Here is a 142,590-nt window from a genome sequence, read left to right as displayed (position 1 = left end):
TTCACTAGATTGTGGATTTCGATGTTATTCTAGAGCATATTATGTTATATACAGTGACGAGTTGCAGACCACGCGAGGTGGTACTGAATGTGTGCAAGATATACAGGATATGATGAGTTAAGTATGAGTTATATATGCAGCCGAGGGCTGAGTTGATTAGAATGAAAGAGTATGAGCTATGTTTATAGCTGAATGTTGACTTGATTATATGTTATTTTCCATCGGTCTGGATGACTAGAGATTACTTTTGTAAGTATGCAAAGTGGAGTGAGGCATGCCGTTATTTATGCTGTGAGAGCAAAGAGATTATTATCAAAAGGCTGCCAAGGATACTTATCTCATGTGGTGCTAAAAGATGTCATTTCTAGTAGTGTGGAAGAAATGGGAGTAGTCAAACATTTACTTGACATTTTCCCTGAGAATTTACCTGGATTGCAGCCAGTTAAAGATGTAGAGTTCACTATGGATTTGTCTCCAGGTACAAACCATATATTATAGAATGTTGACTTTTGAACTAAGAGAATTAGAAATTGGTTGATAAAGGTTTTTATTCAACCTAGTACATTACGTTGGGGGAACCCCAGTTTATTGGTGAGAAAGAAAATGGACGTTAAGGTTGTGCTTTGATTATAAGCAGTTGAATCGAGTAACAAGTGAAAACCGTTATCCGTTACCTCACATTGATGGTTGTTTGATCAGCTTCGAGATGGTTGTATATTTTCTAAGATTGACTTGAGGTTTGGATATTATTAGTTGAAGATTATCGGTGAGGATGCCCTTATGATAACTTTCAGGACTCGTTAAGGTCATTTCAAGTTTTGGTGATGCCATTCGGAGTGACGAATGCATCTACTACTTTATGAATTTGATGAATGAAGTATTCCAATGATATCTAAATCGATTTGTTGTTGTTGCTATTGAAAAGATTGATAAGACTAGAGCAAAGTATGCTAAACATCTTAAATCGGTATTGCAAAGATCGAGGGAACGTCGATTGTATGCTAAGTTTAGCAAATGCCAATGTTGGATGAATCAAGTAGCATTTTTGAGATATATTATAACTGCTTCAGGTATTCAAGTGAATTCATAAAAGGTAGCAGAAATTGAGAATTTAGAACAACCACGAATCGTGATTGGGATTCGGAGTTATCTTAGCTTAACAAGCTATCATGGACGGTTTGTGAAAGATTTTTCAGTCATTGCTTTGTCATTGACGAGATTGTTGAGAAAAGAGGTTATGTATGAGTGGGAAGGAAATTGTGAGCAAAGAATTCAACAACTGAAGTATTTCCTCACTCATGCACGTATTTAGTATTCCCAGAGAATAGTGGTAATCATAAATTTTTAATGATGTTTCTTGAATGGTATTGGATGCATGTTGATGCAAATGTTAGGGTGATTACATACGTTTCACGACAAAAGGAACCTCATGAAATGAATTACCCTACTGGTGATTTGGAAGTCATGATTACCATTCTTGCTGTGAAGTTATGAAGACATTATTTGTGGTAAGAATGCAAGATTTTTACAAATCCAAAAAGTCTCCAATATCCATTACTTGGAAGGATTTTGATATGAGGCAGCGAAGGTGGATTGAATTGTTTAATGAACATGATTGTACGACCAGGGTGATCGTAAAATTGTTCTAGCTGTTGCACTTGGTGAAAAGACTGTGGTAAGAGTTGATGTCTGGCACGCTTGCCAAGATTGTTTTCTTGTGGATTGGAAATCAACTGAAGTAAAGTTGAGAATGGAAGTTTGAGAAGAAGTTGTAATTGCTAATTTTCAAGTTAAGTCTTTTTAGTAAGGTCGTACTCAAGACTCAAATGGTTAACGAAGAAAATTAAGAATTAACCAAGGCAAAGAAAGAAGGGAAAAAGAAAGATTGCTGAGTTCGAGAATAGGATGGTTATGATTGAACTTGAAGTGTTAGTTGATCAATGTACTAAGTTAGTACATTTACTCCAGTGTTGAGTAACAACCACAGTGCAACAGTACTTATATGTTTTATGGAGAAGAGATTTGGGTTACGGAACTGCTGAGTTTCTTAAGTATGTTGGTTGCACAGTTTCCAAAGTAACGCCATAAGGACCATGAAATGTGGCGATTTTTGTTGATTTGTGGAAGAAATACTTCTGGATAGAGAAGATTCGATCACGAAAGAGTTTTGGTAGGCCCTGAAACTATGGATGAGTCTTCTCAAAGTATTCAGGTGATTAAGTTTAACCTGAGAGTAGCCAGGAATGGCAAAAGAGATTAATAGTTGAACATGTCACTAATCGAGTGTTTAACGTAGATGATCTTATAATTTTGAAGTTTTTACTTTAGAAAAGTATGATTCGGCTGGGAAAGGAAAGCAAATTAAGTCCTAAGTACATCGGACCTTATGTGATCATCGAAGAGTAAGTGAAGTTGCTTGAATTACTTCCAGAGTTATTGTAAGAGCATGATGTGTTTCACGATTCAACATTTTTAGAAATTTCATCACGAAAAGAAATAGTGAGATTTGGAAAGGAGACAAATTAAGTCTTAAACACATCAGACCGTTTTTGACCACTAAAGGAATCGATGAAGTTGCATACAAGTGGTGATGTCTTCAGAATTGGCTAAGGTGTATAATGTATTATTTTTCGATGCGTAGTCACTAGGTGGCAGATTCGTCACATGAAGTTCCGGTGCAACTGTTGAGAATTAATCCGGATTAAACTGGTTGAGGAACCAAGGACGACTTTGGATTGGAAAAAGAATGTATTGAGAGAGATTTATCCGAAGCTATTGTTTGAGTTTAGATGATTAAGTTGGTTGTTGGAATTTCGGGGACGAAATTCTATAAGGAGGGAAGGTTGTCACAACCCGTCCCGGAATTTTAATTCCGAGGACGTGAAGTTATGAAAATGCCCTTAAACGGGACTAAGGGGCGTAAAATATGTTGTAACTTGATGATTTGGGGATTGGGTAGGATCCCACCTCCCTCAAATCTCTCCCTCATTCCCGTGCCTTGTCTCTCTCTCTCCTCCCTCACAAATCTCTCATTCTCTGAGAGTTCTCTCTCTCTCTCCCAAGCTCCGTTCTTCCTTCTTCTTTCTTCAAAAACGTACGGACAACACACAAATCACCCAAACCTTGATGGATCGAAGAAACTAAGGACACCATCGAACTCGTGAAGCTCGTACGAGTGCAACCATACCATTTTCAGGTGAGAAATCCTTCGTTTTCGTGTCGATTCGAGGTATTCCGATTTCGAGTACTGTTCATGAAAGATTAATCTAGTTAGTTTTTGGACTTTTGAAGCTTGTAGATGTGTTAGTGAGGTCCCAAGGAGCCTCGGAGTACTTCGTTGGAGAAGTTTGGACGTCGGGATCGTCGTGTTCAAAGTTGGCCGGAGCTGTCGAGGCTTTTTCCGGCGAAACCACGGCGAGTTAGGGGTCGAGACAGGTATGGATGTGTTCGTCTCGTCAATACCTTCATTTTGATATATAGTACGTCGAAAATGGTTAAGAAATGAAGAAGTTATGACACTTTGAAATTTACCCAGAAATTCCGGCAAAACACCACCGCCGGCGAACCAGTCCGGCGACGCGAGGAAGAAGACGCGCGCGTGGGCAGCGCGTGAACAGTGCGCGTGGGGGCGCGTGAGAGCTCCAAATTGAGTTCTGAAAATTGTCACGCGTTCGTGACGTCGTGTAGATCACCGTGGTATATTCATACACCCAAATTGAGCAACGTATGAGAAAGTTATGGACGAATGTTTGGTGTATGTGCGTTAAATAACGTCAATTTGGTTACTTTTTGTTTAGGTGAAAATATTACAGAAGAAGAATGTAACCAACCTAGGGGAGGCTCAGAGACCTACGAGACGTCGATGTGATCAGTGAGTGGGCAGTTATTTTTCAGTATATATATATACGTATGCTTGACGTATTTCCCAGAAAACGTATTTTAAAAGAAATACGAATTATACATCTTGTCATATATGCATCATATTTTAATATGTGCATTACCATAATTATGCATACTGTTGCATGGTGCTGAGGAGGCCCAGGTAAGCTACATTTGAAATACTATCATCACATGCATTAGTAGTGGCATACAATTATATATGTGTATTGGTGCTGTGGACGCACAGGTAAGTGCCAGGTAAGTGGTATTTATGTTTATATTCAGTAGTAGCTTGAGATGTTTAGAGAGCTCATAATCTGCACCCCCGGTGTTAGTGCTCCCGCCCAGAGAGGGGCAGAGTCCTTCACGTGTATGTTCACCAGCACCACACGCTCGCCTTGGATCCAAGTTAGGTGCAAGCCTTGTCGGACAGACCACATTAGGTGGTTCCGACTCGTAGGTGACCCGCGATTATTCGCACAGTCTTCACGTGATCGTAGCACTAGAGCGTATATATTACACCCAGTCCTGTCGTGCAGACCACGTTAGGTGGCTCCGACTCGTGTGCAGATTCAGATATTGAGTTGAGATTGGAGCTCTATCATTATATGTTATTGATGTGAATTATGCTTGAGCATTTACATTTATTATGAGATTCTAATGTGGCATATTCTCAAGCATGAATGGCATATTCTTGAGCATGAATGATATACCCTTGAGCATGTTTGGCATATTTATACATACGTATATATGTTTATTTTCTGGGAAATTATACTTGTTTTACGGCGAGGGGTTACAAAGTTTTGAGAAGTGTTTGGATTTGGAAAAGAATTGTTTTGCTGACCCACTCAACTTTGTTTTGCGCCCCTCCAGGTTCAAGAATTGCAAAGGTGTGGTGACTACGAGGAATTTCACGGTGTTCTGACAGAATGGACCAAATGAGGACTCACCTTCGGGTGTTTCATCTTAGAAATTGTGTATCTTTAAAGCTTCCGTACTGTGCAAATGGTTACGTCACTCTCACGTGACGGCCAGCATGCCCTCCTTCGGGACGGGGTGTGTCAAGTAGGATAGGTTAAATCATTCTCCTAATAGGATTACACCTCTAATAGGATAATAACTACTAAAGGGAATATTCCAAGATATCCCTAGATACACTAGGATTTACACAATCACATTCCTATTCTAAATATGACTACAACAAGTTGGAATATTTCTCATTTTTTGACTACTTAATTAAAGAAGAATTCATCTTCGTTGTACTAAATAAGTAAATATTACATCAAGTCTATTTGCAAGGTGGATTAGAGAGAGAGAGAGAGAGAGCATCATTTAGAAGCAATTTATCAAATATTTAACTGTTTTATTTATCGGTTGATTATTTTCACAACACAACGAAATAAAATATATTTTTTCAAGGGTGAACTGCTGATTTAGTTTTTAAATTATCACCTAAGAAAAAATTAGGTCCCTAAATTATTATTTTTTTTGGTAATTAAGTCCCTAAATTCATTAAAAACTGCTAAGTTTTTCCCTAATATTATTTTCAAAGCTATTTTATCAAATTTTTCATCAACTTGAACTTCATGACACGTTTTAGAGGGTAATGTCGTCATTTTCTTACCTATATGCCCTTAATATTAACGAAAAATTAAATAGAATAGCTTCAAATTTAATAAGGATGTAATTGGCATTTTATTAGTTTAAGGACTAATTTTTTCAGAAAAAAAAAAAAAAAAGAAGTTTATGACCTAGTTTTCACTTAAGTAATAACTTAAGGACTAAGTAGCAGTTCAACCTTCTTTTTTTTTTATTTTTTTTTTTTATAAGAATAACAATATCAAATTAGCTATTAATTAATTCCTCAAATCAGAGGCGGACCCATGATTTGAAAATAGGGTGGGCTAACTTGAAGCCAATTTTTTTAGTGGGTTAATTACAGTGAGACGCCATGAGATTTATCGTGTTTTCACAAAAATCTCTCATGTTTGAAATATTATACTAACATCCCTTAAGGACTAAGTAGCAGTTCAACCTTTATTTTAGTTTATTTTTAAGTTTAACAATATCAAATTAGCTATTAATTAATTCCTCAAATCAGATGCGGACCCATGATTTTAAAATAGGGTGGGCTAACTTGAAGCCAATTTTTTTAGTGGGTTAATTACAATGAGACGCCATGAGAGTTATTGTGTTTTCACAAAAATCTCTCATATTTGAAATATTATACTAACACCCTTTGAGTTTCTAATTCACTTTCACATAACCACTTTAGGGCTGATATCACCTTAAAATATTTTCTTAAGACCAATTTATCCTCAATATTAATTACTTTAAAATGTCTTTTAAAAATAAATATAATAAAAACAAATTTTTGGATCAAGAAAAACATAAAAAAAAAACCTCTCTCGCGTCCACCTCAGTCTTCACCTCCCTTCACCTATCACCCCATTATGGACTCGGATCCTCTTCGGAGATGTGTTCGGATCCGACGGACCAATTCATATCGGCCATTGATATAAATAAATACAAATAGACAAAATTTGAAGGATTACTGACAATTATCTTTCCATAAGTGTCCTTGGTTATGTGTGTGTATATAAAGAGAGAGAGAGAGAGAGAGAGAGAGAGAGAGAGAGATGGTACTGACTGAGGTTGTGTTTTTATTTCGTAAATGGTGACAGAACCGGGATGAAGGGATTCCTGGAGTGGGAGATGAGCAGTAGTGGTAGGTTTTGCTTCTTGGTGGTGCGGTTCCTCTTCTCTGCTGCTCTCAAAATTGCAATGGCCACTATTCCTTTTTTCCGTATTCAGCCTTGAAGGGGTTATGTGAAAGTACCACAGTGATGAAGGTGAATGTCGTCCTTACACCACGACGTGGGTTCAAATCACGTCGGCTCTTTAATCTAACATCTAATTTACCAAATCTATCGTTTGACAAAAAAGACAAAAAGTGAATTAAAATTTCAAGCGGTGTTAGTGTAATATTTCAAACATGAGAAGTTTTTGTGAAAACAAGATAAACCTTAAGGGTGTTAGTGTAATGAACCCTTTTTTTATATGAAGCTTGAAGCATTCGTGTTAACACCAAAAACAAAGCATTCTCTCCTCAGACCTCCTTCCAACAGTTGTTTTTTATCATCATCCTCTACAGCGTTGCTCTTGGCAAATTCCAGGTTGCTTGGTGCCAATTATATATATTTGCACTTTCCATTAAGAAATAACTGCAAGCAATCAAATAATTCATTTATGGGAAAATGTATACTTGACATTTGATGGCATGAAGTAATCTGCAGTAGCATAAAACAAAATAATTAAGTTGGGAGAGAAGCAGCATTTCTAACATTCTGGTCTTGAATCATGAGTTCTGGAGAAATAAGTTGCAAAGATTGTTCTTCTTCCATTATGCTGTGAGAGGTTTTGAAATCATAAAAATTAAATGCAATTCGAACTAAAACTATGAAAGATTGAATGATATGTACCTCGGTGACTAAGTTAAACAAATTGTACCTGTTTGAAATTAAAAAAAAAAAACTCAAAAGTAACAAAAATACATGACAAACACTTCAAAGGAAGATAGAAAATCTAGTTAAGAGCAACTCTATTTGGTGAGAAAACTTCTTGTTCATTTGGATATTGTCATTTTTGGTGTAAGAGAAAGAAGCATGAACATAAACATAAAATCTATATTGCTGTCAATTTTTTAATAACATGATTTGTACTGTGTGGTGTCATTTTTTTTAGGGTTTGATTATTAGATGTGAGTTTATTTATAAATCTTATTTTATTGTTAATTGTATCTTGTACTTAATAGTAATTATGCAATAGAATATTGACACTTCATATTTAAAGTTTAAGTTGGGTGTAAAAAGAAATTATATGGATTCAAATAAAATTTCCCGAATCATAATCGCTTTGCGCTACTGCGGTAAAGCGCCATATATATGTAAGAGGTCTTATTATATGGGTTTTGTATTTATTTTATAATATTTCCTTTTATGAAAAGAAAAAGTTGATTTGAATGTGTATTGGATAAGGATGATGCTAAGGGAAACTAAATTTTTAATCAAATTTGCAAATCAAATATTGTGTCATCAATAGGAAAATAAGCACGTTAATCAATACTTAAGTAATAATTTAATCATCAACACGAGAGATTTTTCAGTGTGACTGGCACACAAGGTGGTACACCACGTGTCACTATACAAATAATGAGATCTGTGTGTTAAAAGTTAATAACTTAAAAAATAAAATTTATCACCAATTACATAAAAACACATGGTGTACCACTCTTGTTCCCGTCACAATTAAAAATTTCTCCAACAACACAACCACATTATTTGGTTTACAAAATTTAGTTTAAAATTTTTGTCTTCCTAGCATTACTTTTTAGATAATACGCAAGTTTCAGTTAAAAAGCTTCAGCGAAACAGAGTCGTTTTGGTTGGTGGGTGTTAAAAGAATTAGGGCATACCTGTCTCATCTTCTTTGCTCAGTTGTATGACATCTACATCACACCACCATGGGTTCATCAAGGCAATACCACCGTCGTCAAAGCGCTTGGGCTACGACTGGAAGTATGGCTTGTTTTCTAAAATTTCGCCTGGCTATAGCCTAGGTAGCCCTAGGCGTCAGTCCGTTCCTGCCTCAAATTACATCTTTATTGAGTCTTCGTTTGAATGATCGCTCACATTATAATATGTAGATTAATAACACTATAATGATTCGCATGCAATTTTCTCCACATCAACCATATCACTTGAGCTAAACACTACATATATATATATATATATATATATATCTCTGTGTGTGTGTCATCACTTGAGCTCGAACTACATAACATGTATAGGGATAAATGAGTGTTTTGTCATTTATGCTACATTTATTGATCAGCTCTCTAATATTAGTAAATCATACACATGAGCATGGATCATCTCTCTAACATTAGTAAATCATATATGAGCGGAGGCTATCCTTATTAAAAAGGTTGCCAACAAGATATTAAGTTCAAATATTTTAACCGAGATAATAGGAGCTAATTAATCCATGGTTGGAGACTCAAGTCTTCATATATATATATATATATATATATATTGACGCCTAGGATATTTAAGTACAACACAAGAGTTAGCCTTTATATTATCAAATTGTGCCCAATGATTTCTTCATTCAATCCGCAATTAGCAACAATGACAACTTTTGCAGAAAAAAGTGTCCTTTTGCTTGTCCCAATTATATTCCCATCTATTTTAGCCACCAAAACCCAAAATTCCAAGCGCATAAATAAACCATACAAGAGGCTCGTAGCCTAGTGCTTTATTACCATGCGCGAATCCTATTTGATGGCACGAATGCAGGCAACAGCTGCATGCCGTCGCAAATGCAACCAACCTTCTCTCCACAAACTTTGGTATGCTGGATTGCTGGTTGCCTTTAACGACCCCGTGACAAACGACAAGCTTCTGTTGCCACCAGTGGCAAAACCTCAAGGCTTCTATTTCTATGACTTTAAGGACGACTGCAGCGCTTGGTTTGCGTACACTTTGGTATCCAACTCGAGTGAGCACAAGTATAATATGTTAGAGTAGGTTAATTAATACATATTATACTTTGGCTAGAGGGATGCCCCATTTCAGACTAATACTCAGCAGGGTTTATATTATTTTCACCTGAAGATGGACATCAAGTTGCATGAATTTTATTAATTACGCTCAAATTTGAGAAATTCTTGTATACAATGCTCTTTATATAACTAGTCACGTGAGCAGCACATGTGAGACAATTTGGAGAGAGTTGTTGTATGCGAAGAAATAAAAAAGAGACAAGGTTCGATTATAACTATTCTTAATTAGTTTGCTTTCCTTATGAGTATGGTCTGCACTTCTGTTGTGATTTCACTAATAAAAGAGGATTAAGGATGGTTTGCCAGTGTGCTATGATCATTATTAGTGATTCTATAATTTTCAGTTATGTTGTAAAACTTCTCGTTTGCAGTTGCTTTTCAGCAGTTGCTTACCAGCTTTGCACGACGCAGTTGTACCTACGTCGCGCAAAGGGCTTTTTTTTTTTTTTTTTTTTTTGTCCTTTTGTTTATTTGTACAAAATAAATATATTAAAATCTACTAAGTAAATACATATACCAAGAACTTGATGGGAAACATATTGTACGAAATTAGTTTCAATGATCCAACCGTCAAACTTGTTTGTATATATTTTGAGATCCCGTACGCCAAAAATCGCAAAACAAAAATTCAGAGATCAAGTAACGGGACAAACCTTTTCGATGGTTATAAATGAAAAATCACGATTTAACGATTATTTTAACTCCGATTTTGATGATTTTTTACAGCTACACTCCTTGACCCTATATGAATACAACAAACAAATTCGATCGTCAATTTAAAATATTTACACAAGTGGATACCACAAAATCTTATGTTATACTTAATGAAAGTACTACAAATAAACTCAAAGTGTTAGTGAACCTATCGTTTTGATGGGAAACGCATTGCACGAAACTAGTTTCAAAGATCCAACCGTCAATCTTGTTTGTATATACTTCGAGATCGTATATGCCAAAAATTACAAAAAATAAACATTCAGATATCAAGTAATGAGACAAACCTTTTGAACGGCTATAAACGAAAAATCATGATTTAACGGTTATTTTAACTCCGATTTTGTACACTCTTTAAACCTATATGAATACAATGAACTAATTCTATCGTCAATTTAAAACATTTACACAAGTGGATACCACAAAAGAAAAAGGCAATGCAAGAACCCCAAAAGAAAAGCAAAAGTAAAAAAAAAAAATAAATAAAACTTTGCACGACGTAGGTGTTGTGCCGCGCAAAACAGCTTTGCGCGACGCAACACCTACGTCATGCAAAGTTTTTTATTTTTTTATTTTTTTTATTTTTGCCATTTTGCTTATGAGCACAAAATAAATACATTAAAATCTACTTAGTAAATATATATACCGTTGAACTAGATGGGAAACACATTGTACGAAATTAGTTTCAACGATCCAACCATCAAACTTGTTTGTATATACTTCGAGATCGCATACGCCAAAAATTGCAAAAAGCAAACATTCAGAGATCAAGTAACGGGACAAAAATTTTCAACGGTTATAAACAAAAAATTACGATTTAATGGCTATTTTAACTCCGATTTTGATCATTTTTTACAATTACACTCCTTGACCCTCTATGAATACAACGAATAGATTCGATCGTCAATTTAAAATATTTACACAAGTGGATACCACAAAATCTTATGTTATACTTGATGAAAGTATAAATAAACTCTAAGTGTTAAGGAATCTATCGTTTTGATGGGATACGCATTGTACGAAACTAATTTCAATGATCCAACCGTCAAACTTATTTGTATATACTTCGAGATTGCATACGCCAAAAATCGCAAAAAACAAACATACAGAGATCAAGTAATGGGACAAAAATTTTCGACGGTTATAAACGAAACTTCATGATTTAAGGATAGTTTTAACTCCGATTTTGATGATTTTTTACAGATACACTCTTTAACCTTATATGAATATCGATAGTTTTAACTCCGATTTTGATGATTTTTTACAAATACACTCTTTAACCTTATATGAATACAACGAACTGATTCGATCGTCAATTTAAAATATTTACACAAGTGGATACCAAAAAATCGTATGTTATACTTGATGAAAGTATTAATAAATTCTAAGTGTTAGTGAATCTATCGTTTTGATGGGAAACGCATTGTACGAAACTAGTTTGAACGATCCAACCGTCAAACTTGTTTGTATATGCTTTGAGATCGCATAAGCCAAAAATCGTAAAAAACAAATATTCAGAGATTATGTAACAGGACAAGCCTTTTCGACGGCTATAAACGAAAAATCACGATTTAACGGTTATTTTAACTCTGATTTTGATAATTTTTTACAGCTATACTCTTTAACCTTATATGAATACAATGAACTAATTTGATTATCAATTTAAAACATTTACACAAGTGGATACCACAAAATAAAAAGGCAATGCAAGAACCCCAAAAGAAAAGGAAAAGGACCAAAAAAAAAAAAAAAAAAAAAAAGAAAAAACTTCGCACGACGTAGGTGTTACATCGCGCAAAACAACTTTGCGCGACGCAGTTGCACATACGTCGCACAAAGCTATTTTGTGCGACGCGAGTCTTCGTCGCGTAAAGTGCGGTTGCGCAAAGGTAGTTTGCACGACGTTTTGTGTTTTGCGTCGTGCAAACATACTTTGCGCAACGAAATTTGATCCGTCGCGCAAGTTGCTGTCGCACAAACATGTTTTTCTACTAGTGGCGTGAGAGCCAAGTCTTAAGAGATTGATCCCAAGTTACCAAGGAATATATCATAAAATTAAGGAGAAATTAGGTTCACATCCTTCATTTTACTACTATATTAATTAAAATCCTATTCATTTTCAATTTTTGATCAAGGTCATTGGGTATTAATAACATCATTAATTATTTGAATAATAAAATATTTTTATTTTAAAATATGTTCCTTTAGTGTTAAAAATGTTACAATTAGTACATCTATATTTATGGCTAAATTTTTTTATCATATATTTTTATTTTTAGTTTGTACCTATTTTTAATTTGCAAACCTTTTTTAATTTGTACCAATTTTCTTTTCATTTTTAATTTGTACCTATATATTAGTTTCTTTTTGTGCCCATATTTTTTTAAAGTTTTATTTGTATTTGTATCCATATGTTTACTGTCACGAGATATTGTATATTTAGTCAATGATAGAAAAATTACATATGGTATATATTGATTTTTCTGATTTGAATTGTAATTAATTTCATATCCCAGAAAGCCTTATGGGAAGGCATACATATACACAATACAAAAAAAAGAAAGCTGAAAGCTTTACACCCTTGTAATCAGATGCAACAGCACACATGCATGTGCACATTCCTTTCCCTGCTGTCCATGAGTCAGCAATCACATGCACATTCCTTTCCAGAGTGCACACCCTTGATGTGCTGTCTGTACATACAGCTTGCCTTGCTTTCTGCTTGCCAAGCTATCCCATTGATTTTTCTTATTTGAATTGTAATTAATTTCATATCCCAGAAAGCCTTATGGGAAGGCATACATATACACAATACAAAAAAAAGAAAGCTGAAAGCTTTACACCCTTGTAATCAGATGCAACAGCACACATGCATGTGCACATTCCTTTCCCTGCTGTCCATGAGTCAGCAATCACATGCACATTCCTTTCCAGAGTGCACACCCTTGATGTGCTGTCTGTACATACAGCTTGCCTTGCTTTCTGCTTGCCGAGCTGTCCCAGTCCTTCCAATACTTTCTGCTTGCCGAGCTGTCCCAGTCCTTCCAATACTCCCCCTCAAGCTGGATCCAGTAGGTTGATGGATCCAAGCTTGGAGAGGAGTCTTTGAAACTGATGAGAAGCCAGAGGTTTGGTGAATATATCAGCCAGTTGATCGAAGCTTTTTACATAATGTGTCTGAATCACCTGCGACTGTACTTGTTCACAGACATAGTGACAGTCGACTTCAATATGCTTCGACCTCTCGTGAAAGACGGGGTTTGATGCTATGTGCATGGCAGCCTGGTTGTCACAAAATAAGGTCATTGGTTGAGCTGTGAACACACCTAAGTCACATAAAAGTCCTTTTAGCCATATCAGCTCACACGCAGTTGAGGCCATTGCACGATATTCAGCTTCGGCACTTGATCTTGCGATGACAGTTTGTTTCTTGCTCTTCCACGTGACCAAGTTTCCACCAACAAAGGTACAATAACCAGTGGTGGACTTGCGATCGATTGCGTTTCCTGCCCAATCAGCATCACAGTACCCCATGATTTGAGTGTTGTCATTCTTTGCCATGAGGATGCCACGACCAACAGACCTTTTTAAGTAACGTAAGATTCTTTTGACAAGGTTCAGATGCTCGATGATGGGAGAGTGCATGAACTGACTGGCAATACTTACTGAATGTGAGATGTCTGGTCTGGTGATCGTTAGGTAGATCAGCTTGCCGACAAGCCTCTGATATAAGCTGATATCCGAGAGTGGCGTGCCTCCCAAGTCAAGCTTGAGCTTGCTATCAAGAGGGGTAAGTGCAGGCTTGGCATCACTCATATTGGCATCTTTAAATAGGTCCATGACGTACTTTCGTTGATTAAGAAATAGTCCATTGTAAGAAGATGCCATTTCGATTCCAAGAAAATACTTCAACACCCCAAGATCTTTAACCGCAAATTGTTGTTGAAGTGACTGTTTGAGTGTGGTGATTTCAGCAGCATTATCACCTGTTATTATTAAGTCATCCACATATATCAACACAACTAATTTGCTTGCAGCTCTTGTGCGAACAAATAATGATGAATCTGTATTACTCCTTTTGAAACCAATGCTATGAAGAACGGTACTTAGTTTTGCATACCAAGCACGTGGTGATTGCTTCAGTCCATAAATTGACTTATGTAACTTACACACCAAATTAGGCTCTTGGCTTTGTGGGTGTCCTGGTGGCAATCTCATATAGACTTCTTCAAGATCACCATGTAGAAAAGCGTTCTTCACGTCCATTTGATACATAGACCAACCTTTATTGACGGCAACAGACAATAGAACCCTTACTGAGTTCATTTTTGCAACAGGAGAAAATGTTTCCTTGTAATCCACCTCAAATGTTTGAGTGAATCCTCGAGCCACCAGCCTGGCTTTATGCCTCTCAATCGAACCATCAGAATTAAACTTGATCTTATAGATCCACTTACAGCCCACTGCCTTTTTTCCTTGTGGAAGTTTGGTGATGCTCCAGGTTTTGTGTTGGTCTAGTGCTTTGAGTTCATCTCTCATTGCTTCTTTCCACACAACTTGATTATTATCCTCATAAAAGTTTTGAGGCTCACTGTGACTTGAAATGTTGTTAAGAAAGGCAGCATGAGATGGAGTTACCTTTTGATACGACACGTAATTTGAAATTGGATGCCTCGGTTTATATGTGACAAAATCTTGAAACCTTGTGGGAGGTTGTCTATCACGCCGAGGATTGCGTCGAGGTACTAGGAGGTTTGTCTCATCCTCGTTCAAATTGTCATCCACACCTTGAGGATTTTCTATGTTGCCGTTGTCATCATCATGCACCGAGTCATCATCATGCACAGAATTATCAGGATGAGTACCTTCATTATTGACTTCAATGGGAGGTGTAGAAGTACAGATTCTTGGTAGAGGAATTAGGTCTAAGATGCACTCCCCCTGACTTGTGGCTTCATGTGATTTGCTGAAAAAAGGGTTAGCTTCATGGAATCGTACATCTTTAGATACAATTATTTTTCTTAGTTGAGGATCATAGCACTTATATCCTTTTTGTGTTGATGAATAACCAAGAAAAATACATTTGAGAGCTCTAGGGTCCAACTTATCTCGATGGTGTGACTGTATATAAACAAAACAGACACAGCCAAAGACTCTAAGATGTGAAAGGTCGATTTTTCTTCCTTTCATGACTTCAAGTGGAGATTTAAACCCCAAGACTCGGCTAGGAAGTCTATTGATGATGTACACAGCCGCCATGACTCCTTGTGACCAAAATCTCTTTGGTACGTTCATTTGTAACATTAATGCTCTCGTTTTTTCTAGAATGTCACGATTTTTCCTTTCAGCTACACCATTTTGTTGAGGTGTGCCGACACAACTTGTTTGATGCATGATACCATGCTTGCTCAAATATAATGACATGATATGGGACATATATTCGGTGCCATTGTCAGATCTTAAGGTTTGAATTTGAGAGGAAAAATGGTTCTTAACAAGATTGTGAAAATCTTTAAAAACTTCAATCACTTCACTCTTAGACTTTAAAAGGTACAACCATGTGGCTCTAGAGAAATCATCGACAAAAGTTACATAATACTTATAACCATCAAAAGATTCAAACGTTGGTCCTCATACATCTGAGTGAACTAGTTCGAAAACTTTACTAGTCCTAGATAAGGATGAGGTAAAAGACAATCTGGTGGCTTTAGACAAATGACATGTTTCACACGAAATTAAATCATTACCTAAGTTTGGAAACAAGGAAGACAAAACGGGTTGGGAAGGATGAGCTAAACGTTGATGCCACAATTGACTATCTTGGGATGGACTGGACTTGGCTTGAAAAACTCTGGGACTGTTTTTTGATATGTAATAGAGGCCATCAAGGTAAAACCCTTTACCAATCGTCTTCTTGGTGAGGCAATCCTGAAAAATGACATTGTGAGGAGAGAAAATGGCCAAACAATTTAAGGTATTGGTGATTTTTCCCACAGATAGAAGTTGAAATGGAAAAGAAGGAACAAATAAGGCTACTGACTCAATTTTGTCCGATATTAAGTTGATATTTCCCTTCCCTAAAACTTTAGAACTCTCACCATTGGCAGTTGAGACTTGAGACGGTTTTGAAAATTTTTCAAACTTGTGAAACTTAGAAACATGGTTGGTCATATGATATGTGGCACCCGAATCAACAATCCACAAATCATGCATCATATTTACATTAAGAGCAGTTTTAAAAGCAGTCATGATACCTTGCATGTCATCTTGGGCCATGTGTTGTGTTTCTGTCAGAAATCCAGCAAACTTGCCTAGCAAAGCTATTGAATTTCCATCTTCAAAGCCGACCGTTTGGTCACTCTTAATCCTTTCTTTCTTGCTTTGAAGATACACTGCAAACTCATTTATGAGTGCAGCTGGATTTGCAGTGAAGCTCTTGAGTGCATCAGACCTATGAGAGGTTGAGGTAGTTGCATTGTTGGCTCTATGTGGTGCACGGTTCAGTCTTTGTGAGCCCTTGTTATCCTTCATGAACTCTGGCTTTAATTCTGGATGTAAAATCCAGCATGTCTCCTTAACGTGACCAGTATAGTTACAGTGTTGACACTTTAAGTGTGGATTCTTCACTTTGTATTTTCTTTCGTTGGCTAGATAAGCCCTTGCTTCAGTTACACTGGTCTTTGTGCCAGTGTTCATGACTTTCCTTCGTACTTCTTCACGTTGGATTGTTGCACATACGCTAGTGAAGGAAGGTAGTTCGGGGTTCATGAGTATGTGGCTTCGTAGGTCTTCGTATCCTGGATCGAGACTTGACAAGAGTTGGAATATCTTGTCTTCTTCTGCCCTTTTCAGTAGTAAAGACGCCTCAGTTGTGTGAGGCCGATACATTTCCAGCTCATTCCACATGCTCTTCATGCTGCCTAGAAGTTGAACAAAGGGCTTTCCTTCTTGTTGTATGTTGGAAATGTTCTTCTTCAATTGAAACACACGTGCAGCATTGTTCTGGCTGCCATACATTTCCTTGACTGTCTGCCATAGTTTGAATGATGATTCAGAATAACTGAATATTTCAGCTAGTTTACATTCCATGGAATTTAGGAGCCATGACATAACTAGCTGATCCTTCCAAAGCCAGATTTCATAAGTTGGTGAAGAAACATCAGGAACTTCGATGCTTCCATTTATGAACCCTAACTTGGACCTTCCACCTAGGGCAAGACTCACTGCTCTCGACCAAGGTAAGTAATTAAACTCATTTAACAAGACCGAGCTTAATCTTTGATTTGGATTGACATCCACCTCAGACACAGTTGAGGAGGAAGGTATCTGGGAATCTCCAAACGAATAAGAATTCTCTTCCGCCATATAAAGACCTTTAAGAATAAAGAAAGAATTTTTCTTCCTTTTTTTTTTTTTTTTTTTTTTTTTTTTTTTTTTAAACCAGAAGCATAAAGGACAGGCCTGCCTGCAACTGATTTCTATGAGGGAATTTGCAGAGCAGTCCGACCGGCGAGCAACGACCTTGCAATAGTAAACTCATTGGAGCCCGGTTCTACAATAGTGAAGGAAACTACGACACCACTGACTTCGAATAGCCAAGAGACTCCGAAGGGCATGGAAGCCACACTGCTTCCATTGCTGCAGGCAGGGAGGTGCCAGCAGGTTACTTTGGGCTAGCTTCCGGAACTGCCAGAGGCAGTGTCCCTGATTCTAGGATTGCTGTCTGCAAAGTTTGCTGGGTATCTGGATGTGCCAGTGGCAGATATCCTTGCAGCATTTGATGATGCAATAGCAGATGGAATCAACTTCACTTGGCTTTGACTTTCCACTCGAATACTTGCTGCTTGGTTTCTGACCTCTGCTGGAAACTCTGGGCCTCTTCCGAAAGCGGTTTCCAGTTATGCACCTCGGATTCTGACGGTCACTACCAGAACCATTGACAGAGTTTGTTGCGACAGCATACTTGGGAATGGAGAAATTTACAATGTGAGTTTGACACTGATCTGCACCTTTTCACTCAGAGTTTCCTCAGGTCTCAACCTTTGTCGTTGAGCCATCTACGACATGGATAAGATGATGCAGAAGCAGGTTATTTTTCCTGCTCTGATACCATATTGATTTTTCTGATTTGAATTGTAATTAATTTCATATCCCAGAAAGCCTTATGGGAAGGCATACATATACACAATACAAAAAAAAAGAAAGCTGAAAGCTTTACACCCTTGTAATCAGATGCAACAGCACACATGCATGTGCACATTCCTTTCCCTGCTGTCCATGAGTCAGCAATCACATGCACATTCCTTTCCAGAGTGCACACCCTTGATGTGCTGTCTGTACATACAGCTTGCCTTGCTTTCTGCTTGCCGAGCTGTCCCAGTCCTTCCAATACTTTCTGCTTGCCGAGCTGTCCCAGTCCTTCCAATAGTATATTTATGTTTTATGGCTAAACTTTGTATCAAATATTTATATATTTAGTTTGTACCCACTTTTAATTTGCAACATTTTTTTTTGAAATTTGTAGTATTTTCTTTTTAGTTTTAATTTGTACCCATATATTAATTTCTTTTAGCGCTCATATTTTTTAAAATTCATTTGTATTCATAATTTTTTTAATTTTTTATTTATACCCTCACTTATTTATAATGTACCCATTCTTCTTTATTAATGTACCACTTTGTTATATGTGAAATGTATAATTTTTTTTGCAAAATCTACCCATTTTTTTAACACTATGGATACATTCTTTTGCCATTTATTATTTCTTATTGTTACATAGTTTTTATCCATTTATTCAATCAAAATGTTTGAATTTTTTTATTGTAACCATTTCTATAATGAGGGACTTCATAAAATATCAAACAATTAATGTCAAAACTATAAAAATAAAAATATTAATAGTAATATAATGAGGTGTACAAAGTTAAGGGACTTTGATCAAACTTTGAAAACCATTAAGGTTTTAGTCAAAGAATGCTAAAGATTAGGGACCGCATCCAAAGTATCCCTAAAATTAAATAGAGAGGATTAAAAATGCCCGTCATGAGCATCATATATGTATGTGAGAGAAATTTGCGATTTCTTTCTTAAAAAGAATCATTTACAAATTCCTCTTCTATACGTTTGTATGCTCAAAAAGGGCATCTCTAGTCCTTCCTATCTAACATTTTGTGGTCCATCATTTATTCACTTGGCATCAATCCTTGGGGCTTAGAATGTACTCACTGACATACCCCAACCTGAAATGTCCATGTGGACTTCGAATCGAGTTGTGTTGGCCGACACCAGAGGGTGATGAAGCTATAAAGTGTAGTGATGTGGAAAATGTGAGTAAATTTAAACCTAAAAGTGCCTAAATGTAAGAGTGCGCTAGTGAGCGGGAATGAACTCATTCATGCGTAATGTCAGAGCATAAGTAAAGTATAGTAAGGTAGAATGAGAATTATACTATCGGAGGTAAACACCTATACCAAAGTTTGCCAAGAATCCTCATCGACACGAAAGCTCAGCTACTAAAACCTGAAGGGGTGAAAAACAAAGGTGAGTGGGCCTAAAAATAAAGCTTTGTAAAAACCTTTTTGAACACATAATAACCCCTCGTCATAAAATAATTATAGTTTCCAAAATCTACATACTACGTATAGTATGAAAATACTTACTGTAACCTGCAATATCTCAAGAATTCAATACATCACAAAATTGGTAAATAAGCATATAACTTCTAGTAATCACAATACCTCGCAGAAATAAACATATCACATTAAGTGCTCATTGACACATGCTGACACACGAGTTCATGTAGAGGTATTATGACATGAATAGGACAGGGTGTAATAATGATTTACGCTCTAATACTACAATCCGGTGAAGACTGGCATTATGCGCATCCACATACGAGTCCTAATTGCCTATAGCAATCTAGGACATGACCAGCACCTACAATTGATCCAAAGTGAGCATACGGTGTGATGTGAACATACACATGAAACCTGGCCCTGGCTCAGGTGAGTATTGACACCAGTGTAGCACATGATGAGCAGATAACATAAATATAGTTATGCCACAATAATTCGATAATTCTAGTCAACATAATACTATTCATAGCCATAAATCTAATTAAAGCATCATGTAGGATTTATAATGATTTCCTAATTCTCATCATTACGACATTTCGTATAAATGTTAATTTAATTACGGCATCACATAGAAAATTCGTTATTAGATGTATATATGGAAACTAAACAAATATTATATATATATATATATGTATATATAAAAGAAAAGACTCATTCACATATACTTGCGAGGTTGCAACCGTTCGAGCGAGTAATTACGGATCGCTAATGCTAATTTACCTAAGCATAATAGACCCATTAGTAAAACTCAATTAAAACGTTTGAATTTGGAGAAACAGATGGCGGATTCGAAATCAACGCGTCGAAATACCCTAAGAAGGGTCCCAGGTAAATTTCGTAAATAGTCAACGAAAAAGTGAAAGGTCAACCCTAAAAAATCGACCGAGCCGCCCCGACGGTCAACTACGTTAAAACTTTGAAATTTCACTAAATAAATGCCAAAAAAGGACTTGGGGCGTTGAAATTAGCCTAGAAGGGTTTCGAAGAAAATTTTGAAAAAGTCAACTTAAGGAACATTCTAAGAGTATTCTACAAATATTCCAGATCCATTTTTGGAAATGGGCCGTATCGGCCGAAGGTTTGGGCCAGGCAGGATCCTGGGTTTGGATTCAGATCTGGATCGCGAATCTAGGCTTTAGAATTTTATGTATTTATTTTTTTTCTCGGGTCGAGTTGACCCATTTGGGCTCGCTAGTTGGTCTAACTCAACGAAGAAGAAGGCCAGAACTAGATCGACTTTGGCTAGGAAACTTCCCGAGCTCCGTTCAAGCTTGATTCTTAACTATTTTCATTGAAATAAAGATCAAAATGAAGCTTAGGAGATCAGGAATTAGGGTATGCCAAAATGAGGTTAAGCCAAAGTCAGGATCGGCCCAAAAAAACCCTGCAAAGGCTGGGTTTCTCGTCAGAAATCTAGGGAACTTTCCCCCGTGTCATTTTTGTACCAAAACCCCCACCAAAAACCTTAGAATAACTAGAAATACATACCAAGACACGATCCACTAAGTTTTAGGTTATTTTCGAGATTCACCCTCACCAAAATCCACGAGGTCCTCGCCGAAAAAAATGGAGGTCACGATCTGGGTTCGCGTTCACCACCTGGTTCTCTATTTCTATACTTGGACATTGGTAACTTGATGAGTGGTTAGGTTAGATGGTGGTGGTGTGATTTGACGTGGAAGGTGGCAAGGTGATGGTCTCGGCCTCACGGCCATTTGATGTTTGCAAAGGTGAGAGGGAGTTAGAGTGAGAAAGATGAGAGGGACGAGAGAGAGACTGAGAGAAGAGGGAAGAGAGAGGTCTGGGAGAGTGAGGGAAGAGGGACACGCGGTAGGGAGAGGGTCGAGAGTTTGTGATGTGTGGGCCTACTGGCCAAAAATAAATTATTTAAATATTTAAAATATCCAATCAGGAAATATTAAAATAATAATATGATAATTATGAAAAATATATAAAATATAAATAGTAATTTTTACCAAAGTATTTTTAGGAATTGTAGTTTCATAAAATCTTCATCGTAACTCTAATTACGATTCTACTTGCATCTACGCTTTTGTACCACTGAGTACTTCGAGAATATGGTAAAATAATAACTCGTACGAGTCATGAAATGATGGTCAACGAAGGTCAACAATCTCACCTCAAATGGCATTTTCATAATTTCACACTTTTAAAATTTATAAAATCGTAAAATTAGGGACGGGTTGTTACACTCACCTAGTTTGAGGTCAAGTTAAAAGGTTAGATGGATTAGAAATGTACCATATCCTACACGCTTTATAAAGATATGTCGGGAGGATTTGCAAATTCCTACTTAGAAGGTATTCAAGGGTAGAGCCAGGATTTGTTTTATATGTGAGCTATCTTAAATAATTATCTAAAATAATATCTTTTGTTCCTACATAAAATATATAATAATCAAATAAAAATAAAACTGTAAAATCTAAAATAATAATCCAAACAAACAAAAAAGATATAGAATAATCTAACAAATAATACAATTTCATTTTTTTGTTCTTAAAGAATCTTGCACTAAATACATAATAAATAGTAGTTTTTATTGGTATCGGCGAGCTATATAAGTATAATATTTTAGAATAGGTTAATACATAGACTATTAGCAGGACTTCAAACTAGGATCATTATACTCACAATTAACCATGTCAATAACTAAGGTTGAAGTTAAAAATATAGCAGAAAAGAGGTTTTTTTTTTCAGTGTAATGTCTTTAAGAAAGACAGAAAATGTCATACACAGAGAGAGTCCACTAGAGAAAATACCAAGTTTAATGAAGCGTCGAGGCTTATAGTGTGAATAGTGAATAGGATTCATTTTTATGGTTTTGAATTCAAAATTAAAAGCTTGCTATAATGTTTGACATAAAAAAATTAAAATGATAGTATAAGGCATTTTTAATTGTTTTTTTAATCTTATGGAGAAGCATCTAGTTGGTGCAATTGTTTTAAATAAAATCTCCGGCATGTTTCTATTAAAAATATCTATAACAGAAACACATATGAGCAAAAATGCTTACAACAATAGTGTTAAAGCACTTTCCATCGTTTGCGATCTTGTTTAGTCCCCCAACGTAAATAATAACAATAATAATATGCTTGTCATTATGATTAGACAATGAATAACTTACATAACACAAATACATTCATATGAAGTCATGTGCCAATAAATAAGGATATTTGGACCAAAATTTGCACGTACTAATTTTATTAGCATTGGTACACTCACATGGAGTCATGTGCTAATAACAGTGTTCTGAAAATCGACTTAGGCGGTCAAGTAACGCCACGATTTAGGGCAAATCGTTTCAAAAATTTGGTTTGGAGCTAGGCGGTTTGGTTTTTATTTTATTTTTTATTTTTTTAGTTTCATGGTGGTATACTTATGGAAATGGTGTACCTAATTTGCAAAGGATGGATTGACTACAAGTTCATCCAATTGTGAAATGAATTGGAGCACTTTTAAGGTGATACATACAAAGAAAAGAAATAAACTAGATACAACAAGGTTAAATAATTTAGTCGACGTCCAATCCAATGTAAGGATCATGAACAAGAAGAATTTAATCTATCATCCAAGAATACTCCTCATTATGATTACATGCTTACTGTTTTTTAAATATTGAACTTGTTCGATGGATGTACTTTGTGTATTCTTCTACTTCTATTTTTGCATATTTTTGTATTTTATCATTCTTTTATTATCCATACAAGTATAGTTTTGTTTTGTTTTTTTATTTTTTTTAAGTGTAAATAGGTTTATTTACAAGATATATAATAAATTTACATAAATCCGTTTAGCCGCCTACGCACTAGGTCCTTACCCGCCGTCCGACTAGCATCTTAGCATTTTTTAGAACCTTGGCTAATAAATAAGGATATTTGGAATAAAATTTAAACATATTAATTTTATTAATACGGAATGTCACCGTAACAGTATACCCGTGTCATATAAGTTTTTTTTTCAGGAAGACATTTTTTTTTTTTTGGGTTAATAGGTCTATCTTATTATTTACAAAGGCGCTTTATAGGTCGGTGCTAGTGACTCAAGTCCTACGGCTGCCTTTTTGTCTCAGTTCCTTCTGTTGTGTACATCACTATGCAAAACAGCCAAAGTTGATACGGGCCACTTCAGTTTCAGGCCATTTGGGCACTGGCTGCAGCAGCATTTCGACCTAATTCACACAGGGATCAAAATATGGTTGAGGATAAGTACAACACCCTAAGTCTTTTCATTAATATTGAACCATAATGATTCCCGGACGGCCCAAAATATTGAATATTTTGGCAATTTTTAACTTTTCTATTGTTAAAAAAATAGAGCAAAGTACAAGACTTTGTGATTAAAATTTTGTGAAAAAGAAGTCCGGCATATTCTATTGGAATAAGTCAATATTTAAGAAAAAAAGAATGTAAATATTTTGTAATTATTAGAGTCATGTTTTAAGAAGGATATTGTGTCCTTTATTTTTGTTTCCTTTTGTAACAAGGATTCTATGTACCTTTTATTCAGAATTGTGGAATACAGAAAAGTTAAGCCGTAAAATTCTATTTGACATCAGAGCCAAATTTTCCGTAACCTTAGAAACTGTAAACCAATATTTTCTTCCGCTATTGTGTTCGGTCGACTTGTTCCTGCGCTGCTTGTTGCAGAAATCGATCAGGCCATGTATATTGGATTTGCAGCAGTGTGATCTTGCTGCTGCCATGTGTGGTGCTGTGCTTTGTCTTCCAATACAGCAGCACCGTGTTCAGTTGCTGTAACAATTTGGTCGTGCCATGTATTGGCTTTTGGTTGTGCTGTGTAGATTGTAGCATCTTGGATTTTGTGCCTTTTGTCTGGATTGCAGCGTGGATTCTTGGTGGCAATTGAAGCTTTCAATTGTTGCCTTGACTTCTTACTTTCAATTTTTTGTTTCTCTTTTTGACATGAATTATTGATGTACTTAAGCAATTGGAGGATAGTCTGCTGCTTTGCCGTGTGAATTGCAATTTTGGAACGAGATTTGTGTGTTTCTTGCAGCGTGTGGTTCTGTTTGTTTGGTACTATAATTGTCGTGTATTATTATCGCGTGTGTGATTACAATGACTAATACAGGTTGGATTTTAGATTCCAGTGCAATGGATCATATGACCTATGATAGAACTTTGTTTCAGTCCATGAAAGATTCTCATAGAAAGTGTGTGGCAACTGCCAATGGTACTACTGGTGTTGTTGTTGGAGCGGGAACAGTGTCTATTGCGCCCTCTCTTTCATTACATGATTGTTTATTGGTTCTGTCATTGTCCCATCACTTATTGTACGTACCTCAAGTCACTGAACAATTAGATTGTGTTGTGGTAATGTATCCTTCATTTTGCTTGCTTCAGGATATTCAAACAAAGGAGATCATTGGGCGTGGCACTAAGAAAGAGGGGCTATATTATGTGGATGACATGGTTCCTGGAAGAGCTAATTTGATTCATTCGTCACGTAATAGTAATCTATAGAAGGTATTGTTATTGCATTGTCGTTTGGGGCATGCATCGTTTGGTTATTTGAAACATATATTACCTGATTTGTTCAGTGGTATTGAAGACTCAAAATTGAAATGTGAAGTATGTATTTTAGCCAAAAGTCATTGTGCTTCATTCCCTCCAAGTATGAATAGAAGATCTTCTTCATTTGCACTAGTACACTTTGATGTGTGGGGGCCTTCCCCTGTTAGTACTACTTCGGGAATTAGGTGGTTTGTTACTTTCGTGGATGATTGCACTCGTATGACGTGGTTGTATATGTTGAAAAATAAAAGTGAGGTTGGTGATGTGTTTCGTATATTTCAACCGATGGTTAAGACTCAGTATTTCACTGATATTAAAGTTTTGCATTCTGACAATGGTGGAGAGTACATAAATTCTAAGTTATCTCAGTTTCTACAAGATCGTGGAATTATTCATCAAACTACCTATCTGCATACTCCACAACAGAATGAGATTGTTGAGAGAAATAATTGTCATATCTTGGAAACTGCTCGTGCCTTGCTTATTGGTGCGTCCGTGCCTAAGCGTTTTTTGGCCGAAAGCCGTTACCTATGCTATGTATGTGATTAACTGTATGCCATCTCAGGTTGTAGAATTTCGTACACCTCTTCAAGTATTGACGGAACATGTTCCTATAGTATCCACTAATACCCTTACTCCTCGTGTGTTTGGATGTGTAGCATATGTTCATATTCACAAGATTCATTGTAGCAAATTGGATCCATGTGCCCTTTGGTGCATTTTTGTTGGGTTTGCCTCCCAACAGAAAGGGTATAAGTGTTATCATCCTGAAACTTGACATATGTGACTATGGATGTTACTTTTTTTGAATCAGAGTATTTTTATTCTTCGATCCATCACATTTAGATCATCAGAAGAAGAACACTAATGGTGATCAAGTTGATCTTGGGTGGTTAGAGGTAGCAAAGGATGTGATATATAGTTCAGGGGGAGCATGTGTTAACGACAAGGATGAAAATAGGACACCAGTCTCTCGGCAAGAAACTGCCGAGAATGAGCCTTCAGCTGCTGCCTGTCGAGACGAGTGTAGGCTTTTGGCAGGGTCTTTTCGAGGAAGCTATGTCAGTCCAGCAGCCTACTGCTGAACCATGTACTTCAGGGGAAGAAGTGCCACCTGCAGAACCCACATCACCCTCTCTCTCTAGCTCGATAGTGCCACCCAATGTGTTTACTCTTAATATCCCTGAGGTAAGTACTACAGATGCTCATGTAACTAATCCAAATAATGATGTAAATACGTATAAGTTACCGCCAAGGCAAAATCGTGGTGTTCCTCCTGATAGGTTCTCTCTTAAAGGAAAAGTAAAGTATACAATAGCAAATTATGTGTCATGCAAGAACCTTACACCGGAACGTCAAGCCTGGGTAAATAATGTGGAAGGAATCCAAGCACCAACCCAAGTTGAGGAGGCCTTGAAGGATCCTAAATGGGCTGCTGCAATGGATAGAGAAATGATGGCACTACACAAGAATGATACATGGGAGGTAACGGAGCTACCTAAACGCAAAAAACCGGTTAGGTGTAGATGGGTCTTTACGATCAAGTACAAGGCAGACGGAGCAGTAGACATGTACAAAGTAAGGTTAGTAGCAAAGGGTTATACTCAAACTTATGATGTTGATTATCAGGAAACTTTTTCTCCAGTAACAAAGATGAATACAGTACGAGTTCTGATTTCTTTAGCTACAAATTTGAATTGGCCAATGAGACAGTTTGATGTGAAAAATGTTTTTCTTCATGGGCACTTGGAAGAAAAGGTATATATGGATTTCCCTCCGGGGTACAATGTCGGAGGAAAAACCAAAGTATGTAGGTTGCGAAAGTCACTTTACGGACTTAAGCAATCACCTCGTGCATGGTTTGGTAGATTTACTCAAGTTAAAAGGACGATTGGGTATTATCAAAGTCACTCGGATGATACATTATTTGTGAAGCGGAGAAGTGGTAAAAGGACAACCTTAATTATTTATGTGGATGACGTGATAATAACGGGTGATGATTCTGAAGAAATGATGAAGTTAGAACAAAACCTTGCAGCCGAGTTCGAGATGAAGAATTTGGGAGATTTGAAATATTTTCTTGGTGTGGAAGTCGCTAGCTCATCTAAAGGTATTTTCTTGTCTCAACGTAAATATGTTTTGGATTTATTAAAAGAAACAGGCATGCTGGGATGTAAACCTGTGGACACTCCCATCGTGGAGAAACATTATTTGGGGATTTATCCAAATCAGGAACCCGTTGACAGAGGTAGATATCAAAGACTAGTGGGGAGGCTGATTTATTTGTCTCACACCCATCCGAATATTGTCTATGTTGTAAGTGTGGTAAGTTAATTTATGCACTCACCTAGTGTGGATCATATGGCGGCGGTAATGAGAATCTTGGCATATTTGAAGTCTGCCTCAGGTAAAGGAATTTTGTATGAATGTCATGGACATATGAGGATTGAGGGATTTACTGATGGTGATTGGGCAGGTGATGTGACTAATAGAAGGTCTACATCTAGGTATTTTACATTTGTTGGAGGTAATTTGGTTACGTGGCGGAGCAAGAAGCAGAATGTGGTATCACGGTCTTTTGCGAAGCTGAGTATAGGGGTATAGCACATGGTGTGTGTGAGATTCTTTGGCTACGAAAATTACTTTGGAGTCTCGGTTTTAAGCAGAAGGAGGCAATGAAGTTGTATTGTGATAATAAGTCCGCTAGAGAAATTGCTGAGAATCCAATACAACATAACAGGACTAAGTACGTTGAGGTTGACAGACATTTTATCAAAGAAAAGCTGGAGAAGAAGATTGTGTCAATACCGTTTGTGAACTTAGAGGAACAACTTGCAGATATTCTTACCCATGTCGTGTGTAGTAGGAGGTTCGATGACTCGCTTGTCAAGTTGGGTATGAGTAATATATATGCTCCAACTTGAGGGGGAGTATTGGAATAAGTCAATATTTAGGAAAAAAGGAATGTAAATATTTTGTAATTATTAGAGTCATGTTTTAGGAAGGATATTGTGTCCTTTATTTTTGTTTCCTTTTGTAACAAGGATTGTATGTACCTTTTATTCAGAATTGTGGAATACAGAAAAGTTAAGCCGTAAAATTCTATTTATTCTTCAACAAAAATCCTTCCACTAAAAACTAAAATGACAGACCAATCAACCTCCAAACTCCACTATAAATGGAAACAAGTAGGTAGTTCTATCTAAGCAAGACAACAATCCGATCAAAAGTAGGAAAGTAATACCATGACAACTCTTGCAGCAAAATTTTGTTTCCTTATTTTGTTCTCATTATTTTCCCCTCCGTGTTATCAACCAGAACCCCAAAAGAGAAACCATGCATGAGAATGCAGCTGTATTATCACGACAAACTATTTGACGGCACGCAGAAGGATAAGACTAATGCAACATCTGCTGCAACCGTAAATCCAACCAAGCTTGCGCCAGGCTCTCAATTCGGTATGCTTGTTGTCTTTAATGACCCTATTACAAGGGACGACAAGTATCACTCTCCACCCATCGCAAACGCTCAAGGCTTCTATTTTTACGACAGGAAAGACACCTACTCAGCTTGGTTTGCATTCACATTGGTGTTCAACTCAAGTGAGCACAGGGGTACATTGAATATTATGGGTGCGGATTTGATGCCGGGGAAAACTAGGGATCTTTCGGTGGTCGGAGGGACTGGAGACTTCTTCATGGCTAGAGGGATTGCCACTCTTCAAACTGATACTTTCCAGGGGCAATATTATTTTCGCCTCATGATGGATATCAAGTTGTATAAATGTTATTAATTACGTTAAGATTGGAAAAATATTGCTTAGGATTAATGTGCCAGTACAATGCCCTTCCTATAATAATTGATCAGGTGATCTTTACTGGAGGGATGATTGGTTGTGATAAAGCTGTTGTATGCACCAGCCCTTTTCTATAAGATAATGCTAGGGAAATTAAATTTAGAAACTAAATTATGTGTCATTAATAGGAATGAACACATTTATTAACGCTTAAATAATAAACCAATAATTAACTTTCATGTCTTTTAGTTTTCAAAATTTAATCTACAAATTTAGTCTTCCTAACATTACCACGTTATACTGCTAGTCACATATCCCCTAGTGTGAAAGTGATTCCATGATAATTTTCTAAATATTTGCTTGCACTATGTAGCGATCGAGGTACTTCTATTGCAATCTTAATTACTAGTAAATATATAGAGATGATTAAGTTCTAGTGTGCTGTGACTAGTCATCACAATTAGTTTCGGAACTTCTTGTTTGAAGAGGCGTATATGCCAAGGTTAATGTACAAGTCACCTTTCGAGAGTTGATAGTTCCCATATTAATTTCTGGTGATATATTCCAACAAACAATCATCATTGGCATTTTCACAAAGAATAATAACAGATATCCAATTTCTGTTGTTCATTTTTTGTCAATTTCATCAAATGATACGACAGTTCATTAGTTAATTTAACTAATTGCATTTTATGACTAAAATTAGATTGTTTTATAGATACCCTACAATTTTGGTGATAGACCCACTTCATTATTTTATTTTTACACTCACATTATAATCTTATCGACGATAAAAAAATTAAAAAATTAAATGTTATTCCTCTACCTACCATTTTTCATAAAATAACCTTTAATATATTTTATTTTTAACACCTCCACCCAACCCTATCAAAAATCAAAACCTTTGACACCTGCTTGGTGGCATCTCCTTTGGAAAGAGAGAGAAACAAGAGCGGGAGGAAGAGAGAATCACGGGGGACAAAGAGAGAGAAACAGGAGGGGAGGAATAGAGTGAAGACAGGGGAGGAAGATTGCTCCAAATCGTTTATTCCAATTGGGATTTGGGTATTATTTGATTTGAAAATCTGGATTGTCATCGTCCTCTAGCTTCCCTGGCTGCCTCCTTTGTTGCATCTCTATTCTACACGTGATCGGTGACCATTGTTGTTTATCTATGAGGAAGAGGAAGAGAGGTTGGAGGTGGTATTACCAGAATTAAAAGAGAGAGTAGGGTGATGTTTGCTGCTGGAGAGGTGTGATGGATGATTGGGGACTTGATAGTCGTCGGCCCATGATGGCTGATTTAGGAGGGTGATGGATTTATTTTCATTAGTTTTAGTTTTTCTTTATTTTGTTTTAATTATTAAATTAAAATTATAAAGAATGTATAAATATGGATATAAAAGTCTTTTACTAAAAGGATAAATAAGTGATTAACATTTTCATTAAAAAGTCAGTGGAAAAATAAGACAATGAGGATTTTTTTTTTTTTTTTTTTTTGAGTACATTGATATTTTTTACACTAAAAAGATGGGGAGTTCGGCAAAGTCACACGATGAGAAGCCTCATTTGGTATCGAATTCGCCATCCATGAGGTTCGAACCTAAGATCTCTTACTTCCAAATGAAAAGAAATATCACGATAAAGGTTTTAGTAGCACTCTTATGAAAACACCTCACATTCATTAAAATTCCAATTTTGTCCCTCATTCTTCTGAAGCCGCCCCACGCACCCACGCACCCCACCAGAAAAAGGTAAAAAGACCAAACAACCCAATTCGACGAGCACCCAACCCAACACCTCAACTCACTCGGATACTCCTCCACCTCCATCACCTCCGACGCCAAGCCGTCATCCCATGCGGCCACCGCGTCTCCGAATTCCCTATTGCAAAACTTCACCAACCAAATGCCTCCAAATAGATTTGAAGAAGCATGAGCAAGTGGTTGGAACTTGTATTAATTTCTTCCAAAACCAACTTGTTATCTAAATGAGGAGTTTTGTTCTTTAGAGAGTTATTCTGAGGTTATGAGCCACCTAAGGTGAGTGCTCCGATATTCTCTGAATTATTGTTTGTCAGCTACCACACAATAATTTAGAAAGCATCATTAATCATACTAAAATAATAATGACAATAATATATAACATATAGCTAGTCCAGATCAGAAGATTGTGTTTGAGTATTAGTAGGGTGCATATTCCCAGTTAATAAAGATTCGATGATCAAAAAGGCCAGTATTGACCAACCAAAGCACATGACTAGGTTAAATGGTCTACCGGCCCAACCAACCTAACGTTAACCTTTCGCTTTCTATAAAATAATGAAATGAAAACTAAAAAAAATGGTTTGAAAATTTTGAATTTTAACGAAAATGATAAAAAAAAAACGTTGTACGTGAATAGTACCAGGATTGACTTTTAAAATTAAAAATGTGGTTTTTCGTTAAGGTAAACGGTACATGAAATTTTTCGTTAAAATTCCCAATAATTAAAAGAATATTCAATTTCATCCATAAGCAAAGACTCCACTAGTTGTAACACTACCTGATAAATTAACCAAATAAATCATTGCATCCTACTTTTACTTAAAAGAAACTCGAAAATATTTCTTAAAAGAAACTCGAAAAATACTTCTTAAAAAACCCAAAAATATTATTATCGCAAATTAAGAGCATCTCTAATGGAAATGTCAAAAATATAAATTTCAAATGTTAATTTGATAGTTGACGTGGCAATGTTATATTTTCTCTTCCTCCAACCGATATGTTTTTTTTTGTTATAAATGATATTTGCAGAACTATTTTTTAAAAAGAAATCAATTAAATAAATTTTCAAAATCTATAATTTGTGCATTAATGGAACTTACATAATAAAATGATTAAAAAATTATTTGACATCACCTTTTTTCATATGTCAATCCACATAGGATTGACATATCCGTTCGACCTTATTCCAACCTTCAAATTTGATTACATGACACTCCACTTAGAATTTGACATCTCATTTGAAGATGGTCTAATGGAGTCAGTTTCTCACACGGAGTCAAGACTTAGAGCAAGTCCACCCTATGCCAATTAGTTGGACAATAGAGCAATTTAATCCCCAAAATCCAAAAAAAAGTCTATCCACCCCAACCTAATCAGTTGGGCTATAAGGGACCCCAGCAAAACCGCACTACTCTATCGGCAGGAATGCCTCATCTCAGTGACCGAGTTGATCTAACGTGAGGATGATGTCAACCACGTTCCTTTTTTCTTTTTCTTTTTTTTTTTGTCAGGCACATAGTTTTCACGTGTGGATAAAGGTGATTGAGCCGACCAAAAATTGGTGTTGGGGCCCGCACTACAGGCGCACTCAACCCAACCGAATGAGGGGCGATGTGGCACATTATGGGCCATTGGATTTCTAACAACTATATTTCTAGACCGTTGGATTTCCAATGATTTATATAATTTTGAATTTAAATCCTAAAAGCCAGGACACGTGGTGCAACTTCGGCCGTTAGCATTTATTATTACTAGTCTATATTTTTCCTACTTAAAAAAATTAAAAAGAAAATCAACAAAAAATGTCTTATTGTATTTAGGCCTGAGTGGCACAATCTAGGCTGTTGGATTGCAAAACAAATATAATCCAACGATCTATACTAATTAGGTTATCAAAAATTAAAAAAAAAATACAAAATAAAAAATTTCCTATAAATACTCAATCATGTATTTAGGCCTGAGTGGCACAATCTAGGCTGTTGGATTGCAAAACAAATATAATCCAACGATATATACTAATTAGGTTATCAAAAAAATTTTAAAAAAATACAAAATAAAAAATTTCCTATAAATTCTCAATCATCCTCTTCCACTTTACACCATATTTCAATTTCAAAAATACTTTCAACTATCCTCATGACATGTAGTGCTACAAGATTGTTTAAAAATCTAATCAAAATTTTATCCATATAAGTTATAATTTCAGATAATGATACGTGGCGTAACGGAATAGTTAAAATTTCTATCCAAAATTAAACATAAAATTATCTTTGATTATTTAAAAATAATAATTTTAATACAATTGCATGTGCAATTCATTTATGAGGTAGAGATGCACTCGGACACTTACTATTCACTAGGCAATGATTGTCTTTAACTAATTGCATGTGCAATTATTGCCTTAATGGGATGAAGTTGCTCTTAAGTCTGTTGTATGGCAATGCAAGTCACTAAATTTGTTATGAGTAATGCTAAGAAAACTAAATTTGTAGACAATATTTTGAAAACTAAAAGATATGGAAGTTGATGATTGGTTTATTACTTACATGTTGATAAACGTGCTTATTTCTATTAGTGACACATCATTTAGTTTGTAAATTTAGTCTCCCTAACATTACACATTTATTACAGACCACTCATTCTCTACTGACCACTTATATTATTGCTACGACTTATTATTTGAGGAGGTTAACAAATTATAATTACCATGTCCTTGTTAGGTTTTGGTCAAATTTTCAGATCTATTTTATTCAGCCACAGTCATAAAATTAAAATAAGTTTGAAATCCAATAGGGTTAAAATTAAATACCTTATGTGCAAAAATGTTTAAAAGGCTTATGAGCTAATTAAGAGGTAAAATGTTAAGAGTCATTTGGTGATAATTTTCGTTTTTGTATTCCTCTTTTTATAGATATGAGCTAACAAAGGGGAATAAATGCAACGATCATATTCACAATATAAGGTAGGTTTGAAAAACTAAAACCACTTATAAACTGATCATGGCAATCCCTGAAAACTCCTTCACATGTAGTAAGACCAAGATTTCCTTTAGACAAACTATCTGTGTTAAGTTTAATCTAAGGAAACCAAGGTGGAGACTAAAGCACAGGAAGAATAGTGGGCTCATTTCGAGTGATAGTTTGGATCCCAAGAACACGAGTGTCATAACCTTGAGAAGAAGAAATGACATGAGTGTCATAACCTTGAGAGTAACCAAGTATAAACTTCCTACCATAAACCAACCTAGAATTGATAGACATGTAAAGTCGACGAAAGTAAATTGGTTGACCCTCAAAATAAATTTATTTCGAGCTTTCCAAATATTTAGAGATTATGCAACTGTTGGAAAAATGGCTTATGCACATAGACATCCCAAAACTCAGCCAAAGAATCTGAAAGAGGCAAAGAAGTACCAAATTGACATGCTAACACCTCCAAAGCAGCCTAGATATCGGACAACCGAATAAAAGATGAGCAGTAGATTCCTCAGAATTATGACATAAACAACAAAAAAAAATCAAAAGATATACCACGTCATTTTAGTGCACCCTCAGTTGGAATCTTATCATAAAAAAGTAGCCAAGCCAAAATAGATAGTCGCGGCGGAATAAAATGACGACAAATAACCTCAGCCAAAGCACAATCACTGTGTTTCTTTCAAATAAGATGATAACCAGAGAAAAGAAAAGATAGGCCCCTGCTCAGAGCATCCTCCACCACATAGAAAATGAGTGGAGAAAGAGGGTCTCCCTGATGTACACCTTGAGAGCAAGAGAAAACCCATGTAGTGTGCCATTTACGAAAATTAAAAAGCGAGCTAACTGTGATAAAACATGCACACAGTCCACAAATATACGAGAAAAACCAAAGCTAGAAAGCACATGGAGAAGAAAATTTCAGTTCAAAGTATCAAAAGTTTTAGCAATATCGACTTTTATGCCCACGTTACCATCAAAAGCCTTTTTGTCCATAAAATTGAACCCTTCTAAAACTAGAATCAGAAATACGTCTACCTTTCAAAAATGTCGTTTGTTCAAGAGACATGATATAATTGTATATAATAACAAAAATAAAAATGGTAGTCGAGGTAGTTGCAACGACAACGATTTGGGGGGGGGGGGGAGGGGGAGGAAGTGGTAGTGGTGATAACAGCAACAATGGTAAGGGTATGGTGGTGGTGATAATAGCGGGTGTTGTGATTAGGGTGTAGAGGTAACGATAGTAGTAGGGGTGGAGGTAGCATCAGTGCTGGCAGTTGTAATTGTGGTGGCAGTGATGACAGTTGTGCTATTGTTGGTGGCAATTACAACAATGATGGTGATGGCAATGGCGGTGATGTCAATGGCGACAATTGTGGTTGTGGTAGTAGTCATGGTGGTTATGGTTGTGGTGGCAATGGTGGCTGTGGTGGCAATTATGATGGTCGTGATTATGGTTATGGTGGTGGTGGCAACAATAACTGTAGTAATGGTGGTGGTTTAATGTTAGTATTTGAAGTGGTAGTGGTGGCAGTCACTTTGTTTGACAATGGATGATATGTGTGTAAAAGGATAAATAATGTCATTTAAAAAAAAACAAACTAATGAGGGTATTACAAAAATTGAAAATATTCATTAAAGGCTCAACTCTTTTTTTTTTTTTTTTTTCTTTTTTTTTTATGAAAATTGTTGTCAAGAAGTCATTGTTTTTTTTTTTTTTTTTTTGTTGGTTAAAGAGAAGTCATTGCTTTTAAAATAAGTAGGATATTTTTTTACTAAACTTTTTTTTATTACTTAACTTTAATGTAAATTAGCTTTTGATGAAAAAAAATGCAATACCAGACAAAACCTTATGATGTGTGGTATATTTAACATAAAAGTTGTGTGAATAAAATGACATTTAATATTCGGAAATTATGCAAAAGCTAATGTTAGGCCGAAAACCATTTGCAGTAATTAGTTAGTTTTTTTTTTTCTAGCGTTTTGGCTCTTAGTTTTTTTTTTCTAGCGTTTTGGCCCCAATATAATTAGCTAGGAGATAAAATTTCACAAGGTCGACATATGAGTCCTGATCGAGATATCATCTCCCAATCTCAATCCACATATCACTTTCGACACATTTAAAAAGCAAACAACCATACAATAATAAAATGTGGTATTTTCTTTCAAATAAAAACATAATGATTAGATTTTTCTTGATTAATGATAGAAATCCAGACTTCCAATGAAAAGATGCTTAGTATCTTCTTTGAATTTTATGAGGCAGACATGGACTACTCGAGATTGGACTTACCAGGACTTACCTACCATATTATGTCACTTTTCATTTGGACCAACAGTAAAAGCTAAATCGACACCTACCTCCACTAATCTCCCACCAGAATGGAACGCAAAAAGGTGCACAAAATTGAGAATATATATATGGACCCCAATCAGTCTTAATACTTTTCTCCTGCTGCAACTAGTCTTGTGCACATATAATTGTTTTCACCCCAAAGGCTAAGAATATGAAAAAGATCATTTCCGGATCCACTTTGGGATGATCTTATGAATTCCCATATAGTAATCGTTCATCGTACATCATTCGGTCAGTTTTCATCAGATACTATTTGCGTTTAATTTTAAATTAAAAAGGTTAAATGATTTTTGATATACACAATGAATGATTAAGATGTGAAAATTCTTAAAATCCCCATAAAATGGATCGGGATGGAATCCAATTCCTAAGAATATCAGTCTAAACTTTGGCAATTTTACATTTTATGAATCTGTCTTTGGAAATAAAACATTACTCTTCTACTTAATTTGCTTGTTTATGACTTGTGACATCTCATCCTCGTATTTCTTTTTGCTCGTTTTTCCTGGTCCATTTTTCCCCATTTTTTAACCTTACTTTTATTTTTCAATTTGTCATCATTCTTGAAGATCGAGTAACTTTACACTTTACAAGTCCACTGGAATTTGAGGCCAACACTTATTAAAGCTTTTTCTTTTTGTTATTATATTTAGCAGCCTGGCCTGAAATTTTGATTGATCTCGTTCTTGTCGTGCTCTTCACTGTACAACTTGAGCAAAAATCATAAGTGGCTAACTTTTGCTTAGAAAATATTTAAATGATGAAAGGCAATCGATAAAACTAGTTAGTATGATATATTATTTGATTAGCATCAATAGGAATTGTTCATGTATTTGGCTGTTAAGCCTACAACTTTTGGAAATTTTTTTGAACTGCTTAATGCTTGGTTTATCTCAAAAATGTCAATCGCAAAAGACGAACCGTCTTTCAGAAAACTCCTCTCAAAAAATAAAATAAATGAAATAAAATATAAAATAAAATAAAAGTAATGTTATGAAGGTTAAATTTGTAGATAAAATTTTGTAAGGATAATGCTAAAAAGACCAAAATTTTAAACTAAATTTACAAACCAAATAATGTGTCATCAATAGGAAATAAGCACATCAACAACCACATCATTTTAGTTTGCAAATTTGGTTTAAAATTTGGTCTTCCTAGCATTATTCATTTTGTAAACCAAATGATATGAAAGCTGATGATTGAATTATTATTTAATTGTTGATTAACGTGCTTATTTCTTATTGGTAACACATCATTTGATTTGCAAATTTGATCTACCTAACATTACCTGAAGAAAAAAAAAAAAGATAACCATTCGTGTATTCTCTACCTAGTACTAGAAGTGACATTACTAGGGACTTTAATCACTGCATATAAAAACACTTGGGTCATTTTCTTGGTGATGTACATTATATTATATTATAAGGTCATAGTACTGGTAGTGGGTGGCAAGCAAACCGACAATAAGAGGAAAAGTCTATTAACAGAAGCTTGGAATACTCATCTCCATTCATACAGTAAACAACAGTGTATATATATATATATATAATTAATTAATTTAATTTGGAACATGATATTAGCATTTCAAAAATCTCATTCTACACTCCTTACAAGTGTATTTTTCTTTCTAGATATAGAAAATTTGGAGTGTAGAATAAGAAATTTGAAGTGCCAATAACAATTCTCTTTAATTTTAGCTTTTTAGGTTTTGAAGCTTCCAAGTGCTTATAAAAAGACAGAGACAGATTGCAAACTCACAAGTAGAGCAATAACAAAAGCTCATTTTACTGAGCTTGAAGTATTCCTCTCCTTTTTGTTTCTCTCTTTGCATCTGGTCTTCATTGCATATCCCACAATGGAAGCAAGAAGTTCCTCAGTTCTAATATTCTTCTTCATGTTCCTCGCTATATCTTCAGCCTTCCCAAAACACAAAGACAAGTACAAACCATGCAAGCACTTGGTGCTATTCTTCCATGACATTATCTACAATGGAAAAAATGCTGCCAATGCTACATCTGCAATTGTGGCAGCCCCTCAAGGATCCAACCTAACCATCTTGGCACCGAATTTTCATTTCGGGAACATAGCGGTTTTCGATGACCCCATTACCCTCGACAACAATCTGCACTCCAAGCCTGTGGGCAGAGCACAAGGGATGTACATGTATGATACAAAGAACACATTCACTGCTTGGCTTGGCTTCTCATTTTATCTAAACAGCACAGACTACCAGGGCACAATAAATTTCATCGGAGCCGACCCCATTTTGATTAAATATAGGGACATATCCGTCGTGGGTGGCACCGGGGACTTTTTCATGCACCGGGGAGTTGCAACCATACACACGGATTCATTTGAAGGTGAAGTCTACTTCAGGCTCAAGGTGGATATCAAGTTCTATGAGTGTTGGTAAATTTGTGGTTGTTAATAAATATATATTTAGTATTATGAGTTTTGGTATGTGGGGAATTACTGAGAATGGTGTTCAAATATGTTCCGCTTCATGGAGTGCTTAATTAGAGTTTGCTAAGAATGCGCTTGTAGTCCATCAATAAGTGATATGCTTAAACAGTCACTTTTGTAATTTCAATCATTTTGCTTACATATACTTCTTTTTGACAAATAAGCTGCATTTTGATCCAGTGCATGAATTTTAAGACTATCCAACTCCAAGCCTCATATGGAAATGCACCATTGTTTTATGAACATATACAACTACACAAAAGAAGTTCAAGAACAGAGGGGATTTAATTAGTACTTCATCGTGATTAGGGGATGATTACAAATAATTACGATCACAACGTGGAAATAGCAGATCATGTACTAAACAAACACACAAATTTTGCCATTTTGAGAGAAGGGATGAACTTAAAAGTTAAAACAGTGATACTTTTTATAAGAGATTCTAGCATATAACCGGAAGATATACTTATTAATATGTCTCATTACGTCTTTCACATCACTTTGTTGAAAAGCAGGTTATGAACATCACTTTGGTGAAAGCAGGTTATGAATCCTAAAAAAATATGAAAAGCTTTAGAGGCAACTTGATGACTTCTTGAGCGGACTTGAGAATGCGTCACCCGACTACTTGTGATTGATACAATACTAAATTACTTATCATTACTTGATTACATCATGGAAAACTCAAATGTTTTGGCTCAATATGACTGATCGCCAACGTCATTGATATCATTATTAGTAGGTGTAGAATTTTATCGCTAAGTCTCAGTAATATTAACGAACCTCCCATGTATGAAATATATATTATTTTGTTTTATATTCGATGTGAGACTCCATTCTTCTGCATATAAAGTGGGTAGAAAAATAAGCGTGTAAGTGTGTACAACAAATACACAAGATGGTAACTGCTTGTCGGCTACGACCACTATATCAAATGCTTTTCCTGCTTAATGACATTCAACAAAGATCACCCTCAAATTAACTATGTGTATCTCTTAAAACTGCAGCCCAACACCATACTTGTTGGCCCCTTACTCCGGCTTGAGGGTACAGTGGCATCATCTATCGCCCTCCTCTTAACCACCCCCTCCTAGTCCATAGAACCCCTACTCCCATCCCCCTTCATTTCCCCTTGACCGATGCTTCGGCGCCCCTTCCCCTTTTCCCCTTTTTCTTCATTTTATTGGTGTTGCCCAACACCTCTTCTCCCCCACCGTTTTGTGGGCAACCATTTTCCATGTCTTTGATGGAGCCTCTGCCCAAAAATAGAGATCTACCCCTCCCAAGCCCTTTTCCCTTGATTTTGAGCTCTAGATATATGACTTTGAGTTGGTTTTCTTATTCTTGGTGGGTAGGATCCACCTCCTATAACTGATCTTCATAGTGGATTTACTCTTCCTAGTCCTGTTTGTGGGGGCACAACCTTATTTGGCTAGATATGTGGTAGCCCCACCTTACTTAACTCTCGGTAAGCGAGTGATGTGGCCTCACTTGTCAACAATGATTTTGACGTGATCTCACTTGCTAGTAATTACATTGCGTGTGTCCTAATATGGTAGTTTATTGCATCTACCGTCTTTGTGACAAATCTTTACCGGTGAAAAAGTAACTTTTAGGGTTGCATTTCAAGCATCTTTTCATATCGAAACTATATATTAACAAAACTTTCTTTGTCAACCAAAACAGGATGAAAAAACAATTTGTTATTATATTACAAAGCAAAATCATCGATAGTAATGTAATTTCGCACGAATCATATTTTGCTATTTTATTTTTTGAGTGTTGATCAACCCACACACATGTCCTATTTCTCCACCCACCTGTTAATAAAAACTTTAATGACATATTTAACCATTTATCAAAAGACTTTTAAAACCCTATTTAAACTAATTTAATATGCAAGTGACACTTTACTACAATGGTGGAAAGGTGTTAGTCTTTGCATGACGGCATAAGTTCAAATCCTGTCAGTGACATCTAATCTAATAAAATATATCGTTTGACTATAAAATAAAATAAAATAAAAAACTAATTTAATATATTTCTAGCAAAAAAAGAAATATAAAATATGAAAAAGTAGCTAGAAATGGGATGAAGAGCCCAATTCATTTCTCCCTCTTCCTCCCCCTCCTTCATTTGTCTTCCTACCCCCAACCCTAATTCTCTCTTTCCCCTTCTCCCTTGTTCTCTCCCACTTATCAAGTAATGAAATCATATCTTTCATAATCCAATCTCTCCCTACATTTCTCTCTCTCTCTCTAAAAACTCAATTTTCTTACTCACTAAGATAACAATTTCTATATGGTATCACATCGCTCTGCCTCACGACGATCGATCCTCTTCCGCTGTTCAAATCGATGAATGTTCATTGATTTTCTCTCATTTTCTTTGAATTCATACCTACAATTTCTATTTTGAGCATTGATTTAATTTCTGTTAGTCATGGCATTGCCCTCGGAGTCATCTTCTCCAATCAAACCGACATTGCCAAACCCTAATTTTTCTTGAATTTCTGGAATTTTTCCAGCATCAAATTCTTATACCTCTTTGACGATTCAGAATAGGTAGTATGGTTCTGATCAAGTTGAAACGATCGAACTACCTTCCATGTTGCGCCTTGTTTGCACCTATTCTACGTCAGTTTAAGCTCCTCGGCCTCATTGACAACATTGAACCATGTCCATCGCTGCTCTTGCCTGATTGCTCTCTCAACCCTGCCTTTGAATCATGGTATGAAAAATATAAAAACCTACTTTTTTTTGTTGAACTCTACACTGTCTGAGGAGATTATTCCCTTCACTGTTGGTGTTTCATCATCGCATAATCTCTGGATCAAACTTGAGCAACGATTTGGTGGTGTATTGGATGCTCATATTCATCAACTACGATCTCGTCTTCAATTAGTTCAAACAGGCTCTGAATCGATCTCTGAGTACCTATAACAAATCAAAGAAATCTATGACTCTCTCACAACCGCTATATCTGTTGTCTCTGATCGCACCTTAATTGCAGCAACTCTTCATGGTTTGCTTGATGAATTTGAGTCCTTCACTGACTCAATTATGCTTCGTCTCTCATTTACCTCTCTTGATAAACTTCATGGCTTGCTTCTTACAAAAGAGATCTTTATGGCTCGCATAAAACAATCCATGTCATCCACCATCATTGAGCCATTTCAGGCTTCCTCTATGCAGTTTTAGGCACTTCTTCTCCATACTCCTCCACAAGTCTTTGTTATTCAAAATCAGCCATTGCAAAACTCATTCAGGCACAATTCTAATCGAGATCGTAATAATCGAGGCTACAACACCAACAGAGGGAACAATCAAGGAAATTTCAATCATAACAACTATCAAGGCATAATCGAGGTAACTATTCTCGTGGCAATTATTAAGGCTCTCCTGGAAATTATTAGAACTCTTCAATTCACATAGATTATAAGGTTCCTTGTCAAATTTGTGGCTCCACTAGTCATGAAGCAATTTATTGCTTTGATCGCATGAACCATGAGATCTTTGGAAGAGTACCACCTGCAAAATTGGGTGCTTTATGTGCTCCCTACTCTTCAAGTCTAATCCATTTTGGCTGATTGACTCTGGTGCCACCTCTCATATCACAAATGATATCGCAAATATCTCAGCACCATCTCTATATACTAGTGAAGACAAGGTTTACATTTCTCATGTTGGTCATTCCTCTTTGAATACTTCTCATGGTTCCTTTAAACTGAGCAATGTCTTACATGTTCCTCACGTGAAACACAATTTATTGCCTGCTTATCAATTTCTAAAAGACAATAATTGTGCATTAACTCTTGACCCTAATGGAATCACTGTCAAAGATCGTATTTCAGGAAAGATGTTTTTGCAGGGACCAATTAAAGATGGCTTATATCCATTTCAAGCATCCAGTACACCCTCTTCATTTCCTTCAGCCTTAACAAGTGTCAAAGCTCATGTCAAAGTTTGGCACAAAAGATTGAGACATCCTTCATCATCCATCTTTAGAAGGATATTGTCTAGAAATAAAGTAGCATTACAAGAAAAGTATGTTGTTGATTTCTTTTGTGCTGATTGTTCTCTTACTAAGAATCACAAACTTCCCTTCAATACTACTAGATCTGTATCTACACAATGTTTAGAGTTGCTTCATTGTGATTTGTGGGGTTCTGCCTTAAGGATTTCACTTAGTGGTTTCAACTATTACATGTTACTTGATGACTATAGCAAGTATACCTGTTAGTCGCCCACCAAGGCTCTCTTAGATGGCCTAGGTGGTCTAGGCGGAGGAGTGAAGGGTTTATGGGAAGAAAGTTCAAATAAAACCCAGAATTGAAAACACTCTAGCCGCTTCGACTCCCTCTCTCTGCACCACGACTTCCTCTCTCTTGCCATCACGACTACCTTTATCTCTGCACTCCATCGAAGAAGGAGAATTATAGAGCAAAACAGAAGAAGAGGAAACGGAACACAAAAAGAAGATGAGAATTTACAGAGTAATCAGGGAAGAAGAAGAATAGGAAAAGGAAAAAAACCCAAAGTTATAATGCTTTCCTCTTTCCAAAGAAGAAGAGGAAACCAAAAAATCTACTTTCCAATGCGTAAAAATGACACACTTTAATCAAATTTCAAAAAGACACAAATGTTTAGTCTAAAAGACATAAAAAAATTGTAGGGGATTCTAATTTTCTCTTTCCATTTTTCATTCCCCTCTTTTCTCTCTTATCCCCTGCCTCCAGACTCCCTCCATGTCCCTGCCTCCAATTTCTCCATTCTTCTCTCTCCATTTCTCGATCTTCTCACTCCAGGGTGAGATCTTTAGTCTCTCTTATTTATTTTGTCGATTTATGGGTTTTTTTTAAGGTAAATTCCAGAGAGGGAGGCTGAAATTTTGGTGTAAATTTATGGGTTGTTGTTTTGGTTCGTATTGCAGATTTCTTCGATTTTTGTGTTGTGGGCTTGTTAGTTATTTATGGGTTTGTGTTGTCAGTTCGTATTGCAAATATGCTTTCAAGTTTTGGTTCTTTAAGGATATTTCTTTATGATTATTGTTTGATGATTTGTTGGGAGCAGATTTTCATGGAGGGATTGGTTAGAACTCATGTTGAAGATTTGTTGTATTCTTGTTACCCCGTCTAAGGGATTATTCAACATTAAGGACTTTAGGATTTACAAATGTTTATGTTCGTATTGCAAATATTGATGATTTGTTTGATGCAACCATCATTGCGAGTCGCCCCAGTTTGTATTCATTTGAGGCAAAAGCACCAATATCCAGATTAAAAAAAAAAATCACGAAAAAAACTGAACCGGACCGAAACCAAATTGAAAAAAACCAAAACCGAAAAAAACCACACTAAAAAAAAAATGAAACAAACCAAACCAAAATTTTGGTTCGGTTTCGATTTTGGTGAAAAACCAAACCGATTTAAACCAAACCCAGCCCTACTTCCTTTCTTCGTATGCTCTTATTTTATAAGCAAATGATTACTATAGCATTTCTATTCACTTTACAAACTTTCCTCAAATGAATAGTGAAATATTGTGCATGAATAGTAACACATCCGTTTTTCTTAATCCATTTGATTTTTCTTTGGATGAATAGTAACAAACTATTCATGTGAGCCATCCATATATTATATTCAACAAACTTATTATTTTATACCTATGAATTAATTAATTTAAATTACTACACATTCAAAATGTTATGATTTAAGTTAATTTATATAATATATAATACATATACTTAAAACCGTCTAGCCCGCCTACACTTTCGCTTAAGCGCTAGGCTCCAACCCACAGCTTGACTAGCACCTAGTTTTTTTTAGAACCTTAGTACAAAGATAAGCACCAATATCCAGATTTAAAAAACAAAAACAAAAAAATCACGAAAAAAACCGAACCAAACTGAAACCAAATCGAAAAAAATCAAACTGAAAAAAAATGTACCGAACTAAACCGAAATTTCGATACGATTTCGATTTTGGCAAAAACCAAACTGATTTAAACCGAACCCAGCCCTACTTCCTTTCTTCGTATGCTCTTATTTTATAAGCAAAGGATTACTATAGCATTACAATTCACTTCAGAAACTTTCCTCAAATGAATAATGAAATACTGTGCATGAATAGTAACACATCCGTTTTTCTTAATCCATCTGATTTTTCTTTGGATAAATAGTATCAAACTATTCATGTGGGTCATCCATATATTATATTCAACATAGTTATTATTTTATACCTATAAATTAATTAATTTAAATTGCTAAACATTCAAAATATTATGATTTAAGTTAATTTATATAATATATAATAAATATACTTAAAACCGTCTAGCCCGCCTAGACTTTCACCTAACCGCCTAAGCGCTAGGCTTCAACCCACAGCTCGACTAACGCCTAGTTTCTTTTAGAACATTGGTACAAAGATAAGAATTACTACTCTACGAAGAGGACCCGGCAAGGCATATGGAACCACATTGATCACACTTGCATTATGCAAGTTGCATAAAAGAAGAGATGACCGCCCACTCGGTTGGGCCCTCTCCTGCATCACACAAGTGTTTTGGTCAATTGGATTTTACATTTTATATTTTGTATGGCGTTTTTGTAGCGTTTGTTTTCTGGGTTCCGAGTATGTTTCCTTGAAATTGCTATCGGTGACTTCAAGTCTTACAGCTTGCTCACCAGCAAACACAGAAAAAACAAAGAAAGAGCTTGCTTGTGTTGTATGTGTGTACCTCCTTCAAAACATCTCTCTTGTTTCCTCCTGAATAACTAATGGAGTCATTCTCCTTTAACGTTGTAGAGAGAGTGTTGAAAAGGCTTGCTTCCCATGCTTACCAAGAATTGTTTTTGGCATTTGATGTCAAATATGAGCTAAACAAACTTCGGGAAACCCTATCAACCATCGCAAAAGTTCTTCTCGATGCGGAGGAAAAACAGCGGAAGGATCACCTTCTCACTGATTGGTTGGGAAAGCTGAAAGACGTTTGCCATATAGACGATGTCCTCGATGAATTCGAGTTTCAAAAGTTGCGGATGCAGGTGCTCAGCCTTGGGACTGGGAGTCACACCATCAAAGGAAAGGTACGCAACTTCTTTTCACATCGAAATTCATTCGTGTCAAGCTACAAAATGGGCCATAGAGTCAAGGATATTAGAGAAAGGTTAGGTGAGATTGCAGCTGCAAAAGCTCAATTCAATCTCGCCGAACGATCTGCAGATTGGCATGGCATGCACATGGAGAGGGAGACCCACTCTTTTGTGCACGCCCCAGATGTTATAGGGAGAGAGCGAAAAAGAACAGATTGTCGTCCAACTTTTTAAGGACACTCACACTGGTCCAGGTGATGAGGAGAATGTTTCTGTTATTTCAATTAATGGATTAGGAGGATTGGGAAAGACTACGCTTGCTAAATTGGTGTATAATGATAACATGGTAGTGACCAACTTTGAGTTAAGAATATGGGTTTGCGTCTCAGACGATTTTGATAGTAAAAGATTGCTTCGCGAAATTGTTACTGCGGCAACCAGCCAAAAATGTGGTGACGAAAGTATTGAACAGATGCAAATGAAGTTGCGACGTGCTATGACTGGTAAAAAACTTTTGCTGGTGTTGGTTGATGTCTGGGACAAGGGGCCAATGGGAATAACAGTCAAAAAATGGATTGATTTAAAATCTTTGTTAAATGTTGCAGCTTGCGGGAGTAAAGTTATTGTAACAACGCGCAATGAATCAGTAGCTTTGCTTATGGGGTATGCACACATGCATCTGTTGAAAGTTCTTCCCCTCTCAGATTGCATGACCATATTCATAAAAGTGGCATTTGCAAGAAGAGAAGAGCAAAACCATCCGAACTTGATGAAAATAGGGGAAGATATTGTGAAGAAGTGTGGAGGGGTTCCACTTGCCTTGTATACCCTAGGTGGCCTACTCTGCTCGAACAAGGACGAACGTTATTGGTCACATGTAAGAGATAGTGACATATGGAAATTGGAACAAGGAAGTGACGGCATTTTACCTGCACTCATGTTAAGCTACAATGCGTTGCCAGTTTACTTGAAACCTTGTTTTGCCTTTTGTTCACTGTTCCCCAAGGACTACATATTTCGAAGTTCAGAATTGATCCCGTTGTGGATGGCTCAAGGCTTTGTTCAATCCTCCAGAGGATACCAAGAACTTGAAGATATCGGTCTGGACTACATTAGGAAATTATGTTCTAGATATTTCTTCCAGATTGAGGAAGATAATGTCCTTTTTGTACGGTTTAGAATACACGATCTAGTTCATGATTTAGCAATCTCAACAGCACAGCTAGAATACTCATCTCTAAATTTTCGTCCTGGTGAATCTTCCACGATGATCCGGCATGTGTCAATATCTCAAAAGGAATTGTCCAAGGATAAAGAAGAAGACCCCGAATTCTTACTCCCTTTTGAGAAATTGCGAACCATTCTAATTCCAGACTTGAATAGTGAATATCTTCATACAGAAGTTGGTGTCAACAATCAATCTTTTTTGAAGAGATGCATCTCAATGTTCAACTACCTCCGGGTTCTAGATCTTAGTAACTTGACCCTCGAGTTACTGCCTAGTTCCATCGGTAACTTGAGTCACTTGAGATACCTCGACCTGTCGTATAATCAGCGGATAAAGAAGCTTCCTGATTCCATTTGCGAGCTGCAGCATTTGCAGACCTTACTGCTTATAAACTGTGGAAAAATCAAGGAGTTACCTGAAAACATGGGAAACCTGATTAGCCTCAGGTACTTGGGTTTAACCATAAATCAGCGCCATTTGCCGGAAGTAATTGGACGTCTCACCTCTCTTCGAACTTTATACATCACTGCGTGCAAATATCTTATATCCTTCGGGGAAGGGTGCGAACCCTGCCTAATCTTCGAACGTTGATTATAGTGAACTGTCAAAATATGAAGTCTCTGTCATGTAATATGACTGCATTGGAGAATTTGGCTATCTATAATTGTCGTGTTCTTGATCTGACGAGGTCGGGAGAAGGTATCCGAGGTCTTCAATCGTTGTGGATTGTAGGTTCAAATTTGGAGGAGTTGCCGCATTGGCTTCAAGAGTCTGCAAACACTCTGAAAACGTTGCATTTGGGATATTGTACTTATCTCGAGTTACTCCCGGAGTGGTTCGAGAATCTCACTTTTCTCCAACAAATAAAGATTAGAAACAGTTCCCATCTGTCTGATTTTCCAAAGGGCATGCATCGCCTCACGGCATTGAGAGAGTTGGAGATTTACAACTGTCCTCTAACCAGAAGATGCAGACCGGAAGAAGGTGAGGATTGGCACAAAATCGCTAATGTTCCGAAGATTATACTTAATGGGCGTATTATCTCATCGGCTGCTAACTAGGTAACAATATTCTAGTTCTTGATCTCTTCAACTGAATGTGTTAACCTGTGGTTCTTCTGACACTAAATTTTGCTATATGCCTTTTTATGTTAGTAATTCCAAATCCAAATGGTTCTCGTACTAATTTTTCGGTTAGATTTATTTGAAGGATATTGTGCTTTTGGAGTGGTTAAAATCACTTTTTAGTGCGATTTGTAGTGCTTCTTTAGGAAGTACTTGCATTTACAAATTCATGCATGCTTATAACGAAAGTGCGTATGAGTAGAACCAACGGGCACTTACTCTCGCATACATTGTAATTACTTGAACGTGTAGGATCTATGTTTTAAGTACAAATCTTTTAACTACCTAGTTCCCTAATGTTTTCAAAAAATTGCAGATCGCATGGATTGCAGAAAAAGGATGGAGCATTGTAGCCATTTTTTGGAGTTTGGAATAAGTGAGTGTGTGTATATGTACAAAGTGCGATGTGAGGATGTTTTTCCAACTTTTATGTTTTTTTTCTGAATTGTGGATGCTATAATTTGGATTAAGAGAGTGTTTACAACTTAATTAGTCACAAGGGAAACATCAACTTTGCTGGTGTTGTTCCGCTCATGAAAACAAGACCAGTTGTGTTTCGATGGTCCGGCGATTTCCTCCGGCGTTTTTAAGGGCGTCGTGTTCTTCCGGCTTTGCATTGACGTAAATCTGTACAAGCGTGACAGATTTGTTTATGGCGCTCGTGCTTTTGAATTTGAGTTTCTCAAATTGCACAACTGGGAATACGACTTGTAAGTTTTACTTGAAAAGAAAATGGCTCAAGAATCCCCGAGGCATAAGATTGTTGACAAGAACATTTATTGTTTTACAAGACTGACGGAAAAAATGAAAACGTCTCACAATATTTACATCTGTCTCTAAGAGAAAATTGGCAATCTTTGATCCCCTGATGCGTATGAAATAATACTCCTCTTAAGGGGTGGAAAGTACTGTGCTCCATTGAATGCAGCTGCCCGTAAAACATTTAAAGGACCGAAATCAACGGAGTAAGCCTTCTGGAACCCGTCCAGGATTGCCATCATCGTGACATTTGCTGATTTCCGCTCTGCTTCGTATTTCTTCAACAACGATACCTGCATAAGTTTAGAGATACGTCATCAAATGAGTCGATTCAACCAATGAATTTTGATAAATAAAAGACTAAAAGAAAATTCACCTACCTCGGCAATATCTGCTCCCACTGCAATTCCCTCCGAAATGATTCTTGAAAGAGCAAACGCGTCTCCAAAACCCAAATTAACCCCTTGTCCAGCCAAAGGGTGAACGGTATGTGCTGCATCGCCGATTAGAACCACATGCTTTGACGCGTAGTTGTTGGCATGCATCAAAGACAATGGAAACACCATTCTTTCAGACGCCAACTTCAACACTTTCGGTGGAACTTTGAAGCAATCATTGGCAGATAAATTCGTGTTTGTTTTAAACCAAGAAAATATGCCTCCACCTCCCGAGGTGCTTGAATTAGGATGTGGACCAAATCCATAATCCAGAGCATAATTGACATCTTTCACAAATTCATCCTCAGCCTTTAATTTACGGTCAGTTGCTTCTTTCGGTTTCATAGTCCAAACAATATTGCTGAAATTATCACCTATTGGCAAAAGTGCAATTGGCCCAGCAGGTAGAAAGCGTTGCCATGCACATCGGTTTTCCACACTATGTTCGACAGTACAAATGATTGCATTCTGCGAGTAACTCCATCCAGTTGTCTTAAATCCTGCCAACTCTCTAACACGTGACTTGGACCCATCAGCTCCAACCTGCAGTAAGACTATGTGACTTGATGCCAATCCATAATTTACGAATTACAGTATTTTCTGAAACTTTGCCATTATGACTTTAGCTGTTTCTGTGATCTTATTATCATTTAAAGGGGAAATAGAATTCTTCAAATGCAACCGAAAATTACCACCAATTTTGCATATAGACTGTTGCCATCAATTAGATCAAGCTTCGCTAAGTTCCCCTGCTCATTCAATCCAGATGACGTGCTTCCCACCCCCGAGGATAAGTTTCTTGGCTGTAAAGTCATTGTGGACAATCTGGAAGGGTAGATAGTCTTCTGGAAATCTGTATTCTGTTAAAGTTGAACCTTATTAGCAAATAGAAAATATTAAGACTTGCATGCAACAAATGAAAACAACACATATGTCATTTCTCTAAAACACGACAGAGAATTAAGAGAAGAATGGACGGTGGTTTAGAGAAACTATTTATCAAGAAAAAAAAAATGTCAGGAAATGATATCTTCAAGGAAAACGGATAGATAATAATAAATATGAGAACACACAACTCAGCCACCAAAAATAAAGAGACAAAACAAGAACAATATGAACCAAGAAATTACACGAGTGATTACAGGTTTCGTTTGTAATAAAATAAAATAAAAAATTAACCATTCAGCTTTGCTAGATACCTGCATACATGACAATAGAGAACTGTGCAGTACTTTATTCTCCACTACACACCTGATCATAAGTCGAAATCGGTATCAGATCCTCCTAGTAATGCTAATAAATGAATTGCAAAAAGAAAAAAAAAATCATCTACTTCTTACCCCAGAGAATCTTTATGTACATCTCTTGCATCGTACCTTGTATATCCTAAGCCAGTATAGTCCCAAACCTACAAGAGATCATAGAAGAATAGATAAGTCTTTCACTAAATTCAACCTCCACCAATCATCCATCATATCGCGTCAGCTAGATGGAAATATTTAAAGAGCACTGTAATTCATTTTAAGACGAAACCACAGTGAGAGTAGGACGCAACAGAACAGAGTTGGGAGAAAATATAAATTCACTATAAAAGGCCATTAGGAGTTGAACTATTGATGTAAAAACAAAAAGAGAAGTTCAGAACAAAATTTTATTTAAAAACATCAACTCAGTCAAGCTTGAACATAATAATGAGCCTTGTATAAAATTAATCAAAGTATATACAGCATATCTTTCAAATTACCAAACCTTTCAATAGTGAAGCACAATTCTCTCAAACTGGGCTATCTCCCTTTCAGTTGACAAGACCAAATTCACTGTGAGAGAAATTATTTACATAATGATTATTAACTAACGCACTAGCCATGAGTAATTACTGTGGTCCCATCCTAAACCCCTAAACATTGGTCAAGTTGTATCATTTCAACAAAATGCGCTCATTCGCACAATCTCTCGTCTATCAGATTCTGTTGCCCATTATTCCTTGTCAATGATCAGACAGTAGAGTTTGCAATGGGACTAAAACAAACAAGTCTGGTCTGAGACCATCTATCAATTTGTTTCTCATGATCAACTACAATAAAGATGTGTAAAAGGTATAAAAGCAAACTAACGAGGGAAAACTGAACAATTAGATATGTATACTAGTGGTTGAGATCATGATTTTTCAGTAGTGAAAGGTTTATTAATTTGAATCAATTCTGAAAAATACAGTAAGTCAACATGGGAACACAAACAGAATGGTAACTACTAAACTGCTATGAAATTTGGAAAAGTCAGTCACCTGCATTTGATCAAAATATGCACGTCTATTCTGTTCCACATATTTCCAAGCGCCAATATCTGTAAAGTACAATTGTTATTGAAATTCCATAACAAGTTTAATATTTGTTTCTGACTACCCAAGAAAGCTGGTTAAAATAAAAATAAGTAAGCATGTCAATCATTCCTACAAATGGGGAATACAAGGTACATCTCATCTTATTTGAGCTCACTTAACATGATTGCTAGTGGAGAACGTGAGAAATTCATGCTGGCACATACAAATAACAACAAATATGTCGAGTTCAATACCTTTGAAGAGAGATATGGTCGCAGGTGTTACTGTACTGACCCTTGGATCAGGGGGGTCTTCTTTCTTGATGCTAAGCCCATTTGATACTGCGGGATTGCTATCAATGATGGCAACTTTCAATTGCTTTGTCAACGGCATTTTTGCTAAAGCAGCACAAGAATAAGACGATAGATTGAAATTTTTAGTGTATCAGTGAAGAAATGTGCTACATCACAAAATAATTCTCCTACTAAAGATGAATTTATTATTAGACTATTTAGCTTGAGCAACAAAAAGCACAACATCACAAACTAATTCACAAACTTTCTTCTAATCTCTTTTGACCTGAACCAAACCAAAGTAATATTAACCGAGTGAAGTCACGTCTTTAAGCACACATTACGGTGCTCCACCAAACCCATTCAAAAAGTCACTCATGTAAAAGTTGTCAGTCTATCTGCTGTAAATCTAAGAATCCACACTAGATGAATCATACATGTTAAGTAAGTCAATACAAATGAAAAACTCGATAACTGTTCAACTGGCCTTCGACTTGTAACAAAGCGGGAATAATGCCGGGTGAAGGAACTAATAAGAACTGGCGACATGATATCAACCGTAATTGCAACTTGATTTAGTTAAACAACTTATTCCCTGAGTCTCTAACACAAGAACGTACATAATCATCTACAACAATGAAGTTATTAACAAAGTCTAAAACAAACAAAAAACACTACCTACCCAAGGAACAAGCAAGAGCCATGCCAACCATCCCTCCTCCAACAATCGCAATGTCATACGGATTGCTTTTATTCGAAAAATTCGGCTGCTCCACACGACCCTGTGGATTTTAAAAGGAATCATCAAACCCAACAATGGGGAAACATTACTATTCTTGCAAGTTAATCCACATTACTGGGTAAATACAAAATATACTTAGCTGTAAAAAAACACTTATTTCGGGTCCGATATATGGCCAGAAAAAGAAAACCCATGTAGCAAAATATGAATAACATGTAATGGGTGAAGTTCAAGAGATTTACATTGCCGGGTTGGGCACCATTGGAGCTGGAAACTTTTGCAGCTGCGTCAGTACACAAAGTCCTTTGAGAAAGCTTCAATCTTTTGATACTTTCAGCAAGATTTCTTCTGATAATCAAGCCGTGTTATGAGAAAATAATCACAATTAGACTAAATCCCAACATATTTGAACCTTAATTTGCAGAGCCTAATCGCATATCAGCAAAAACGAATGGAAAAAGGCGTGAAATTGTGGCAAATTCGGGACCGGATGGAGGCTAGGGCACATAATGATTGGAACGCCGTCGTTTTGATGATCAAAGCGTACCTGTTCATTGTCGAATTGCAGGAGCTTCCACTGGTTCAGACTCAGAGAGGGAGAGAGATTCGCTGAGTTGGAGAAGCGGTGCTTGCTTTGGTCTCTATTGGGGAATTTGGCTTGAATAGCACTGTTGCTAAATCAATAATCTGAACTATCATTTTCCTGTCCGTTACTTATTCGGCATAGTGATATTTTTTCGGTTCAATTTTTACCAAAATGAATTTGAAACACATTATTAATATTATTGTTCATAAAAAAAATATTCTCCGAAACACAAATTTGTACTAGCTTTTTTTAACGAAAATTTATTTTTTCTAGTATTACTCACGTAAAAAATTCTTTATACTATCCATGTGTTATTGTTTGCATAAAAGAATCGATTAAAATTTCAAAAATCTGCTATGGCAAAATATCAAGGCCGTATCAACAATGTCATCGGTGACATATGAACGCCATATTGACAACATATCATAGCATATTGACTGCTAAGACTTTGTGACTTGATAGGGTTTCCAACAAGATCGATCCTCTTCAAAAGATTGCCAATGAATTTGCATCCAGGATGAGGAGCTGAAGGGCATGTTGCTGGCCATTGAGTTCTTTAATAAAGACTTTGATGAGATGCGCAACGTCAATGAAGACTTTGTTAAGGCTAATGAACAGTTGAAGAGCGAGAAGGCGGGTCATGAAAGCGCTCTTGCCTCAGCTCAAGTCGACTTCTATAAGGTGGGCTATGTTGATCATCTTCAAGGAAGGTCGCATGACTATATTTTATGAGGGGAAGCCTAAAGACTTTCTCTATCTTCTCAGAGGATCTGCTCAAGTTCGATTCCTATATAACAAGTTTATGGGAAAGGGAGGATGAAGAAGATTGATGGGAGAAAGGGGAAGAAATAAAGAACCTTGACCTCACATATTTCATGCATATCACTAACACAAAACATAAAAACAAAATAATTATCAAACGACCTTTAAATGTGTAAGAAAAGTATTAAAAAAAAAAAAAAAAGTATGCGGGTTTCACAACATAATTTCGAGAAAATAGCGGGGGTAAATGCAATTTCAATAAAGCAGATAAAACGGTAATGATGTCTTGGCGCTTCATCATCCACCCCCTCTCCTCCCATTGCTTATCTTTCCCACTTGAGTTTCAAACTGTCAAACACCTGCAACCCCAAACACCAAAAAGCTTTCACTTTTAGGGAGAGAAAGAGAGGGGAGAGAGAGAGAGAGAGAGAGAGGGAGTTCCAGAATGCGGAGTATAACTCTCTCGGACAGCTTTTTGGGGGTGCACTCGCCGCCTTCGCCATTTCTAAAGCCCCCCAAGCCGCCATTGTTATGTTCATCCTGTTACTTGCTTTCTTTCAAATTGCGCTCGAAGAAGCTCATTTCCAAGCTTTCTCTCCCAAACCCAACTCTCGTTTCCACCAGGTGAATCCAGTACATCAACTCCCATCTCATTTTTTTCGATAAGTTTTTCGAATTATGAATAGAAATTATGGGTTGGTTTCTCTTTTTGTTGGAAATTTTTGACTTGTTCTTGAATTTTGGTGTAGAGAAATCCAATAATTTTTCCTTTTTCTTACTCAAACGGGCTGGAAAAAAAAAATGGAAATGCGAAACTGATGAAATTCATATGGAAAATGTTGTTGCAAGATTTTTTTTGGCTTAATTGCTGATATGGTAGACGACTAGCCGTGCCACTGTGTTGTTTGCGGTACAAGTTATATGTTTGGTTCTAAGTTCTAATTAATAAATGCCACTGGCATTGCATATATTTTCATCAATAAGAATGCAAACAAAAGTTGCTTTTTTTAAAATGTGGGTGAAATATGGAACTGAATTGTAAAATGAAAGCAGGATTCTTGTGTTTCAGGTCTTCAAGAAAGTGGAATGCGGCAGACACCTCCGAGGAATGGATTGGACGTCTTTTACAAACTTCTGAAAATCCAGATGGCCTTGTAATGAATCTTCATGCCATTTCTCATTTATAACCTTGAAAGAAACAAAAGTGTATCTTTTTGTTCTCTGAGCATAATTTTGTAGTAGATGTTGCAGAAGATATGCAAATATTAAATGAAACTACCGATTTTGATGCAGGAGTTACAGTACCTTAATCACAAGAAATGTCGGGTGACCACAGAACAATTTCATGTTGTGGATGATTACGTGGCTTTAGATACAGTCCTTGCAAAGGAAAACTCAAAAGCGGATAGTCACATGGACAGAGAGATGCACATTTCTTATAATCGATTCTCTCATTTTTGGAAGGCTATCATGCTGTGTGGATTTCTTGCACTTCAAGGCTCTGAACCTGCTTTTGCTGTTTCTAATCTTGCAAGTGGGTTGCCCTCAATTCCTTTTCTGGGGAACCTTGGCGATCTTAGCACAGGTTTTGCTTCAGTTAGGAAAATCTCCCTCTAACTTATGTAACCTGGCATTTTTGTTTTTGTAAGTGAAGCCTGAATTGTAGTCAGCACATCGTCTTAAATTAGAGAGAACAATCTTCTGTTAGGCTTTGATGACTTCATTATATTTTAGTGCCCTTGAGCTTTCTATTTAGGATAATTTCTAGTGTACACGTCTTCCTTCTTTCTTTCTTTTTTACCAAAATTAGGATAACCATTTATTAACATGCATCTCTGATGACAAGTAAATATAAGAGTGCGTTTTCCTTCTGTTGCAGGCATTTTTGCTGATCTTTTTCTCAGAACTAGGGGATAAGACCTTCTTTATTGCGGTATGAGCTAAACATTTCATACTCCAGTAGTACTTCAATGTCAAGATCTTAGTGGACAGGGTAAACTTGTGCATATGGTGATTGATCTATTTTTGTAGACTCCATATGAACATTTTTCTACGCATCAGAGAGATTTTCATCTTCCTTATTTATTTCCCAATTGTCTTATCAACTGACTTATCAAATATTGTCCAAGTCTAACGAAAAAGGTAAAGTTAGAAGAGAGAGATGCTAATGACTTTGGGTATGTTTGGGTGAGGGACTTCCAAGTCCCAAGGAATTTAGGCCAAGTAAAAAACGTTAAATAGGAGGAATTATAAATTCACCCATATGAGCATTACAAGGACATGAAAGAGCTATTTGTGAATGACTCCTTCCATGCAGGTCATTTGCAAAACCCTCTCGCATGTCTTTGTAATTCGCAAGTGGAACATTTCTAATCCCTCCTTATAACATTTTGTAATCCATTCCTTACTAATTTGGCCTCAATCTCTTAGGACTTAGAAGTCCCTAACACAAGCATTGCCTTCGGGATGAACCTAATTCCACAGGAACTCTCATAGTTGATTTGTTCTTTCTCTAATGTTATCTATTTTTCTTTATAATTAACATGTGCATATAAGTTTTTTTAGTGTTACATAAAGATAAAATGCTTTGATCATGCATAATTTTGAATTTTTCTGTTTTCTGCAGGCACTTTTAGCAGCTAGGAATTCAGCTCCAGTTGTTTTTATTGGGACCTTTGGCGCACTTGCGTATGTTATTCTGTTTGTGAATGGTGTGATACAAATGTTCTTTTGCATGATCAACTTCTGTTTACTAGATTATTGGAAAAGCGTTGTGTGAACATTTCCAATAATGTGTGAGCATAGGTCAAGCTGTAACTTTTAGGTTAAGCATGAAATCCACATGGCAAACTGATGCTTTTTAAAGCTAATAGCAATACATAGCATTTCAAATCTTATTAACCAAGTAATTGTGTTTTGAGCCAAAAATATTTTCTTTCAGTATGGTAGTTACGAATAACACACACACACACACACATTCCTTATACAAGTGATCCATATTATCCATATTATCCATTTTAAATCGTAGAATTGTTTACTTACAGGGCAATGACCATCATATCTGTTGTTCTTGGACGAACTTTTCACTATGTCGATGAAATCCTACCATTCAGGTATTTGAGATTTTCATTTCAGTAGGTCTTGATCATTGTATCTGTTAATTGTTCTTTATAAAATTATGCTATTGAGTGGTGTAGTACCAAACATAGCTTAAATGGTTTCACGTGGTATATTATCTGGGTCACAGCAGTAATAAATCTTTTCTGGTAATAAAGAGAAGCTGAGAAGATGAGAAACTTGGTTAAATTAACTTGTGGTAGGTAATTGCCAAATGCTACACGTAAAATGATGCTTTTGGTCTGATTCCTCGGTATTCATATAATTCTTAGGTCCTCTGCCTACTAGTATACATCACTTGGATATGTCTATACAATTTGTATCTCTTAATTATACTGTCATTTGTTATGTATCACTCTGATTTGGTCTTTTGAGTACAGATTTGGCGAGACTGATCTACCCATTGATGATATTGCTGCAGTTTTGCTCTTGGTAATTTAATGCTTTGATTCTTAACGAGAACAATAGAACTACGATGCTTGCTTATAAGCATCCCTTTTTCCTTTTTGTGCTGGCAGACCACCAAATCTTGAAATCTGCTCCATAACTATTAAACATACGTAATTTCAGGTTTACTTTGGAGTTTCAACTTTGCGTGATGCCACCTCAAGTGATGGTATGAAAGCAGAAGATGAACAGAGGGAGGTAAATAATGGACTTCTCAAGACTGTTTTTCCTTTTTTATTCCGTCTTTGTTTCCTTTTGAAGCTACATTTTTCTTTGTAATAGTTAATCTTGTTGTCATGTATGCATTCTTGAATTAGGCAGAGCTAGCTGTTTCAGAGTTTTCAGGAAATGGTTCTGGAATACTAGCTGCTGCTAGCACCGCCGCTAGCACCTTCCTTCTAGTTTTTGTTGCTGAATGGGGAGACAAATCATTTTTCTCCACAATAGGTGAGTTGGATCGTATATGCTTCAAAGTTCTGAGATATTTCGTCCCCTAACGAAAGATCACTCTTTGATTTCCTTTTCTTTTAGCCTAGGAAGAGTAACAAGATGTTAAAATTAAATAGCTTATTCTGATGGAGTTGACATTTTGAGAATGGCTAATGTGTATAGTTCAACTTTCAATTAATTTGAAGGAAATTTGTTCTATTCTCAATTTATGAAAGAACAAAAACTAACTCATTGAAAAATGTAAAAGTCGAGTAACAGCCAAGAAAATGTTGAATTTTCATACCCAAAAATGAACATACAGAAAATAAGAAAAGCAGTAAGTGAAATTCATTTTAACATCACACATTACTTTTTATATTTCAGATTGTGGAGTTGGTTATACCGCTAATGGATGACCACACTTCCTTTCTTTCTGCCTGAAGAAAGTACAAGTTAATCTTATATGGCCAACAATGATGCTAGCATTTTGCGCTGAGATTGGCTAATATGTCGATTTGTTACCCAATTTCCGTTGAATTTGAAAGACGATATTGTCCTTTACCAAAACACAAAATGAATTAATTCCTTGCAACATGCAACGTGTAATAGTCAAGTAGAAGATAAGATAATGAATGTGTCAAACTTCATGTCCTTATAGGAATATGTAAGTGAATTCATCTGACGTGTGATGTGCTCTTGCTTATTTAGTTCCAATTTTGTTTCTGGTATGTTTAAGTTTAACGGCTTATCACACTGCTATAAAATGCTATTTTAAGATGGTGAGAAAGTCTGGATCATAGATTATATAATACATTTACGTCTAAGTTTGTATGCAGCCAGGGAACATAGGTCCCACTATTTTGTACATACAGCTCCCCTTTGATGATTTACCTTAATAAGACAATGTTTTGCTTCATATGCAGCACTTGCTGCAGCCTCTTCACCCCTTGGAGTCATCGGGGGAGCGCTAGCTGGTCACGGTGTTGCAACTTTGGTAATGTTTCTTTTACTGCTAATTTTTATTATGGACAAGGAGATATTGGCCATTTGGAGGTGCTCTTTGATGTCGTAGTTAATCAACTATGTGCAATTTACAGCAAATCAATTGACATCAATCTTGTCCCTTGTCATTTAGATTAACTTTTCACTTTCTCCTTTGACTCATCTTTGTTACTTATTTGTGGACCTAAGCTATTGTTCCATTTCCTCTTTTCTTTTTTTGGGTGCAGCTTGCTGTTTTGGGGGGTTCTTTACTGGGCACATTCTTATCAGAGAAGGTAACACCGAACTTTTCACCTTTTTACTCATTAGCCAATGTGCATCCTCTGAAGTTGATTTCGTTAAGCAGAACCGTCATGCAATTATGTTTCCAACCTTTCTTGTTCAATGGAAATGACATGATTCTGTCGTTTGGTGTCGACAACTTATCAAATATTTCAAACTATCGTAAGACATGAAACTTCACATAAAGGTAGCGAATATGATTAAACATGTCATGAATTGGTCCGAAATTATCCCCAACCTATCTAGATTACAAAGTACTTTCAAAACTTCTTGTCTTGGTTTTTTTGACTTCCGCTATTCTCCTATTTAGTAGAAAATAAGTAGTGCATTGAATCGGTTTGAACAATGTGGAATACAGCCAGTGGAATTCCTTTTAGTCACAATCTGTAGACATAGAATATAAGCATCAAAATTCTGTGGCAACCGAAAATGAGTCAACAGCATCCTTCTCTGCATGCTTTTTAAAAAAGGTTGTTTGGTTGGACTAGCACATTCATTCACCATATCAGTTTTATGCCTTGACACTTTCCCAGGTTGAATCGCTAGCAGTCGGCCTATATGGGTTAAAAAGGAATTTTCTTATCCTTCCCAATCGAACGCCACTGCTAACGATACATTTTCCATTGTGTCCAAATGGAAAAATCATCGTATTGCTCTTCAATATGACTTGTACTCTTAAGTAATTTCTTTCATGGATGAATTATGTGTAAGCACACAGCAGACGAATGGATGACAGTCGTTTTCTACTTCCTTCTGCAGGCCATTGCGTACGTCGGAGGCGTTCTTTTTCTGGTGTTTGCAGCTGTAACACTGGTTGAGATTGTAAGTTAAAGGTAATAAGATTCCCATATTCTTTTGACTTTATCAAAACTCATAAGCACGTTGTTGATTGTAATTATTGTCATCCTGTCCCTATTAATCAGTTTATTAGTACAAACATTGATTCTTTGACTGAAACATCTTTTGCCTTGGGGTTTTGAACAATACTGAAACAAGGCGGTTTTGAACACGAGACTTCAGGTGCAGCAATAAACCTGTTAACCACTTGAACACAAAACTTCAGGTGGAGATAGATTCACACGCCTTTTCTAGCTTCTCACATGCACACACCTTTTTTGATTTCTAGCTGTTGAATTGAATAATCGAACAGAAACGAATATGTGATTAAACAGGAGTGTGTGAGAGACTAAAAAAAAGCGTCTATGTAAAGTGCGTGATAGAAAAAGTAGCAAAAATGGAAGGAACGTGGCACGCCCTAACCCATCAATAGAAGCATTAGAGGGAGAATCAAAAGTGATGGAAAAAGGATGATTGTGGAGGCAGACAAAACCCCACTCTCTCATCTTCTCCCTCTTTACTTTTTACGTGAGCCTTGCTTTCCACTTTCCACTTTCCACTTTGACTCCGTACGCTGCTGGTCTCTCAGTCTCATCTTTCTCTCAAAATTTAAATTTCAAGTGCTCCTCCACTTTCTTCCATTTCTTTCCTTATTTATGTAATATAGTTGTCACCCTTTTCATATTGCTTTGATTTCCATCTTTCTTAAATGCTTAATTCGATCCCACACACACTATTTTATTGAGTGATGTTATTAATCTCATGTTACAACTGTTCTTTTCATTAATATAATTGGGACACATTAATCTTGTCGTTGACAAATAAGAGTATAACACTACCTGAAGGTACACACAAAAATTTCTCTTATTTTCTAAGGAGTAGGGGCGGTTTTTCTTTTTTTTAGAGAAATAAAATTATAAGATGTCATTTTGGATATAAGCGCAATGCTAAACACATACAAGATGTCATCTTGTTAGTCAATTTTTTCAAGTTTTGATTCGTACATACAGTTCTAGTTAAACTTCTGGTAGCTCTACTAAATCGTACTATTATTTTTTATCTTTGAAGTGAAACGATGGAGGTTTTATTGAAGCATTATACGGACATATAATCTTTGAAGAAGGCGTCCTAGATTAAATCCGGAGGCTTCTCAAACCAATAAGAATCAAAATCAGAAACTAAGATCAACTTGGCCATTCTCTACTAAACCGTACTAATATTATATCAAAATGAATCAAACTCTTAACCTAACCTAATCGTAACTCAGTTCCCCACGCTTCCTAATGAGGCGGCTGTATTCTTCACCTTTATCATAAATGATGGAATTTTTTCAAGCGACAAGATTTCGTGGGACCATTTTTGTGATGCATATGGTTGGTAGGGTCGATGAGCTTTTGTCCCACAAAATTAGACGCAGACAAACATGCGAAGTTGCAAACTGCAAAGCAAATGCAGTGGCCTTCCACGTGATTAGTGGCACGTGCATGAAACGGCACCCAAGCACCACCACCAGCGGAGGGGCCGCCGAATATGATAGAGCATATTCTCGGTTGGAAATGTTAAGTGAAGGCACCTGAACTCGACCTCTCCAGTCTCCACCCGATTCCCCAGACCAAACCCTAAAAAAATCAAACTTTGAAACCGTTAAAGTGGAATATCAACGATGTCAACACTTGAAACAACCTCGAACCAAACACGTGTATCGGATTTATCAAGAAAATTCTCCGCTTTTTACGTGCTATTGTGAGTAACACAATCATGATTTATTTAGTACTTGTTTTTGTGATTTATTAGTTGTACAAGTAGACACGTATGTAACCTTTTGTTTTTGTAATTTATTAGGTATGTTTTGTATGTCTCAAACTATTATTTGTATGTACAAGATATACAAAGTAACACACTAACGAGAGTTGGCTTAGTTGGTAGGTCTCTACCTTTTGTATCGCCCTACCAAGGTTCGGCTCTCCCTGCCAACAGTTCTCGTTGGTGCACAATCTGTAAATTTCTATGTAAATTTATATTAATGATAGCTGACAGTTAGGTGTCACGCATATATCATTTCAGCTCGAGAATGGAAAACAACTCAATGATGACTTATTTATGGGGTATTTTGTTTAACGTCACAAAAAGATTTGAACATGAGCTCAAGTCCATAAAAGTTTTGTGATTTAAGGAGAGACAAGCAATGTAATCAGTAAAGACATTTCGTTCAATACGCTAATCTATTTTTTAATCGAAAAGTAAAGGTACAAAGCATATGCGAAATTTAAATGATGCATGAAAAAAGAGGTTTAGATTACGGTTCAAAAGACACTTTAGAAGCCAACTTATTTCTAATTTTTTTGCAATCCAACGGACCACACCCAAAAATAGATGCAATCCGACGGTGCAAAACTCAATTGTTGGCTCTTACGTGTCTAGATCATGTGGGAGATAAGAATAAGATAAGGGAATAAAATTTTTTTGGTTGCCAATGAGGCATAAGCTTCGAAGAAAAAAAAAGATTACATGAAAACATTACGAGGTAACAAGATTCCAGCTATATCTAGGGTCGGTCTTAAGAATTTGGAATTCTAAGCAAGTCTTCGAAGTGTGTTCTTTGACCCCCGACTCTTTGTATATTGGTTGTGATTCCTTACTTGATTGAGTTGATATTCAATAAGAAAAGCTTAAATAGAGGGTTTTAATTAAGAAAGTTTTAATGAAACACTCATGGTACTGTTCACTTTTAACGTTAAGGATATTTTAAGCCTAAAAAGTCACTCATGATACTATTCACTTATACTTTTATTTTGTCATTTTAATTAAAACTAAAGTTTTTTAAAACTTTTCGTTAGTTTTCCTTTAAATTAATAACTAATCATGTCTTTAATTCCTTTGAATTTTCTACTTGTCGTGAGCAAGAGAGCTGGGAGAAGTCGTAATCAGTAACTCAGGTGTTCTTGAGGGTTAAACTACTTTGAAATGACCTCGCCAGCTTTATGAGGACATTCTCGTCACTTGTGGGTAAAAGTCCACATGTCAACTCTATGATTTTCTTAATTATTTCTCACTCCACACAAATCATGTTGAAAATCATACAGTCCCATATCGCCTTCATTTTCCTTTCGATTTCTTTTATTATTTGCTCTTTCATGTTGATTAGAAGTGTGGATTTATTGATAAACTTTAGTTTACTAAAAATTACATTTTGTATTTGAGTATAATTGTGCAAGGTAAAGAAGACTATTCATATTTAAAGTGTAAATGAGGTGTAAAGTAAAGATATATGTTTCAAATAAACGGGCACCTATATGCGACGCGCTAGCAGAACGCGTGATGAAAGGTTCCAAAACTAACCGCCAAAGCCACAGAACCAGGAAACAGAATACCGCGACGGGAAAGGTTCCGCAGTTTTCGTCTGCAAGATTTCGAAGCGCGTGGAGACCACTGGAGTCGGAGGAAAGGAGGAGAGAGAGAGAGAGAGCGCAGAGCGGTGACGAGCCGCCGCTGATGACACGAAGTTCAACACATGTATACGTCATGATGACGTGTGCATCTCAATTTTTCCACAGCTCATCGATTTGGAGGCGGCACATAGAGACCGACAAAGCAATAAACAAAGAAAATGTCACCGGCCGACGTCGTTACGACTCCATGCGGCGGTTAATGTAAATGCTTGTATATGTTCATCGTCCCCAATCCCTTCTAAACTAACCACTCCAGTTTACGTTTGGTTAAAAAGTTAACCATAGTTAAAGTTAATCGGTGCTATTCACTAATCACTAGGGATATGGATTTGTACTGTATTGGTCTCAATCTTAATTACTTGAAATTCGTTTGGAACTGTTTTTAAAATAGTTGAAACCGTTTTTAGTTTAATAAAGATATTTTTTAAATTAATTTTTTTTTAATAAAAATACAAGTAAATCTTGAAAAAAAAGCATTTAAGGTACTTCAGGCAAAAATCACATAACTAATGTTTCTTGCAGAAAGCACTTCAGGAAGTGCTTTTGAACTCAAAAAACATTTCGTCTAAAAACACTTTCAATTATTTTAAAAGCAGTTCTAAACAAGTTCTTAATTTGGTTTGAGATTACACAACAGAAGAAAATTAATTGGAGATGTTGACTTACACCATGGTGCATAAGGGCTTGGATTTGAACATATTTTATTTTACAATTAATTAATTTAATATTAATGCTTAATTACAAACCATACAAAATGACTCGAAAATTAGATCAATTTTTTTTTTCAACAAAAGAAAGGTAATGTGTATTTGTTCATGATAAGAGAGCATGGTCGTTTTCTAATAAATGTACATACATTGTTTTGTTGGTTGGTGGGGGGTGGTTGTTAATCCAAGAGACTTTACTTGGACGTTATCGAGCATTAAGTTGTTTTCAGCAAATAAAAATTCGGCAACTTACAAAAATTATAAAAGTTTTAGGTGGTATTGGATCGCAGTTGCGGAAGGCAATTCTAGTCATGCATATGGTGTGGGTTCGGTTCTCCTTGATTTTCCTCTTGTTATTTAACTATCTAACGTAACGATATCGTTCAACACAAAACAAAATTAAGAATGTTATTTATTTTAAGGTAAATTACATTAAGCACCCTTGTGATTTAGGGTATGTGGTGGTTTCGTTTTTGTCTTTTAAAATTGACACTTTACTATCATGAAGTTACAATTTGTCACACTACATACTCTTTCATATGCACTATTTATTTGACTACTATTTTTTTTAGACGACACTCAATTGCGGAGCAAAAATTACTCCCAAAAAAAAAAAAATCAAAACACGAGAGTGACCTCATTAAATGGGCAGCGCTCACAAATATTCTCATTCGCGGTTCAACATCTCCAGAGACTCAAGCAACTGCCTATGACATCACTAAGCTACCATGCTCGTGGCATGGAAAAGTCAAAGGTATTAAAAATAAGATTAATTGCCAAATTATATTTTTAATACATTCCTGGTTGAGGGGTAACTCAAACAAGTAAAGAATTTTCATCTCTATTAATCAAGGATACTTACCTGACAATTTTAAGATATTATCTCATACTTGATATCTTAGAATTATTTTTTACTCATCCATTCTATGGATGACTCATCTTGGCCAATTGGAAGTCGCCACATGAAAGGAAGAACCTTACCATAGTTGGCCACCTACCTATGAATGCTTCACCTACACCATTTACTGGTAAGCTTTTACTACTTACTTAAGCTCTAAACACTCACTCTTTTCAGAGTTACTAACTTAGGTATTGAAGAACCATTGGCCAAACCCCCTCCCACCTTGTAAGTGCGTGAGGTTTTGCTCATTGATCAAAGGTGCTTACTATTTTGTAGGTACAAATTCGTCTAGACTGAAGACGACAAATTTTTGCTATCACAAATTGGTTCTTTCATTGAGAGCATGATTTAAATACTCGAAGAAGGCTCTCGCATTAATCTTCGAAATTTTTGTTACGTTGAATTTCCCGTACATCCCTAGTCATTGAATTTTTTTCCTAGAAAAGTTCCTTGATCAGTCAATAGGGAAAGAATACATTGGTAGGAAATTTCAAAACCACAACGAACAAGATGTCCCATTTACCCATACATGGAACAGTCAATGGAGCAAGAACGGCAATGACCACCGCAACCCACAACTACAGACTGCCATCAATGCCGCTGCAACAACAAAAATAGCAATTATGGACCCCAAGCCGTAATGGCTTAGTCCACAACATGCAGAAACCCATGATGAATGCCTAGATCCGCACTAAAAGACGCTCACAATAACAAGTGATCGACCTAATAGAACCATTGTTGCATGTTAGTGCTCAACCTAGAAAAAGGTGCAAGCCCAAAAGGCCCAATGCGCACAGTCTTTGGAAGTAGGTTTAGTGGGCCCAAGCCTAACGCACAGAGGCCATTCACAAATGTGAGCCCAATGCGCCCATGCAGCAGCTACACGGGTAAACCTGCTCCGTCAACCTAGATTCGGGCCCCATACGAATGTGCTAGCAGGCATAGGCTCCACCCTCGAACATCCTTTTACATGCTCCATCCAATCGAGTACTTGAAAAAGCCAAGCATAGATACATATGAGGGTGCATAGATTAACATAACCTTAAGGTGGTAAAACCCCATCATCGACTACTTAGTCAACGAAACACTTCCCGTAAAGCTGGAGTCAAGAAAGCTCAAACAAAAGCAACACGATACTATATGTGGAACAACATACTAGTTCGCATATCCTTTACAGAACCACAATCTCCACTGCCTGGCGCCTCCCGACGACCTGAAGGTTTTGAGCTCAATCCGCAAAAGCCTTTGTAGAAATCACTTAGGAAGCCGCTCCCTGGCGCAAAAAAGTCTCAACTCAGGCTACTACTGGCCTACTATGCATCAAGATGTTGAAGAATTTATACAAAGGTGTGACAGTTGCAGCACTTCAAGCCAGTGTATGCACTACCTACTAACAAGCAATTGACCTGATAGGACCATTGTCGCTTGTTAGTGGGTGCAAATGCATGACGATCGTAGTGGCCAACTACTTCACCAAATAGGTTAGAAGCTGGCCCATGACGATAACCACGCAGACGGACATAAAGAAATTCAACTGAAACAACATTATCTGCCAATTGGAATCCCACATTTCATCATCATCGTCATTGACAATAACCTTGCGGTTCGTAGGCAAAGACTTTGCTAAGTTCTTAGTACGTCAAGCATCACATGTAAACACCATCAGGGTAACAAACAATCTAATGCGTCTATCAAGATTATCTTAAACTACCTTAAGAGTCTCTCGTGTACAAGTAAGACAAATGGTTAGACAAGCTTTGTAGTGTTTTATGGGCCTATCTTACCCAATGACGAGCTATTGGCGAAACTCTATTCTCCCTAGAGTTTGGTTCAGAGGCGATCATTTTTCCTAACGTCATCGTGCCAAGTATCAGCACTATATTGCCAAGTCCCAAGCAGAACAAGAAGGAGGTAACCAATTACCCATGCTTGGTAGAGAAAAAACACGAGAAGGTTGTCACCCGCATCACAGTTTACAAGCAACAGCTCATCTATAACTACAACAAAAAGGTGATGAACTAGCAGTTCTAGCCTAGAAACATAGTCAAAAGAACAGCCTTCACCTTGTCCATAAGGAAGACTCTAAAGTGAAGAATCCTGCATTCCGTCATCACCGCTTGGACCTTGTCAAGGCCTATCAAAGTTCAAAGACTCAAGTAGATTGATAAACAATACCTCATAGGCTGAGAATTATTCAAGTTGTCTTACAGTTTCTACCTTATTGTAGAGCTCAATACACTTATCCTATTTTTTACGAAATTTTGAGAAGTCATTCACAAGTCTGGCTTAACTATATGCTCACAATAACTTCCATTCTTTTCAATACGATAGGGTAAACTGATTTCTCAACAATTATCTGGGTATGCTTTCTAATACGAGAGGGTAAATTATTTCCTCGACACCTCATAGGGTATGCTCTCCCCTCGGGAAAAGGTAAATCACTCGAATATCTATATGTTGATGGGTTTGGTTGCCATGGTGTAATTAAGTGTACAACGAGTTTTTCGTTCTCGGAATCAGCCACAATGGTCTTTTTCAAGGCCTAACTAACTGAAAGTCTTCTAGCCCTTAGACTAATCCATGAGAACCCAAGCCTCTATACCAGAAGAGGCAAAAGTGCAATTCGTTTCCCGAACAGCTGCCCATAAAGGTTCACGCGGTTAAGCACATTTGGTGTGACCAATTAACGATCTTCATGTCTTTACAAAATCTTATTTTCGTTGATGACATGCTACGCAGTCCACAATTTTGTAAACTCATAACTACAGTTTGTCCCTTGGATGGTTGCTCATAAAGGTTCATGCGATTGAGCACCTTTGGTACGACCAGCCTGAATACGCGGCTGAGCACTGTTGGTGTGACCAACTAGTGCTCTTCTAGTCATTATAGAACCCTATTTTTGTTGCTGACATGCTACGCATTCCACAAGTTCTATAAACTTTTAAGTGTAACACACTTTTGGGGTACTTGGAACTCTATCTTCGTTGTTGGCATACTAAACAGTCTACGAGTTCTAGACACATACTCACAGTACACTCTTGAGTAATTGCCTGCGAAGATTCATACAACTGCAGATGTTTGCTATGACTAGTTATCAATCTTTGTGTTCATATAATAACCTATTTTCACTGCTGACATACTACGTAGTCCACGAGTTTTATAAGCTACCAAGTGTAGGATAACCCTTGAGTTACTTTACATGAATTTCCATACAACTGCAGGTTTTTGCCCAGCCTAGTTAATGCGTTTCCTTTTTACACTAGTCCCTAACGTGTTGTGCTGTTAGCCACGCAACCAACGCATTCCTTGGATTGTCGCCCACAAATTTTGAACAATTACACACTTACAATGCGATAGTTAATAATCTTTGTGTCCCAAAGATCTTTAGTATATTGTGATGCAAGCCACGTAACTCAAAGGATTGAAGAATCAATGACAAGCTAAGTCGTCCACGGTCAAGAGGCAATAACTCACGATAAGCCCATTAGCTCAACGTCCCAAGAAGCCAAGGCTCGCGGCCAAAGTGGTTACGCGAACCCGTCTAATTAGAATTATTTTTTCCTCATCTATCATACGGATGACTCATCTTGGCCAATAGAAAGTCACCACGTGTAGAGTAGAACCCTACCATTGATGACCACCTCCGTATAAATACTCCATCCACACTATTTACTGGTAAGCTTTTGCTACATACCTAAGCTCCCACTCACTCTTTTCAGAGTTACTGATTTAGGCATCAAAGATCTATTGGCCAAACACCCCCTCCCATCTCGTGGGCGCGTGAGACTTTGGTCCTCAATCAAAGGTGTTTATTGTTTTATAGGTACAAATTCGTCAAGTTAAAGATGGTGGATTTTTGCTACCACCTCAATGAGCCCACTTTAAATTGAGGTCACATGTATCGCTATTCATCACCATCGATTATCTAGATTGTTAAGCTTTTCATCAAAACTTTCTTATTTCTTATTGATATAACATTTTTTATACAGTACAATGACGCTGCTAATGAACTACTCTAACACAACAAAATTGCACTAAAACACTATGGATGCACCAGAAAATGCTAAACAAACGGCTTTCAAAATAGCACCATACAATGTTCATTTGAAAGTTCATTCAAAAGGTATTGCAACTAGTCATTTTTAATTCCCCTTATCTAACTTTCGTAGTATTTTCTAACAAATGTAGCCTAGGTTTTGTAAAACTTCAAAACCACGCATAGAGAAGAACATGCCAACAAAAACACATTTTTAAATTCTTATAAATTGATCGGATACTACTAAAATGATACTGTTACATTATACATTGAACTTCGTATGCAATTTACATACGAAGATGAAAATTACATACAAATTCTAATGTTTAAAATAAATTTTTGTTTTCACTTTGTATATAAGATATCTTGTTTACATTTTAAAATAGTAGTTTCTTGTATTTAACACTCGAATTTCCACCGGATTAATGCCTTTTGTTGTATAAATGGAATAAGTCCGAAGCCATCACATTGATATCACCTCAACTCAACTGGTATTATCTGTAATATGTTTTCCTTTTGTCTTTCTTTAACAACTTTCTTAATTGCAATTTGCATGTATCGTGAAATTAAAATAATGAAAAATTAAACATTATTAAGATGAAAACAAATTGCACATACCTTGTGATTATCTATGCAACTACGGTCTAATTTCACAGTACTTTCGGAATTTGACAACGGAAGAGACGACGAAATTCGTAGGGTATTGTTAAATGACTCTTTACAAAAACCAAATTGCACATATAGTCATAGATGGTGTGAACACGAAAATTCCACACACCATTGGATATGCTTGACTCATAATTGCATAGGAATTCAATTGATAATTAAAATAAAGGACAAAGAGTTGTTGTCATGTATTTTGTCTTCAAAATTTGGCCATATTTAGATTTTTATTTAGTTTGTATCTAAATATATAGAAGGTGGTGTCATCTACACTCCCTTTTTGACCTTCTGCACTCTCAAATTTTGGTTGTTGGATTGAAAAATTGAAAATGATCATAGAACAAAAATTTACAAGGGCTTGTGAAAGGTCACACACCCTAAAAACCTTAAATTTCAATCTTTAAAGCTTTCATACTAAACCCAAAAAATGTAAGTTTATAATTAGTTTGTATCGGGTTCATAACTAAAGCAATACAAAAAAGTTATTGAGTGTATATGATACAACACGTGACATGATTTGTTGTAGTATATTTCTGTTTGACAGCACATACATGCAGATGAACTTGGGATTTACCGTTTCAGATTTAGTTATTAATTTGGGTTGTTAAACTCATAATTAGGATTGAATTTCCTTCCCTCAAGTTCCTTGAGTGCTGCGTCTATGTGTTATCATCTTAATGAGGTTGGAATGATGATAACAGTCGCTGATTTGTTTTAATGGGACATAAATACAATAACACTCACTGATTTATATACTCGTTTAAGTTGTAATTTTAGAAGATGTTTACATGCATATTTTTCTAGTTAATTCTTAATTTGGATTTTTTACATACATATATTTTGCCTTCAATGTTTAGATTTAGTTGCGTTATTATATAATGTGGTATGTTGGCGTTGTAGATTATATTCTCTATATATTACATTATTTTATTACCTAACGAGGAATATAAAATCAAAATAAAATGTCATCGAAGCACAACATATTCAACCAAGTTCTTGTTAACTTGTCAGAGCGAGGATGTCACAGGCAATCCAAATCCACCTCCCTTATCATTATCCTTACCAAAACATCATGTCATGTGGTTCATCGAATACAGTATAACCTTTTTACGGAACATCAACATGTCACGTGATTCGTCGAATACACCATCTAACTAATTGTCTTCGTAAAGAAACAAACTAAAGTAAAATGTCAACATGTCATTGTGTACATAATAAAATTCTTATCTATATCACAAACGTTAATGACAAGCTAAACTTCATCTCACTCATTATTATCTTTACACCACATTAGCACTTCACGTGATTCGTGAAACGCTTCGCGTAATTTCTCATTTTGGTCAAAAACATGGCTATGTTCATTGTCTTTGCCTGCACATTGCAATAATAGTAATAGGAAATCTATTTTGCCGCCTGCATATTGCAATAATAGGAAATCTATTTTACCAAAATAAACGTGGAAAATAGGGAAAGTAAGAAATAAAAAGACCGAAGAGGCAACTTGTGTGGAAAAAAATAGGAGCCGTTGATTACCATGATTCTCTCTCTCCCTCTCTCCCTCCTCTGACAAGTAAACCTGGTAATGCTTTCACAATCCACTGTTTTTCCACGTGCCTCCCCTATTTTCTTATTAACACGCGCACTCCTCCACCTCTTGCTTCGTCATTCCCGCATCTCCCTCTTTCTTTCCTCTCTCTCCCTCTCTCGCAGACACATCCACTCTCCAGCCGGCGCCTCTCAAGAACCCTAAAAACCATAACATCTTCCCCGCACCGCCGCACCCTGACGATTCCGATCCCAATCCCAATCCAAGTCCGAATCTGAGGTAATTCTGCAAAAAAATTTGTCGCTAATTCTCGATTGGTGCTGTTACGGCGACGCTTGAACTCTGTTATTTGAAGTGTTTTGTCAAATTTTTGTTCCAATTTCTGGAAATTCGGCTTTGTTGTTGTAGTTTCGATGCCAAATAAAAGGGGAGATTTTGAAGAATTCTGCTTTCATTTTCCTATAAATTTTATTGTTTTTATTTAATATGTATACATACATATATATATATATATATATATATATATATATATATATATATAAGAGTTAGGTTTTAGATATTAGATTAAGCAGCTGTTTGGTTGAGTGAGCTGAAGGTGTTATGAATTGGATTTTCTTGTCAGCTTAGCAGAGCTTGTGCTCTGTTGATTTAGTTTCTCGTTCCCCCTATTTTATTTTAATTTTCACGTTTTAATGAAATTATGTGTCGTATTACATTAATTTGCAAAACAAATCTGCTGACAAATTTGCATTTTCTTTGCGTTTTGTTTCGATTTATTTGCCAATTTTGTACCTTTCAATTTGTTTTCTGCTGATGTCTCTCTTATGGTTTGTGGGTTCCTATGAAATGTTATGTTGAATTTGATATAATGTTCTTCTTTAGATCTCTGGTTTTTATTTGTTTTGATGTTTTCGTTTGTAAAATACTGTCGGTTGTGAAAGAAACAATTTGATTTGATGCTTTAGGATTATGTATATTATGTTTTGTGTTAGTTTGATGAACTGAGTTAGTGGTTGAAACAGTTTGTTGACAGTGATCTTAGATGGTATGATTTGTCCTGTTTCGGGGTTTTTTTATTTACTTGTTTCCGACATTAAGTGTTTGAATCTGTTCGGGGAGCATTCAAGTGGTTAGAAATTGAAACCCCATTCAATTTGGGTATGACGAATTCGTTAAATCATGTATGTGTATATCCCCCTTCCTTTTTTTTTTTTGTATTTCGTAATCTGCCTGAGGGGCAAAAATGTATTCGGTGCTCCTTGAGATGTCATGTGAGAATTAATTGGGTCGATACGTTCTCCTTTTATGATCTTGTTTCCTCTTTAATCATTCTTTTTCTTTTTTTCTTGTCTGCCTACTGTTCGATCGTAACTGTCTATATTGCTTCATATTCTTCTTATGATAACCTGGTTCTTTTGTTTTCTAGGCTTCTGAGGCGCTGGTTTCTTTCACTGCTTATGATGATCTGCTTTCTTCTCAATTTGGAGTAGATCGAAACGGATTCAAGGTTGTTATGATCACCTCTGTTGTTTCTTGCTAGAATTCTATAGCTGAACATTTTTTTTTTATACTTGGAACTTTTATGAACTCTTTTCCAATGGGTGGTGTTGTCGCCTATGGGATTTGGCTACTTTAGTATAATAATTCTTTACTCTAGTGCAGGATGATTTATTGTCACAATGATGCTGTAAAGCAATCAAAATTTCTAAGATTCATGTACTGCTGCAACTGATCAGTAAAAGTTTGGTATAAATTCCGTGGACGAAATGGATCGGCGTGATACATCAGGATTTGTTAGTGGGGGTGGGATGTACTCTCCCAGAGACATCTAACTCTAACTTGGTAGATAATTTTATTTAGCCCAGAAGTTGGCAGACTGTTCTGTTGCAATTCGATTAGGTCTGTGTATATTATTTTAGTTGTTACTTAATGGAAAATAGGTTGCAGAGTCTGGGTTTTGCTGCAAATGTTTCTTCAAATGCCTTCAGAATCTTGGGCAACTCCATGGAAGTTGGAGGAGCTGGAGGTGAGTATTCCACAGATACTATCTTACGGCTTAATTCCCCTAGTTTTTCAATGGCTCACATGCCAAGCCCAAAAGGAATCAAACGAAAGTGGAGTTCGGTTGGTGGATCTTTGACCCAACATGTTGGCTCTTCACTGGCGCTTGGGCTTGGCCGTTCAACGAGTTCCTCAGACAGCAAGGGGAGCTCAGCTACTGCTTGCACTACAATGTCTTCAGCCAAAGAAACGGATGAGGAGTCCTCAATGGATTTCGAATTGGACTTTGCTCTTCATCTTGGAAATGAAAGGGTACCCAGCCCGAGGAAACCTGCTAAGAGTGCACTGGAACTTATGCCCAAGGTTGACTTGGAGTTAAGTCTCTCCACTGGGCTGTCTGAATCCGAAATCACTTGTGTCAATCCAAGCCCCACTTCGGCCCTTTCAGGCAGGGAGTTGCCATTGGATGCAGGTGGGGCCCAAAATGTAGATGAAGGAGCAACTTCATTCCCCTGGAAGCGAAGGTTTGCCATGCAACCATTGCAGACTTCGTTCAACCCAGGGGCTAGCCTCCTCTTCAATGAGGTTTCACAAAAGATTGACTCAACTGCTGCTGTTCCGGATCTCTCATCAAGCATGTTAACCACACCAAATAGCTCAGTAACCTGTTCTTCTTCTGTTATGACACAGAAACAACAGTCGCAGCGCAGCTCTAATTCAAAAACATGCCAGGTGGAAGGGTGTGGAAAGGGAGCCAGAGGTGCCTCGGGCCGTTGCATATATCATGGTGGTGGTAGGAGGTGTCAGAGATCTGGCTGCCACAAGGGTGCTGAGGGCCGGACAGTGTACTGCAAGGCCCATGGTGGTGGTCGGAGATGTGAATTCCTTGGGTGCACAAAGAGTGCTGAAGGACGTACAGACTTTTGTATTGCTCATGGTGGTGGTCGGAGGTGCAGTGAAGAAGGTTGCACTCGAGCTGCCAGAGGGAAATCAGGATTGTGCATCAGGCATGGTGGTGGCAAGAGATGTCAAAGAGAAAATTGCACAAAGAGTGCCGAAGGTCTTTCGGGCCTTTGCATATCACATGGAGGTGGCCGTCGATGCCAAGCTGTAGGATGCACAAAAGGGGCGCAAGGGAGCACAATGTACTGCAAGGCTCATGGTGGGGGGAAGCGGTGCACTGCTCCTGGTTGCACCAAAGGAGCTGAAGGGAGCACGCCCTATTGCAAAGGCCATGGTGGAGGGAAAAGGTGTGCATTTGAAGGTGGTGGGCATTGTAAAAAGAGTGTGCATGGTGGTACCAACTTCTGTGTAGCACATGGGGGTGGCAAGCGATGTGCCATGCCTGAGTGCACAAAGAGTGCAAGGGGACGAACTGACTACTGTGTCCGACATGGTGGAGGAAAGAGATGCAAGTCTGAAGGGTGTGGTAAGAGTGCACAAGGCAGCACTGACTTCTGTAAGGCACATGGTGGAGGAAAGAGATGCTCATGGGGCCATCCGGGATCAGTTTATGGCGTCCAAGCTAGCGCCCCTTGTAACTCATTTGCAAGGGGGAAGACAGGCCTCTGTGCGCTCCATAGTGGTCTGGTTCAGGATAAGAGGGTTCATGGAGGTATTACTTTGGGACCTATGGTTCAAGACCCTAAACTTGGGAAGTCGGAGAAGATGAAAGAAGTAGTCATTGCTGACGACATGAATGTTGATGTGATGAATATCGTGAGTGGCATAAGGACTTCAGCAACTGGAACTTATTCTGACTTGAAACATGGCGGTCAATCTTCAGTCCCCACCCTCGTTCCCGAAGGCAGGGTGCATGGGGGAAGTCTGATGGCTCTGCTGGCGGGTGGCAGTTCAGATGCCAACACAAACAGCATGGGAAGCAATTCATCTGGGCCAAAGAAGTCCTACATGATGCATCAGAACTGGATGTAAGGCTATTTCCTATTTCCTCACCCTTGTTCTCTTATTCGGTCTCGGTGGTTGGCAAGTGTTTTCAGATGGTCAGCATGTCTGTGTCCTATGTTTCTTAATCTGGTTTAGTCCTTTGATATACAATAGAAGTTGTTCTCATTAATTAGTTCGAATGGTGAGAACCCGTTAAGTGCTTAAAAAGATGTTAGTGTAACAGTTTGTTACGGGTGTATCAAGGTAGGGCATAGTGTTACAATTTGGAGTCAGGTGTTTGGTGTTCTTTCCTGTAAATATGTACGTCTGTCAGTCCAGCAGTTTGCTTGTGAATACAGGTTAAGGTTATACCGCCTGTAGCTTCTGTCAGTTTGTCAGACATTCTGGTGCAGTAAAAGCCTTTTCTGAGATCATTATAATCTGTTTGCCGTGTTTGGTATGCTGGTTTGTCTTGCAATTTAGTTCCTAATAAATTTTCAGTGGTTTTGTGCTTTTGAAGGTATTGAGATTTGATAGGCAATTGGGAAATTGGCTGAAATCATAAATTTACATGTCTCAATTGTTGAAATGATGGCTTTTGATCAATTTGTCGTCTATATTTGATTGATATGCTGTTAGTATTTGATTTGATCCGTTCAACAATTAGCAATTGAGATTTGTAAAACGATCATTTTCAGTCTATTTCCCTAGATGATTTGCATGACTTGTAGGAGTAGGTCCAAAAGTTCTTTTCAGCTTAAAAGCACTTTACAGTTTACAGGCCATTAAACTGCTTATAAAGTAAAGAACTCATATGGGTACATGTTCTTAAAGGTAAACAATGTCATCCAAGAAGATTCCATCAGGTTAGGGTTCCATTTGGATGGAGGATTTTGAAAGTAGGAACTAACTAGGATTTGATAATAATGCTAAATTTGCTACAAAAACTATAAACATTAGGTTGCTTGCTTAATCCAAGTAACAATTTGTTTTACTTCAGCGTTTCGTGAAATTTTAATGATGATTTGAACTCCGTTCGATTAGCGTATAGAATCGCTCAGTGATTAACTGTTTAAACAAAATGATATGGTTTGCCAACACAACTGATAGCAAGGGAGGGGGATTCAAACTCGGGACTTTGGGTGCAAAGGGTGAAAGCCCTTAAACAACTGAGTTACAAGCCAACTTGCGATAATAAAACCCGGTAATGATGTACTATAAGTGATCTTTTGGAAATCGGCCGAGAATTAGGAACTTATTTCTGGATTTTCATTTTTCGTGGAACTGCAACACGATTTTTACATGATTATTTTTCATGAAAGCTGGTATATGTAGTGGGACATTTCCCCTTGTATTTGTATACAAATATTCTCCCGTGTCAAGTTAGAACTTGGCTAACTTAGAAAGCTCATCAACTGCTTCAACCAAGTGATCAAGCCTGGCCACAAACTCTATCAGCAAGGAAGTGAAGTTGGCCAGGGACAACGCCGCAGTGCTTTCCAACGCCTTCATCCGTGGCAAGAAGTCACCGGAAGAACCCTCTTCCTCAAAAGCATCAACCTGTAGAGGCGGCCATGAATAATGCTGCCTCCTCGACTGCTTCCTCATTAGCTCATGGTAATTGTTAGGCTCCGTCTGCTGCTGCTGCTGAGCGCTTTGGTTCGAGTTCTTGTCAAGGCTATTGCTACTGTCGAGATCAGTCAGTTGGCTCGTGAGATCGGAGAAGTTGTTGGATAAGGTCTGAGAGAGCTTGGTCAGTGGCTTGGAATATCCGTTCGTGTCCGGGGGGTCACAAGGCGATGTGAGGAGGTAAGAGTGCACGTCAATGGCGCGTTGGAGTCGCTCCGTTGAGCTGTGGAGTTTCTTGAGTAGGGATGTTCTGGTGCTTCTTTTCATGTGGCTGATGTCTTGCCCTAGACTCCTTACCAGTTCTGCGGCCTGGCTTGTCGCTTCTTGGATCTCCGATTGGAATGTAATCCGGAGATTGTAGGGTGCCTAAACAGTAAACACCAATCGAGTAAAAAGATTAATACTATCAGCAGATTATCATCAAGATTTGCGTTTGTTCTAACCCAATTCACCCCATTGAAAACCAATTTTAACCGAGTGCTCACTACACATTCTCGACTCTCGAGTGAAGCCGAGTGTATCATTTTATGTTTATCTCTCTTATCCTGTGACACATTCAGTGAGAAACGAATTAAGCACAAGAAAATATATACCTAATTCCACCCAGTTTCTAATGCCCCATGATCTCCACCAACATTTGTTTATTCTGAACAAATTCAATTGCGATTGTGAATCAGGTCATAGGAATATCTTTCCATGCTTGAGACTGACGATTAAAAACAAACCACAATTGATCATCGTCATCTCTTTTAGCACTAGTCAATTAATTATTATTTTAGTAATAATAATTATTATTATTATTATTATTCTGGTGCCAATTCTTAATTCCTGGTCCCCTAAATATTGGAAACCACTAACAACAGCAAGAGAATAAACACATCGTATAATTAACTTGTATTATTTTATTCCCAGCCAGCTCTTAAATCTTTCCAAATATTCCCCAGCTCCAAAATGGAAAGGGGTTTATGTATTTTATGTGGTTGGTAGATATTCAAGTAGGCATTTCTTTTCACGGATGACCGCAGTTTGAGATGTGTGCAAACAAAAATTTAGAAATGATAAGCACATGTCCTTTAACTTTTTATATAATCTTGCTTAATCTTGTAGATTGTTTTTATTTGGTTTATTCAATCCTATAGTCAAAAATAAAGATGAGTGTGTATGAAGCTCGAAAAGGGATTGAAGGTGGTTCACTCCCAATTTTCTTTACATAATTTTAATGAGTTACTATGCATATGTGTCAGACTAGATTTATATGTAAGTAAAACCGACTCTTAATATGTCGGGAGCCAAGCAGTGTTCATTTGAGAAGTCATATGCAAAAGGGTTCATGTATGTACATGGAGGAGGAGGGGAGTGGAGGAATGGAATATATACCTGAATTTCAGAGTGCAGAACTCCATGAAGTGCCATGACCTGGTAAGCACAATACCTCAAAACTGCTGCAACTTTGACATATTCTGACCAAGGATAGAAGAAGTGCTTGAATCTGCCGTGTGGGGGCTCCCATTTTGCCGACACAGCCTTGCATTTCAACAATATAGCCAACACATATGATTAAACCTTTTCAGGTAACTTTTGGATTTGCGAATTATTATATAGATTATTCGTTGGAAAAGTATTAAAACCAATTAATTAAAGAGGTCTAATAAACTAATTTATTACCAAAGCTTCCAGTTTTGCTGATGAGTTCAATGTGCTCCGGCATTTCCTATAGGCAGGCTCGTCTGGAAACTCGCCCGTAACAGTTTTGGAGAGTTCTGGGTGCACAGACCCATCATCTTCTAGATATTTCCTAACACAATCTGAGAATAATTTTAAGAAAACATATAAATGGTTATTCTCTCTACATCATGACCAAATGCAATCATCTAATTCAAAATCAATTAACAATTAGTGAATATGATAATTTTTTCTGATACCATGTTATAATGTGAACATTCAACTAAAAGCATCGGGTTATGTGTCAAGTGACTTGTTATATCAAATATTATGAGCGGTTAATAGTTGAAATAAATAAATATGTGACAAAAAAATGTGGTCCATGTCTAGCATGGTATTATTAACATGAGATTTACATGCACGATATGTTTTTAGGTTTGTATATGTTGCATGCAGGTTATTATATTAACATGGGATTTGCCATTTTTATATTTCACCGTGGTTAGAAATTAAAAATACCAATCGATTATTGGGCACACCTTCAAGTGAGTCAGCCACCGAGTTAAAGTTATTGACTAGCTCCTTGTGCAATTGCTCACCGGCCCAAATAGGGCAAACAAGCACATTCACTAAGACTGCTACAAAACCTCCGATGGCGATCGAGTAGAGTCGATCCATTGCTGTCCTCATCGGGTTTCCCATCGACAAGCGATACCCAGAAACAACGATCAAACAATAGGTGAAAAGTACGACCCTGAATCCATACTCATATGGCACGAGTGATGGCCACAACTTCATGAACGATGTAATGGTTCCTGCATAAAATTCATCAATTAATTCCAACAAAAATTGAAGTGTTTGATAATTTGATCAATTTCTATACATGCATATATGTATATATATTTATATGTATGTATGTATGTATGGCTTTTGTAATCATCATTTGGGGATATTCGATGCGCGACTTACCGATTAGGAAGATGCTAAAGCCAATGATGATAGGTTCAGCTACTCGTCCAGAGCTTAGTGCTATTTGAGCAACACTAATGGCCAAAACTCCGGCAAGCAAACTCCCAAGAGCTCGGTTAAATCCTCTGTTAAATGTTGCACCTAGAAACACAATGATATATGTTACATGGAACTTCTATGTATAACTACTAAGTTGTTTGGTTACATATCAAAGTCTATATACATGATTGAAGAGAAAATATTTGCTTCGTTGGGTTCCAATAGACAATACATGGTATTGATATTGCATACTGATCGATGTTTTGCCTCACTATGTTTACTCATTTTGACCAAATATTGACATCATATTTGATATTATAAATTTGTATCCGTGATCAGCTATCACTACTCATGATTTAATATGTTAAATATTGATCTTAAATTACTTGCCACACACACGTCATGTTTAGTTGCATATACGTGCTATTTTGTACCATCCACATAGTAACCCTAGATGTTAACTAGTTTGCATGTAAGTAAGGAATGAAATAACATCAATATGTATGTGCTTATAAATGCATGCATGGATTCATGCATCCCAGCGCATACGATACGTACCGACCGTATATTCGAACATGATGGCAACCGTGAGGATGGACCAAATGATATTGGTGCCAAAAACTTCATAAGGTGCTCGGAAGAGTATGAGCAGGGAGACAAGAAGCACTGCCAGCCCCACTTTCAGTGAGAATTTCACCCTGTTGCTGTCTTCTCTGGCAAATTCCCAGACTTTCCACACCCAATCCTTAAAGGGGAAGCCTTCTTCTTCTCCTCCTCCTCCTCCTCCTCCTCCTCCTTCTCCCTTGCTGGATTTCTCATGGTGTTTGGCTTTGGTCACAGAACAAGGGATGTTAATGTTAATCTCAATATTATTACTACCCTTTTTGTCATTCATTCTCCAATGCAGCAGTATTCTCTCCCCCAACTCTTCTATAAGATGCTGTTTCTCTAAGAGCCCCAAACTGTCTAATTAATCGCTTATAATAAAAGCATTTTTTGAATAAGCTGGGGAGAACAAGGGAGGAGATAGATCAAAAACTGCGAGAATAGTGATTGAGTAGTAGGATTTGAGGTGTGTTCATCAGAAGAGAAGTGAGTAGGTTTTAAAGAGGAGGGGTGGTAGCTTTGTGTTGTGGGTAAGTAGGTAAAAATGTACGTCTAGTCAGGATGTCATATATACATGAAGATAATACAGTACGACAATGATAGAGAAGAGAGAAAATGAAGCTACACCCTGAAGATAAAAAGATGCTTAATTACAATAATGCAGCCTGCACTGCATGGATATAAGAGAATTAGAATCTCAAATGCCGTTTTCAATCGCCAAACACGTTTACTCTTCCAAATATCGACCTTCGCCATGTACTAGCGAAGGTGGTATTTGCAGAATATCAGTGTATTACTAACAATCTATTTATTCGTTTAAAGTAATGTTAATTGAAAATCGTATATAATGATATTGCAACGACTAAAGTTGGTCACATACGAGGCATGTGGTAAAAAAGACAGGAAATTAACGAAAGTGATGATAAGTTGTTGGGATATATTGAAAAATGTTCAAGGAGTATAGATTCCAGAAAATGAATACAAGGACTAATTAAAGTGAGGATCCGGTATTAGCTATTCTTTACTAGGAATGCTAGTAACTTTCTCATTTGAATTTTTTTGTTCTACCTCAGTTCTCTTCTCATTCTGCAACTGCGATGTTACATGACGATCCAAGTTGTTTGTCATCACTCTTTAAAGATAAACTCTGCAAAAAATTAACCAAGTCTAAAATCATTTAGTCATCTAACGACCATTTAATAAATAGACGAACTATGCTATTCAGTTAAATACTGAAATTTTGAGAACATTAAAGTTTTTTGTATAGTTGATCTTTAAAGAGAGAAGTAGTTTAAAAGATTCATATCACCATGCAATATTGAAAGATGAGAAGAAAAATTGAAAAGGTCGCTAGCATTTTCCATGCATGATACACTCAAAGGAAAACTTGTACTTTTTTCCTCTTGGGATTAAGCTAGGCCATATATTCAATTTCATCCTTAATGAACTAAGAAACACTAGTGCTGCTTGGGCCATAAACAAAAATATGCATGTTATGGGGTTGGACATCCTCAAGTCGCATGACTTTAACCCACCAACTTCGAAACCCAAAATCAAGGCTCGGACGACCATTTCATCTCTCTCCAATATGTCCGAGGGGTCGAACATGAGTCTTTCCGAGACGCGTCTGCCACACAAAGTACCAGAGCCTGAGAATATCTCATCACTTTAAATGCATACGTACGCATCATCCAACATGCTGAGGCGTTGCAGGTGAAATCATATGCGTACCTGGAAAATATCAGATCCATCATCGTAACTGCGTCCTAAACCTCTTTTGCCGTTGGCAGTCGAATGAAATACCTAATTACATTGGGTTCCATAGAGTTGATCAGCTATCCTTTCACGATGGTGTTCTCCGGTGTCCATTTAGTGAAGGTCGAGTCAGTTGTAAGGGGTTATAGATTACTTCCAAACAAATATCCCAATTTGTCTTTGCCAGTGACAATAAACATCTCGAAAATTTAGGACCAAACTCTATAATTTACACCATTGAATTTGATGCCAATTGGCGAAGTGGATGTATCATGGTGAACAATTTGCGTCACCACTTAGGGAATCATCGTCGGGTTCACAACAACTTCAGAAGTAGGAGTCGAAGTAGCAGGGGTAAATTTAGGTGGATTAAGGTTGATAGAACCGGTGGTGGTTCCACCATTAGGGGGTAGATTTTCCATGGAAGCTTTTTAGGGTTTTCAAACGAGAATAGGTCTAGCAGAAATCCTAGAATCTCTGCTTTGTTACCATGTTAAATTTGGGTTGCAGAATTCTTCAATGCATTCTTCTTACTTCGGAGGCAGATATATATAACAACTTTAACTTACAAGGCAATAATAAATAATAAAGTCGATCTACCCTAATTACAAAGACACAATCAGAAAACAAATCCCGCTAATTACACCGAGAATGTAAACTCATGCCAACAGTAAAAAATGAAGCAAGAGGAATATTTAGGCCATCTTTAACCGAGGGCTAGCCAGAGGGTTCGTTTTAGCCCTTTGGTCCTCCAAGATATTATTATTTTAATGAACAGTACATAGCCATATTTGCCTTCGTCTCCAACCAAGGGCCAAAGGGTCAGAGGGCTCGTTTTAGCCTTGTCACAAGAAACCGTCTCCAACCGAGAGCCAAAGGGCCATAGGGCTAAACATAATTTATTATTTAAAAACTACAACTTAAATGTCGTTTAAGTTTCATGTTGTTAAATGTTTTTTTTATGTAGTATAATTTTTATGTTGGTTAATGTTATTTAATGTTGTTTCATGTTCCACAGCCCTCTGGTCTAGCCCTTGATTAGAGACGGTTTTTGGGCTATTTTCGGTTCTCTGGCCCTCTAGACCATTCGGTTGGAGATGGCCTTATACAACAAATTAGAACTTATGTATGCAAAAAATTAGAACTCAGATGCTACGACTCCTTTCACAAAGAAGCCTTTTTGCTGTTTCTTCTTGTTGGTATGTTGCCTATGAATTAGAATGTTATTACTCTCTATATTGCTAATTGCTTTTATCGTGAAACCTCAACTTTTGTTATGTTTTCAGAGTATATTAGCACATGTGTGAAGCTCAATAACTACACGTGCTCTATGTCTCTCAGTTTGTGTTGTCCATATATTAAGCTTTGAAATACGCCTCATATGAGGGACATGCAAAAATGAGAAGAAACGTCTCACATCGGAGAAGTTTATCAAACCTTGCATGTCCTTATAAAGATTATGTTACTCCCTATATGGCCAATTATAAGGATATCTCAACCTACTTCACAGACTAATGGGACAATTTAGGCCTGGTTTGGTACTGAGGTGATTCTGAAAAAAGCTGGTATCAAAAAAAGCTGGGAGCTGTTTTTGTGTTTGGTAAACATTCAGCTTCAGTTTTTTTTCACAGTTTTGGGTGAAAAAAGCCAAAAACAAGAAGCTGCAAAACCCAGCTTTGAAAAACTGGTTTTTTTTCACATCTGTTTTAAATAAAAGTTTACCAAATACTCAGCTGCTTTATTTCACAGCTGCTTATTCTCACAACACAGCAGAAGCAGTTTTTTTTCAAAGCACAGCAATACCAAACTAGCCCTTACTCAAATGAAAACTTGTGTATCAAGGGAAAAAGTTAGGATTTATTAGGTCATCACTTTTGTTAAAAGGGAACGTTTCTTAATATTTACCTAGAAAGGTAAAGAGTGAAACAATAGGAATATTGCATAGAACAAAGAACTTAGAAGCTACAACTCCTTTCACAAGGAAGCCTCTTTGCTCTTTCTTTGCTATAGGAGTATTTCCTAGGATTTGGATAGGTGATCAATGGTTGCTTGTTGTTCTGGTATATGAACAGGTTGTCAAAATAATTATATTAAATGATTTTTCTTCTATATCCCTAATATAATCTTCAGACTTCAGCATTCTCTGGTGGCTACTTTTATATAACTTTGCCTCAATGGTCTAAGCACAAACATGTTCTTTCTTTCCTCTTAACACGAAATCATTGGTATCTTGTTAGCTATCCGTCTAGTATTTTATCATATTTCATCCTTTTATGCCTAATTTATTCCTAAAATTTGACATAGAAATATATGCTATGATTCTTTAATTACCATAGCCATGTATTTTAGTTTTTGCTATTAATTTATTGCATAATGTTACACAGGTATCTTAGACTATCTGTATTTATGAGTAGAAAGGAATTTTTCCCCTCTTTAGTTTTTCCCCTCATTTTGCAGTTAAATATTGAGGAACATATTCAAGGAATAAAGTGATTAAGAACATGAGAAGTGATTAAAAACAGCTGACTGGATGGCCAAGGCCAAGAAGTGACTAGTACTACGATCTAGTAGTATTCTTCTTCACTTGTATGTGAGAGGTTTTAAGTTCGATTCTCATCAAGGTGAATTTGAACCACATTATTGCTAGCCCATTATGAGGCTTAGCCCACTCCCCTACCCTTTTAATATATATATATATATATATATATATATATATAAAATATCTTTTGTTTAAAATAATGATCTCAGAAAATTTAAACTCAACCCTATATAATCAGCATTCAATAGAAGTAGCAATTGGGTAGCAAAGTTAAAATAATTTGTCATGTCACGTAGGAAAAACGCATTTCCAATGGAGGTAGCAATCCAACTAGCAAATAAAAAAAGTAGTAACTGATCTTAGAGCAAGTCCACCCCATGTGGGTAGGCCGGCTCACAGCACACAAATAAGCCAGCCTCTTTTTTTTTTTTGCTCCTGCCCAAGCCAGTCTCTAGTCCGGCCCAGAATGTTCTGAGCCATGGGACGGGCCATCTAACATCAGGCTTGCGTCAACTTGATATCAAAGCGCACTTATATATATATATATATATATATATATATATATATATATATATATTTTTTTTTTTTTTGTGTTAAGCACGTGTAACACACATGCGAGTGGGGGTGCGTCCCCAATAAAAAAAGGCGGTGGGGCCCATTTTTGCAGCGCACCAATTCTCACCCTTAAGTGGCCACGTGGTGCGGTATAGGCCGTTGGATTTCCAACGGTCAAAAAAATTTGAAATTTGAACCCAACGGCTAGTTGACGTGGCGCGTTCTAGGCCGTCTGATCCAAGGTCAACGGTCCACCATTTTCATCCCAAAAAAGGGAAAAAAAACCAAACGGTCAGAAATATTACCGTTGGCCACGTGTCAACATCTAGGCTATTGGATTTGAATCTTTTTCAAATCCAACGATTCAGATTAATTAACTTAATTAAAATTATTAAAAAATTATTAAAAATTGTTTTAAAATACAGGAAAAAAAATTTTAAAAAAAAATTATAATTTTTTTTCTATAAATACCTAACCATCATCTTCCACCTTACACCACATTTCAATATTTTCAACACTTTCAACCAAAGCTTTCATATACTTTTTTGTGAGAAAATGGCTACGTGGAAGCTTATCGAAGATGTTACGTTGTGTCAATGTTGGGTTCAAATTACTCATGACCCGCTTACGGAAGCTTTTTGCTATAGGCTTGGTAAAGACACAAGAAATAGTCAAGGTCGTTGGAAAAAACTCAACATATCCTTTACTTGTTGGAAAAATGCTGTCTCTCATGCTTCTAGTAATGTTTGTAGTGGGACAAGTTTAGCGGATCAGGTGTCAATATTTTTATTTATTTATATGTATTCCACCTGCATCAATATTTTAATTTATTTATTTGTGTTACACCCGCATTTTATAATACTATCTTATCCCACATTTTATAGACATTACAAGCACAAGCATTCTACAATGTGAAGAACCACAACAAATCATTCAACAAATGGGAATGTTGGGAAATTGTCAAAGATTGTCCCAAATACAAAATTGTGCCAACTGGTCCAGAAGTTGTCATGCACGACGTCCTTCTACATAGTTCGCCAAAAGCAGACCTGGCAGAACAGGAAGGCAACACATTTGAAGAGACGGAAGGGACGCCTGAAGAAGTGCCGGAGATGTAACCAACTTGTCAATCCCTAAGGCCTTAACGTAAAAAGGCTGCAAAGAAAAAAGGGAGTTCTTCTAAAAATGACTGCACAAAATATATGGACGAACTTTCATGCCAATGTGAATTGAACATGGCACGGGAAGTGGCTAAAGATAAGGCAAAAGTTGTGGCTATGGAAGCAATCTTAGTAGCTACTGAGAGACGTGATGCAGCTAATGAGAAACAAAGAGAAATACTTAATCGAAAAAGCCAGGTGGTTAGAGAAAAAAGGATGGCTTAAGCAGATCATGACACTATGAAAAAGTCTCTAGAAGGAATGTCTCTGAATTCTAAATATTTTTGGACATTGGAAAAAAAAAGACGTGGTGCGAATGAGGATTGCAAAAGACATGGAAACAAGTCGAGGAGGTTCTAGCTACACATATCCTAGCAACGAAGATCCTAGCACCACATATCCTAGCTCCTCAGACTTTGTATAATTTCTTATTTATTTTAAGTACTTTATGTAATTTCTTATTTATTTGTAGTACTTTATGTAATTTCTTATTTATTTTTAGTAATTTATGTAATTTCTTATTTATTTTTAGTACCAAAGAAAATTATATAAACTCACCGAATAAACTTAAAAAAACACACGAAATAAAATTTCATAAACTAATAACCACATCCTTCCACCACAAGTTCCTTTTAATCTTCACCTTGTTGCAATCTCCACTGGTGCTCAATCAAGTCAGTTTGACAGGTTAAGTGCCAGTATGGTAGTTGCATATTTGTGTATCGCTCAATGATCAAGTGATTGTAATGCCCATCCCGTTCCAATGGCTCGTGTTGTACGGGATCTTCGGTGTGGTCATGAGCACAATAGATACGTGTTCTTAAGTTGTTCATCGTGTCCGGCTCGTATTCATCGACGACATCGTAATCATACTGATCTTCCACAATCATATTGTGGAGGATGATACACGTCATCATGATGGATCGAAGATCCTCGACAGCAAACATTCTGGTAGCAGCCCTGACAATCGCCTAACGAGCTTGCAGGATACCAAAACAGCGTTCCACATCCTTCCTACACCCCTCTTGACATTTTGCAAAGTGTTTTTCTTTTTCACTTTGTGGATGTGGCACTGTTTTGACAAACGTTGACCACGTTGGGTAAATATCATCTGCTAGGTAGTATGCTCATTCGTATTTATGGTCATTCACCCAATATGTGACTCTCGGTGCTTTTCCTTGCAGAACCTCGTCGAGCATTGGAGATTGGGCCAGAACATTAAGGTCATTTTGAGCTCTTGGAAAACCAATGAAAGCATACCAAATCCAAGTATCAAATGAAGCCACCGCTTCCGAAATGATATTTTTGGCTCATTTTTTGTCGCCATAAACTCCTTGCCATGCACTCGAATAGTTTTTCCAAGTCCAGTGCATGCAGTCGATGTTTCCAATCATGTCAGGAAAACCTCGCATCTCAGTCTTCTTCAAAAGCTTTTGCATGTCCCTTGGTGTGGGTTTCTGGAGGTACTCATTAGTGTACAGGGCTTCGACTGCGGAGCAAAACCGCATGAGGAACTCCAAAATAGTTATTTTTCCCATCCTCGCTATCTCATTCACTTGATCTACAGATACTTCATATGCAAGCATCCATAAGGCAATCGTAAAGGAAGAAAACCTAGAACATGAAAAACATATTTTTTTTTTTTTTTGCACAAAGTATGGATCATGGTTGCAAATAACACACATGATTTTGTTGAACAAACTTCGTTGCATTCTAAAATGACATCTAAAAATATGATCAGGGAATACACTGTTAGGGATACAATAATCTTCCAAGAGATATTTACCTCGTCTTTCCGTCTTTCTATCAAAGTTTGCGGCACGTCTAGGTTTGTCTATCTGATCCACAACTTCCATGACACGACGGGAATGTGAGGCCCTTTGCCTTCTATCTTCATCATCTTCATCCTCTTCCATTGCGAAAGCCTCATCTTCACCTTCCTCCGCATTGAACAATTCTTCATGTTGTGCCAACAATTTTTTCTGGTGCTCATTGATTTCATACAATCTCCTTGAAGAAGACATTGTAAGAACTCAAGATTTAAAAACGATGAAGAAAGATTCTGAGCTAAAAAAGAAGGATTGAGTTTGGTGTATGAATGAGGATGGATGTAGGGTTTATATAGACAAAAAACGAAAGGATGTTGTTCTTGACAATGTCATGTAGCACTACGTGATTGGTTAAAAATCTGATCGAAATTTTGACTAAATTATTGCAAATAAATAGTAACACGAGGCGCGTCGGGATTGGTTGAAAATCTATCCATAAAATAGTATGTGTGGATAATGACATGTGGCGTGACAAGATTGGTTGAAAATCTGATCAAAATCTTGGCTAAATTATTGTAAACAGATAGTGACACATGACGCGTCGGGATTAGTTGAAAATCTTATTGGACATCTATCCACAAAATAGTACATTCGGATAATGACATGCGGTGTGACAAGATTGGTTAAAAATCCTATCCGAAATTAAAACTACATTTATTTATTTATTATTTTATAAAAAAATTAGGGTTAATCTCAGTTTACTGTTCTAAAATTTATGGGTTTTTAACATTTAATACATCAAGTTTTTTTTATCCTAGAGTGGTACATGAAGTCATAATTTTGGAACACTTTCAAACATCCGTTAGGGTTGCTGTTAAATCAACCGTTAACTGGTGACGTGGCACCTACATGGACAATAACATGGCGCCACATGTCAATATGGCCACGTGGATATTTAAAAAAAAATTAAAATTTTAAAAATTTGGGCCCAATCGTCTTCCATTGAGAGGAAGAGTTCTATCTCCGGAAGAGTTCGATCTCCCTCCCTTCTCTCCTTCGCGTCCCACCCACCTCCATCTTCTCTGAAGTACCCACTTTGTCGTCGCTATCTTCTCCGGCCACCTATATCCCACACCCACTTCTCCTCCCGACAACCGACTCCCAAACTCCCCAAACCGCCATTTTCACCCACACACCACACCCAAACTCCCCAACGAACACGAATCCAAGAAGATCAAGATCAGCAACGGCTTCACCAGCAGCACCTCCCTTCACAGAGAACCTATGTCCCCCTCCTTCATCTCTATCCCACCTTCTACGGCTCATCCGTCTACAAAATTCACTTCGCCAACAATAAGAAACAGCACCGACCTTAACTTGTAAATAACTTACAAAATTTACATAGATCCGCTTAGAAATTTGGATTTAACAATTTGATTCTTTCATCTGATCCAAAACACGCTTCAATGTTCTGGAAGGTAAAGATTTTATCCTATCTATTTTTCTTGAACAAAATTGTTTGGTTTTTTTTTAATAATATTCAAAGTTTTCCATTTTTAATCTCTTTTCCTTAGAAATTGTTTTTATTCCAAACTTGGTTTGTGAAGTTATTAGGTTTTGATTACCCATAAACATATATTGCTAGGAGACGGCGGTGTGGGTGAAATAGGGGTGGTGGGACTGAGTGTAGCAGAACAAAATGTAGACGGGCCGCCATGAAAAAGGGAAGGAGTTGCAGACCTGGAGGAAGAACTCGTGGGTGAGTTGGAAGGCGGGGGAGTTGAGGTTCGAGTGGAAACGTGACTCGGGTGAGTTCTGTTGCTGGTAGAGAATGGTGTAGACCCGAAGGAGGTGGGCCGGGTCGACTAAGGATGGGACGGCGGTGGCAACTTGGGTGGGTGCGGGGGATCGGGTGAGTTCTGTTAAAGAAGAAGACAACCTTTTTCTTTTGTAATTTTTTAATTTTTTAATTTTTTAATGTTTAATTTTTAATTTTTAATTTATTTTTAATATCGACATAAGACCATTATTGACACGTGACGGCCGGTCATTGTCTATGTGGGTACGATGTCATCAGTTAACGGAAAACTTAACTGCCAGACTAACGGATGTATGAGACTGTCCCAAAATTAACACTTTAGATATGATTCTGGGACGAAAAAAACTTCATGTACTAAATGTTGAAAACCGCGAAATTTAAGGGTAGTAAACTGATATTAACCCAAAAAATTAATAATATTTTAAATGGGCTGGGTGCCAGCACATTTTTTAGACTTTGTGCCAATGCATTTTTTAGAGGTGGAGATGCTTTTGGCCAATTACTGTTCATTGGGTATATCACTGTTCACTGAGTGGGCTAAATAGGCTAGATGCTGGCGTATTTTTTTAGGGGGTGGAGTTACTCTTAGGCCATCTCCAAACGATCTGGCCAGAGGGCTATAGGGCTAAAAATAGTTCGAAATGACACGAAAACATCTCCAACCAAGGGCTAGACCAAAGCGCTTGTGGACCCCATCAGGCCAAAACCAGCCAATTAGGCGAACCAACTGGCCATCTTCAGCCAGCCAGATGAGCCCAACCTACTTTCTTTTTTTTGGACAAATTTTTATTTATTTTTTATAAAAAATTTCTAATTATTTACTTTTCACCATTCCATACTATCTTACCCCATTTTATTTCAATTCTTCACATTATATTCTTTTCCAATAATTTTTCCTTTAATTTTTTCAATAATTTTCAAATGACCACCTCTTTCAATAATATTCCAATATGTTCGAAAAACATTATTTTAATATGATAGTTTAATTCAATTAACTATATTAATTCAATTAAAATAATAAATTATGTTTGGCCTATGGTCTTTGTGTAACATCCCACATCGTCCAGGGAAGTGGATCCTGTAAGCCTTATATGTATATTCCCATCTCTACACAGCACAATGCCTTTTGGGAGCTCACTGGCTTTGGGTTCTGTCGGAACTCCGAAGTTAAGTGAGTTCGCGCAAGAGCAATCCCAGGATGGGTGACCCAGTGGGAAGTTCTTGTGTGAGTTCCCAGAAACAAAATCTTGAGGGCGTGGTCGGGGCCCAAAGCAGATAATATCGTGCTACGGTGGAGTCGAGCTCGGGATATGATGGGGGCTCAGGCCGAGATGTGACAATTTGGTATCAGAACCAATCCCTGGTTGGTAATGTGCCGATGTGGACGTTGGGCCCCTAAGGGGGGGGGTGGATTGTAACATCCCACATCGTCTAGGGGAGTGGATCCTATAAGCCTTATATGTATATTCCCATCTCTACATAGCACGAGGCCTTTTGGGAGCTCACTGGCTTCGGGTTTCGTTGGAACTCTGAATTTAAGCGAGTTCGCGCAAGAGCAATCCCATGATGGGTGACCCACTGAGAAGTTCTCGTGTGAGTTCCTAGAAACAAAACCGTGATGGCATGGTCGGGGCCTAAAGCGGACAATATCGTGTTATGGTCGTGTGAGTTCCTAGAAACAAAACCGTGATGGCATGATCGGGGCCCAAAGCAGACAATATCGTGTTACGGTGGAGTCGAGCCCGGGATGTGGTGGGGGCCCGGGCCGGGATGTGACACTTTTGACACCCTCGGTTGGAGATTATTTTTTGTCACATGGCTATATTTGGCCTATGACCCTTTGACCCCTTCGGTTGGAGATGGTATGAAATATAGTATTACACTATTCATTAAAATATAATTTCTTGAAAGGCTATATAGGGCTAAAGAGAATCATCTGGCTCTCATTTGGTGTGAAATGGCCTTATATATTTACATGGTCAGTTGGTACTTCTTCAAGTTGGCATATTAGGACATGCACTATACTTTTCAAACCCATGATTTGTCACGTAACGCCTTCATGTTTTGTGTCCAGAAAATGACATGAGCGTCACACATGACAAATGCTCAGTTTGCTTGCTTCAAATATTTTCATTGAAAATGGATCTTCTTCCCTGTGTGCATGTGGAGTTTGAGATCATGCAGATTCCAGCGCTGTTTTGTACTCAAAAGGTTCACTTCTTTTGTTTATTTTCTCCCAACTTTAACGTGTATTTGATTTTCTTAACTAAATTAGTAAATTTTGGTATGCCAAATTGTAAAGAAATACTACTAATTAATCATGGCATGTTTTCTTATTATCATACATACTAAATCGTATCATTTATCACATACCTAGCAAATATTACATCGGAGTATTAATTACTAATTCAAATCTATAATCTAATTATAATATGATGCATAGAATCAAAACGAGAACATTTTCGTATATATGTTGTCATAATATTACACGCAAATATCAATTGTGTTGGAAAATAAACCCAACACACGGTGGAACTCGACGAAGAAAGTTAGAATTTCATCATAAAACCAATTGGTAATATGAGGAGTAGCCCAATTTCTTATAAACATATGCAAGGTCCCTCCTCCCATCAATGTGTGGCTCATTCTCAAAGCGCCCATTCACATGTGATGAATTTTCAAGCCTAACACATGAACGACATAACATGATGACGTGGAATGCATGTGGCCGTTTGACTTCACACGTAGGACAACCTGTTCTGATACTATGAAGAATGTTGGAGTTCCACCATAAAACCAATTGGTTATATGGGAAGTAGTCAAACCTCTTATAAACCCATACAAAGTTCTATTCCCATTCATGTAGGACTCATTCTCAACTATGGATACCCATGTGATTGAAATTAGGATCCTAACCATTCTCTACTCCCATGTGCAGGGGCCACGGGATTGCTGGAGATGCAAATCAATGGACCACCTCCCACCATCACCCCAAGTAGATGCATATGATAATTCAGATACGCTAACAATTAGCAGATGGCAAATTTAATTCAAACCACTCCACAGCATTCATGATTAAATTGTTATGCATGACCTAATACACATAAAGTGTAACATGATCCATAATGCATAATCTAATTTAAACAAAAATTTAACATTTGTTGGAAGTGATTTAAAATAGTACTTTTTTATTGACGACTACAAAATCATTAGAGAATGGGGCGATTTTTTCCTCATGGTACCTATACAATGATTTTACGACTTGCAAGGTTAACGTACAAGTTAATTCTTTGGAGTTCAAAATTTCAGTTGGATACGATATAGGCGTGTTCCAACGTAAAATTTTGACGTTATGAATCATAATTTCCAAACCAACTTGCAATCTAATTTTTATTTTTATTTTTCAAATAAAAATAGAAACCCTTTAACCAAGGTCAACTCAATACCCCTCTAGAAGTCCATTATTGTCGATTGACTCGCACAACAACCCCACTCTGTATACTCCGCCACCCAAAACGCCGTCCACATTGACGACGACCCACCGTCGACCATTTCCCTGTCCTAACATCCCTAAATCTTCCAAAAAAATCGTTGACCCCCAATTGACCAAAAAAAATGGGCAACAACTGCAGCAGCGGCACTCTCCCCTCCTCCGCCCAAGACCCGGCCGACCACCACCACCACCCATCAAACGGTGCCGTCCGCATCCTCCCTCCCAATGCCCCCGCCCCACCCAAACCCAAACATCACACACCCCCAACCACCACCTCCGCTTCCAGCACCGCTCCCCTCGGCCGGGTCCTCGGCCGGCCCATGGAAGACGTCCGGTCCACCTACACCTTCGGCCGCGAGCTCGGCCGCGGCCAATTCGGCGTCACCTACCTCGTCACCGATAAGCAGACCAAGCAGCTGTTCGCCTGCAAATCCATCGCCACCCGCAAGCTCACCAACCAAGACGACGTGGAGGACGTCCGCCGCGAGGTCCAGATCATGCACCACCTCACCGGCCACCGCAACATCGTCGAGCTCAAGGGAGCTTACGAGGACCGACACTCCGTGAACCTCGTCATGGAGCTCTGCGCCGGCGGCGAGCTCTTCGATCGGATCATTGCCAAAGGGCATTACTCCGAGCGAGCTGCGGCCAATCTCTGCCGCCAGATCGTCACCGTGGTCCACTACTGTCACTCGATGGGGGTTATGCATCGGGATTTGAAGCCGGAGAACTTCTTGCTCTTGAGCAAGGACGAGGACTCGCCGCTCAAGGCCACCGATTTCGGGCTTTCGGTGTTTTTTAAGCCAGGTGAGCTCAACTTTGAGGGTGTGAATATCATGTGTAGTTTTGTTGCAGTATATTTTAACATCTGTTATATAAAACCCCCAATCTTGAAAGCTGAAACAAGCAATGTGTTTGCTTTAATTGGTAAAGCTATCGGTTTTCGAAGATTAGCATTTGCGTTAATTTGGGTGATGAAATTGAGCTGAAGCTGACAACTTGTGAGGAAATTACTAGGAATTGAAGGGTTTAAACCCCCATCACCTACCCTCGTGAGTTATATGTTACTTGTTTCCGGTTATTGTCCGTCAGGATTGGGTGAACCCCAAATGCTTGTGGGGATATCAATTTATTGTTGGGAGGCAAGCATTTTGTTCTGGTGGTCATTGCACCAAAAGAGCGCACAATCCTACTCTGCTTGTAAACCATGAATAACTAACAAGCATGTTATGGTTGCCACTTTGCCCGAGTGTCCTTACTCCTATTTCTCGGTATTTTGATTGTTTTGGGTCTTCTGTCAACCTTCCATGTTGCTTGTATTTTGAATTTGGAAACTTGTTCCTCGCCTTCATTGTTATCATACCATAGGACTTTACAGTTCATTTTTTATGCAGGAGATGTATTTAAGGATCTTGTGGGAAGTGCATATTATGTTGCTCCTGAAGTGCTACGTCGTCGTTATGGAGCTGAGGCTGATATTTGGAGTGCAGGGGTGATACTATACATTCTACTTTGTGGGGTACCACCATTCTGGGGAGGTATGGCTCTTCTTCCTTAAGAGTAACTGTATTCAGAGATTTTTATTTTCTTTAACAACTGCCATGCAGTGGTTTCTATTAGTGAGTAGAAATGCAGAATTCTAAGTATTCCTTCATGAATGTGTCATTTGTTTCTCCGTTGATACCGGAAAATCTCATGATGAGCCCCTACCATATTAGCTTTATTTTTCCATCCAATTCTGATAAGTCGAAGCCTTTTTTCTTAAACCAAGTAATGTATAAATACTTTACTTCCGCTCTAACAAGTGAATTGACTTGTAGTATGCATTAAGTCAACACTCAGAAGCAGCTAGAATTTTAGGATATCACCCATTTTCAGTTTATCACTTTAGTACAAGTTGCCACGTAAAGGGGTCATCAGTTTCACTTTTCTAAATTGTATTTTATGCGCAGAGAATGAACAAGGTATCTTTGACGCAATCCTTCGGGGACATCTTGACTTCGCATCTGACCCTTGGCCTTCCATATCCAGCAGTGCCAAAGATCTTGTGAAGAAAATGCTCCGAGCTGATCCTAAGGAACGACTTACTGCAGCTGACGTCCTAAGTAAGTTTCACAATGACATATTCCTAGACATGGAATACTTTAAATATTGCATGCTTTCTATTTTAATTTTTTTTCGTTTTTTGGTTTTAGTGTATCTATAACTGTTGATGATTCACTTTCCCACACCCTTCCCTCTCGCAACCCTACCTACCCTCATCCCCAAAAACCAACAATTATAAAAATAGAATTGTTGAGAACATTTATGCCTACTTTCTCTACGTAGAAGCGGGCATGATTTTGGATAACGTGTAGTTGTGATTGTGCTCGAGGAATGATGACATAGTATCATCTCCTTGTTGGCATCATGTTAACAAATTAAACGGTGAATGTTATGGAGGATGCTCCTGGTACAATTCCATCTAAGCGGACTGGCTAGCCATATGGTTTATCAGGAGGATCAAGAGAACAGTATGAAGAAGCTCAATGGATATGGTGTTGAGTAATTATTCTGAATAGTTAGGTGTAGTTTCATAATTATCTTTGCTAGCTCTGTAGTTTGACTTATTATATTTGCTAGTTCCTACCATTAGATTTTTGTGCTTCCTGTGTTAAACATCCTCCATGCGTTGAGGCTTTTTCTTAGCTACAGTTTCTGAACCACTCAAAACACAATGCAGGCCATCCATGGATGCGAGAAGATGGTGATGCATCTGATAAACCTCTTGATATTGCCGTTCTATCTAGAATGAAACAGTTCAGGGCAATGAACAAACTCAAGAAAGTAGCATTGAAGGTAAGAGCATCTTTTATCAACATCGTTAGCATCCTCTTTGTGCACTGGAATGAGGCTGGTGGAAATGAATCCTGGGCTTGGGGATGCTGCTGGTCCAGCCCATGTCATGAGACTAGAAATTTGTCAGTATCCTCATGCATGCTTGTTTCATGACCAAACATTTAATAAAGTTGTGCTTTATTTCTTTCTTGCAGGTAATTGCAGAAAATCTTTCTGAAGAGGAAATCATAGGCTTGAAGGAAATGTTCAAATCCATGGACACAGATAACAGTGGAACAATTACATATGAAGAGTTAAAAGCTGGCCTTCCAAAACTTGGTACCAAGCTCTCTGAGTCAGAAGTGAGACAGTTGATGGAAGCGGTAATATCTCGAGTCTTCTTACTGTTAGTCCAACGTGAACTTCATGATTCCAGTGTTTTTGGTAATTTCGTCATTAAGAGAGAAGAGAAACAAAAGATATGAAAAACCCAAAAAAAAAAAAAAAAAAAAAAAATATGAAGAGAAGAGACTTTTGATTTCTCTTACTCGTACCGATAAAAGTAGAGAGGAAACATTAGTTGAGGACATTTTGAAGTAGTTAAAAATAAACAAGATCTGAATGTCACTTTCCCCTCCAATCTCTCCATTTGTGGAGGAAAGTGAATGAGGAGAGAAAATAAGACTTCAAAACTATTTTCGAAACATCATTCTCTTCACATATACCCATCCATTTCGTTAATTTTAAACGAGCTTTTGTTCCAAATTTCCAAGTGCTTCAGTCTTTGTTAACCTATAAGTCTACATCGGTTAGTTGTGTGGCTTGTTCAGATAGTTGATGTGTAATTCTTCAATTGGATGACCTATTCCCTGATCCTACATAGTTGAAAAACTCTGGTTTCATTTTCAGGCTGATGTGGATGGAAATGGAACGATTGACTACATCGAGTTTATAACCGCTACTATGCACATGAATAGAATGGAAAGAGAGGACCATTTATACACAGCCTTTGAATATTTTGACAAAGACAAGAGCGGGTAACAGTTTATTGTCAGTAACATAGTTATAGCTGTGTTTTACCCCATTTTCAATTGTATATCAAACTGTCACTTTTTAAAATTATGTTTTGACCTCTTCTCATTTTAGGTACATCACGATGGAAGAATTGGAGCAAGCACTTAAGAAGTATAATATGGGCGATGAGAAAACAATTAAGGAAATCATTGCAGAAGTTGACACGGACCGTGTACGTGCCTAATCTTTTGTCTTAACATATATATATATATATATATCTTTATCTTGATATGTATTTTCTTCGCTCTCTCTACGTGTGTGTGTGTTTTTAATATTGATATTTTCCTCCTATTTACCACATAGGGGAGATTAACAAATTTACATCAAGGAAGATATGTCACTAAGGCCTCGTTTGTTAGAGGATAGGACTATTCACTATATTGAACGCAGTTTGAAGGAAGAAATGATGAGAACTTCCATGTTTTGTCCAAGAAGGTTACTCATGAAGAAAAGCTATCCTAACTAATAATCCCCACAAAAATTGTAGGGTTAAAAGGGACGCTTTTTCTTCATGAGTAGCCTTCAACTTGGACAAAATAAGAAAGTTGTCATCCATTTCTTCTTTCAAAATGCCTTCAATATAGTGAATAGTCCCATCCAAGCCAATGCTCTCTAACAAAGTAACAAATGAGGCCTATAGGATTAAGGTTCAACTGTTAAGGTTCAACTGTTCCTCAATATTATAGTGACTGTTCCTCAATATTATAGTGAATATCATGTTGAGAAGACGACTTTGCTTACAGTGTTGATTTTAACCACAAAATTGCAGTTGACATCCTGATACCAAAACTGTAATGGCCATATGCTGGGACAGGGGCAATATAATAATTCCCGTGTTTTGAACCGAATCATTAAATCAGGCAGTCTCTGTGAATTTGAATGGGGAAAAGAAATCATGTTACTGAATGCACCTTATCATCTCATAGTTACACCATCGCACCATACTAACAAACTGACTGTTTATGTCTTGAGTGTTTTTGAAGCCTTGATGTTTCTTCCAGAGTGTTTCTGTCGCAGTTAATGAATTCCGAAATTATTTGCAGGATGGAAGGATTAACTACGATGAATTTGCAGCCATGATGAGGAAGGGCAATCCTGAGTTGGTCACAAATAGACGAAGAAAATAAATTAAACACAGTTTGAATGTTTTGCTGGGCTGGCTTAACCAGTTTTCTTAATTTTGCGGGTTCCTGATACACCTTGAGATATGTACCACTTACAATCTCAGTTTAGCTGTTTGGGATTGCAAGTCCTTGGCCTGCCCTTCGGCAGGATAATACTTCTGCTGTTTGCAGGGGAGATTTCTCCTTTCTGGCAATTTATGCGGTGCAGTGTAAGAGCAAATGCGGGTTCTCTAACCCCAACTCCCAAGTTATGTAATCCTCCCTATTTTTCCTTTCTGTTTCACGGTTTTTTTACCTTGTAACTGAAATGTTGGTTTGCTCGTGAGCCACACTATCCTTGCAACTGAAATGTTGGTTTGCTCTTAAGCCACACTATCAATAGGGCAATATCAAAGCAGTTGAAGCTAGAAATGTAATGATTTGGATTTTGCCTACATTTTTTTTTGCCTTCAACAACTGTTCAAGGAAAGCTATTTATATATGGATGAAGATTTCTTCTGGTTTTTTCAGCATTTAATGTTTTAACTCCATTAATTTTGTTGGACAAGAAATGAAATTAACATTCAACAAGCAATGCAAGGCATAAAGAAAGAAATGGAAAAACCAGATAGGGTTGATAGGGATGGTAATTCTAACTGTTAAACCCGATAACTATTGATAACTGTCTGAATGGATTGGATTGGATTAGGATATAAAAATTTGGGTATATTTTGGAAATGGGGAAAGCTGTGAACATTATTTGGTTATGGTTTTGAACCGATAACACCAGCAATTTAAGTAATTTTCACAAAATTGGGTTTGAATCGTTTGGCAGGTAAAGAAGGGCAAAGAGGAGGATTGCAAATAATAGTTGATTAGGTTGCTTTAGAAATAACATTAAAGTCGATTTTAAAATCCATTCCTCAGTTTTACAAAACCACAAAGACAAAAGAAACAAATTGTTAGAAAAATATAAAACATGATATCGTTTGACTCAACTTCACGAGAACAAATCATCTTATTCCTCATGTCTCGCAGTTCTACAACTTCACACTTGAGGTCACTAGAAGTTTCACACAAAGTGGTCCGAATGGGCCTGAAACTACTTTTGTCCTTTAGTGGCTTTGCCGATGCCTTTTTCATACTTGCCACACAAGGATACTTAATTAATTTTGGATAGTGTTTCACACCCATTTTACATTCCACACATCTTTACTAATTTTTTGCTATTAATCTTTTTTAATTTATTTAATTTGACTGTCGAAAATTAAAAAAAAAAAAGTATTAGAAATGAGAAGTAAAAATGGACGAATGGATAAGAATATCCTTAATTTTCTGTGAAATATGTTACTTCGTAAAATTCCAAGGGATGAATCCGCAATTACACTTTTGGCACCCCAATAAAAAACACACGTTTTATCAAAAGCCGACATCCATTGCTCTGGACCTTTGGGAGGGCCCACCGAAACAGAAAAACTGAAACACACCGAGAAAATCCCGGCCGCAAAGGAGACCCCGCCAGATTTGGATCTCTGATACAACGTTCGACTCTTTCGAACTCGATTCCGTCTTTTAATTTTTCTCAAAAATTTCTGTGGTTTCGATTTTCTAATCATTTTCTTGAAGATTCAAGCGGCAAGGAGGGCACAGAGATCCGTCCCCGGCTGGCCATGGTAAAATCCTTCACTTTTCTGTTTGTTTCTCGAGAAAAATCACCCAGAAAGTGCAAGAAATTTGTTTGAATCCCGCCCATTCGTTAGTTTATGCTAAAGTTCATAATTTTGTCATGTTTCATTAAATTCCAAAATAATTTAGTTTAGTTAAACTGAAATCGAAAACAAATGAAAAAAAGGTTAGAAATTTGGGGTTGCCTTGAATAGAGTAATTGATTTTGTTTAATTAGTTAAATGTTTGGTGTTTAGCTTAAAAAGATTGAGAATTTAAGCACTTTGTTTGTGTTGTTTAAACAGGTTAACAGAAGAGGTCAATGTAGGGAAAATGCCCTTTTCTTGTATAAGAGTTTTGGTTTGCTTTTCGGTGCTTTGAGCATTCCCCCTCTTTATGTTTATAAATGTGCATTTTCTGGAGGATTGCTCAATTATCAAACCGACGATGCGATATTTGGGGTGTTTTCAGTGATTTTTTGGACTCTTACTCTTATATCTTTGCTAAAGTATGTCCTTGTCATGTTGAGCGCCGACGACAATGGTCAAGGTAAAGAGCTGATGCACTTGTCCTCACTGTTTGCACAACCTTTTGCTTGCTTCGTTGATTTATCGCTGTGTTGTCATTTGCAGGCGGTGTTATTGCATTATATGCGCTCCTTTGCAGAAATGCGAAATTCTGTTTGCTGCCTAATTATCAGGCATCTGATGAGGAGATCTCCACATACCGCTACCCTGGTTGTTCCAATACGAACAGGCCCACTTCTCCATTGAAAAGGTTTATCGAGAGACATAAAAGTTCAAAAACCTGTCTACTTCTTGTAGTATTATTTGGAGCTTCCATGGTGATTTGTGTTGGTATCCTCACTCCTGCAATATCAAGTAAGATTACTTTGTCTGACCTCATTGATCCTTTAAATGTTCAGGTGGGACTGTAATGATTGATTTCTATGTTCGCGCATATTTCTTTTACAACCTCTGCTAAAAAGTGTTTGGTCATTTGCAGTTTTTGCATCTGTGGAGGGGCTACAATTTCAAGCAACGAATTTGCATAGTGGTGAGCGTTATTTTCCACGTTAAAATTTTCTTCACTTCTGAAATTTACCTCACTTTATCTCATGCCATTTTAGCTACAAACTCTTCTACACAACCAGGTGTGGTGGTTCTTATTGCCTGTATTTTATTGGTTGCCCTTTTTGTTTTGCAACACCGTGGCATCCACAAATTGGCCTTCATTTTCACTCCAATTATGATCCTTTGGCTACTGTTAATTGCTGCTGTTGGAATCTACAATATCATCGAGTGGAATCCAAGGGTATATCAGGCTCTTTCTCCTTATTACATTTACATATTCTTTAAGACGACAGGAAAAGATGGCTGGCTTTCTCTTGGAGGAATACTTTTATGTGTGACTGGTAAGTAGAGCACTTGCATTTTTCTTTTTGTTCCTTAGCTTTTGCTCCTCATAATTGTGCAGTGTTTGTCGAATTGCAGGAACTGAAGCCATCTTTGCGGATCTTGGCCACTTCAGAACAGCACCAGTAAGGGTATGCACTACCAATATTGGTAAAATTAGGTCTTTCAGTTCGTGATAAGCTGTGGGTTTGTCCATTGAAGTCAGGAATGAGCAACAATATCATTTTCTTTGTTTTGAATTGTTTTTGCATTTTATAAGAGCTTTGAGCCCCATTGCTTTGGGATTTTCCATTGTGGTGTGAAGAACAGGTTTTAGGACTTGAGATTACGGCAACAAAACACTGGTGTTAGAAGTGAAACTTATTGTCTAGATGTGTAGTTCTTTTTCGTAGGTTGATATGCTGAATGGGTTTCTGCAATAAAATCGAACTTTCCAGTTAATAGTTACGAAACTTGTTTTTAGGAGAAATATACACTGGTATATGCTGGTCTAATTTACATGGAGAATGATCTGATGGCAGAAACGCACTAATGGTTTGTTTGTAATATATACAATTCTCTTTTTTTTTTCCTTTTTTTTTTTTTTTTTTTGCTTTGAAAAGCGGCCTTAACCTGCAGGAGTATCTCTAAATTCCATACCTCTCGCCTTTAAAAAATTCTATACATCTCATTTCAGGTTGTTGTCCGACAAATCGTGATTTAAACAACTTTTCGAGACCTGGAACTTTTTGTTTTAGACTTTAAAGATTATTTCACACCTTCACCAGTTGCTAGCTCGTTTCATAATCTGATTGAAGCCATTTCTACTTTAAACAATTTCTTTTCAAAAGTGAATCTTACAATTGAATTTGATCCAGCTGGCGTCACCTTACTCCACTAGTTTCTACGTCAGCAGTCCTAGGTGGCAAGGGGAAAACTAACACATGTTGCTATGTGCAGGTTGCATTTTCTTTTGTGATTTACCCATGCCTAATACTTCAATACATGGGACAAGCTGCGTTTCTTTCGAGAAATCTATCTGCAGTATCTATGAGCTTTTTCGCTTCTGTTCCACGTAAGCTTCTAGAGCTTTTTCGTTGATTCAGGAATGCACTGGCGTGCATACTTTACAGCCTGCATCTCCCGTTAACACTTGACATTGTGAAAATTGATGAGCATTGTTGCATTGCATTATATATTTTTAAAGAACTATTCAGTTAAGAGCTGCTGATTTTTGTCCTAAAGAATGCTCATGTCTTTTCTGTAGCTCCCTTATTGTGGCCAGTACTTGTGGTTGCACCTTTGGCTGCCATTGTTGCCAGTCAACCTGTTATCTCTTCCACATTCTCAGTTGTCAAGCAGTGTCAGGCAATACGATGTTTCCCTCGCGTCAAGGTTGTACATACAAAGAGAAGGATATCTGGTCAGATATACATCCCTGAGTTGAACTGGTTTCTTATGATCATCAGTCTGGCTGTCACAATTGGATTTCAAGACACAATTCGTATAGCAAATGCTTATGGTATGTCATCTTTGCTCTAAAAAATAAATTACAAGATATTATTATTCTTCTTATTGACGAGTATGTCTGAGCCATATATGTGCCATTGCTAAAGTACGAGGACTCGTAATTTTTGTCAAGTGATGGTCAAAATAACAATAAATTTCTATGTCATGTTTATTCTTTATTTTTGTAAATGAAAGCTTATCCTGCTTTTCTAATATCAGGGATTGCATTTTTGGGTGTTACAATCATAACTACGTGGTTGGTATCGCTAGTCATCGACCTTGTTTGGCATCAGAGTTTCATGCTTTCCCTTTTATTTTGTGTACTTTTCGGTTCAGTTGAAGCCGTCTACCTTTCATCTTTGTGCGTGAGAATCCTCAAAGGTACATGGCTTCCCCTGGTTTTGTCTGCTGTCTTCTTGGTAGTTATGTATGTCTGGCAATATGGCACGCAGAAGAAGTATTTGTATGACTTGCATAACAAGGTTTCAATGAAGTGGATGCTCACGCTGGGTCCTAGTCTTGGCATTGTTAGGGTCCCTGGAATTGGCCTCATCTACACTGAATTGTCTACCGGAGTTCCAGCATCATTTACTCATTTCTTAACCAACCTACCGGCTTTTTACCAAGTGATTGTCTTCGTTTGTGTTAAAACTGTTCCTGTTCCTTATGTTCCCCAAAAAGAAAGGTATCTTGTTGGCCGTATTGGACCCAAATCTTTTGGGATGTACCGTTGTATGGTTCGGAATGGGTACAAAGATGTCTTTAAAAATGGGGACGACTTTGAAATTGATGTGGTGATGAGCATAGCAGAGTTCATCCAAATGGAAGCAGAAGGTTCTGGAACCCCTGAAGGCACTGTGGACCGCCGTATGGCAGTTGTGAAGACATCTGGGAAGTTTGGCACGGTGTTGGTTATGGCACAAACTTCTGGCCTTGGAGAAAGCAGCAGTTCAAGTTCTTCAGCGATTGTGAGCAGTGCCAAGTCTCCCACGCTGCAGAACTTGCAGGCCAACTACGAGCAAGAAGCACCAAAACTCAACTATTGGAGGCGGGCTCGGTTTGGATTGCTGGATGCAAAATGCAAAGACTCCCGCCTAAAGGAACAGCTCCAGGAACTTGTGGAAGCAAAACATGCCGGGGTAGCATATGTAATAGGTCAGGCATACTTAAAGGCGAAATGGAATTCATCGTTCTTAAAGAAGTGCGCTATCGATGTTGCCTACTCTTTCTTACGCAAGAATTGCCGCTCTCCCGCTGTTACCCTGAACATCCCTCATATTTGTTTGATCAAGGTGGGCATGAACTACATCGTGTAACGCAAACCTCCGGCAATACATCTTCTGATGTTGCATATTTTGGCAGCAAAACTTCCATTGTGCCTGCTTTTGTCCAGAGCAAAAAGCACTTTTGGTTTGTGTGAATAAGTTCAGATTCTTGGTATGGAAGATATGTGTGCTCACTTGGCACAAAGCATGGGTGGAGGAGGTTCCTAACTTCATGTCCATGTCAAGTTGTCTGGTGTAAGTGGTTCCAAAATAATTGAATTTTGCCCCCACAAAATTTGAAGCCACATTCTTTGTATTTCCCCCCGTACCCCAGAGCATGATAGAATTTTCGGATTTTGCTATTTCATTCGAATCGATGTTTGTTTACAATAGGATTTTCTTTGTTTTTGTTTTTTTTTTTTTCAGCTTAAGGGAGATTGAGAGTGGAGAGTTGTTCATACACATTGTGTCATTCAGAATTCATTACAAAACAGATTCATTGAGTTTGTTTTTTCTTTTGATTCCTACTTTATTAAAATTTTCATCAAGTTTATACCTACTTAAGATAGGGATATTTATTTTGCACGCCTTGTGTCGGTACATTTTTAACAACCCTGGATATGGGGGGATTCTTGTATACGACCGGGGACGCCCAAGTCTTTCCCTTGAAAATGGACACGCTTAAATGGATCAAATGAACCGTAAGGGTTCGTTTGATGGGCTGTATGAGATTGGACCTTTGAGATAAGATTGAATTGACAGGAGTCAGTTGCATAACTAGGTGTGTGGTTGGGTTACATAAAACCATCATATTTTCCTTATTTCGGATTTGTCGCCAATCTAGCCCATGTTACAATTTTTTCTCACCAAACATTGGCTGGGTTACAATTTAATTAGAAATAACTCATTTCATTATGCCCACCAAACGAGGCCTAAGAGATTTGCACTCATTCTTCATCTTTCAACTCATTTATATCTTAAAATAAATCATCGAGAAAGAAGAAAAGAACGAGAGTGAAACTCATACCACATTATTTATGTGTAAGTTTTAGAGGAGACAAGCCAGATCAAAGCACCCTTATTTTAGGGTAAGCAAAAGCAAACCACTAAAAGTCTGATACAGTCGGTTGAGGAATGGAAATTGTGTTCTTACTTCCTAATTCCATTTAACGAAACATTTTCGGTACTATTCAATTTTAACGAAAAACCATATTTTTATTATTTCATGATACTATTCATTACACCTTTATTTCTCATTTTTCATTAAAACTACTTTTTTTCTTGAACTTTTCGTCAGTTTTTCTCATATTTTATTTCCAGGGAATTGGAATGTAACTCTTATCCCTGTATCCAAACACCCCTCTTAAACCCATGGATTACAGCAGCCACAGCCGGGCGGTACCAACCAAAGTTCCAAACTTTCTTTCTTTCTCTCTCCTCCATTTCTTTCCTAGAGAGAGAAAAAAATCCAATTCCCCTTGTCTCTTTTCTGGGAATCAGGGAATTGAATTAGGCAAGACTCCTCTACCCCGACATCCAAACAAACAGAGATTCAAACCCGCCAAACAAACAAACCCCTTCGCAATCCAGACTGATATGCAACGGTATACGGAGCTCTGAAGTCTGAAGGACTCGCTCACAACATGTTGAGCTCCACTTGCTCTCACTCTCTTATCCACCGCCCTTTCCTCCATTCCTCCGCCGCCAGAGCTAGGGTTCCGACCCGACCCGGAGCTTTACGTCCAATTTCCCGGAGTTTTAGGATCTTCGAATCTCAATCCAGACCGTATAATACGGTAAGCAGTTCTGGAATTCATGTTTCCTGTTGATAATTTACAGCTTGTTCACTGTTTGGTTGCGGGGAAAATGCACGAAAAATTGAAAAAATTTGGACCTTTTTTCTATTGACTGTTTAATTGAGCTGTACGGATTGTTTAGGGAAGTAGTTGTTAGAAAAATTGAAAATTTTGGGGCCAATTTTATATTATGCCGTTAAATTTGTACCTGGAAGTTTACATTTCCGTGTTTTGGGTTATTTCTCTGCAGAGGTGGACTAGAATTTCATGTTTTAGGCAAGAGAAGTTCTCTTCAGAAACACCGAAACCGGAATATATTGAACACTTGGTACCCGAGGAAGTAGTCAAGTCCGACTTCGATGATTCTAAGGTGGTTAAAAGGGATTGGGGAGGAACGCTCCGAGAGGTCATATTTCTTTCCTTTTCCCGGTTACAAGGTCGTATTTGCTTTATTTGCTTATTCATTGAGAATCTCAGGTTGTTCGCGTGGTATGTAAAGCAACTGGATAGTGAATAACTTATAGAACACCGGGATTTTTTGTTTTCGACTATATTAATGAACTTGTTATGGATTAACGGTTAAGTTGAATTTGAGTTTCTGACATGTTGGCGAACTGCATTATGGATCCATGTACATAACGTGGTAGTGTTATATCAAGTATAAGCTATCGAGGTAGTAGCGTTCAAGATCATTGAAATATTCGCCACATCACTTAGAAGGAGTTCTTTAACTTTCACACTTGCAATTGACTTATATGAAGATACTAAGCTGAGTGAAGAAGTTTGTACACTTTGAGCGTACGTTGTTTAATGGAAATTTTAGGCAGTAATAACTTGCAGTAGCCGTTCCGAAAACCTGAATAAGTTATATGGTTCTTCCAGTATGTGAGTTTTGGTGAGCGAATCGCCTTGTGGGCCTTGTGAACGAAACACCTAGGGTAGGTTGATTGTATGGGATATATGTCCAGAAGGACTGGAACCAATAATAGGGTATATGATTAGGACAACAAATTCTCTTACGTTTACTTTGCAGTTATGCTTCAATGGTTGTCAAGAAAAATGCGGGGAAAAAACTAAAATATTGATTCCAATTTCCTTGTTGCTCAACTGATTTAGCGAAATAAATGATACATGCACGCGCACACACAAGGATTGAATCCTATAAATGTGGCAGGAATATCCTGTAACCACAATTATCGCTTTGATCTGGAAAACATATCCATGGCTGCATCAAGGTTCTCATTTTTCCTTTTCTGGGGGCATAAATTTCAGGCTGCAGATGCAGTGTCTAGAGCAATTGGGAGTCGTTGGAGTGTGCCGTGGTCAGCAGAGACCATATTGCAGGTAAGTGTTTCAATAATGTATGGTAGAACTTCAAATTGAATGCAACTAGGCAATAGTCATGAATTCCAGGCTGTCACATCCACCGTCTACTTTTAAAGGATAAGTTTTTATGGAAGAATAAAAAAGAAAAGTTATGAAGATAAGGTGTCTAATAACCAGGAATTCATGAAGAAAGAGACTGTTTCCCTTTGTTATTGGCAAAGTTGATTTGATGTATAAATGGTGCAGGTCATGCTACTATGGGTTGCTGCTTTCTGCTTCATAGGTTCTTGGATGGTTCCATTTGCAGCTCACATGGCAGGTTTCAGCAGGGAATCATTAACGAATAGAGGACAAGCCTTATTTAGCCTGGTGACTGATGTAACTGAAGGTCTTGTTGGAATTATGATAATTTGTCGCTGCTTATCACGTTTTCGGCCTCTTCCTCCGGATTGGTTTAAATTTAGCTTGAAAGGGACCTGGCAGTTGGATGTTGCTCTTGGATGCCTAATGTTTCCCCTTGTCAATCAGCTCTCACAGTTCAACCTCAGTCTGCTCCCTCTTTTGCCTTCCACCCCGGTCACGGTATCAAGTGTTGAGCAATCAATTATGGCACGCGATCCAGTGGCTATGGCAATGTATGCAGTAGTAGTTTCAGTCTGTGCTCCCATGTGGGAGGAGATACTCTTCAGGGGTTTCTTACTGCCTTCCTTAACCAAGTACATGCCCGTGTGGTCTGCGGTATTGGTGAGCTCGGTTGTATTTGCTTTAGCACATTGGAATGTACAGAGGATTCTACCGCTTATTTTCCTTGGGGTGGTGATGGGCGTTGTATTTGCACGGTCAAGGAATCTATTACCATCGATGCTCTTGCACAGCCTTTGGAATGGCTTTGTATTTTTAGATTTAATGAAATAATCACAAGAATTGTACTTTGGGATTCATTCATCAGTTGCCAATCCGATCTTTACAGAAGCATGCATCCAGATTTGTGGTTTGCATTTCCTTGGAGGTTAGAGGACCGTCACACGAGTAGCTGCTAGCTTTCTTTAAGTGATGGTGTTGGTTAAGAAAATTTCAGCAGAATGCAGTTGAAGTCCACTAAATTAACGTGGTGAAGTCGCAGAGGTTGAGCGTCGAATTCAAGTCCGTCCAGCGTCGAGAGAGGATCAGCATCATACCTTGTTCATATGTAAGATGTATAACAAAGGGGAAAAGAAAGAAAAATGAAGAGAAAATGTTGGTTTGGGCGAAGATCTTCAAGAAAGCAAGCATAGCAAAGCAAATCAGGCTCTCGTAGTTTTGTTGGATTGTCTTGTCCGATGTTTTCATTTTCCTTCTTATTTTTCATTTCTCTTCCCCACTGGCCTGTAGAATAGACTATTGATTTATAAAGACACTATTGACCTATGTGAAAATTGTGAAACCTATCCAACTTTGGGAAACCTATCACGGTTAGAGAGAAATCTACAATATCACGTTGTATTTAGTTCAAACGTGAAATGAACAAGGTGAGATTTAAAGGCTAAAGCTAGTAAGCTACGAGGCATTGTAGCCACACTGTTGGTCGATATATCTCAAGCCCAATGGTATACAACATACAATATTAGGACTAGTAATTTAGAGGCATAACAAGGATGTTATAATGTTCACCAAAACAAAGGATACTTGAAAAATACATCGAATAAGAGGAGAAGGTTAATGGAAGGTGTCAGAAACGAGGTAGGATTAATAAAATTAATATTAACTTTGTTAAATAATGTTTCGAGAGAAGTTGCACACGTAAGCCAGGATGGTCGAGTGGTCTTAGGCACCGGACTCAAGCTCTGGGCATTTAACAAGGGCGTGGGTTCAAATCCCACTTTTGACATTCTTTTATTTTTAGTTCTTTTATTCGGTTGTCGATACTCTATAAATTAAAGAAAAAGAAGAATGAAAACAACATTTCCCACTACTTGCAAACTGCGGAAGCAAGAGATGTGAGCAGCTTTGAACGTATCTTACCTCAAGACCCACTCTAGTGATACAATGGTAAAAGATATTGATAACCCTGGTGATACAAGGCAGAAGATATTCATCATTTAAAGAAAAAGAAGAATGAAAACAACATTTCCAACTACTCGCAAATTGTGTAAGCAAGAGATGTGAGCAGCTTTGAAATAACGTATTTTACCTCAAGACTCGCTTTGGTGATACAATGGCAGAAGATATTGATAACCCTGGTTATACAATGGTGAAAGATATTCATCATTCTTATGACTTGAGGGAGATATGGTTGGAAAAATTCTACAAAAGACGCAAGAAAAAAATTATTAAACAATTGCTCAAAAAAAACAAAAAAAAAGAAAAGAAAAAAAAATACATGGAGCAGCGCGTTAGGCCCCAGCCTAGTTAGCTGCACCACAGACTTAGTGCACCAGACCTAAGGCCCTTTCTCTCTTACCTCTCTCGGCCCAAAAGGGGCAACGACCCAAATCATCAAGAGTGCGCAGGCGCCCCTGCGCTTCCCTCTCGCTTTCTCTCTTCCTGCGCACGGGCCCGAGCCCAACGCCTAAAGCCTGGAAGGCCCAGCCCACCCTAGCCTTCCTTCTCTCGCCATGCCCAGCGCGCTGAGCTGACTCAGCTATGCTAGAATCAGCAGCACGAAGCCAACCCAGCCATTTGGAAGAGAGGGATGTGGAGAGAACTTTGTGAGCTCTGGGTTTCTGGGTTGAGCTCAGATTTCGAAGAGAAGGAAGTCTAAAGAAAGGTGAGAAGAGTGAGTTGGGTTTTGAGGTGACCTCATACCTCTGATTTCAAACTAAGGGATGCGAGAGAGAGGTGAGAAGAGTGAGCTGAGTTTTGTACTATATTTTCTGTTTTAGCCGGAAAGTTCCATTTTTTACAGCGACTGAAGCTCTGACAGACATAGTAATGTAGGGTGTTTAGTTCCAAGTTTCAACATCAATCATTTATGGAATAAATGGGTTGTTTGTAAGATGAATTAATACTTAAGAGTTAAATTAGGGTTTGTGTTCCATGTTGGGGCCTATGGGTTGTGGAATAAACTTTACTTTTCGACGTGCTAAAAAAATGTGATGGAACAATTTCTAGTTCAAGTGTTCAATTGCAGAAATTTGTGAAAAATTTTCCGTAGTGTGCATGTGGTATGCATGGCTACAACTTAATATGAGAAGCGGGATGTTCACTAGTTATAATGCACGTATGTTAGGCCCCAAAATTTAGTGAGTATGATCACAACCTTGTTGGCCTTGACGAAAAATAAAATTAAGAAAAAGCTTAGAGGACGTTAAGGGTCATGCGTGTCCCTCAAATAACAACAACGAGTATCATGTTTTTCACGTGCACGGTTAAGCGGTGGTTGATATACGTAACAAGAATTTTCAAACTGCCACTCTAACCTTATATACGTAACAATTATGTTTTAATTGTATCCACTATACCAATAGATTGCTATTAAAGTTCCTTATTAATGCGAAAAGCAGCTCGTTGCTCGATCTCTAGTTTTGTGCATATGATGTGCATGTACTGTACATATGATGTCCATGTAGTGTATATGACGTCACATGCGATGATGCTATTTTTCTAATTTCGAAGAGAAATATGTGAACTCTGGGTTTTTTGGTTGGCTCAAATCTGTGAGCATGTCGTGTGCATATCACTCAAAATAGATGATTTTTAATGAGATTTCCAGAATCTAGGTTCAGGTCAAAGATTTGTAAACTACAAATCTCTCTAAGGGATTTCCGGAATCTAGGCCCCACATAACCAACCCTCAACGCCGTTAATTGCACAATGCACGTCCACTACAAAACCAACGTCGTTGCACGTATTGATACAGATAACAAATTTGGGATTTTCTTTGAACTTAGAGGGAGAAGGCGTTCAGCTCAAGAAAACAAGAAAAAAAGGTGAATAGAAAAGAGACAGGCGCAAAATATGCATCAGTAATGAGGGATGGGACGGCAGTTATTGAACACAACCCCAAATCAACTTGACTGAGAGAGTCCCTTACAACTTCTCGGTGTAGGGCCATAATTCTTTGGGCTATATTTAGCCCTTTCCGGCCCCGGTCGGGGTAGGTAGTCAGTATTGAGACATGCAATTGCGTTCGGATCGGGCTACATGCTGACCAAATTTGGTGAAGATCATTTGTTAGCTACGATAAGCCACTATAGGTGGAGGAGAAAGAGAGATTGCAGCAGAAAAATGTTGTCTTTAGTTTTTCATAATGGATTTTCTTCAACATCTGAAATTTTTTTTGGACTGCAGATTGGTTTTGAGCCAGATGGGTTCTAAATGGGATTTCGAATTTGGGAAAAAGATGATGGTTTGAGGAAGAAATCCTCAATCTGCAACTGCAAGCACAGAAATGTGTTCATTTCCCAAAAGGGTCAATCAGCAAACACAAACAATCTTCAAATAAATCAAATCTTCCAACTGGGTTTTCGAATTTGGTGAAGAAGATGATGATTAGAGAAGAAATCCCCAATCTGCAACTGCAAGCACAAAAACGTGTTCATTTCCCAAAAGAGCCAATCAACAAACATTAACAATATCCAACTAAATCAAATCTTCCAACTGAGTTTTCCATTATCCTTCACTAATCTAAGAACATCCAATAAATATTAATTTTAGAGAGAGAGAGAGAGAGAGAGAGAGAGAGAGAGAGAGAGAAATTAGAAAATAGGAGGAAATAACTCATTTATATACGAGAGCAATTTGATCGTTTTAAGGTGTAGAAAAAATCTTATTTCTGTCTGATTTTTGTGCATGATGTGTGCATATTTAGAAAATCTTATTGTTGTTCCAAGATTAAAAAAATGTCCTTTTTTTTTTTACTTCCCAAAAAAATTTTGTTCGACAAAAAAAAAAAACAAAAAAAAGTTGTACTAAATGGGTAAACAATAAAATAATAAAATTCAGAAGTGTGGATTGTAAAATTGTGAAGAAGAAATTTGTGATCTTTAAACTGTCGGACAAGTTAACAAACTAATGTCTAAGGTGCGACATTAAGACATCCCCCACCATGCCCCACAGCTAGAAAAGACTTTTCAGTACGTTCATAGCACAAGCACATATGCATGTGTTAATATTTAAGTGAAAGAAAATTCAACAGTAAATTTTTTATCCACTTGTGTTGACGTACTACTCCTTATTTGAAACATATTGAAAATATCTTCACAGGTAGCTCACATGATGTGAGTATGCTGCGACCCACATAATATTGGTATCAATGTTGCTGCTGCTGGTCCTGATTCCTATGGAATCTGCCCTCAATCTTACAAGGTAGATAGGTTAGCAAAATTATATAATTCCATTGGCAAAAATGTCATAATTTTCTATCCTTTTTTTAGAAAGAAGGATATTAATGTCATTAACATTGTAAATATTCTTAATCACGAGTTATAATTTTTAATTTGATTCCTATAACAAATGGCGACCTTCGCGGAAAGCAAAAAACTGTAAGCCCCCTTTTTGCCGCCAACTCTTACTTTTTGGTGGGGGTCGGTGACGACTCCCCTACTTGCCAACCCAAGCTACTCCTTCCTCTTCTTCTTTGCTTTTGTATATCCTTTTCTTTTGGCCCTTAATTTTTAGTTTCTTTGAGTTTTTGCCTTAACCTTTATGAGCTTGTTTTAGATCGACTAAGCTTTTATGCCCCCTTTTTCCTCCGATATTTCTCCATGTCATTAGTCCTTCACCTGCCGACCTCTGCTACTCAGCTTATCACGTGTCTCTCCTTGACAGCACATTTGGCGTCAGTTATTAAAGTGCTTTTAGCACTATTTGTAGGATTATGAGACCACTTTTTGTGCAGGTGGCTCGCTCACCTCTATTTTCAGTTCATCCAGTTTGTTCGTGGGTTCTTCCTCTTAGGGCAGTGACGGATCGGCAATGGCAGCACAGCTGTGTGGTAGAGTTTGCAATCTTCTAGATCTAATGTTCTGGTGTGTTTGCTCTTTTGAGCTTTTCTGTTGTATTTCTTTTTTGGGGTATGCTTGTATTTGAATTGCCTTTAGATTTTCTACATCATGTATTAATTTTTTTTATTAATTGGAGTAATAAGGTTTGACCAATAGAACGACACGTGTAGACCTGAAGTCGTTGTAGTAATATAAGATTTGACCAACAGTTCGTTTAATATCTAGTGGTCTTCCAAGATAGTCTATCTACCTCCGCTACTGCAAATTAAGCAGACGAAAATCTATCTGCAAGTCAATATTGTACTATTTCAAAATAAATGGTGATTACCCGCATGCATGTAAAATGTTGGATGTGATGAGACACTGGTTTACATAAACAATGTAGAAAAGTGTTTTTCAGAGCAGTGCTACATATTTTATGGGCTTCATTCTATGCACGCATGCATATTGATCAAACTTTAACGCTGATTTTATACATGCATGACAAGAATGACTAAGCAATTGAACAAACATTAAGCACATCTAATTGTACACATGGACTTTGATTACATTCGAATTCTTCCTCTCTCAATATCGCTTGAAGATCAGGAACCTAGAACACTACGTATTCATGTATGGGAAATCAAATATCTGATAATCATTGTTCTAAAAAGCGGCGCTAGACGGCTGATCACCATCCCGATTAATGTCTAGGCGTTTGAAAATTAAGAAAAAGCCTATAGACCTACTGAGGCGCCTGTCTAGACCGCCTAGGCACCTACCTAGACCCACCTAGGCACCTACCTAGACCCACCTAGGCATCGACTCATTTAGGCAGAAAATAGATAACTTTCATTTTGCATTTTATTTTTCAATAAATTGTAAGAGACTTGTCGAATATTTAAATGAGCACACATTATATGCTTGTTCCCCATGTCTTCATTATGCTCCAATACTTCATAATATATGTGTCATTCTATTTTGTAGTTTATAATGAAATTTTATATATATATATATATATATATATATATTAAGTATAAAAATACACTTATTTACATGAAATATAATGAATTTAGTTAAACCCACCAATTCCGCCTAGGCGCCCGTCTAGACCTCACCTAACCTTTTAGACGCTAAACCCCAGCTCGCTGCCCGACTAGCGCCTAGCGTCTTTTAGAACCTTGCTGATAATTCCCTCCAGCATGTGCACAACACAGGCGACCCATATCAGACTCTGTCACAGCTACGTCCATCATCCAACAGATACCATGAACCATGGCTAAGTGCCAAATTATCAAGGTCTGGAAAGTTCATCACAACCGTCCAACGTCACCCTCACTTGAATCCATATCCAAGTGGGTCTCAGACTTCAAGGTCAAGGTATGAGTGCTGAACAAGTGCAGCTACTAGAGAGGTCCTAAGTTGGTAGGAGTAATGCCATTGAAACTTATCCTCTTCGGCCATTTGGGGGCATCCGGCTACATGACTCATGAAACAAACGTTGATTTCGAAGTCCGCAACATATATCATACCAAACCAAATATGGCATGTCCACAGTTTAGATATTTTGAATTGAATTCCAAATTTCAATGTTTAGGCTTGTACTTACTCCCATTTCGTGACATCTTAATTATTATAATAATTTAACGATTTAAATAATTATAACGTGTAGTTTACAATTAAGTTTAATTTTTTTCTTTAAAAGAAAGATAATTTCCAAACTGCGTTACTAGTTTTTCCTTTAGGTTTTTCTGTGTGTTCGTGCGTTGTGTCCTCAGTTTCGCCGTCTGCGTCTTCGTTTGCTCTTCCTTCACTATTTCGTTGATGTATAATCACTCATGGTTGGAACAAATTCAATAAAGTAAAGTGTGGACTTTACTAATTCCCCAATTGTCTCCTAGAAAAACCATGGAAGGAAGAGAAATAAGGATGGAGGAATAGAAAGTGAGATGGACCAGCAGAACATCACAATCCATAAATAAAACATAAAAAACACAACCAAGTGACCAGCTGATATATGAGAAAGGGTTACTTGATTTAATTAATTTAAAGATTCTTGCAACCATATGGGAAAATTTTTATTCAGCCACATAGCAAAGAGAAGGCAGACAGTAAAAGTTAACTATCGGTTTCGAAATTCATTTTTTTAATATAAAAATTAATTGTAGTTTACATGTCATGTCTTAAATCGTAGATTATTATGATGGTTATGTAGCGAAAGACGAGTGAATGTGTAAAGCTTTAGAGATCTTGAATCATTTTGCATTAACATAAAAATTCGATCCCGTTTTGTATGATTTTTTTATTATTTTTAAACAAGTTTATTTATTATACAAGGGTGCAAGAAAAGGAGTTCGGACACATAATTTTGTGTGCAAGAATAACATTCATTGCTGCTTGAGCTATAAGTTCTCACAATCAAGCTACAAGTTACATCATTTAATGATACGAGTTGCAATGAGGAGAGAACTTTACTTATAGCGAATATGCAAATGCATGTTTCAAGCTAATCATGTATTGTCACGTATGTTTCAAGCTAATCATGTATTATCATGTGTTTTACCATTTTTACATAATATGTGTACATACTCTGACTTATTTATAGTAGTTACATTTTACTTGTATGAAAATTCTTCTCCACAAGTACAATCACACTTGAAATAAATATATCTCGTCATTTTATTCATATGAGTTAAAAATGAAATCCCTATCAATCAACAGTGTAACGAATATGTATCATCATTTTATTTTCGTGAGACTAAATTGAAACAAAACCAAATACTAGTCTTGTTTATCCAAACGATTTCCAACCTTAACTAGACTAAATTGTCACAAGATATTCAAACTTAAATGCATAAAAATTTTGTGAAAAACAGTCCTATAGTTCCATTTTTGTATTATTTATATTTGGGGTTTTGTTTTTTTAGCAAATGATTTTTTTTTTAGTACATTAATATTTTTACATTATAGGGAGGTCTGAGGGGGAGTTCGGCTAAACCACACAATGAGCAACCTAATTTGTTATCGAATTCGTCATCCACGAGATTCGAACATAAGACCTCTCACTTCCAACTGAAGATGAATATCACCAAACCGTAGTACTGAATGACAACAAATTATATTAGCTACACTAAGGAGATGAAGAAGTTAGCTAAGTCTCATAAGGGCTAGCAATAATGTGGTTTAAATTTAACATAAGAATTAAACATAAAATCTCTCACTTACCAAGTGAAGAAGAATAACATTAAACCGTAATAGTAAATAACTTCCTATTTGAGTTTTATGATTTTATTTTTATCTTTTTAGTATATCTTTGAATTTTATTTTTTTTAACAAACAATATATCTCTTAGAAATGTTTAAAGTGAGCGTCGAAGCCTTTAGAGGGTTTTCAAATCCCGAAGGACCATCTAATAATAAAACTGTCCAAACCGAAACCCAGCCCCTCCAAAACTCGACACGTAACCACAAAAACAGTGCCAGCCACCACTCTTGCCTTTAAAAACTTGAAGAAAACCATCGAGAGACATGCCTACAGAAGCGGGAACCAAACATCTTCACTACCACTCACTGCCCTCTCTCCGCCGCCATCAACCCACTTTTTTCTTCTCTCCCGGCGATCCGCTTCTTTCGCACCGACCCCTTTCTCTCCTCTTCACATGCATACAAACTCCCTCACACGCGACACGGAAAAAAAAAACAACAAAAAACAGAGCAATAAATATCAGAGGTTGAGAAAATTCGTCTTTTCGGGTTTTCTTCAATTCTCTGTCCGACCCAGAAAACTACTTTCAAGATTTTTTTTTTTTTGGTGAAAGAGTCAGATTTGAAACTTTCGAGCGTTTTTGTGAGAAAATTATTGAATCTTTTTCGTGGGTTTTGATCATTTTCTTATGAGACTTTGAAGGGTGGTGTGAGTTGTAGCGGTTAATTTAAAAAAAATTAATTGCAGAGAGGTTGAGATTTTGTGGCGAATTTGGTGTTTTTAGCGACGAAACTCTGATCGTTTCGATTGTTTTACGATTTGCGTACGGTGTTTGATAAATTAGATTATCGAATTATAAGAAAAAAACAGAGAGAGAGAGAGAGAGAGAGAGAGAGAGATGGAGCAGAAAGGCATTCTGCTGTCGGCTTTGGGGGTGGGAATGGGAGTGGGAGTCGGTCTTGGGCTTGCTTCCGGCCAGACGATGAGCAAATGGACCGGAAACGACACGATGTCGAACGGCGTTACGCCAGATAGGGTGGAGCAGGAGTTGCTGCGACAGATCGTTGATGGAAGAGACAGCAAGGTCACATTCGACCAGTTCCCCTACTACCTCAGGTCACCACCTTTCCCATATTCCTCAGTTTCCAATCTTAATATAGAATTTGATATTCTTACAACTTTGTGATTTTTATGGTTTTCTGAAATTTTGTTCTAATCACATAACAAATTTGAAAAACACTTGCGCGCAAGCGCTTCTATTAGAAGCACATAGCAGGTCATTGTCGGAAACGCTTTTGGTGATCTTCAAACACTTTTTAGTTGTTTAAAAAGTACTTCCAAACGTTCCTTGGTTTAAGTTGGTGGCTTTTGCATTGTTTCAACATTGTTTCTGTTCATGACATGTAACATTATATGATGTATCGGACTTTATTCAGTTCACATAATTTGATCCGCAAATTTGATGCCTATATCATACTTTATGAATGAATTTACAGTGAACAGACGAGAGTTTTGATAACAAGTGCTGCCTATGTCCATCTTAAGCGAGCCGAGGTTTCGAAGTACACACGCAATCTTTCTCCTGCAAGTCGGGCTATTTTGCTCTCAGGACCTGCTGGTTTGTGATCTGCAACATACGTTATGATGTTTGTATATACATGTTCTATCGTTGTAATCACTCTTTTTTTTTGTGTCTTTTCTCCCACACTTTTTATCTTGAAGAACTTTACCAACAACAGCTTGCCAAGGCTTTAGCCCATTACTTCCAAGCCAAGTTACTGCTCTTGGACGTAACGGATTTTTCTCTAAAGGTGAGTGTGAGAAAATTAAATTATATGTATATTGTGTGTGTATATATATCTATATATACATAAACAAACTTGTGTGCTCATGCGCGCGGTTTTTGTTTCTTCCGCTAATTTTTGTAATCTATGGGATTGTACAGGTGCAGAGCAAATATGGCAATACCAACAAAGCATCTGTAAGCTTTCTTTAAACTATTTCCAGCATGTTCTCCCGTGAAGTTAATATATAATGTGTACCTTAAGTTCACTATCACGTTGTCGATAGAACATGGACTACATCCATAGCCATATGAGAGCATTGATATGATACTTCAATTTTTCCAACCCTCTCGAGATCTTAGTTTTAAAAGAGTTTCCATAACATTATCTGCCTCCAAATTTCCATGATTGGTTGCATACAGTTATTCATTTACTCATAGTTTGTAATCACGTGTGGTGTAGTCTTTTAAAAGATCCACTTCAGAGGTGACACTAGAGCGGTTGTCTGGGCTGTTTGGATCATTTTCGCTCTTTCCGCAAAGGGAGGAACCGCCTAAAGGTATTGTGGAAAACTGTCCTTATAAATAGAGTATCATATGGTTCTGCACCCTCTGGCATAGCACTTACCAGGAAATCCGCTTGCAGGTAATTTACGAAGGCAAAGCAGTGGTGTGGATCTCGGATCAAGGTATTGGGAGGGTTGTTAGAAAGTGAGATTGATTACATAAGAGGGTTTTAAAATGGTTGTCTTTTAACTATACCTTTATCCTGCACCTGCAGTGGGCTAGAAGGTTCTTGTAAGCCTTGCATGCTTCGTAGGAATGCTTCAGCTTCAGCTAATATCAGTAACCTTGCTTCTCAGAGCACTCCTGCAATTTCAGGTTCTTTCTTATAATACAGATAAAATATTATTGCAAGAGAGAGCTAGCCGTTCGCTCTTTACTCATATGTTTGTATGTTACTATCTATTTACAATGTCCCTTTAAAATCCTATGACTTGATCCAGTGGTTGTGATGGAGGTTTGATGAATCTTTGAAGAACAAAAGAAAGGAATTTCTGTTTGAAATATTCTTTAAGAAAATTATAAGAGATTGCAAACATCATGATCCTTTGTGTTAGCTAAAACACATGCCCTTCGATGCATTTTTCATGTTAAGAACATATTTGGTTTCAACTTTCTTCAATGGTATACATTTGTTAGTTTTTTTATTTGTCCGTGTTTTGTTCTTTCGGTTTTTGATGAACCCTTTCCAATTCTTAGGTGAGTTTAAGCGCACAAGCAGCTGGTCTTTTGATGAGAAGCTTCTTATACAGTCCCTGTACAGGGTAATGAGTAGTGCTTTTATGCTACATTATGGTTGGTGATATAAAAAGTTTCTAAAAATGGAATATAGATTGGTGAAACGAATTTTTATTTGCTTTCAGGTTTTGGTTTTTGTTTCGAGTACTAGTCCCATTGTGCTCTATCTTAGGGACGTTGACAAGCTCTTATCTAGATCGCAAAGGATATACAACTTGTTCCAGAAAATGTTGAAGAAATTATCTGGAGCCGTGTTGATCCTTGGTTCACGTGTTGTGGATCTCGGTAGTGACAACAGAGAGGTCGAGGAGAGGCTTACTGCTCTTTTCCCTTACAACATTGAGATCAGGCCTCCTGAAAATGAATCACATCTTGTCAGCTGGAAGACTCAACTGGAGGAGGATATGAGAATGATTCAGGTTCAGGATAACAAAAACCACATCATGGAAGTTCTTTCGGCTAATGACCTTGATTGTGATGACCTTGGTTCGATCTGCATCGCAGACACAATCGACCTCAGTAACTATATAGAAGAGATTGTTGTATCAGCAGTTTCTCATCATTTGATGAATAACAAAGATCCTGAATACAGAAATGGGAAACTCGTCATTTCCTCCAAGAGGTATGGTTTTTATTTCTTATTTATAATGATTTTTTCACTATGTACATACCGTGTACCTCACGTTTTCTCTGTAAATCAGTTTGTCCCATGGATTAAACATATTCCAAGAGGGAAAATCCAGTGGGAAAGATACAATGAAGCTGGTAGCCAAGGTTGAAGTGCCTAAGGTTTGTTGGACGAGCATTGTAATTGTATTATTTTATAACTCAAGGATTACAGATTGAGTACTAGATTAATCATTCTCTGGTTAATCCGTTGATCATAGGAAGGAGGAAATGAATTGTCCGTTGGTGTAACAACAGAAACAAAAACCGAAAGCACTGCTCCTGCTGCAGAGACAGCAGCTGCAGCAGCAAAACCGGATGCTGACAATTCAATTCCAGTATCAAGAGCTTCTGTAAATCACTATTCTCCTTTTAGTTTCTATTGTTTATGTCATTGTATTATGTGTCTTTCTACTCGTAGATTGTATGTTGTTTATATATTCGACATGCTTTCTGAAGTGTACTATATGTGATTCTCTTCCCCCCTACTTTTTCATCAGTACTGATATTGAGACATCACCATATACTACTTAACAGGCAGAATTCGATAATGAATTTGAGAAACGCATAAGACCAGAGGTCATACCAGCTAACGAGATCGGTGTAACATTTGCTGATATTGGTGCCTTGGATGAGATTAAAGAATCCCTTCAGGAATTGGTAATGCTCCCGCTGCGAAGACCAGACCTTTTCAACGGGGGCCTACTAAAGCCTTGTAGAGGTATACTGCTATTTGGCCCCCCTGGAAGTGGGAAGACTATGCTGGCAAAGGCCATAGCTGGAGAGGCTGGAGCAAGCTTCATTAATGTATCCATGTCTACCATTACCTCTAAATGGTTTGGTGAAGATGAGAAAAATGTCCGAGCATTGTTTACCCTTGCAGCCAAAGTCTCTCCAACCATCATCTTTGTGGACGAGGTTGATAGCATGCTCGGGCAGCGAACAAGAGTTGGAGAGCATGAAGCTATGCGGAAAATAAAAAATGAATTCATGACTCACTGGGATGGGCTCTTGAGTAATCAAGGAGACCGAATCCTTGTTCTTGCTGCAACCAACAGACCATTTGACCTTGATGAAGCAATCATCAGGCGTTTTGAACGAAGGTACCAAATTACCAATGCATCTTTTATAACTTCTAATGCTGCCATATATTCTGTTTATTGTTTTATCCTTATGGAGTCCAAGATAACAAACTGACACCTTTAAAGAGAAATCGATATAATAAGTTTGCAGTGAAAGTTAGTGGGACATAGCGGTACTGTCAATGGAAGTAGTAACATGAAGATTGCTAACATGATTTTTTTTCCTTATGATAATGCTGTGTTTGAAACAGAATTTTGGTGGGGCTACCGACAGTGGAGAACAGAGAGATGATTTTGAGAACCTTGTTGTCGAAAGAGAAGGTGGAAGCACGACTAGATTTCAAGGAGGTTGCAACTATGACTGAAGGATTTAGTGGAAGTGATCTTAAGGTCAGCATATTTGGTTATATATTTCTTTGTTTAGAGGTTCGGTGTATACTTAGGTCTGATCGACTGCAACATTACTTTTACGCAGAACTTATGTACAACAGCTGCCTATCGACCAGTTAGGGAATTAATACAGGCGGAGAGAAAGAAGGATCTGGTAAGGAAGTTTAAATCAAGGCATGCTGGAGTGTCTTAGATTCAATGACAGATGATCCTAATATTGTTTTTACCTGTGTTTTGGTTTTTAGGAGAAAAAGATGACAGCTGCACAAGATGGTGCGGGAGAACGGAATCCAGAAGCTGCCCCAGTAACAAAAGTAGAACATAAAGAAGAAAGAGTGATCACCCTCAGGCCCCTAAACATGGAAGACTTCAAGCAGGCGAAGAACCAGGTATGTTCACCGATTGAACTGCCTTTCGAGATGTGGCTCCTTGGAATGATCCACTTTGGTTTTTGTAACGTGCACTATTCACGAACTTAAACTTTTCACCAACTCTACTGCCCACATCAGGATTTTGCATTCAGTTTGTATATTAAAGGTCGGCTTTATTTGTGTTATTGGGAATGCAGGTTGCAGCTAGCTTTGCAGCTGAGGGAGCCATGATGAATGAATTGAAGCAGTGGAACGATCTATACGGGGAAGGGGGGTCACGAAAGAGAGAGCAATTGAGTTACTTCCTATGAGATTGGTGGTGTAAACTAGTACATTTTTCCACGGTTAGTTTTGAGTATCAATGGTCAAACACTTCTTGTTCCTTCAGTTCTTCCTGGCACAGGTAAGTCAGTGACCAAATTTGAAGACATGAACAAACAGAATTTGACCGAAGTATACGCTGTATTAGGATGTGGAAGAGAACAATCTTGTATTAATCTTATGATTCTCCTACGGTTTGTGAAGGACATGCAAATGCTCGGATATAAACTTCTTTTTGTCTTGCTTCTGCGTTCTGAGAATAAGGCGTGACAACTACGAATATCTGGATTGTTGTGAACTACTGTTTTCATATGTAATACTAATAGGCGGAACACCGTGAGTGTTTAGATCGGTGTGTCTAACCATATACAGCTTTCTCTTCGTTTGTTTCTTTGTTGCTAAATTCCTGCAGAGAAACTGTGGAGGACATTGTGATTTTACTGATTTGTTTTAGACGTACATGAGAGTTGAACATGTTCAAGTTTTTTCGGTTTAATTTTCTGTGTATTCAAGTATTCTATGGTGAATTTCACTCTTTTAAGGTTTTCGTGACTCTCTGGCTTAGGCATTCCCCTCCCATTTGAGTTATTTTTCTTTGCTTTCCGTGGATGAGCTAACAAACACGAGTAGTGCTATGGTGATCATATTTTTAGGTCACATGAACTAACCATACCGCGTAGCATAAAAATAAAAAAAAAACGTGCGCGTGTGTGTGCGGGTGTAAAGCAATCGAAGAACAATATAAGAAGTGAATACTTTGGGTAGAATATCTGAACCTCTTCGCATGTCGATGTCGAACAACATTGTTCACCCACAAACGACTAAGATGTAAAATCCAATCCGATCCCAAACTTGGCACGTTAACAAGATGCGGGACATGCGCCCTAAAAACGAAACGGTCTCAAGAAAGTGGCGAAGCCAACTTGATCTCTCATCGTTCAGTTTGTTTATAGATGGGTAAATGAATGTGTGCGAGAGAGGAGAGTACGTACCATGAAAAAAGGTGCTTGAATGAGAAATAGAATAGGGGGAAGCCCTCTAAAGAAGGCGAGGGGTCCTCTTGATTTTAGAATCCAGAGGGCTAGCATTTTGAAACGGTAATTTGCATGTTGTAGCACACAATCCTCACATTCAGGCTGTGGATTCAACAAAATATAGTTGAGTTTAACTCGTTCACTTCAAAAGTCTTGTAGGCCCAAATCACTACTCGAATCCCAAATCTATAATGTTTGGACTTGGATGTCAATTTTGCGTTTATCTAGCTACTCTTCCATCCACTCAACCATTGGTTCTACATTATTTTCTCAATTGCATGGAGAAAGGACCTAGTTATTTGCTTTTAGGCTTATTTTTAGCTATGGTTTTTGGAACTCGATTTTGATCATACTTTAGCCCCAGTTATAACTCAAAAATCACTGTTTTACTCTTTGAAATTCAAAATTTGCTCAACTTTGTCTTATTTGTTTCAATTATGTTAAACATCTGTTAAGCTTACTTATGTAGCATGAGTATGGTCCACTTGTCACTGATGTGGCACAAGCATAAGGTCCATCCAATTAAAATTACCACATAAATTAAAATTGCCACATTAATTAAATTAAAAATAAGAAAAAAAATACCCACCCCTACCAGCAACCCATAAGCCAAGGCCGAGATATTTCTCCCACCATCTTGTCGTTTGGCGTGGCCTCAATCCAACCTTCGCTCTGGTTTTCTCTCTTCCTCCTACTTCTCTTTTCTATTTTTTTGGGTAGTGTTGTTCACATACCCCTTTAACCTCCCACATCCTTGTTAACTTGTGTTTATTAATCTTCTTCAATCCATTCAATCCGACGGCCAGAAAGTGAGAGATGTGGACAAAAATCGGTATGTAGATAATACCATCCTTGTTTGTCTCTCCTCCATATTGTTTTCTTTCTAGTTTGTCTCATTGCTTTTCATTTCATTTGATTTTGATCCCATGCTCTCTTCTTCCTACATCCCATCCTCCCATTTTATCGATCTTCTGCCCTTTTACTTTATTTTCTTCTTCTTCTTCTTCCTACTCTACAAAATTTTAAAAAGCTACAAGATATCATAGTATGAGATATAAATATGTGGCCCATTGCCAACTATGATGAGATTACAATTTTATCCTTACACGTCCAACATATTTGACGGCTTTTGGACAAGTAAACAGAAACAAGGTAAAGCAGAACGAATTTTGAGTAACTATGAGTTAACAATGTTCTTCTTGTGTATAATAGATGTGGTTATGGCGTCAAATGTGCTGCTGACTTCTGCACCGAAGCGATTATGGCCGAGGAAGCAACATGTGTCGACCTTGGGTTATAGAATCTGAAGACAAGGTTGCTAGATTACTGCGAAGTTCAATAATTAGTTCGACTTTTGTTGTGCCAAACAAGGGGACCCTAGGAACACCTCAATTCGCCGAAACTGATGAAATAACCTATTGAGACGAAAGAATGGAGAATTCTTCGTCCATCGAGACTTGGATAGATAACCAATTAACTAATTGCAGTGTTGTTAGTCCAAACTAAAGGTGCTTCTAAATTGCTTGGCTTTACGGCTCCAGTAGCTAGGGTTTTTCACGTAGAGCGTTTTGAGTTCAAGGGGTTTCTTCTATTGCAGAACCTTCTCTATTTATAAGCTAAGCCTCTACGGTAAACAAACATGCTGAGGCAGCGCCTTAATAGGACTGTACCTGCTCGACATCTGCTTGAATATTCCCCTTATCTATTAGTGGCCAAAACTTCATCTCTAATTCCAGTTGGGGCTCTGAACTTGATCTTGTTATAAGGTTCATTCATCTTTATCTAATTGGGTATTCTGATCCTTGGGATAATTCATATTTATCCAATGATTAATCTCTAGCAATTTTAACTCGTATAGGACTCGATCAACTCACCCACGCTTGATCTCTTCACCATTCTTTCTTCATAAGGACTTGGTTGATTCTATTTAGGGCTAATAGCCCACTGGCCTCAAGGACGCACTGAACCAAGAACCATGGTCCTTAGGTCAACCCATCTTGGCCCAAGCTGTTAATTTAGGCACAAACAGTTTCAGGAAATAAAGTGAGATTAAAGTTAAGTTTCAATGCTAAAAATAAGCTTTTATTCTAATTTTCACTTTTTTTTTTTTTTAGTGTGATTTATCCAACCTGGTTCATTCTTTAGTCGTGGTTGCAGGTATATAGGTGAACTCGTTGTAAGAGACGACGATCATCAGTATACGTACTGCTATGAGTTTATTGCAATGATTTTAAGGGGTTGTGATCATCTAGAATGAATAATGAACACGAGAGTTATGGCAAGGATATTGAACATGTTTTTTACAAGTGATATTATATTTTAGTCTAAACTAATTTGGATGCATCATGGATTCAAAGTTGAGTGCATATGATGCAATGGTGAACTGACAAATATGGCCATGCCGACATCTACAAAATTAAATTTTTAAATGAAGTAGTTTACTATTGTTTACAAACATAATCTAATGAATTATGACTAATCTCTTGTTGAAGATTAGAGTTCTGTAAAGAGATCAAGAATCTAGAGAATTTAGAGAGAGAGAGAGAATGTAGAGAGAGATTGTGTTTGTTGAAGAATGATTCTCATTAATTGTCTGAAAAATTACAAAGTGTATGTATACATAATACTCAATAATGCTGACTAAGCATTTTTACATAACTAACTCTAACAAACCAAAAATTAACAATTAAGCTAAGTATCCAGGTATTAATCTGATGCATTATGATCATGGTTAGTAGGTGGTCCTTCAATATCCTTAACACACCCCTTCAAGTTGAACATAAGGGAGCAAACTGAAAGGTTGTGACTAAAAGTAACAAATATGTCTGTACGTGAGGATTTAGTGAAAATATTAGCAGTCTGTAGTAAAGTAGCAACATGATGAACACTGATATGACCTTGAAGAACATTTTCTCAGATGTAGTGATAATCGATCTCGACATGTGTTGTTCGAGCATGAAAAATTGGGTTCTTAGTTAGCGTAATAGCACTCCAATTATGACAAAAAATGATAGGAGTTCGAAGAAGAGGAAAAGAAATATCTTGCAATATTTTACACACTCAAGTGATTTCTGAAGCAGTATTGGCTAAAGACCTATACTCTGCTTTTGTAGAAGATCTTGCCACAGTGGTTTGTTTCTTAGCACTCCAAGAAATCAAATTAGGACCCAAGAATACATAATAGCCACTGGTAGATCTTCTGTCTACTGGCAACCTGCCCAATCAACATTAGACCAAGCTGTGAGAACCTGTTTTCCTCGTCTGAACCATAAGCCTAAGTCAATTATACCCTTTAGGTACCTTAAGATCATTTTGCCAACTTGTAGATGTATAGTTCTAGGAGCATGCATGTGCTGACAAACCTGATTCACAGCAAAAGCCAGATCAATCCTTGTCTATGTCAAGTATTGCAGTGCACTTATAGTTGACCTATAAGATGTAAGATCTGAAAGAATAGTGCCAAAATGATCCAATTTGGCTGAACCAACTGGAGTAGAGCAAGGTTTGACACTAAGCATGTCTGTTTTCTTGAGCAAATCCAAGGCATATTTGGATTGATTGAGAAAGAAACCTATAAAGGATATTTGAACTTCAATTCCTAGGAAATAATGGATATCTCCAAAATCTTTGATAGGAAACAAAGATTGCAACTTGGAAATTATGGAATGACAAACAGTAGTATAACTATGATGATATCATCCACATAAACTAGGATAAAAGTAATGGAAGAATCTCTCTTGATGAAGAGACTTGTATTAGAGTAGGAATAAGTAAATCCCAATGAGAGAATAACATTATAAAAGGCTTTATACCAGGCCCTGGGTGCCTGTTTTAGACCACAGAGTGATCTCTTCAGTTTGCAAACATGATGAGGTTTGGCTTAATCAATAAACCTAAGAGGTTGCACCATGTATACATCCTTTTTGAGATAGCGATGAAGAAAGGCATTGCTTACATCCAATCGATGAACAAACTAATTATATGTAACTGCAATAGAGAGAAGCATCCGAATAGTTGTAGGTTTAGCTACTGGGCTAAAGGTTTCATAGAAATCAAGACGTTTTTGTTGATGAAATCCCTTGGCTACTAGCCAAGCTTTGTACCTCTCTATATAACCATTAGCCTTGTGTTTTATTTTGAACACCCATTTACAACCTACCAAATTATAATGAGGATTGAAAGGTACTAGATCCCAAGCACTTGTGGACTGCAGAGCTTGGTGCTCATCCTTCATTGCTGCCAACCAATTTTAGTTCTTGGAAGCTTAGAGATAACTGGTTAGTGTATGAGGAATAACAGTGAAAGATCAACAGTAGAGGGAAGATGATGTTTAGTTGTAGTGAACACTTTAGGTTTGTGTATTCCAGCCTTAGCCCTTGTAACCATTGGATGATTATTAACTGGAATAGAAACTTATTTAACTTTTTCTGTGGGTTAAGTAATTGGTACCAGAAGGGGAGAACTAGTAATAGTATGAGAGACTTCATTGGGAGATGCAGTAGGTAATGTGATGCAAATGGAAGTGGTATGGTGAATGAAATATGAAAAGCTGAATTGGTAATGAGTGGTATTGGGGAAGTGGTATGTGAAATATTAATTTGCTTGAAAGGGAATGAGGCGTCATCAAATACAACATGTCTTGAAATGTACAACTTATTGGTAACTGTATTTAGACATATGTAGCTACTGTGGTTTAAGATATATCCCAAAAATACACATAACTTGCTCTTTGTGTCTAGTTTGTTAGAACTATATGGTTGTAATCAAGGATAATAAGCACAGCCAAGGGTCTTCAAAGTGTGATACTTAGGTACAGCTTTGAATAATAACTCATAAGGACAAAAAGAAAACTGAGATGACATCCTTTTGATGAGATACACTGAAGTTTCAAAGGCTTTTACCCAAAACTTAGAAAGCAAACCACTGTGAGATAACAGAGTCCTGCCTATTTCAACCATATGTCTGTGTTTCCTTTCTGCACACCCATTATGCTCAGTAGTGTGAGAGCAACTCAATTGATATTTTATACCTTGATCATTGAGGAAATTTTGTAAAACGGAACTTAGAAACTCACCCCTTAAATTAGATCTCAAGCATTGAATCTTACCATCAAACCAATTATGAACTTTCAAAACAAAATTCTTAAGAAAAGAACAGACATTAGATTTTAAGTACAAGGGATATAACCAACTATATTTGGTGAAATCAACTAGGATGAGATAGTACTTATATCCAGTACATGAAGAAATGGGGGAAGGACCCCATACATCAACATGAATGAGAAGAAATGACCTAGTGGAGGTACAAGGCAAAACAAAAAAATGGAAGTCTAGAGGTCTTCCTTAATTGACAATCAAAACAAAAAGATTGTTTGTGTACTGAACCAACAACATGTAGGTTACTTTTATTAACAACCTTATTTAAAACTACATTAGAAGGATGTCCAAGCCTTTTGTGCCATATATGGACGTCTACTTTAGCTATCATGAGTGCATGAGGAGAAATGGTGATACCAGATACGCCATTAGATGCATTCAAATAGAAAGGATACATACCTCCTTCATTGGGGCCCTGGAAAAGTATCCTCCCAGTTGTTGGGCCATTGACATAGAATCTAAACAGATCAAATGTCAGAGAACACCAATTATCATGAACAAATCTATATATTGATAGCAAGTTATAAGATGCCTTAAGAACTAAAAGCACATCATTTAGTTTAAACACAGCTTTAGCAGTTTAAATAAATGTAGATCCAGTGTGAGAAATGCAGAGACTTTTACCATCACCGACGAATAGTTGTTCAGTACCAGTGTATGGAATTGATGAGTCAAGAGATGCTAGATTAGGAGTCACATAACGTGAAACACCATTATCAGTGAGCCAGTAGCTTGGAGAAAATGAAGCAGTCATGGCAGACATGCCTACATGAGAATTGTTGTTAAATCCCTGAGATTACTGAGACGCAAGTTGTGAGAAGTGGCCATAAAAGAGGACAAGATGACCATGCTGATGACACAGTTGACAAGGAATAGGGTGTCCAGAGAAGAATGATGATTGACCAGCTTGATAGTTGGTAGGAGTATAACCAGAGGATGATGATCGATTTTGATTCAGAGCAGGTCCAAGAACACCATCAGAATTGCGATTAGCACCAAAATTGTGATTTTGATTAGATCGATTGCGATTCTGAAACTTTCCTTGAAAATTTTCTCAAAAAAATTGGAACCATAAGGATTTTGATGTGTTGTATAAGCATAAAAAAGTGCTAAGGAGGATAAGGAAGTAAATCAAGTCTTACGCTTCTGGAGAGAAATTTCTTTGTTGAGAAGAAGACCGTGAAGTTCATTAGCATTCACATCTTTAGAGCGCGTCTCAATTGAATCAATAAATGATTCATACTCATCATGCATGCCAGAGAGAATGTAAGTAACAAGATCCTTCTCAGAGATCGACTCACCAGCAACGACTAGTTTATTTGAGATCTCTTTGAAGAAATTGAGATAGTCAGTCATTGAAGAGTCACCTTTCTGGATAGTATGAATCTTGGATCGAAGGCTGTGGATATGAGTGTGCGAAGCACCAGTAAAACAACGCTCAAGTGATTGCCAAAGAGATCGTGAATCTTCCATCTTAATCGTCAACAGAAGAAGATCATCAGGAAGTGTAGAATTGATCCAAATTGTCAGAATCTGATCCCGTTCACACCAAATCTCATAAGATGGGTTGAGAATTCGAGAACCAAAAGAATCACAAACAAATTTCGGTGGACAAAGATCTTCGCCATTGATAAGCCCTAAAAGTTTGAATCGTTTCAGAACAAAAATGAACAAGCTACGCCAGGTAATGTAATTCTACGATTGAATTTAGTCGGAACCATTCAAGCGACATTCTGAACTATAATTAATGCAATCGAAGTATTTGGAGGACAAGACACTTTGCCATGAGAATTAGTGCCAGAAGAGGTTGTAGGAGAAGGAGAATCAGAGGAATTCATAGTTGTTACCATTGAAGAAGCAAACAATTTGTAGAGAAGAAAGAAATTGAGATAGGTAATAGCTGCTTGAGAGGTAAGAAAGGGCAAGAAAATGCATGCAAACGAAAGCAATGGATCAAAGTCGTTAGATGGCAGTGAAGGATACCATGTTGAAGATTACAGTTCTGTAAAGAGATCAAGAATCTAGAGAGAATTTAGAGAGAGAAAGAATCTAGAAAGAGATTGTGTTTGTTGAAGAATGATTCTCATTAATTGTCTGAAATAGTACAAAATGTATGTATACATAAATACTCAATAATGCTGACTAAGCCTTCTTACATAACTAACTCTAACAAACCAAAACTTAACAATTAAGCTAAGTATCTAGGTATTAATTTGATGCATTGTGCTCATGGTTAGTAGGTGGTCCTTCAGTATTCTTAACATCTCTATCCTTTTAAAGAAAAGTGAACTTGTTGATGGAATGACAAGTCAACACAGTATATAGGAAGAAGAGGTCAAAAAGGGCAGAATGGAAGAGAATGGAAATTTGCTTATGGCAATATTTTACTTTAAACTAATTTAAACAGCAAAGAAGCAAAATCATAACCTTTTGAGCAGCTTTACATAGATTCAATTCTAGATAAGATGGCAACGTGTATTCTGCAGTACCAAAAAGAGAGGATTTTTATGAAGAGAGATTAAATATTCACACTTCAAATTACTTTTCGCACACCCTTTTATTTGTTTAATATAATTTTTAATATTTTACACAACACTAACACTTGATAAACAAATATTAAAAAAATTATAAGGGTGTGGAGTAAGTAATTTGGAGTGTGTGAATAAAATCTCACTTTTATGAACAATCACCAAATCATTCCATCCAACAACAGACATTAAGCAAAGAAGAAACTGAAACCCAAATGTACAGAATAATCATTGATTTGAAGTGTACTAGCATGATCACCAGATCACACATATCAAAATCTCCATGAAAAATAAAACCAAAATTATCATATATGTAGCGAAAACAAGTACGTAAAACAAATTCACAAATTCATCCCCATCGTGAATCCAATGGACTCGCGAATGGAGAAGAGGACCCTAAGCAATCATGGGTAAGATGTGCAAAACACCCTGGCAAAGCACGGCTAACAAAATATGTCAGCTAATAGAACCGCTGCACGACATCCAATCTAAAACTTCTTGTCCTTCAATTGCCCCCTAGGAATTTTACTCATAACCTTCGCGTCAAATACTGCATACTGCTTCTTGATCTCAATCAGTGCCTTCTCCGCAACTGCATCCACCTGGTCGTCGTATTTCTCGTAGAATACAGGCAGCGTGAAGAGCAAAACCACCGCTGTGAAGAAAGAATCAACACCATGGTAAGAACGTGCGCAGAAAGAAATGGCAAATTGTAGTCATAACTAATATGTACAATGTAGTTTCCTTACCTATGTACACCAAGGTCAAGAAGTTGTACCACTTCCCCAAGACAGACACAACCCACAATCCAGCAATCACCTAATCGACCATAACACCATCCACAAATACGAAAAACATGAACAATCAAATCACCACAATGATATCTAAAACATCCCTCTCATACGAATACAGATTCCAATTCATATATGCCACAGTTATTTACAATCAAATTGCAAATCGAGCAACAATTAAATCATCATCATGAATCGCGGAGTAACATGAACACCATCAATTAGAAAAGAAAGAGCTAGAGCACAATAAACATACAGAGAGGAACTGCTTCAGATCCTTGCCAGAAGCAATCTCCCGCAGGATAACAAAAGCCCGATTGATCTCCATTGTGATTACAGACGCAATCTGTAGAACCGGCTTTTCTGGAATTTGAACTTGTGGAATGTGGGGTGGAGACCTGAATGTAACAAATTGGTGCTAAGTGAATCATTCCAACATATAAAATCGAGATCTTCACACCCGAACACAAACAGAACAAAAAAACAAAAGAATCGAAGACATGCTTACTTGTTAATGAAGGTTGAAGCGTTGGACCATAAGAACAACGAAGCAATCCCAAGAATCAACAAGTGGGAGACCAGAGTCAGCAGGTGGTATTCAAACAATTCAAAGAAAACCCATATGATCGTTAAGGCGATAAGAACACCTGCGGACGCCTTCTTGTCCCTCCACAGGAAAACATCAGCCGCTGTGACATAATCATTCAATTTTTCATCATACCATAACAAAAAAAAACTTTCATTTCTTGCACATTTTCGATCGCGGAAATACAAAACCACGTAATCAAAATGTCATTTTGCAAAATAGTTAACCCAACACAAGGTTCAGTAAAATAATTAGTTGGATTAGCAAAACTGGAAGAAGAATGTCAATCAATTTTACATCAAACCAAAAACATAAATTGCATTTCTTGCAAATTTTCGATAAAATCCAAACCACGTAACCGAAATGCCATTATACAGAAAAGTTAACCCGACGCAAAACACGATTAGAAAGGTTCAGTTAAATAATTAGTGGGATTGGCAAAACTGGAAAAAGATTAAAAAACGAATTAACACCATTAACAAAGTAACCCCAACTTAATATATACACAATAATCATAATTTAATAAAACAAACAAACAGAAAATCACTCCAGAGCATTAACAGAAGCGAATTAAGAACATTACCAAAGAAAAGTCCAATTTCAATTAAAAATCAAAATTTTAATTAGCAATTAATCAAATCTACAATCTTCATTCACCAGATCTAGATGCATTAGCAGAAAGATCAGAAAGAAACGTTTCTATTCCCATACGATACCTTTTCCGCCACCGAAGACGTGGTGCACGGGCTTCTCCCTCCCAAAGAGCCTGTTAACCTTGGACTTCAACGACGTTGAATGGCCACCGCCAATGCCCTTGTCGTGCACCACCCCCGACGACGGCACCACCGACGACGAATCGTGGCCGTGGATCTTGTCGGATATCCTGTCCATCAAAGACTCCGCCGCCTTCACTCCGTCCGTACGCTCCGCCATTGCAAAAACGCTGCCGTTTCACAATCCCCAAACAAAGAACCAAAAGAATACTATCCGTTTCTTTTTTAGCGTTTCTTAATTTCCTCTCACTCTCAGTCGCTCTCTTTCCCGCGTTTAAATAGGCGGGATATAAACCCCATACGCTAATTAATACGAGCCGCTAAAATTAACGGCCGTGAGATTCGACGACAATCTCCGTTGGTCCGGCCACGGGGGTTCTGCGTACGTGGCGGCAGGAGAGGCGTTGTCTCAAATCACATGTGTGACATTTTTGGACTTATGGCATGCCACCACGTATGGCGAACAATTGGCCCATCGATTTTTTTTTTTTTTTTTTTTTTAAGAACGATATTATTATTATATTTATCTACACTAAAATAAAGGGATGAGTTTAGCCTCACAATGAGTTACCAATAATGTGGTTCAAATTCACCTAAGAACGATATTATTACATTAACAGAGGAGATAGGTTCAGCCTCACAAGATGTTAGTAATAATATGGTTCAAATTTGCCTTTGCATAATATCAAATCTAAAACTTATCACTTAAAAGTGAAGATGAATACAATTAGACCTTAATAGTACGTGGTCCTGTGCGAAAAGCTTAGCTCTTAAGCAAATATTAAATTCAGTTTTTGTTTTCTTTTCTTTGGTCAAATTCAATTTTGTTGGAAAATTTAATAAAGAAAACTAATGAAAAAAGCTTCAATATTTTGAATTTTAATCAAAAATTAGGTAATTGGTGTGACATATGTTCTTATCAATATGTGATTGCGTAAATCCTAAGCAAAGATAGAATAGGAATCCTTTGGGATCTATAATGTAATATTCCACATCGACCAATGGAGAAGGGGTGATGTGCCTTATATGTACATGCCTACCTCCATATAGCACGAGGCATTTTGGGAACTCACTAGCTTCGGATTCCATCGGAACTTCGAAGTTAAGCGAGTTTGGGCGAGAGCAATCCTAGGATGGGTGACCCATTGTGAAGTTCTCGTGCCAAAACCCAAAAACATAACCGTGAGGGTGTGGCCCAAAGTAGACAATATCATGCTACGGTAGAGCCGGTTTGGGATGTGACTGAATGGTATCAGAGCCACTCTGTTGTGTGGTGCGAATATGCCAACGAGGACTTCGGGCCCCTAAGGGGGTGGATTGTAACATCCCACATCAACCAACGGAGAGGGGGTGATGTGCCTTATATGTACATACCTACCTCCATATAGCACAAGGACTTTTGGGAACTCACTGAATTCGATTTTCATCGAAACTTCGAAGTTAAGCAAGTTCAGGGCGAAAGCATTCCTAGGATGGGTGACCCACTGGGAGTTCTCGTGTGAGTTCCCAGAAACCAAACCTTGAGGGTGTGGTCGGGGCCCAAAGCAGACAATATCGTGCTACGGTGAAGCCGAGCTTGGGATGTAACATAGAAGATCTTTCCTAATATACTTTGTATTACTTGGAGAGCAAGTTTCTCTCCTCCTTATTACTATAAATAAAGACACAAGGACAGAGGAATTAACACACAATTCCTCAACTCTATTCTCCATCAATCAGGGGAGTATTACTTTTCAATTATTTTTTTTAATTGATTAAATTTTGATTTTATTGAATTCATATACTTCTATTGATTCAATTTATTTATTTTTCTTATGTTGAACGTGATACAAGCTTGAAGATGAAAGCCAAAATTGAAGAAATAACTCCTACAAACCCGTTCACAATATTCATTACGAAATCCAGGTTCTTTTAAAACAATGGTTTTTATTTCGATATTTTTTCAGCCTTGATTGCATGAACCTTCATTATAATGCAAAACCCAACTTTACGATTTACAAATTTTAGATCCTACATAAATTGTTTATGCATTATATCCATAATTTTGCAATTATGTGAATTGAATATGTGTGAATAAGGAAGAAAAAGGAAAGAAAAAACAAAAAGATGTTGAAACCCTAGAACTCGTAATGGACCTAGATGCCCTAGTCTACTTTAGACTGGGCCTAATTTGTGGGAGCCCAGTGCTTGAGCACCAAGCTCGCACTAGCCTGTGTCAAAACCATGGCTTGCAGCCCACGACTGTGCCAAGCCTAGTTGAGCCACATAGCTCCTGGCTCCAGCAAGAACGACGTCGTTTACGACATCTTATTCCTCTAACCCTTTGCACCTCGACGGAATCGAGGACTGCCCCCTCAGCCGCACTCATCACCAAATCTTGGTGATTGCAGGACAATGGTGATGCCAGAAGTTGTCCACCACCGTTGATCTTGACGACGAAGATCGATTTTCCCGGTCGAAACACTTCACTGAATTTTTTTTAGACGCCCATTGTGATTCTTGGAGCCTCCTAAGTTGTCTCGTTTTTTTTAGATTCCATGGCAACGGCTTCGACTTCTGTGATCCATGCTCGCCGTCGTCCCCTATGACGCCGTCGGCCTTCATTGTTTCCCGACAAAACCCCTCACCCATCGTAGATGGGCTCGGATCTCAGACCCCAACGGCCTCGGCTTGTATTGCTCTCGGCCCACACCCAACTTGGAGCTTTATTTTACGCCTACAAATCAGCAGCCTTTGCTGCTTGAGTCTAGAAACTAAGGGCCTCCGTTTTGGGCTTAGGACCTCATGGCCCGTTTTGGTTTTTAGCCTGCATCAAGCAGCCAGCCTAGCAGCCCATTCTCGGCTTTGGGCTTAGTCTTTTATTTTTTGGGCTTTCAAACTGTTTTTTTTCCAGTTGGACCTACAGTCCACTTCTTGAAAAAAAAATGTTTTTCTTTTGGGCCTATTTTACTTAGCCCATATGAAACCCTAAACCCTATAAATCGGGATTTAGTTTTCACTTTTTCTTTCTTAGCCCATATTTGGGCTTGGGTTTTGTTAAGCCAATTTTTCTCTCCGACCCACAGCCCAGTCAACTAAAAAAATAATATTTTTGGACCCGAAGCTCCATATATATATATATATATATATATATATATTTAGGGCCGTTTCCCTAACCTTTCACACAAAGGGTCCCGAAGTTACCCACTATAATATATTTGTTTTCTCCTGCTTTTTATATTTATGTCTTGTATATATCTTGCATTTGTTTACAGGTATTATGAACTTAAAGTTCATACATCTGAACCCAAAGTTTTGGAAAAGTGTCATCGAAACCTAAAGTTTCTTAACGAGCAACACTCATGTTGAGACCCGAAGTTCTCCATGCTTAAATTCGTTTAAACCAAACCATGTCTTAGAACCTAAATGTTCTAACTTTGATGTTTATGGAAATTTTATTTCCTAAAACACCAATCACATTCTTGTTTCCGCCATTCAGTGTATTGTTGAACCTTAACAAGTTCGATTTCACTGATTTGAAAGTTTCGAACAAGAAACTACTTTATGTGGATACAAGACATGAAACCTTGCTTGACTACGACTAGTTGTGAAATCATTGTAGCCAGTTCTTCATTCGAAGACTTATGCCTGAAGCAAAATCAAATGGAAGTACCTCACTGTTGAGGACTCCATGGCTCTTTGACATGCTATGGACCGTTTCCAATCATGCAAAGATGAATTTTTGCCCGAAGTAAAACATGATTGAAACCTTTACGTCCATGAATAAATACAATCCTAAAGTTTATATCCAATCGAATTTTGACTGGAAGAAAACCTTTCTCGTCCACCTAAAAACTTCAAGAATAAGGGATAGTATTCCCGAACCTTAACCTTGTAGAATCTAACTCATTTTTTATGGAATAGATCATTGCTTATGCACTTTTCAGTGCTTCTACCAATGTTGTTGAGGAGTACCATTCTCGTAGTTGATTTGTGAGACTAATTTTGCTCCACCTAACACACTTGGAAGAGCAAAATTTGACATGGAAGGCCTATTGGCCGAACCCCCTTGTCTTTTTGGTTTATTTTGTGAATAATTTATTTTATTCTCGGATTTAAGATTGGTGTTTGGATGTCACTATTATTCTCGAATAAAGAGTTAATTAACGAAATGACCACATGTGACTACAATTAACTCATGCTTAGGTATGTTTTGTGGGGAAGATAGTTGTCTGGTTCTATGCTAACTTCATACCTAATCATCCCCTGACAACCTTTCAGGCTTATCCAAAGGATTCAAAAGGGGACATTTGTGGACAAATTCAACCATTCTGCGGACTATTTAGATACTTTATAGTATTGGTTGATACTCCTACACGTTGGTCACACATGTAGCTATTGTCCACAAGCTGCATTCTCCACACTAGTAGCTCAGATGTGCTCACCACCCTGATTATTTGATCAAATTTATTTGATTAGATAAGTCGGAGAATTTACCAGTGTTCTAAAAATTGGTCTAGGCGCTAGGCGGTGGCCAGCCGTCGGGATTAACGCAAAATCAGAAGCAAAATCAGGACAGGGATTAGGCGGGCACCGAGGCGGCCTAGGCAGGCAACTGGGTGGCCTAGGTGGTCTGGTAATTTCAATTTTTTCTATGTTCGAACTTGAGAAGGGATGAATGCTTCTGGTTTTTCTGGACTTCATGTTTCTGGTCTGTGTTAGTGAAGAGGAAGAAGATGAGAGAATTAGTTTCTCTCTGTTCTTTCCACACCCACGTGATGACTTTTAAAATTATTATTATTATTATTATTTTGTCCATTCAAGTTTGGACAGCTAGTCTTGACTTTTCTTAAAGAAAAAAGGTTGTCAGGCTATTAATGGAGCACTCATCTCTTCTAGGACAAAGGGCAGACTAGCTGCCATCTACAAAAAATTAATAGCATGACAAAAAATTAATTTTTTTCTCATTAAATAAACATTGATTGTCAGGCTATCAGTTCATAGCATCAAGTGCTATGGATTTTTTTGGACTTGTTAAATACACATATTATTAATCTTTTACTATCTTATTCAAGGATTTCATACAAGTATAATTTTTTGTATGTATCAGTATACACTTATTTACAAGATATATAAGAAATTTACTTAAAATCCGCCTAGGCCGCCTAGGCGCCCGCTTAGACCTCGCCTAGCCGCCTAGGCACTAGGCGCTAGTCCGTCGCCCGACTAATGCCTAGCGTTTTTTAGAACCTTGGAATTTACATTGAAAAACTTTCGATGGATATTACATGTTGGTTGGGTTTTGAAATTGAACATCTAGTACCCCATGTTCATACCCAAAACAACCAAGTAGAATCATTCATTAAATGCCTTCAAATGATTGCGCGATCGATTGGTCATACATACCAAAGTTCCCGATCTCTGCTTAGGGCCATGTCATGACCCAACCTTATAAACCGCGTGTTAGTTGGTTACCAGATATGAACCCGACATATCACATCTATGCGTCTTTGGTTATGCGGTCTATATGACATTTGCGCCACCCTTACGTACAAAATAAAAGAGGATGGAAATCTATGTCGGTTATGATTCTCCTTCTAATATTTGTTACTATGAACCTTTGACAGGCGATCTCTTTACTGCTCATTTTGCAAATTGTCACTTTTATGGGACAGTTTTCCCATCGTTAGAGAGAGATAAAAACAACGCGAATTATTATGGACGTCCCCACTATGTCTTATATCGATCCCAATCTAGATCGTCAGAGTATAACCAGACACTTCCTCTGATCTAGTAAAAGTGACGAGATCACATATACCAGCTGCAAATGTGCCTGCAAAGTTATGTACCAAATTTACAACGGACCTTCATCTCGAAAGCAGGAACGCCACAATTGTGGCCGACCTTGTACATTGGCGGCTAGCCAATCAATCTGTCATGCGCCAGAAGCATGGCATATCACTCGGTTTAAGGATTCACTTTTGCAAAAATGGAGGAATATGGAACAAACAAATCTGCCCCTCGATCGTTGTCTTAAACCTTTTCATCTCATGAGATTAAATCTGGATTACTCCTGAGACCTGAAGTTCTTCGTCCAGTATGTTAGTTTGGATGAGATATGGAATTGGAATGAGATTAACATAGATGATGTTTCATTTATATGGTAACTATCGACGTAAATGAAAAACAAAGATAACGAATCACGTTCCGTTGATTAGTGTCGACGTAGAACTGATTGATCAACTAAAAGAATTAATCTATGACGAATAAGATGAATGAAGTTGTCATATCCCAGCCTGGGGTCCACCACATCTCGGGCCCGCTCCACCACCGTAGCACAATATTGTCCGCTTTGGGCCCCGACCACGCCCTCACGGTTTTGTTTCTGGGAACTCACATAAGAACTTCCCAGTGGGTCACTCATCATGGGAGTGCTCTCGTGCGCTACTCGCTTAACTTTGGAGTTCCCATGGAACTTGAAGCCAGTGAGCTCCCAAAAGGCCTCGTGTTAGGTAGGGATGAGAATATACATATAAGGATCACTCCCCTGGACGATGTGAGATCTTACAATCCACCCTCCCTTAGGGGCCCGACGTCCTCGTCTGCACACCACTGCCAGGGTTAGGCTCTGATACCAAATTGTCATATCCCAGCCCAGGGTTCACCACATCCCAGGCCCGCTCCACTATAGTAACACGATATTGTCCGCTTTAGGCCCTGACCACGCCTTCATGGTTTTATTTTTGGGAACTCACATGAGAACTTCCCTGTGAGTCACCCATCATGGGAGTACTCTTGCGCGCTACTCGCTTAACTTCGGAGTTCTTATGGAACCTGAAGCCAGTGAGCTCCCAAAATGCCTCGTGCTAGGTAAAGATAAGAATATACATATAAGGATCAATCCCCTAGGCCATGTGGGATCTTACAAAGTAGTGCGATATGATGCCTTATGGCGCAAGGCTTCTTTCATACGCATGTGATTGATTGTAGCATTATAAACGTGGTTGTGGTATTTCTGGGATCTTGATACAAACCTACATGGAGTTTCCAAATGACTTACATGTACTTCTTCAAATAGTTCTAAACCACAAGAACACCTTCTTAGTTTTCGAAAGGCCTTCACTTTACGGATGCAAAACTATTCGGAAGGATGTGGTATACCCGTCTAAGTGAATATTTGATCAGTAGGTATATATACCCCTATGTGTACAAAATCAGAAATTGCAAGAGTTGAGAAAACTGACTCGCACCTAAAGTTAGACTTTAACATGATTGATCTTGGGAAACCTCAACATTACCTCGACCTGAAGTTTTGAGCTAGTTCTGATGCTATTCTGGTCCACCACTTGAACTAGACCCAGAAGGTGTTAAGTCCAAGTATACCCTGATCGTCTATATGCTAGATGTAGACGAGACCTTTACGGAGGATATGAAGCATAAGGTTCCATATTGGAACGTGAGGTAGCCATATCTAAGTACCATGGACATTTGTTGTACTTAGCACAAATGCACTAGATCGGACATCTTATGTGCTGATAATCTTTTAGCATAAAGCAACATTGCACCTAACACACCACCACCAAATTTGGTGTTAAAGACGTTTTTCCGTTACTAAGAATTTGGGCTTATCTATCCCTATGCATCTCAGAATAGATCACACCCCCTTGATCTTCGGAATGATGCTTACCTTGTGGGATTTACTGAATCAGAACATCTGTTTGACCTCACAAGGTATGTTCCCGAATGGTTAAGTCTTTACCATTAAGGAACACCGCAATATCTTGGAGGTCAACTAGATAGACCTTTTGTTGCGAAACCTTTGAATCGTTCCAAGACTCACTATGTCTCATCACGTGAGAAATATGGTCGAGAACTCTTGTTGAGCATATTCAAAATCCCTGCGATTTTCATCCATCGTTAAGTCCCAACAATGATCCATGAATACAGCGCTATATGTATTGACCAGATCATAATACATCCAACAAGTCAACACCAAGCATATTGTGTCTACATCAGCATGAGCATTAGAATATTGAAGTCAAGCAGTCCAATCCTAGACAACCTTGCCAATATCTACACGGAGTCACTATTGAAGTCTACATTCCAGAAGCTTGTCCAAGGAATTAGTATGCGTAACTTCTCATTTGCGATGCTTGTAGCTTCATTTGGAAATTTTGTGAAACTCAGGGGAAGTATCCAGAAGTATACTCACTTGATCTTAATGTACATTTTTTTCCCAACGATTATGAGCATTTTTCCCATTGGGTTTTTGCTACCTAATTAGGTTTTAACGAGGCACCTATCCTGAGCTGGTCATATCCTTGTGAGCTCTTCTACTTGCGTCTAGAAAACATATAGTTTTGACTTAATGCAACTTCTCACTTTTCTCCTTAGCCTATGGGTTTTGCCATAGTGAGATTTTATAAGTTTTACCACCCATGCATTCTTCTGTTCATTTTGAGACTCGCATTCGCTACTTGTGCCGACTAGACAAGACAACTTCATCAACTACTTCTACATTTGCCAGAAGATCTGATGCGCCGTCTACTTAAGTATTTGCACACTCAAGGGGGAGCGTTGTGACATATGTTCTTATCAATATGTGATTGTGTAAATCCTAAGTAGAGATAGAATAGGAATTCTTTGGGATCTAGAAGATCTTTCCTAATATACTTTATATTACTTGGAGAGCAAGTTTATCTCCTCCTTATTACTATAAATAAAGGCACAATGACTGGGGAATTAACACACAATTCCCAAGTCTATTCTCCATCCTTCTCTCTTCCCTTTTGCCGCACCTCTCTATTGAATATAGGCCAAAACAGTAATAGTTTTATTTAATGGTTAGGACAAAACTTAATGTCAAAGCAGCCCGTTAAGATTGGCCCAAACAAAATAATTTATCGAACTTCCGGTTTTACCCCTAACATCATTCTTGCTCCAACATTAGGTTTGACGACTTGAATACGATGCCGTTGCTGAGCTCTGCGCCCATTCAAAAGAAGTATGTAATAGATATACATCTGATCCTCCATTTCAAATTTCTCCAACTACTTCCTAATCCAATTGGTATTTATTTTCACACTTCGACAACCTAATTCCCGTCCACCCTCTCTCTCCCTCTCTCCACTCACCTCCTTCCCTCTCTAAAATCCTCAATTCCAAGTCCGATTCCGATCGAAGCGTCTTCAATCAACAAAAAAGTACTCAAAATTCTCAAACCGTTGCTAAATTAGGATTGATATTATGTACTTCTTCTTCCTCTCTGTTTTTTCTTTTCGATTTTTTAAGAATTATTCTGTAAAAACCTGTTCCATTTTTTGTTTCTGCTTTTGATTCATTGGTTACGAGCTTTTACAGCTGAT

General features: G+C 37.5%; 12 protein-coding genes, 1 long non-coding RNA gene and 2 pseudogenes across 17 annotated transcripts in view; 11 read left to right on the top strand and 4 right to left on the bottom strand.

Moving 5' to 3' along the window:
• The first annotated feature begins 28,651 nt into the window (after window positions 1–28,651).
• LOC137709828 (dirigent protein 5-like) lies at window positions 28,652–29,199 on the top strand (annotated as a pseudogene).
• Window positions 29,200–34,849: 5,650 nt separating this feature from the next.
• On the top strand, window positions 34,850–35,503 carry LOC137710085 (uncharacterized). The gene is made up of 2 exons (XM_068449040.1): window positions 34,850–34,874; window positions 35,172–35,503. Exons 1-2 carry the CDS (start codon window positions 34,850–34,852, stop codon window positions 35,501–35,503), a joined length of 357 nt encoding a protein of 118 aa, XP_068305141.1.
• A 2,576-nt stretch (window positions 35,504–38,079) lies between these two features.
• Window positions 38,080–38,904, top strand: LOC137711626 (disease resistance response protein 206-like). The gene has a single exon (XM_068450882.1). It carries the CDS (start codon window positions 38,158–38,160, stop codon window positions 38,713–38,715), a length of 558 nt encoding a protein of 185 aa, XP_068306983.1. The 5' UTR covers window positions 38,080–38,157; the 3' UTR covers window positions 38,716–38,904.
• Window positions 38,905–45,426: 6,522 nt separating this feature from the next.
• Window positions 45,427–48,621, top strand: LOC137711688 (putative disease resistance protein RGA3; annotated as a pseudogene).
• Window positions 48,622–48,914: 293 nt separating this feature from the next.
• On the bottom strand, window positions 48,915–53,434 carry LOC137711687 (uncharacterized). 3 transcript variants are annotated; one of them, XM_068450952.1, is made up of 10 exons: window positions 53,308–53,434; window positions 53,003–53,108; window positions 52,701–52,800; window positions 51,980–52,123; window positions 51,690–51,748; window positions 50,746–50,813; window positions 50,605–50,656; window positions 50,098–50,265; window positions 49,349–49,948; window positions 48,915–49,261 (listed from the first exon to the last, which is right to left on the bottom strand). In XM_068450952.1, the coding sequence occupies exons 1-10, from the start codon at window positions 53,313–53,315 to the stop codon at window positions 49,046–49,048; spliced, it is 1,521 nt and encodes a 506-aa protein (XP_068307053.1). In that variant the 5' UTR covers window positions 53,316–53,434; the 3' UTR covers window positions 48,915–49,045. The 3 variants fall into 3 exon arrangements, with proteins under 3 accessions (XP_068307053.1, XP_068307051.1, XP_068307054.1); XM_068450950.1 differs by having other exon boundaries at window positions 53,003–53,121; window positions 53,309–53,425; XM_068450953.1 differs by having other exon boundaries at window positions 50,782–50,813; window positions 53,003–53,121; window positions 53,309–53,425.
• Window positions 53,435–54,456: 1,022 nt separating this feature from the next.
• Window positions 54,457–60,336, top strand: LOC137711487 (protein PAM71, chloroplastic). The gene is made up of 12 exons (XM_068450733.1): window positions 54,457–54,732; window positions 55,178–55,262; window positions 55,402–55,704; window positions 55,988–56,041; window positions 56,735–56,796; window positions 57,153–57,221; window positions 57,606–57,657; window positions 57,796–57,870; window positions 57,990–58,119; window positions 59,025–59,095; window positions 59,331–59,378; window positions 60,145–60,336. The coding sequence occupies exons 1-12, from the start codon at window positions 54,554–54,556 to the stop codon at window positions 60,214–60,216; spliced, it is 1,200 nt and encodes a 399-aa protein (XP_068306834.1). The 5' UTR covers window positions 54,457–54,553; the 3' UTR covers window positions 60,217–60,336.
• An 11,223-nt stretch (window positions 60,337–71,559) lies between these two features.
• Window positions 71,560–75,924, top strand: LOC137710541 (uncharacterized). 2 transcript variants are annotated; one of them, XM_068449593.1, is made up of 3 exons: window positions 71,560–71,803; window positions 72,951–73,031; window positions 73,187–75,924. In XM_068449593.1, the coding sequence occupies exon 3, from the start codon at window positions 73,454–73,456 to the stop codon at window positions 75,458–75,460; it is 2,007 nt and encodes a 668-aa protein (XP_068305694.1). In that variant the 5' UTR covers window positions 71,560–71,803; window positions 72,951–73,031; window positions 73,187–73,453; the 3' UTR covers window positions 75,461–75,924. The 2 variants fall into 2 exon arrangements, with proteins under 2 accessions (XP_068305694.1, XP_068305695.1); XM_068449594.1 differs by having other exon boundaries at window positions 73,182–75,924.
• Window positions 75,925–76,123: 199 nt separating this feature from the next.
• LOC137710542 (aluminum-activated malate transporter 9-like) lies at window positions 76,124–80,606 on the bottom strand. Its single transcript, XM_068449595.1, has 6 exons — window positions 80,270–80,606; window positions 79,673–79,813; window positions 79,243–79,518; window positions 78,707–78,846; window positions 78,419–78,565; window positions 76,124–77,407 (listed from the first exon to the last, which is right to left on the bottom strand). The coding sequence occupies exons 1-6, from the start codon at window positions 80,604–80,606 to the stop codon at window positions 76,796–76,798; spliced, it is 1,653 nt and encodes a 550-aa protein (XP_068305696.1). The 3' UTR covers window positions 76,124–76,795.
• Window positions 80,607–93,347: 12,741 nt separating this feature from the next.
• LOC137710717 (calcium-dependent protein kinase 1-like) lies at window positions 93,348–98,931 on the top strand. Its single transcript, XM_068449825.1, has 8 exons — window positions 93,348–94,214; window positions 94,802–94,945; window positions 95,360–95,512; window positions 96,130–96,245; window positions 96,440–96,607; window positions 97,134–97,261; window positions 97,371–97,470; window positions 98,342–98,931. Exons 1-8 carry the CDS (start codon window positions 93,530–93,532, stop codon window positions 98,423–98,425), a joined length of 1,578 nt encoding a protein of 525 aa, XP_068305926.1. The 5' UTR covers window positions 93,348–93,529; the 3' UTR covers window positions 98,426–98,931.
• An 889-nt stretch (window positions 98,932–99,820) lies between these two features.
• Window positions 99,821–104,601, top strand: LOC137710891 (potassium transporter 3-like). 2 transcript variants are annotated; one of them, XM_068450047.1, is made up of 9 exons: window positions 99,821–100,074; window positions 100,372–100,615; window positions 100,699–100,947; window positions 101,072–101,122; window positions 101,196–101,480; window positions 101,560–101,612; window positions 102,421–102,535; window positions 102,728–102,982; window positions 103,189–104,601. In XM_068450047.1, exons 1-9 carry the CDS (start codon window positions 100,072–100,074, stop codon window positions 104,283–104,285), a joined length of 2,352 nt encoding a protein of 783 aa, XP_068306148.1. In that variant the 5' UTR covers window positions 99,821–100,071; the 3' UTR covers window positions 104,286–104,601. The 2 variants fall into 2 exon arrangements, with proteins under 2 accessions (XP_068306148.1, XP_068306149.1); XM_068450048.1 differs by having other exon boundaries at window positions 99,831–100,074; window positions 101,220–101,480.
• A 1,042-nt stretch (window positions 104,602–105,643) lies between these two features.
• On the top strand, window positions 105,644–108,796 carry LOC137711332 (uncharacterized). Its single transcript, XM_068450562.1, has 4 exons — window positions 105,644–106,030; window positions 106,281–106,436; window positions 107,303–107,374; window positions 107,603–108,796. Exons 1-4 carry the CDS (start codon window positions 105,878–105,880, stop codon window positions 108,269–108,271), a joined length of 1,050 nt encoding a protein of 349 aa, XP_068306663.1. The 5' UTR covers window positions 105,644–105,877; the 3' UTR covers window positions 108,272–108,796.
• A 7,961-nt stretch (window positions 108,797–116,757) lies between these two features.
• LOC137710621 (uncharacterized) lies at window positions 116,758–122,925 on the top strand. Its single transcript, XM_068449692.1, has 16 exons — window positions 116,758–117,579; window positions 117,960–118,081; window positions 118,186–118,274; window positions 118,409–118,444; window positions 118,710–118,806; window positions 118,893–118,935; window positions 119,028–119,128; window positions 119,510–119,574; window positions 119,674–120,170; window positions 120,250–120,337; window positions 120,436–120,567; window positions 120,752–121,317; window positions 121,548–121,686; window positions 121,772–121,840; window positions 121,932–122,075; window positions 122,255–122,925. The coding sequence occupies exons 1-16, from the start codon at window positions 117,362–117,364 to the stop codon at window positions 122,366–122,368; spliced, it is 2,520 nt and encodes an 839-aa protein (XP_068305793.1). The 5' UTR covers window positions 116,758–117,361; the 3' UTR covers window positions 122,369–122,925.
• A 3,547-nt stretch (window positions 122,926–126,472) lies between these two features.
• Window positions 126,473–130,041, bottom strand: LOC137710084 (uncharacterized). Its single transcript, XM_068449039.1, has 6 exons — window positions 129,711–130,041; window positions 129,472–129,609; window positions 129,193–129,333; window positions 128,968–129,026; window positions 126,713–126,774; window positions 126,473–126,626 (listed from the first exon to the last, which is right to left on the bottom strand). Exons 1-6 carry the CDS (start codon window positions 130,039–130,041, stop codon window positions 126,473–126,475), a joined length of 885 nt encoding a protein of 294 aa, XP_068305140.1.
• Window positions 130,042–131,382: 1,341 nt separating this feature from the next.
• On the bottom strand, window positions 131,383–133,484 carry LOC137711556 (reticulon-like protein B2). The gene is made up of 5 exons (XM_068450805.1): window positions 133,190–133,484; window positions 132,396–132,576; window positions 132,144–132,285; window positions 131,846–131,915; window positions 131,383–131,751 (listed from the first exon to the last, which is right to left on the bottom strand). The coding sequence occupies exons 1-5, from the start codon at window positions 133,404–133,406 to the stop codon at window positions 131,585–131,587; spliced, it is 777 nt and encodes a 258-aa protein (XP_068306906.1). The 5' UTR covers window positions 133,407–133,484; the 3' UTR covers window positions 131,383–131,584.
• Window positions 133,485–142,188: 8,704 nt separating this feature from the next.
• The window catches only part of LOC137711495 (uncharacterized), a 4,021-nt gene continuing 3,619 nt past the window's right edge, over window positions 142,189–142,590 (top strand). Inside the window, exon 1 of the long non-coding RNA XR_011065062.1 lies at window positions 142,189–142,428. This is a non-coding gene — a long non-coding RNA (uncharacterized lncRNA). The remainder of the gene's footprint in view (window positions 142,429–142,590) is intronic.

The sequence above is a fragment of the Pyrus communis genome, chromosome 12, assembly GCF_963583255.1.
Source record: "Pyrus communis chromosome 12, drPyrComm1.1, whole genome shotgun sequence".
Lineage (NCBI taxonomy): Eukaryota > Viridiplantae > Streptophyta > Magnoliopsida > Rosales > Rosaceae > Pyrus > Pyrus communis.
Note: the sequence above shows the minus strand (reverse complement) of the source record. Positions and strands in the feature narration are given on the sequence as shown.

Coding starts and splice junctions, on each gene's coding strand:
- LOC137710085 (XM_068449040.1), top strand. CDS start 34,850: ATGGAGAAGAAAATTTCAGTTCAAA. Junction 34,875..35,171: donor GAAGAAAATTTCAGTTCAAA/GTATCAAAAGTT, acceptor TGTTGTGATTAG/GGTGTAGAGGTAACGATAGT.
- LOC137711626 (XM_068450882.1), top strand. CDS start 38,158: ATGGAAGCAAGAAGTTCCTCAGTTCTAATATTCTTCTTCATGTTCCTC.
- LOC137711687 (XM_068450950.1), bottom strand. Junction 50,814..51,689: donor CATATTTTGATCAAATGCAG/GTGACTGACTTT, acceptor GATCTCTTGTAG/GTTTGGGACTATACTGGCTT. Junction 49,949..50,097: donor GTCTATATGCAAAATTGGTG/GTAATTTTCGGT, acceptor GTCTTACTGCAG/GTTGGAGCTGATGGGTCCAA.
- LOC137711487 (XM_068450733.1), top strand. CDS start 54,554: ATGCGGAGTATAACTCTCTCGGACAGCTTTTTGGGGGTGCACTCGCCG. Junction 57,871..57,989: donor CAGAAGATGAACAGAGGGAG/GTAAATAATGGA, acceptor TTCTTGAATTAG/GCAGAGCTAGCTGTTTCAGA. Junction 58,120..59,024: donor ATCATTTTTCTCCACAATAG/GTGAGTTGGATC, acceptor CTTCATATGCAG/CACTTGCTGCAGCCTCTTCA.
- LOC137710541 (XM_068449593.1), top strand. CDS start 73,454: ATGGAAAATAGGTTGCAGAGTCTGGGTTTTGCTGCAAATGTTTCTTCA.
- LOC137710542 (XM_068449595.1), bottom strand. CDS start 80,606: ATGAATGACAAAAAGGGTAGTAATAATATTGAGATTAACATTAACATC. Junction 78,847..79,242: donor GGTGGCTGACTCACTTGAAG/GTGTGCCCAATA, acceptor AATTATTCTCAG/ATTGTGTTAGGAAATATCTA. Junction 77,408..78,418: donor TTCTGCACTCTGAAATTCAG/GTATATATTCCA, acceptor TTTACTGTTTAG/GCACCCTACAATCTCCGGAT.
- LOC137710717 (XM_068449825.1), top strand. CDS start 93,530: ATGGGCAACAACTGCAGCAGCGGCACTCTCCCCTCCTCCGCCCAAGAC. Junction 94,946..95,359: donor GGTACCACCATTCTGGGGAG/GTATGGCTCTTC, acceptor TTTTATGCGCAG/AGAATGAACAAGGTATCTTT. Junction 97,471..98,341: donor CAGAAGTTGACACGGACCGT/GTACGTGCCTAA, acceptor AATTATTTGCAG/GATGGAAGGATTAACTACGA.
- LOC137710891 (XM_068450047.1), top strand. Junction 101,123..101,195: donor AGCAACGAATTTGCATAGTG/GTGAGCGTTATT, acceptor ATGCCATTTTAG/CTACAAACTCTTCTACACAA. Junction 101,613..102,420: donor TCAGAACAGCACCAGTAAGG/GTATGCACTACC, acceptor TGCTATGTGCAG/GTTGCATTTTCTTTTGTGAT.
- LOC137711332 (XM_068450562.1), top strand. CDS start 105,878: ATGTTGAGCTCCACTTGCTCTCACTCTCTTATCCACCGCCCTTTCCTC. Junction 106,031..106,280: donor AATCCAGACCGTATAATACG/GTAAGCAGTTCT, acceptor ATTTCTCTGCAG/AGGTGGACTAGAATTTCATG. Junction 106,437..107,302: donor GGGGAGGAACGCTCCGAGAG/GTCATATTTCTT, acceptor CATAAATTTCAG/GCTGCAGATGCAGTGTCTAG.
- LOC137710621 (XM_068449692.1), top strand. CDS start 117,362: ATGGAGCAGAAAGGCATTCTGCTGTCGGCTTTGGGGGTGGGAATGGGA. Junction 118,936..119,027: donor GGTGTGGATCTCGGATCAAG/GTATTGGGAGGG, acceptor CTGCACCTGCAG/TGGGCTAGAAGGTTCTTGTA. Junction 120,338..120,435: donor CCAAGGTTGAAGTGCCTAAG/GTTTGTTGGACG, acceptor CGTTGATCATAG/GAAGGAGGAAATGAATTGTC.
- LOC137710084 (XM_068449039.1), bottom strand. CDS start 130,041: ATGGAAGATTCACGATCTCTTTGGCAATCACTTGAGCGTTGTTTTACT. Junction 129,610..129,710: donor AGAAATTTCTCTCCAGAAGC/GTAAGACTTGAT, acceptor AAAATTTTCAAG/GAAAGTTTCAGAATCGCAAT. Junction 126,775..128,967: donor CCAGGGCCCCAATGAAGGAG/GTATGTATCCTT, acceptor GCTGTGAATCAG/GTTTGTCAGCACATGCATGC.
- LOC137711556 (XM_068450805.1), bottom strand. CDS start 133,406: ATGGCGGAGCGTACGGACGGAGTGAAGGCGGCGGAGTCTTTGATGGAC. Junction 132,286..132,395: donor GCTTCAACCTTCATTAACAA/GTAAGCATGTCT, acceptor TGTTACATTCAG/GTCTCCACCCCACATTCCAC. Junction 131,916..132,143: donor ATCTGAAGCAGTTCCTCTCT/GTATGTTTATTG, acceptor ATGGTCGATTAG/GTGATTGCTGGATTGTGGGT.